Raw genomic sequence first — 131,034 nt, 5'->3', positions numbered from 1 at the left:
ATGTCCTTGTGTGGCTGATGCCAGCTGGAGGGATGAGGTGTGGACCATTTGGCTGACATTTTAGTCCTCTGTGCTCTTCCTTTCTGCTCCTGGTGGTGTTTGCTATAGGGAGGCAGTATAGATTGGTAAAAACCTGTTTTAGGGACTTAATACCTGTGTACCTGCATTGCATGTATGATCATAACTGAGATGAGGTACCCAAACTGTGTCGCTAATATTCTATTTGCTCAGACTTCTTTCTATTGAAAGCCCATAGTGTTACATACATATATATATATATATATATATATATATATATATATATATATGTGTATATAAACAGAGTCACCCCCCGACCTACAATGGCCCCGAGATATGATAAAATCGACATACGATGGCCTCTCAGAGGCCATCGCATGTCGATGTCAGCATCGACATACGATGATTTCTTTTGTCGGGGCCATCGCATTAAAGGGGTATTCCAGGCAAAAACTTTTTTTTATATATCAACTGGCTCTGGAAAGTTAAACAGATTTGTAAATTACTTCTATTGAAAAATCTTATTCCTTCCAATAGTTATTAGCTTCTGAAGTTGAGTTGCTGTTTTCTGTCTAACTGCTCTCAGATGACTCACGTCCCGGGAGCTGTCCAGCTCCTATGAGGATATTTTCCCATCATGTAAGGGATATTCTCCCATCATGCACAGCTCCCGGAACGTGACATCATCATTGAGCAGTTAGACAGAAAACTTCAGAAACTAATAACTATTGGAAGGATTAAGATTTTTTAATAGAAGTAATTTACAAATCTGTTTAACTTTCCGGAGCCAGTTGATATATAAAAAAAAGTTTTTGCCTGGAATACCCCTTTAAGTGCTATACGGCAGCGCAAAATGCTTAAGCTGCTGCCGGATAGCAGCTTAATTTTCCCCGTGTGGTGCGGTAAGTATTACTTACCCCTCCACGATGCTCCGGGGTGCCCTCCGGGTCCATCGCTGGTCTTCTGGTGTCTTCTCGTCCCTCTCCGATGACGTCAATACGCTGCTGCGCACGTCATCCAATAGGAATGGCGTACGCAGCGGCGTAATGACGTCGCTACGCAGACCCAGTAAGGCCTTGCGGAAGACAGCAGAGGACCGGAGAAGACAGCGGAGGATCGGAGAAGACAGTGGAGGACCGGAGAAGACAGCAGAGAGCCCAGTGGAGGCCCGGGGTCACCATAGGGAACGGCAGGGACACCATCTCGAGCGGCGGGGACAGGTGAGTACAGCTTCCTATACTTTACATTGCACGAATCCCTCAACAAACGATGGATTCGACAGACGATGTCTCGTTTGGAATGAATTACCATCGTATGTTGAGGGACCACTGTATATATATATATATATATATATATATATATATATATATATATGTTACGCCGAGCGCTCCGGGTCCCCGCTCCTCTCCGGAGCGCTCGCAGCATCCTTTCATTCGCAGCGCCCCGGTCAGACCTGCTGACCGGGTGCGCTGCAATATCACTCCCAGCCGGGATGCGATTCGCGACGCAGGAGGCGCCCGCTCGCGATGCGCATGCCGGCTCCCGTACCTGACCCGTTCCCCGTCTGTCTTGTCCCGGCGCGCGCGGCCCTGCTCCTTAGGGCGCACGCGCGCCGGGTCTCTGCAATTTAAAGGGCCACTGCGCCACTGATTGGCGCAGCAGGCCTAATCAGTGTTATCACCTGTGCACTCCCTACTTATACCTCACTTCCCCTGCACTCCCTCACCGGATCTTGTTGCCATTGTGCCAGTGAAAGCGTTCCCTTGTGTGTTACTAGCCTGTGTTCCAGACCTCCTGCCGTTGCCCCTGACTACGATCCTTGCTGCCTGCCCTGACCTTCTGCTACGTCCGACCTTGCTCTTGTCTACTCCCTTGTACCGCGCTTATCTTCAGCAGTCAGAGAGGTTGAGCCGTTGCTGGTGGATACGACCTGGTTGCTACCGCCGCTGCAAGACCATCCCGCTTTGCGGCGGGCTCTGGTGAATACCAGTAGCAACTTAGAACCGGTCCACCAACACGGTCCACGCCAATCCCTCTCTGGCACAGAGGATCCACCTCCAGCCAGCCGAATCGTGACAGTAGATCCGGCCATGGATCCCGCTGAAGTCCCGCTGCCAGTTGTCGCCGACCTCACCACGGTGGTCGCCCAGCAGTCGCAACAGATAGCGCAACAAGGCCACCAGCTGTCTCAACTGACCGTGATGCTACAGCAGCTATTACCACAGCTCCAGCAATCTTCTCCTCCGCCAGCTCCTGCACCTCCTCTGCAGCGAGTGGCCGCTTCCAGCCTTCGATTATCCTTGCCGGATAAATTTGATGGGGACTCTAAGTTTTGCCGTGGCTTTCTTTCGCAATGTTCCCTGCACTTGGAGATGATGTCGGACCAGTTTCCTACTGAAAGGTCTAAGGTGGCTTTCGTAGTCAGCCTTCTGTCTGGGAAAGCTCTGTCATGGGCCACACTGCTCTGGGACCGCAATGATCCTGTCACTGCCTCTGTACACTCCTTCTTCACGGAGATTCGAAGTGTCTTTGAGGAACCTGCCCGAGCCTCTTCTGCTGAGACTGCCCTGCTGAACCTGGTCCAGGGTAGTTCTTCTGTCGGCGAGTACGCCATCCAATTCCGTACTCTTGCCTCCGAATTATCCTGGAATAATGAGGCCCTCTGCGCGACCTTTAAAAAAGGCCTATCCAGTAACATTAAAGATGTGCTGGCCGCACGAGAAATTCCTGCTAACCTGCATGAACTTATTCATCTTGCCACCCGCATTGACATGCGTTTTTCCGAAAGGCGTCAGGAGCTCCGCCAGGATATGGACTTTGTTCGTACGAGGCGGTTTCTCTCCCCGGCTCCTCTCTCCTCTGGTCCTCTGAAATCCGTTCCTGTGCCTCCCGCCGTGGAGGCTATGCAAGTTGACCGGTCTCGCTTGACACCTCGAGAGGACACGACGCCGCATGGAGAATGTTTGCCTGTACTGTGCCGGTACCGAACATTTCTTGAAGGATTGTCCTATCCGTCCTCCCCGCCTGAAAAGACGTACGCTGACTCCGCACAAGGGTGAGACAGCTCTTGATGTGAACTCTGCTTCTCCACGCCTTACTGTGCCTGTGCGGATATCTTCTTCTACCTTCTCCTTCTCTGCTATGGCCTTCTTGGATTCCGGATCTGCAGGAAATTTTATTTTGGCCTCTCTCATCAACAGGTTCAACATCCCGGTGACCAGTCTCGCCAGACCCCTCTACATGAATTCTGTTAACAATGAAAGATTGGACTGTACCGTGCGTTACCGCACGGAACCTCTCCTAATGTGCATCGAACCCCATCACGAAAAAATTGAATTTTTGGTCCTCTCCAACTGCACTTCAGAAATTCTTCTTGGATTACCGTGACTTCAACGCCATTCCCCAACCCTTGATTGGTCCACAGGAGAAATCAAGAACTGGGGTACTTCTTGTCACAAGGACTGTCTTAAACCGCTTCCCAGTACTCACAGTCGTGACCCTGTGGTTCCCCCGGTATCTGGTCTTCCTAAGGCTTATCTGGACTATGCTGATGTTTTTTGCAAAAAGCAAGCAGAGACTTTGCCTCCTCACAGGCCTTATGACTGTCCTATTGACCTCCTCCCGGGTACTGCTCCACCCCGGGGCAGAATCTATCCTCTGTCTGCTCCGGAAACCCAAGCCATGTCGGAGTACATCCAGGAGAATTTAAAAAAGGGGTTTATCCGCAAGTCCTCCTCTCCAGCCGGAGCTGGATTTTTTTTTGTGTCCAAAAAAGATGGCTCCCTACGCCCTTGCATTGATTACCGCAGACTTAATAAAATCACGGTAAAAAACCGCTATCCCTTACCTCTTATCTCGGAACTCTTTGATCGCCTACAAGGCGCCCACATCTTTACCAAACAGGACTTAAGAGGTGCTTATAATCTCATCCGCATCAGGGAGGGGGACGAATGGAAGACTGCATTTAACACCAGAGATGGACACTTTGAGTATCTGGTCATGCCCTTTGGCCTGTGTAACGCCCCTGCCGTCTTCCAAGACTTTGTTAATTAAATTTTTCGTGATCTCCTATATACCTGTGTTGTGGTTTACCTGGACGATATACTGATTTTTTCTGCCAACTTAGAAGAACACCGCCAGCATGTCCGCATGGTTCTTCAGAGACTTCGGGACAATCAACTTTATGCCAAAATGGAGAAATGTCTCTTTGAATGTCAATCTCTTCCTTTCCTAGGATACTTGGTCTCTGGCTAGGGACTACAAATGGAAACAGATAAACTATCTGCTGTGTTAGATTGGCCACGCCCCTCCGGACTCCGTGCTATCCAACGTTTTTTGGGGTTCGCCAATTATTACAGACAATTCATTCCACACTTCTCCACTATTGTGGCCCCTATCGTGGCTTTAACCAAGAAAAATGCCAATCCTAAGTCCTGGTCTCCCCAAGCGGAAGACGCATTTAAACATCTCAAGTCTGCCTTTTCTTCTGCTCCCGTGCTCTCCAGACCTGACCCATCTAAACCCTTTCTATTGGAGGTAGATGCCTCCTCTGTGGGAGCTGGAGCTGTTCTTCTACAAAAAAATTCTTCCGGGCATGCTGTTACTTGTGGGTTTTTTTCTAGGACCTTCTCTCCGGTGGAGAAAAACTACACCATTGGTGATCGAGAACTACTGGCCATTAAATTGGCGCTTGAGGAATGGAGGCACCTGCTGGAGGGATTAAAATATCCAGTTATTATATACACTGATCACAAGAATCTCTCCTATCTCCAGTCTGCCCAACGACTGAACCCTCGCCAGGCTAGGTGGTCGTTGTTTTTTGCCCGTTTTAACTTTGAAATCCATTTTCGCCCTGCTGACAAGAACATTAGGGCCGATGCCCTCTCTCGTTCTTCTGATGCCTCTAAAGTAGAGGTCTCTCCGCAACACATCATTCCTCCGGACTGTCTGATCTCCACTTCTCCAGCTTCCATCATGCAAACCCCTCCAGGGAAGACCTTCGTTTCTCCACGCCAGCGTCTCGGGATTCTCAAATGGGGACACTCCTCCCACCTCGCAGGCCATGCGGGCATCAAAAAATCCTTTCAACTCGATTTTATTGGTGGCCGACTCTGGAGACTGATGTTGTTGATTTCGTGCGGGCCTGTACTGTCTGTGCCCGGGATAAGACTCCTAGCCAGAAGCCTGCTGGTCTCCTTCATCCTCTGCCTGTTCCTGAACAGCCTTGGTCACAGATTGGTATGGACTTTATTACGGACTTGCCCTCATCCCGTGGCAACACAGTTGTTTGGGTGGTCGTTGATCGATTTTCCAAGATGGCACATTTTGTTCCTCTTCCTGGTCTTCCTTCAGCGCCTCAGTTGGCAAAGCAATTTTTTGTACACATTTTTCGCCTTCACGGTTTGCCCACGCATATTGTCTCGGATAGAGGCGTCCAATTCGTGTCTAAATTCTGGAGGGCCCTCTGTAAACAGCTCAAGATCAAATTAAACTTCTCTTCTTCTTATCATCCCCAATCCAATGGGCAAGTAGAAAGAATTAATCAGGTCCTGGGTGACTATTTACGGCATCTTGTTTCCTCCCGCCAGGATGACTGGGCAGATCTTCTACCATGGGCCGAATTCTCATACAACTTCAGAGTCTCCGAATCTTCTGCTAAATCCCCATTTTTCGTGGTGCACGGCCGTCACCCTCTTCCTCCCCTCCCTAGTCCCTTGCCCTCTGGTTTGCCCGCTGTGGATGAAGTGAGTCGTGATCTTTCCACCATATGGAAAGAAACCCAAAATTCTCTTTTACAGGCTTCATCCCGGATGAAAAAATTTGCTGATAAAAAAAGAAGAACTCCCCCCATTTTTGCTCCCGGAGACGAGGTATGGCTCTCCGCTAAGTATGTCCGCTTTCGTGTCCCCAGTTACAAACTGGGACCACGCTATCTTGGTCCTTTCAAAATCTTGTGCCAGATTAACCCTGTCTCTTACAAACTCCTTCTTCCTCCTCCTCTCCGTATTCCCAATGCCTTCCATGTCTCTCTCCTTAAACCACTCATCCTTAACCGCTTCTCTTCCAAAGTTGTTTCTCCCACTCCTGTTTCCGGTTTGTCTGACGTCTTCTCTGTGAAGGAGATTCTGGCCTCCAAGATTGTCAGAGGTAAAAGATTTTTTTTGGTGGATTGGTAAAACTGTGGCCCAGAGGAGAGATCCTGGGAACCTGAGGACAACATCCTAGACAAAAGTCTTATCCTCAGGTTCTCAGGCTCCAAGAAGAGGGGGAGACCCAAGGGGGGGGGGGTACTGTTACGCCGAGCGCTCCGGGTCCCCGCTCCACCCCGGAGCGCTCGCAGCATCCTCTCATTCGCAGCGCCCAGATCAGACCTGCTGACCGGGTGCGCTGCAATATCACTCCCAGCCGGGATGCGATTCGCGACTCAGGAGGCGCCCGCTCGCAATGCGCATCCCGGCTCCCGTACCTGACCCATTCCCCGTCTGTCTTGTCCCGGCGCGCGCGGCCCCGCTCCTTAGGGTCGCCGGGTCTCTGCAATTTAAAGGGCCACTGCGCCACTGATTGGTGCAGCAGGCCTAATCAGTGTTATCACCTGTGCACTCCCTACTTATACCTCACTTCCCCTGCACTCCCTCGCCGGATCTTGTTGCCATTGTGCCAGTGAAAGCGTTCCCTTGTGTGTTCCTAGCCTGTGTTCCAGACCTCCTGCCGTTGCCCCTGACTACGATCCTTGCTGCCTGCCCTGACCTTCTGCTACGTCCGACCTTGCTCTTGTCTACTCCCTTGTACCGCCCCTATCTTCAGCAGTCAGAGAGGTTGAGCCGTTGCTGGTGGATACGACCTGGTTGCTACCGCCGCTGCAAGACCATCCCGCTTTGCGGCGGGCTCTGGTGAATACCAGTAGCAACTTAGAACCGGTCCACCAACACGGTCCACGCCAATCCCTCTCTGGCACAGAGGATCCACCTCCAGCCAGCCGAATCGTGACAATATATATATATATATATATTTATACAAAAGACAAAGGTTGTTTTGCAGCACTACTTAGCTTAATGAAAAAATGGTCGGGTGCCAGCTCCCAATGAACTTGATCAGAGTCCCAAAATCAATCCATCCAAAGAAATGGTGCAGCACTCCATGAGTAAATCCAAGGTGCAAAAAGATTTATTCACTTCACATCATAGCATAGCAACGTTTCTGATCACACAGGATCCTTTTTCAAGCTCATACAAACACACATTAGGGGGTAATAAATACCCAAGTGAACATTTCAATCATTATATAATAATTATAGTGCCAATTAATAAAAAGTTTACAAAAAGTGCATATTTAGTGCATCATATTACAAGTATAAAGCATTGGTGCAACATATAAATAAAGTGCAAACGTGTATATTAAAATCATTAAAATAGCTTGAAAGATACAGTTAATATTATACAAACATAGTCAATTGCACACACATGTCTGTCATATTGCACAATCATACCCATGTGTGGCAAACATAAATCATAAACATAAACACTGGCACGGAGAAGGAGGAATGCTCACATGTTGTAATGCATAATGGCGCCGGCAAGCGTGAGGCAATCTCTACTGCGCAAGTGCAGAGAGTTGTGACGGTATCTGTGTGGGGATGTCAGCTGACTCACCCGATCACGTGTTCTGCGTCACTGTGTTATTCTTGCATCACATGACAGTCGTCATGGAGATGAGCAACGCCAACTTGTGCTCTCTCCATGATACTCGGTCAGACAATCTATCACATATTGGTATATTAGGAGATCTGCCATGTTATTTGTATCTAATCTATATGTGTGACTACAGAATATAAAGTGAATACAATTATATATACTATTATATAAAAAAAATTATATAAAAAATTATATAAAAAAAATTGTGTATATGTGAAAAAAATCCTTTCCTCTTAGGATGCAGTAATATTGGGCCCATGTGGGCAAAAACTCAACATATCTCAGAGTTATACAGAAATAACATTGAAAGAACTAAAAATAATAAAAAAAATTATTATACAAGGAAAAAGGAAAAGGGGGGAAAGGAAGGGGAAAAAAGAAAAAAAGAAAAGAGAATAAAATTAATATACCGTAATAAATAAATAAAAATATATAATAAAGAAATATATAATAGAAAATAAAAAATAATAATGCAATAATAAATATAAATATAATACAAATAAAAAAATAATAAAAAAATGAAGGAAATATTTAATTTGATCATGGATCATCACATGAACGCCCAATGATCTCTAGATCTTTCAGGATATGGGGGACCCATATATAAAATCCCTACTAATAACTGCTCCTGGTGCCATGGGACCAGTGCCCGGGGGCACACTATCAATGTATCCCCTGACACCAGTCAAAGAGAGAGTCTCCAGAGTTAGGTCGCTAGACCCTTGTCCAGAGGCTCTATTCACCATAGTCCAATGATGGAGCGCGCCCGCTATTTCAGCAGCGACTTATCGTACTGGGTGGGTCCCCCTATTTTTGTTCCTTATTATTATTATTATTAAAAATAATAAATTTTGTTTTGAAATTTTTAATTAAATTTTGAAGGTTAGACATCCAGCATCCGAACCACTCGCTCAGCCAACAGCATGAAGAGGAGTTTTTTTTACAGTGCATCCCCACAGTAGTAAGTTAATTATATGAGGAGGGGGCTTGTTACAGTGTATCACCCCAGTAGTAAAGTGGGGCTTGTCAAAGGCTGTGCCAATGGGCGGAGTCAAGGGGGCAAAAACATTTGCAGTTGCCATGGGTGGCAAAAATCCTTGCACCAGCCCTGCTCTTATGTGGCTCTGTAGATTAAAAAAAAAAAATAATGAAAGAAACTAAAAGCCCAATGGAGGCAAAATAAAATTAAAATTAAAACCTAAAAATTTAATTTTCCTTGTGTCATAAAGGGGTTAAATCCAGCTCATAACTTTTTTCCTCAGTCCTTTTTGTGGAACTGTATCAAAGTACAGTCGTGTACTGTTTAACTTGATGTTTTGGCTTCAGAGCAGCACATGTGAAATGTTCTCGCTCTTTTTGGCAAAGTTCTTTAGTTTAAATGAGGTAAATAGAACAAAGAAGCCAAACTTATGATTTTCAATAGATTGTATCAGAGTGTTAGGCCGGGTTTACATGGGCAAAAAATGGCCAATAGATTTCAGTGGGATTCTCCTGCACCGTCCACACGAAGAAATTCAGATTCCGGCAACTGCAAAAAGTACAGTCAAGTCTATTCTTGTAGAGTCCGCAAGGAAATTTACTGTCGTCTATGAGACGGCGCAATTCCAAACAGCTCTAACACATTCTGCTTTTTTTTGCCCGTGTGAACATAGCCTTTAGGGTGTGCTATGTCTTTACTTGCAATTTATGAATTCAAAGCCAGGATGGACTGGAAAACAGGAGAAATCGTATTCCTTCCTTCATACCTGTCCTCCATTTATGATACATTCCAGGCTTTGAATTCAGTAAAAGCCAGTACAAAACCTGATTGTGTGAACATACCATTCAGGGCCACGCCCCCTTGTGATGTCATGTCACGCCCCCTCCATTCATGTCTATGGGACATGAATGGAGGGGGTGTGGCATGACATCACGAGGGGGCATGGCCGTGACATAACGTCTCGCTTGGAACAATCCTACGCTGGGGAAGGAAATCGCAATTTCCAAAACGCGTGACATGCTTTTTGACCCATTTCGGCAGCGGTACAGCTGGGTCAAAATGCATCTAACGCATTTTGTTAATTGCGATTTCTTTCCCCAGTGTAGGATCGTTCCAAGCAAGGTCATCTCCCAGGACGTTTCTGTACCGGAGGAAAACGCTGTGAACACAGGACATAAAGTGAATACTGATACCTCGCACTTAAGTTTGTGATGTGTATTATATCACAGTATCAGTATATGTGACCATTGGGAAATATCGTTGCATAAAGGATGTGTATATAAGTATAATTGGGGACCACTAGTAGCATACAATAGCACATATATTCAGGGAATTGAATACACACCCTGGATAGGAACATTAATTATATTATTACAGCGCTGGCACTTTATATTTTTAAAATATATATAATGGACTAATCTATGAATAGTATTTAACTATTCTAACAGTCTGATTTACGGTACATAGCACCTTACAATATTATTCACTATTATAGCCCGGAAATAGCTGTTTTTAAAATTGATTCGCCGCAAATTTATTCGGATCAAACTAGAGATGAGCGAACTTACAGTAAATTCGATTCGTCACGAACTTCTCGGCTCGGTGGTTGCTGACTTTTCCTGTATAAATTAGTTCAGCTTTCAGGTGCTCCCGTGGGCTGGAAAAGGTGGATACAGTCCTAGGAGACTCTTTCCTTAAAGCTGAACTAATTTATGCAGGAAAAGTCAGCAACCGCCGAGCTGAGAAGTTTGTGACAAAACAAATTTACTGTAAGTTCGCTCATCTCTAGATCAAAACAATTTTTTTCAAAAAATTTGGCGAATCGGCAGAATTTAATTTTTCTGAAATTCACTTATCTCTTATAATAATAATAATAATATTAATAATAATAATAATGATTATTATTACATAATTATTATTATTATTATGTTTGTCTACACTATTGATTCTGAACATATGTTCAATCCCTTGGTGTAATTCTACAAAAATATAATAAATATTCATAGAAAGTGTTTAAAAATTATATAAATACATATAAAAAAAAAAGGAATAACTTTTTTAAAGGGTAGAAAATGCAATTCAGGAAACTCCTTTCCATACTTCACATAGGTAACTGCAATTTTTTTTTATATAATAAAGTTTTTTATGCAGCTCTTATAGCAGATTTAGATCAGTGCTGCAGTTCTCTATCCTCTGATGGACTGTTACTGCCTCCTACTGGCCTGCCTATGGGCCTCCAAAAGTGACAGTGATCCTCCTGATACTCCTGACCACAGAGAGTTCCCCTTCCTCTTTATGGACCCTTGGGTATAAGTCTTCCGGTCTACTGCCCGATCTGCCCTCTGCCCTACTACTATTTACAAATAAACTCTGTCTTCCTCAATACGCTTACAGTGTTTGCTCCCTACCACCTTGTTACTACATCCTGGTGTCTACTGTCTATCTAAGCACCAGTCATTGCTAACAGAGACTACTCCAGGGGTAGTGACGTGGGAATATTCTGTGGAATGTCCACACCTTCTTAAAAAATTTAAGATGGACAAACATACTTGTAGTGTCCCAGCACCAAAGGCTGTACTGTGGGCTGCGGATCTCCTCGGGCATGCCTGCTGCTCCTGTGTTGGGCCCACTGTTCTATTGTTTGCTGTGCACTTTGCTATATTCACTGTATCATTTTATTATCTGTGTACTGTACCCTTAAGTAGAGAGATGCAGAGTAATCAGGTGACCTTGTTATCTAATGGGAACCCCCTAATTGCCCTGTATATAGTATAGGGGAAGAGGAGTTGCCCCAGTTCAATTCCGGCCAAGCTTTAGTTTAGAGTTCAGCTGCTGCTGTTTGCAGAGCTCCATGTGAGCTGCAGTGTGGAAAGGAGGTGGAAGAAGTGTGAGGTGGTTCCAAGGGAAGCCTTGAGAAAATCTCTCGTCAAGTCAGCCGTGCCATTCTTCATGTGTTCCCTGTACAGGAGTTGGTGAGTTTATAACCTGGCGGTGTCAGAAATTGGACCTTAGCAGAACCCTAGTCAGCATGGGATATCTCTTAATCTCCAAGTCTCAAGTCATCAGTCTATCTAATTCAAGTGGGTGAAAAGCACCTTAAGTCCCAGCAAGGTAACAGGGCTCCCAAGGGTTATACTGCATCCCTTCTACTCTGCTCCGTACTGAGTGTTGTACCATCTACTCCGGCCTCAGTAAAAGACAGTTATCTGTAACCTGGCGTTGGTGTGTTTATTGCCCCGCGCCTGGCCCAGGAGAAGCTATCATCACCTCGGACCTTGTATAGGTTAACAGTGCCCTGGCGTCATGACCTGACAAGTATAACTTGCACCCCCGTGTCACCGCATATTTCTTCCTAGTTCAGCCCCTTAGTGATTTAGTTAGTTGACCACTCCTGTTGACCTTGTTACAGATGTCAGGTTTTGCTACCAAAAACAGGAGGTTCTAGTGTATTTTTATCTTGTATCCCTTGGGCCATTAGATCCCTCCTTTGCGGACAATCCAGTTATATTGACTGTGGTAGTCATGAATAGGTTTTCCCACCCTTTGGTAAAAAGGAGAGGAACAGACAGAGTTCTACCCCTTCTTTTTAAGGGCCCTATAGCAGACACATGGTCTGTCTCTGTAGTTTAGAAAGAGAAATAGACAAAACCGGCTTCCTTGTGTGGGATTATCAAACATAATAGAAGATCTTTAGGAGGGAGGAAACGTGCTCACCTGGACGGGTTGTGCAATTCCAGACACAACACCTACAGAGCCGCATCAGAACAATGGTTAAGCTGTTGCGGCTTCCCACAACGAAGGCACCTGTGTAACTTGCAAATGAAGAAGAAGGAGCAGGGAAGAGGTGTCGGTGCTGCTATCGAGTGAGGTCAAATAACCATCTGAGGACATCGGTGACGAAGAAGTAGTTTAATTACGTTCACACAACGCGTTTCTGGGTGTAAACCCTTTCATCAGGTGTGAGTCTGTAGTTTAGACACACACTGAGTCTGTAGTTTAGACACACACTGCTTTTTTACAAAAGATTTTCATGAGAATGCCCCTTTAATAAATATCCAGGTAGTATTTATTTTAGCTTGTACCAGTAGTGGAGGGTGGAGAGAGACCAAGGTTTAGATAAAACAATCATTACTTCTTCTCTGCCACCAGATATCTGTCCTGATATCATCTCCGATCACAGCTATGGATTTGGGACTCTCTTTAGCCTATATTGTGTTGGTTTTGATTATTTTATATATTCTAAGTGTCCTGAAAAGTTGGAATAAAAATCATGTTACAAATTTTCCTCCTGGACCCAGATGTTTGCCGCTCATTGGAAATTTGCATCTTATGGATCTGAAGAAGCTTCACGTCACTTATACAGAGGTAAGAAATCTCTTTATGTCAAACACAAAGAATTATTAAAATAAGTTGGTAAAAATATCAAATATTAATTGATTGTTTAAACTGTGCAGAATAAGGGCATATTTTATATACATAATGTCCCAAACATGTCTTATATATTAATTAATCAGAACATGCACAGTATCTCCCATAAGTGAGTTCACCCCTCACATTATATATACAGTATCTCCCATAAGTGACTCCACCCCTCACATTGTATATACAGTATCTCCCATAAGTGAGTCCACCCCTCACATTATATATACAGTATATCACATAAGTGAGTCCACCCCTCACATTATATATACAGTATATCACATAAGTGAGTCCACCCCTCACATTATATATACAATATCTCCCATAAGTGATCCCACCCCTCACATTATATATACAGTTTCTCCCATAAGTGAGTTCACCCCTCACATTATATATACAGTATCTCCCATAAGTGACTCCACCCCTCACATTGTATATACAGTATCTCCCATAAGTGAGTCCACCCCTCACATTATATATACAGTATATCACATAAGTGAGTCCACCCCTCACATTATATATACAATATCTCCCATAAGTGATCCCACCCCTCACATTATATATACAGTATCTCTCTTAACTGAGTCCACCCCTCACATTATATACAGTATCTCCCATAAGTGAGTCCACCCCTCACATTATATACAGTATCTCCCATAAGTGAGTCCACCCCTCACATTATATACAGTATCTCCGATAAGTGAGTCCACCCCTCACATTATATATACAGTATTTCCCATAAGTGAGTCCACCCCTCACATTATATACAGTAAATCCCATAAGTGAGTCCACCCCTCACATTATATATACAGTATCTCCCATAAGCGAGTCCACCCCTTACATTATATATACAGTATCTCCCATAAGTGAGTCCACCCCTCACATTATATATACAGTATCTCCCATAAGTGAGTCCACCCCTCACATTGTATATACAGTATCTCCCATAAGTGAGTCCATCCCTCACATTATATACAGTATCTCCCATAAGCGAGTCCACCCCTCACATTATATATACAGTATATCCCATAAGTGAGTCCACTCCTCACATTATATATACAGTATATCCCATAAGTGAGTCCACCCCTCACATTATATATACAGTATCTCCCATAAGTGAGTCCACCCCTCACATTATATATACAGTATCTCCCATAAGTGAGTCCACCCCTCACATTGTATATACAGTATCTCCCATAAGTGAGTCCATCCCTCACATTATATACAGTATCTCCCATAAGCGAGTCCACCCCTCACATTATATATACAGTATATCCCATAAGTGAGTCCACTCCTCACATTATATATACAGTATCTCCCATAAGTGAGTCCACCCCTCACATTATATATACAGTATCTCCCATAAGTGAGTCCACCCCTCACATTATATATACAGTATCTCCCATAAGTGAGTCCACTCCTCACATTATATATACAGTATCTCCCATAAGTGAGTCCACCCCTCACATTATATATACAGTATCTCCCATAAGTGACTCCACCCCTCACATTATATATACAGTATCTCCCATAAGTGAGTCCACCCCTCACATTATATATACAGTATCTCCCATAAGTGACTCCACCCCTTACATTATATATACAGTATCTCCCATAAGCGAGTCCACCCCTTACATTATATATACAGTATCTCCCATAAGTGAGTCCACCCCTCACATTATATATACAGTATCTCCCATAAGTGAGTCCACCCCTCACATTGTATATACAGTATCTCCCATAAGTGAGTCCACCCCTCACATTATATACAGTATCTCCCATGAGTGAGTCCACCCCTCACATTATATACTGTATCTCCTATAAGTGAGTCCACCCCTCACATTATATATACAGTATTTCCCATAAGTGACTCCACCCCTCACATTATATATACAGTATTTCCCATAAGTGAGTCCACCCCTCACATTATATACAGTATCTCCCATAAGTGAGTCCACCCCTCACATTGTATATACAGTATCTCCCATAAGTGAGTCCACCCCTCACATTATATACAGTATCTCCCATAAGTGAGTCCACCCCTCACATTATATACTGTATCTCCTATAAGTGAGTCCACCCCTCACATTATATATACAGTATTTCCCATAAGTGAGTCCACCCCTCACATTATATACAGTATCTCCCATAAGTGAGTCCACCCCTCACATTATATACAGTATCTCCCATAAGTGAGTCCACCCCTCACATTATATACAGTATATCCCATAAGTGAGTCCACCCCTCACATTATATACAGTATCTCCCATAAGTGAGTCCACCCCTCACATTATATATACAGTATTTCCCATAATTGAGTCCACCCCTCACATTTTATACAGTAAATCCCATAAGTGAGTCCACCCCTCACATTATATATACAGTATCTCCCATAAGCGAGTCCACCCCTTACATTATATATACAGTATCTCCCATAAGTGAGTCCACCCCTCACATTATATATACAGTATATCCCATAAGTGACTCCACCCCTCACATTATATACAGTATCTCCCATAAGTGACTCCACCCCTCACATTATATATACAGTATCTCCCATAAGTGAGTCCACCCCTCACATTGTATATACAGTGTCTCCCATAAGTGAGTCCACCCCTCACATTATATACAGTATCTCCCATAAGTGAGTCCATCCCTCACATTATATACAGTATCTCCCATAAGCGAGTCCACCCCTTACATTATATATACAGTATCTCCCATAAGCAAGTCCACCCCTTACATTATATATACAGTATCTCCCATAAGTGAGTCCACCCCTCACATTATATATACAGTATCTCCCATAAGTGAGTCCACCCCTCACATTGTATATACAGTATCTCCCATAAGTGAGTCCACCCCTCACATTATATACAGTATCTCCCATGAGTGAGTCCACCCCTCACATTATATACTGTATCTCCTATAAGTGAGTCCACTCCTCACATTATATATACAGTATTTCCCATAAGTGAGTCCACCCCTCACATTATATACAGTATCTCCCATAAGTGAGTCCACCCCTCACATTGTATATACAGTATCTCCCATAAGTGAGTCCACCCCTCACATTATATACAGTATCTCCCATAAGTGAGTCCACCCCTCACATTATATACTGTATCTCCTATAAGTGAGTCCACCCCTCACATTATATATACAGTATTTCCCATAAGTGAGTCCACCCCTCACATTATATACAGTATCTCCCATAAGTGAGTCCACCCCTCACATTATATACAGTATCTCCCATAAGTGAGTCCACCCCTCACATTATATACAGTATATCCCATAAGTGAGTCCATCCCTCACATTATATATACAGTATATCCCATAAGTGAGTCCATCCCTCACATTATATACAGTATCTCCCATAAGTGAGTCCACCCCTCACATTATATATACAGTATATCCCATAAGTGAGTCCACCCCTCACATTATATATACAGTATATCCCATAAGTGACTCCACCCCTCACATTATATACAGTATCTCCCATGAGTGAGTCCACCCCTCACATTATATATACAGTATCTCCCATAAGAGAGTCCACCCCTCACATTATATATATATAATATCTCCCATAGGGGAGTCAACCACTGACATTATATACATTATCTCTGATAAGTGAGTCCACCCCTCACATTATATACAGTATCTCTGATAAGTGAGTCCACCCCTCACATTATATACAGAATCTCCCATAAGTGAGTCCACCCCTCACATTATATACAGTATCTCTGATAAGTGAGTATACCCCTCACATTATATATAGTATCTCCCATAAGTGAGTGCACCCATCACATTATATACAGTATCTCCCATAAGTGAGTCCACCCCTCACTTAATATACAGCTGTCATGTCGAACGGGGTAATGTGTGTGTAACGCCGAGTGCTCCGGGTCCCGCTTCTCCCCCGGAGCGCTCGTAGCGTTACACTCCTGCTTGCAGCGCCCCGGTCAGACTCGCTGACCGGGAGCGCTGCTCTGTGTCTCTCGGTGAGGATGCGATCCCCGCGGCGGGACGTGCCCGCCCGCGGGTCGCATCCCGTGTCAATCACCGGCCCCATTCTCCTGCTCAGTCCCGGCGTGCGCGGCCCCGCTCTCTAGGGCGCGCGCGCGCCGAGTCTCTCAGATTTAAAGGGCCAGTGCACCATTAATTGGTGCCTGGCCCAATTAGTTCCAATCACTCCCTACACTATATAAACCCACTTCCCCTTCCTGTCCCTGCAGGATCTTGTTGCCTTGTGCCCTGAGATAGCTTTATAGTGTGTTCCCTAGCCTGTGTTTCCAGACCTTCTGCTGTTGCCCCTGACTACGAACCTTGCCACCTGCTTTGACCTTCTGCTACGTCTGACCTCGCCTCTGTCTAGTCCTTGTGTACCGTGCAAGTCTCAGCTGCCAGAGAGGTTGAGTCGCTACTGGGGAACACGACCTGGTAGTTACCGTCGCAGCAAGTCCATCCCGCTTTGCGGTGGGCTCTGGTGAACACCAGTGACTACTTAGAACCGATTTCCCAGTAGGACCCGCGCCATCGCCTCTCTGGCACAGAGGATCCACCTCCTTTGTCTTCACCAGCTGCCAGTTTGGATCCTGACAGTAGATCCGGCCATGGATCCCGCTGAGGTACCACTGCCTAGCCTCGCTGATCTCACCACTGTGATCGCCCAGCAGTCCCAGCAGATCGCTCAACAAGGACAGCAGATGTCACAGTTGACTGTTATGTTCCAGCAGCTTCTACCTCCACAGCAACAACCATCTCCTCCGCCAGCTCCAGCATCTCCTCCACAGCGAGCTGCCGCCTCCATGCCCAGAGTCCGCCTGTCTCTACCTGACAAGTTTGATGGGGGTTCTAAACTCTGCCGTGGGTTCCTGACCCAGTGTTCGCTGCACCTGGAGATCATGTCGGACCACTTTCCCACTGAACGGTCTAAGGTGGCATTCGTGGTCAGTCTGCTATCTGGAAAGGCCTTGTCCTGGGCCACACTGCTTTGGGACCGCAACGATCCTGCTACTGCTACCATCCAGTCCTTCTTCACCGAACTACGCAGTGTCTGTGAGGGACCTGCCAGTGCCTCTTCAGCTGAAACAGCCCTGCTAAACCTTGTCCATGGAGACACTACAGTGGGCGTATATGCCGTACAGTTCCGTACTCTGGCCTCTGAGTTGGCCTGGAATAATGAGGCTCTCTGCGCGACCTTCAAGAAAGGTTTATCCAGCCACATTAAGGATTGTCTGGCCGCATGAGAGATACCTTCTTCCCGTCTGATCTCATTCATTTGGCTACCTGCATTGATATGCGCTACATTGAAAGACGCCAGGAGCTTCGCCAGGAAAAAGATCTTGTACGCACCAGGCGTAATCCGCGCCTGGCTCCTCTCTTTCAGGATCCTTTGCAATCTGTTACTGTGCCTTCCGCCGAGGAGGCCATGCAAGTGGACCGGTCTTGCCTGACCCAACAAGAGAGGACTCGCCGTAGGAACGAGAACTTGTGTCTATACTGTGCGAGCTCTGAGCATTTCTTAAAGGACTGTCCTCTTTGTCCTCCGCGTCAGGGAAACGCGCGCACCTAGTGAACGGGGGAGAGGCGTTACTAGGTGGTAATTCTTCCTCTCCACGTCTTACTATTCCTGTACGGATTTCCTTGCCCACTAAGTCCTCCTTCTCTGCTGAGGCCTTTCTGGACTCTGGTTCAGCAGGAAATTGAATTGGGGGCTCACTCATCAACAAGTACAATATTCCTGTTACCCGTCTCGTCAAACCTCTCTTCATTGCCTCGGTGAATGGAGAAAGACTGGTCTGCACCTTGCGTTATCACACTGAACATTGGGGTTCACCATCTTGAAAATATCAAATTTTTCGTATTGCCCAATTGTACTTCTGAAATTCTTCTCGGCTTGCCCTGGCTCCAGCGTCACGCACCTTTCCTCGACTGGGCCACTGGGGACATTAAGAGTTGGGGACCTTCCTGCCACAAGCGATGTCTTAAGTCGGTTTCTGTCAATCAAGTCTCCATCGCTCCTCCATTGCCAGGTCTTCCTAAGGCCTATCAGGACTATTCTGACGTCTTTTGTAAAAAGCAAGCAGAGGTCTTACTTCCACATAGACCCTATGACTGTCCTATCAACTTGCTCCATGATACCACACCACCCCGTGGTAGGATTTACCCACTTTCTGCCCCAGAAACACAAGCAATGAGTACATTCAGGAAAACCTCAAAAGAGGTTTCATCCGGAAATTTTCTCCAGCCGGAGCTGGATTTTTCTTTGTTGCCAAAAAAGATGGATCTCTACGCCCCTGTATTGACTACTGTGGTCTTAATAAAATGACAGTAAAAAATCGCTATCCTCTGCCTCTCATCTCCGAACTCTTTGACCGACTGCGTGGAGCTAAGATTTTCACCAAACTTGATCTAAGGGGCGCATATAACCTCATCCGTATTCGTGCAGGTGATGAATGGAAAACCGCCTTCAATAGTAGAGATGGTCACTTTGAATACCTTGTCATGCCCTTTGGAATTTGCAACGCCACAGCAGTCTTTCAGGACTTTGTTAATGAGATTTTTTGGGACATGCTGTATTCCTGTGTGGTAGTCTACCTTGATGACATCCTCATTTTTTCCTCCAACCTAGAGGAACATCGCCTTCATGTCCTTCAAGTGCTTCAGCGACTACCTCAAAATCATCTTTATGCCAAAATTGAGAAATGTCTATTTGAACGCAGCAGTCTCCCCTTCCTGGGATACATTGTGTCCGGTCAAGGTCTTCAAATGGAACCTGATAAGCTATCGGCGGTAGTAGATTGGCCTCGTCCCACTGGCCTACGAGCTATCCAAAGAATTCTCGGATTTGCTAATTATTATCGTCAATTTATTCCCCACTTCTCCACCATCGTTGCTCCTATTGTAGCACTGACTAAGAAAAATGCTTATCCGAAATCCTGGCCGCCACAGGCGGAGGAAGCCTTTAGCCACCTCAAAGCCGCCTTCTGCTCTGCTTCAGTCTTGTCCAGACCAGATCCTCTGAAGCCCTTCTTCCTCGAGGTTGACGCCTCCTCAGTTGGAGCCGGAGCTGTTCTCCTTCAAAAATCAGCTAAAGGAAAAAATATCACTTGCGGATTTTTCTCCAAAACCTTTTCTCCTCCAGAAAAAAACTATTCCATAGGAGACCGTGAACTATTGGCTATTAAGTTGGCACTTGAAGAGTGGAGACATCTTCTGGAAGGATCCCTTCATCCCATCACCATCTATACAGATCACAAAAATTTGTCTTATCTTCAATCCGCCCAGCGGCTAAATCCTCGCCAGGCTAGATGGTCGTCATTTTTTGCCCGTTTCAACTTTCAAATCCATTTTCGTCCCGCAGACAAGAATGTCAGGGCTGATGCTCTATCACGTACCACCGATGCCTCAGAAGCCGAGACCCTTCCTCAGCACATCATCCCTCCTGAGTGCCTGATCTCTTCTGCTCCTGCTTCTTTGGTGTCTATTCCTCCAGGAAAAACTTACGTTCCTCTACGTCTTCGCCTCCGGATCCTCAAATGGGGCCATTCCTCCCTTCTGGCTGGTCACGCTGGGATCAAAAAATCTATACAGTTGATTGCCAGACACTATTGGTGGTCCTCCCTGGAAAAGGATGTGACCGATTTCGTATGAGCCTGTACAGTGTGTGCACGTGACAAGACCCCACGCCAGAAGCCTGCAGGTCTTCTCCTTCCTCTGCCTTTGCCTGAACAACCTTGGTCCCACATAGCCATGGACTTCATCACTGACCTTCCTTTATCCCATGGCAACACTGTCATTTGGCTCATTTTATTCCACTTCCTGGCCTTCCTTCTGCGCCACAGTTGGCGAAGTAATTTTTTCTGCAGATTTTTCGTCTTCTCGGGCTTCCCACGCATATCATCTCGGATAGAGTCGTTCAATTTGTGTCAAAATTTTGGAGAGCTCTCTGTAATCAATTAAAGATCAAATTAAAATAATCTTCCTCCTATCACCCCCAATCCAATGGACAAGTGGAAAGAGTGAACCAGATTCTTAGTGACTACTTGCAACATTTTGTCTCCTCCCACCAAGATGATTGGGTCGACCTTCTGCCCTGGGCTGAATTCTTGTACAATTTCGAAAATTCTGAATCTTCCGCTAAATCTCCATTTTTTGTGGTGTATGGCCATCACCTGCTGCGCCCCCCCCCCCCCCCCCTCCCCATTCCCACTTTATCTAGAGTTCCTGCCGTGGATGAATTAACCCGGGACTTCTCCTCTATCTGGAAGGAGACTCAAAAGTCGCTGTTACTGGCCTCTTCTCGCATGAAGAGACATGTGGATAAAAAGAGAAGAACTCCTCCTGTCTTTGTCCCTGGTGACAAAGTATGGCTCTCCGCCAAATACATTCGGTTCCGGGTCCCTAGCTACAAGCTGGGTCCTCGTTACCTCGGGCCTTTTAAAATCAAAAATCAGATTAATCCTGTCTCCTACAAGCTCCATCTTCCTTCCTTTCTTCGTATTCTTAACTCTTTCCATGTCTCCCTTCTCAAACCTCTCATACTTAACCGTTATTTTCCCAAGGTCACTTTTCCTGCTCCTGTCACTGGGTCCTCTGATGTCTTCTCGGTGAAAGAGATCCACGCCTTCAAGGTCGTCCGAGGTAAAAAAAAAATTCTTGTGGATTAGGAGAATTGTGGACCCGAGGAGAGGTCTTGGGAACCCGAGGCTAATATCCTGGACAAGGAACTCATTCGTAAATTCTGGAGTTCCAAAAAGAGGGGGAGACCTAAGGGGGGGGGGTACTGTAACGCCGAGCGCTCCGGGTCCCGCTTCTCCCCCGGAGTGTTCGCAGCATTACACTCCTGCTTACAGCACCCCGGTCAGACTCGCTGACCGGGAGCGCTGCACTGTGTCTCTCGGCGGGGATGTGTCTCTCGGCGGGGGTCGCATCCCGTGTCACTCACCGGCCCCGTCCTCCTGCTCAGTCGTGGCACGCGCGGCCCCACTCTCTAGGGCGCGTGCGCCGGGTCTCTTAGATTTAAAGGGCCTGGCCCAATTAGTTCCAATCACTCCCTACACTATATAAACGCACTTCCCCTTCCTGTCCCTGCCGGATCTTGTTGCCTTGTGCCCTGAAAAAGCGTTATAGTGTGTTCCCTAGTCTGTGTTTCCAGACCTTCTGCTGTTGCCCCTGACTACGAACCTTGCCACCTGCCTTGACCTTCTGCTATGTCTGACCTCGCCTCTGTCTAGTCCTTGTGTACCGCGCCAGTCTAAGCTGCCAGAGAGGTTGAGTCGCTACTGGGGAACACGACCTGGTAGTTACTGCAGCAGCAAGTCCATCCCGCTTTGCTACTAAGAACCGATTCCTCAGTACGACCCGCGCCATCGCCTCTTTGGCACAGAGGATCCACCTCCTTTGTCTTCACCAGCCGCCAGTCAGGATTCTGACAGTGTGTATTAACCTCTTATGTGATGCCAGGGCATGGTTATCCTATACACCACCCGAGGTAGACCAGCTTCACCTGGCCCAGGCATGGGGCAAATAATCACTCCAACGCAAGGTTACAGTTAACTGGTATGCTTTACTGAGGTAGGCAAGCTGTTACAGTCTTTACAGCTCAGTTCAGCACTAGGGAGATGCAGGGTGAACTTCAGGAAGCTTATTGGCTTACTGGGACTTATAGTTGCTATTTACTTGACTGATGCAGCCACCCTTGTTAACAGACTTGACTTGGACTAACTTGCTTGGACTGGACTAGAATCCCCACTGGTTTGGGTCCTACCTTGCAGCTTTGACTTTCACTACAGGTGCAGGGATTAACTTGAAGTAGAAGCGTGCTGGCTGGATTAGGCTTTAGGCCTCCTTCTGGATCACACAGACTTCTCAGGTCTTCACTTCAATGTACCTCAGCATGCACTGATCTGGCTAGCTGAACCCTGACCTCACTATAAGGGGGAGAGTGTGAAGAGATCCCATTGGTCACTGACAAGCCACCTGGTTCAACTTGCATACCTCGCCTTGACAACAGGGTTACTAAGAACAATATTTAAAGTGACAAATGCTTCAAAAGATTAAATAACACATAACATGAGAATTGCTTGTACTCTATAGTCCTTAGGAGGGATGTGGACCCAGGGACACTGAAATAGAAGCCCCAACACAGGACGGGCAGTACCGGAAGCTGTCGCTGGAAGGAGAGGAAGCTTGCTTAAAGGTCTCAGTGTCGGAGCTCAACTAGCAGTGGCCAATGACTCCTGAAGACGGAATACCAGCATCACCCCGGAGTTGTTCAGGACCGGAGTACACCTTTAAGCCTCTTGGGCATGAAGTTCATCAGAGTTTCACAGGTTGCCACTGGAGCCCTTTTCCTCTCCTCCAAGACAACATCATGGAGCTGATGGGTGTTAGAGACCTTATGCTCCACCACTTTCCATTTGAGGATGCCCCACAGATGCTCAATATGGTTTAGGTCTGGAGACATGCTTGGCCAGTCCATCACCTTTATCCTCAGCTTTTTTTTAGCAAGGCAGTGGTGGTCTTGTTGGTATTTGGGATTGTTATCATGTTGGAATGCTGCCCTGTGGCCCAGTCCCTGAAGGCATTAGATCATGCTCCGCTATAGTATGTTGCTGTACATGTTGGCATTCATGGTTCCCTCAATGAACTGTAGCTCCCCAGTGCCAGCAGCTCATGCAGCCCCAGACCTTGACACTCCACCACCATGCTTGACTGTAGACAGGACACACTTGTACTCAATTTGTACTCCTCATCTGGTTGCCACCACATACGCTTGACACCATCCGAAGCAAATAAGTTTATCTTGGCCTCTTTGGACCACAGTGCATTATTCCAGTAATCCATGTCTTTAGTCTGCTTGTCTTCAGCTAACTGTTTGTGGGATTTCTTGTGCTTCATCTTTAGAAGAGGCCTTTTGGGATGACAGCCATGCAGACCAAATTGATGCAGTGTACAGCATATGGTCTAAACACTGACAGGCTGAACCCCACCCCTTTTAACCTCTGCAGCAATGCTGGCAGCACTCATGCATCTATTTCCCAAAGACAACCTCTGGATATCACACTGAGCATGTGCACTCAGCTTCTTTGGTCAACCATGGTGAGGCCTTTTCTGAATAAAACCTGTCCCATGAAACAGATATATGGTCTTGCCCACTGTGCTAAAGCTCAGTTTTAGGGTCTTAGAAATATTCTAGAACAACAATTCTTTTTTCAGATACTCAGAGAGTTCCTTGCCATTACTTCCAGTGACCAGTATTGGAGAGTGTTTTAGAGTGATAACACCAAATGTAAGACATCTGCTCCTCATTCATACCTGAGACCATGTAACACTAATGAGTCAACACTAATGGTTAATTGGGCCCAATTGGGACATTTCCACTTAGTGGTGTCCTCACTTTTGTTGCCAAGGTTTAGACATTAAAGGGGTATTCCAAGCCAAAACTTGCTTTATACATCAACTGGCTCCGGAAAGTTAAACAGATTTGTATGTTACTTCGATTAAAAAATCTTAATCCTTGCAATAGTTATTAGCTTCTGAAGTTGAGTTGTTTTTTTTTTCTGTCTAACTGCTTTCTGATGACAAACGTCCCGGGAGCTGTGCAGTTCCTATGGGGATATTCTCCCAGCATGCACAGGACGTGACATCATCATTGAGCAGTTAGACAGAAAACTTCAGAAGCTAATAACTATTGAAAGGATTAAGATTTTTTAATAGAAGTAATTTACAAATCGGTTAAATTTTCCCAAGCCAGTTGATATATAAAAAAAAGTTTTTGCCTGGAATACCCCTTTAATGGCTGTGTGTTGAGTTATTTAAGGGGGAAACAGCATTAAGCACTTTTATATAGGCTGTGCACCTACTACTTTACACTGAAGTAGAGGGTCATTTATTCAGTGTTGACACATGAAAAGATAAAATAGCATAAAATATTAACAAAAAAGTAAAGGTGGACTTACTTATGTGAGATACTGTACATGGTCCAAAAAGGGAGACTTCCAAGAATATGTTCATATTAACTTATATCATGATGCATTGTTAATTTCTATTTAAGCTTGCAAAGAAATACGGCCCCGTGTTTAGTGTTCAGATGGGTATGAAAAAAATTGTGGTGTTAGCTGGATATGAGACCATGAAAGACGCTCTTGTCAATCATGCCGAAGAGTTTGGAGATAGAGCAATTCTTAAAATATTTAAGAACTCAGACAATGGAATGTGTAAGACCTTTTGGTTTCATTCATAGTGCCATAGAGGAATGGGCAGTCCAGTTGGTGTGCCACTTAACAAAAACCGAACATGCAGGCTGGTTGGATCATGAAGCACCACAGCTGGTCAAGGTCAGAGCTGGACCACATCAAGGGCTGATCTACTTGCTTAGGGTGAAGAAACACTTCTAGTGATGGTCTTGGTTCCTGCAGATAAGAGCTGTGATATATGTGATATGCGAAGTTAAAGAAAACTGTATCTTTCCTGGAGATGAGGGTGGTTGCCAAACTTATGAAATCTCCTTTTAATTTCCCAGTCAAGTGTCAAGGGGGTGTGACTGAGCTGCTCAAGTGCCAAAGACTGGCAAACCCTCTTGCCTGCCCTCACCTCCCAGTCCCCCTGTGATTGATGTACAGACCCTTGTATGTCAGTCAAAGAGGAGTTGAGGACAATAGGATGAATAGGAGTGCCAGACTTTCCAACAGCTTTCCAAAGGTGTCTGAAGCTTCTAGCAGCAAATAGAGCCCCCTTTAACCCCTTAAGGACCCAGCCCAAATATACCTTAAGGACCCAGCCATTTTTTGAACATCTGACCACTGTGACTTCAAGCATTAATAACTCTGGGATGCTTTTACCTTTCATTCTGATTCTGAGATTTATTTTTTTGTGATATATTCTACTTTATGTTAGTGGTAAAATTTTGTCGATACTTGCATCATTTCTTGGTGAAAAATTCCAAAATTTGATGAAAAAATTTAAAATTTTGAATTTTTTTAAATTTGAAGCTCTCTGCTTATAAGAAAAATGGATATTCCAAATAAATTATACATTGATTCACATATACAATATGTCTTCTTTATGTTTGCATCATAAAGTTTACATGTTTTTACTTTTGGAAGACATCAGAGGGCTTCAAAGTTCAGCAGCAATTTTCAAATTTTTCACAAAATTTTCAAAATCTGAATTTTTCAGGGACCAGTTCAGTTTTGAAGTGGATTTGAAGGGCCTTCATATTATAAATACCCCACAAATGACCCCATTTTAAAAACTGCACCCCTCAAAGTATTCAAAATGACATTCAGTTAGTGTGTTAACCCTTTAGGTGTTTCACAGGAATAGCAGCAAAGTGAAGGAGAAAATTCAAAATCTAAATTTTTTACACTCGCATGTTCTTGTAGACCCAGTTTTTGAATTTTTACAAGTGGTAATAGGAGAAAAAGCCCCCAAAATTTGTAACCCAATTTCTCTCGAGTAAGGAAATACTTTATATGTGTATGTCAAGTGTTCGGCGGGCGCAGTAGAGGGCACAGAAGGGAAAGAGCGACAATGGGATTTTGGAGAGTGAATTTTTCTGAAATGGTTTTTGGGGGGCATGCCACATTTAAAAAGCCCCTATGGTTCCAAAACAGCAGAAAACACCACATGGCATACCATTTTGGAAACTACACCCCTCAAGGCACGTAACAAGGGGTCCAGTTAGCCTTAACATCCCACAGGTGTTTGACAACTTTTCGTTAAAATCGGATGTGTAAATGGAAAAAAAAAATTCACACTAAAGTGCAGTTTTTCCCCCAAATTTACCATTTTTACAAAGGGTAATGGGAGAAAATGCCCCCCCAAATTTGTAACTCCATCTCTTTTGAGTATGGAAATACCCCATGTTAGGACATAAAATGCTTTGCGGGTGAACTACAATGCTCAGAAGAGAAGGAGTCACATTTGGCTTTTTGAAAGCAACTTTTGCTGATATGGTTTTTTTGGGGGCATGTCGCATTTAGGAAGCCCCTGTGGTGCCAGAATAGCAAAAAATACCCACATGGCATACTATTTTGGAAACAACACCCCTTAAAGAACGTAACAAGGGGTCCGCTGAGCCTTAACACCCCACAGGTGTTTGACGACTTTTCGTTAAAGTTGAATGTGTAAATGAAAATTATTTTTATTTTACTAAAATGCAGTTTTTCCCCAAAATTTAAAATTTTTACAAGGGGTAATAGGAGAAAATGACCCCCATTTGTAACCCCATTTCTTCTTAGTATGGAAATACCCCATGTTAGGACGTAAAATGCTTTGCTGGCGAACTACAATGCTCAGAAGAGGAGGAGCTCCATTGAGGTTTTGGAAAGAGAATTAGTTTGGAATGGTAGTCAGGGGCCATGTGCGTTTACAAAGCCCCACGTGGCCCCATTTTGGAAACTACACCCCTCACAGAATTTAATAAGGGTTGCAGTGAGTATTTACACCCCACAGACCTTTGGAACAGTGGGCTGTGCAAATGAAAAATTAAATTTTTCATTTTTACGGACCACTGTTCCAAAAATCTGTCAGACACCTGTGGGGCGTAAATTCTCAATGTACCCCTTATTACATTATGTGAGGGGTGTAGTTTCCAAAATGGGGTCACATGTGTCGGGGGTCCATTGTTCTGGCACTATCGGGGCTTTGTAGACACATGTGGCCTTCAATTCCGGACACATTTTCTCTACAAAATCCCAATGGCGCTTCTTCTCTTCTGAGCATTGTAGTTCGCGCGCAGAGCACTTTAAATTCACATATGGGGTTACAAATTTGGAGGGGTATTTTTTTCCTATTTTCCCTTGTGAAAATGAAACATTTAGGGTAACACCAGCATTTTAGTGAAAAAATTTTTTTTTTTCATTTTCCCATCCAACTTTAATGAAAATTCGTCAAACACCTGTGGGGTGTTCAGGCTCACTATACCCCTTGTCACGTTCCGTGAGGGGTGTAGTTTCCAAAATAGGGTCACATGTGGGTATTTATTTTTTTTGCGTTTGTCAGAACCGCTGTGAAATCAGCCACCCCTGTGCAAATCACCAATTTAGGCCTCAAATGTACATGGTGCACTCTCACTCCTCAGCCTTGTTGTGCGTCCGCAGAGCATTTTACGCCCACATCTGGGGTATTTCCGTACTCAGGAGAAATTGCGTTACAAATTTTGGGGGTCTTTTTTTCCATTTACCACTTGTGGAAATAAAAGTATGGGACAACACCAGCATGTTAGTGTAAATTTTTTTATTTTTTTACACTAACAGGCTGGTGTAGCCCCCAACTTTTCCTTTTCACAAGCGGTAAAAGGAAAAAAAGACCCACAAAATTTGTAGTGCAATTTCTCCCGAGTACGGTGATACCCCATATGTGGCCCTACACTGTTTCCTTAAAATACGACAGGGCTCCGAAGTGAGAGAGCGCCATGCGCATTTGAGGACTAAATTAGGGATTGCATAGGGGTGGACATAGGGGTATTCTACACCAGTGATTCCCAAACAGGGTGCCTCCAGCTGTTGCTAAACTCCCAGCATGCCTGGACAGTCAGTGGCTGTCCAGAAATGCTGGGAGTTGTTGTTTTGCAACAGCTGGAGGCTCCGTTTTGGAAACCCTGCCATACAAGACGTTTTAAATTTTTATTGGAGGGGACAGTGTACAGGGGTGTATATGTTGTGTCTTACCCTTTATTATGTGGTAGTGTAGTGTTTTTAGGGTACATTCGCACTGGCGTGTTACGGTGAATTTCCCGCCAGAAGTTTGCGCTGCGGCAAAAATTTGCCGCAGCCCAAACTTGAAGCAGGAAATTTACTGTAAACCTGTCCGTGTGAATGTACCCTGTACATTCACATGGGGGGGGCAAACCTCCAGCTGTTTCAAAACTACAACTCCCAGCATGTACTGACAGACTGTGCATGCTGGGAGTTGTAGTTTTGCAACAGCTGGAGGCACACTGGTTGGAAAACCTTCAGTTAGGTTCTGTTACCTAACTCAGTATTTTCCAACCAGTGTGCCTCCAGCTGTTGCAAAAATACAACTCCCAGCATGTACTAATCACCGAAGGGCATGCTGGGAGATGTAGTTATACAACAGGTGGAGGTACCCAACTGCAACTCCCAGCATGCCGAGACAGCTGTTTGCTTTCTGGGCATGCTGGGATTTTCAGTTTTGCAACATCTGGAGAGCTACAGTTTTTAGACCACTGCCCAGTGATTTCCAAACTGTGACCCTCCAGATGTTGCAAAACTACAACTCCCAGCATGCCCAGACAACAAACAGCTGCCTGGGCATGCTGGGAGTTGTAGTTTTGCAACATCTGGAGGGCTACAGTTTAGAGACCACAGTCTCAGACTGTAGCCCTCCAGATCAACTTACCGGCTTACGTAGGATCCCGGGAGCCGTCCTCTTCTGACGCACGTCACGCCACCCGCCGATCACCGTCGCCGCAGCCTCCGGATCGGTAAGTGGACGTCGGCGCCCGGTCCCCTTCGGTTCCCCGTTCTATTGTGGGTGGGCAGAACGGGGAAAACTAAAGTTAACTCCCCCGCCCCCGGTCTGCTATTGGTCGTCGCCTCTGACGATCAATAGCAGACCAATAGCAGGGATAGGAGGGGTGGCACCCCTGCCACCTCACTCCTATGCCTACAGGGGGATCGTGGGTGTCTTAGACAACCGCGATCCCCCTTATATTCTGGGTCACCGGGTCTCCATAGACCCATATGACCCGGAATCGGCGCAAATCACAAGTGTGAATTCACTTGTGATTTGCGCCGATCGCCGACGGGCGATGACCCCCCTGGGCATTTGCGCGGGGTGCCTGCTGATTGATATCAGCAGTCACCCCGGCCCGATCCCCGCCCGGTGGGGACCGAAATTTCCACGGGCGTATGGATACGCCCTGGGTCCTTAAGTACCAGGACGTCAAGGCGTATCCATGCTCCCTAGATCCTTAAGTGGTTAAAGGGGTACTCCACTGGAATTTTTTTTTTTTTTTTTTTTTATAAATCAAATCAACTGGTGCCAGAAAGTTAAACAGATTTGAAAATTACTTCTATTTAAAAATCTAAATCCATCCAGTACTTATCAGTTACTGTACGTTCCAGAGGAAGTCCTTTTATTTTTGAATTGAATTTGCTTTCTGTCTGACCACAGTGCTCTCTGCTGACACCTGTGTCCATTTTAGGAACTGTCCAGAGTAGGAGCAAATCCCCATAGAAAAACTATCCTGCTCTGGACAGTTCCTGACATGGACAGAGGTGTCAGCAGAGAGCATTGTGGTCAGACAGAAAGGAAATTCAAAAAGAAAATAACTTCCTCTGGAACATACGGAAGCTGATAAGTACCGCAAGGATTAAGATCTCTAAATAGAAGTAATTTACAAATCTGTTTAACTTTCTGGCACCAGTTGATTTAATAAAAAATGTTTTCCAGTGGAGTACCCCTTTAAATACTGTGCTTGAATTCATCAGCTGGTGCTAAAGGAGACTATGCCAATTCTCAGTTAGATAGAAGTAAAATCCAATGCAATCTAACATGTAGGCCTCCAATTATCTACAACATTGAGTAAAAAATATACAAGTAATGTTATTAACCTCCTCAAGTAGCTACAGTTTGTTGCCTTAGTGGAAGCAATGATCGGCTACTAAAATGGAATTGCCTGTAGAACTCACAAATATGTTGGCCAAAAAACATACAATACATGGTTAGGCTGCATTCACAGTCTACACAGTTCTACATGTCCCCAAGTCGGATGGATAAATCGTGATGTGAATGCAGCCTTACCAAGAAAGACTGGATTATAAGTATAGTGCCCCAAACCTAATCTCCTTTACAGTACTCCATATTGGTGTTGTCTTATCACAGACTGCTGATCATCACAATGGAGTAGCAACCAAGCACCATATCCCCTTCACTATTTACACAGGCATAGTCACACATCCCTATGTAAGGCTGTGTCAGGTGCTGGACCCGGTGAGTGATGGAACTCATGGAGAATTGGGAACCAATAGACTCTACTACAGATACAGGGCATTGAGAATTGTGTATGTGTGGAATACATAGGGATGGAGAGGAAGAAGCGTAGAATGTATTAGAAATAAAAACAATAGGGGTTGGCGAAAAAGGGGTAAAGATTCAATTAATGATTGTCCATCCAACAACTATAATACTCAGAGAGCAAGGGTGTGGGCACCTTAACCCCTTAAGGACCCGGCCATTTTACACCTTAGATATTTTTGAATATCTGACCACTGTCACTTTAAACATTAATAACTCTGGAATGCTTTTAGTTATCATTCTGATTCCGAGATTGTTTTTTCATGACATATTCTAATTTAACATAGTGGTAAAATTGTGTGGTAACTTGCATCCTTTCATGGTGAAAAATCCCAAAATTTGATGAAAAATTTGAAAATGTTGCATTTTTCTAACTTTGAAGCTCTCTGCTTGTAAGGAAAAGGGATATTCCAAATAAAAAATTTTTATTCACATAAACAATATGTCTACTTTATGTTTGCATCATATAATTGATGAGTTTTTACTTTTGGAAGACACCAGAGGGCTTCAAAGTTCAGCAGCAATTTTCCAATTTTTCACAACATTTTCAAACTCACAATTTTTCAGGGACCAGTTCAGGTTTGAAGTGGATTTGAAGGGTCTTCATATTAGAAATAACCCACAAATGACCCCATTATAAAAACTGCACCCCCCAAAGTATTCAAAATGACATTCAGTCAGCATTTTAACCCTTTAGGTGTTTAACAGGAATAGTAGCAAAGTGAAGGAAAAAATTCACAATCTTCATTTTTAACACTTGCATGTTCTTGTAGACCCAATTTTAGAATTTTTACAAGGGGTAAAAGGAGAAAATGAATACTTATATTTGTAGCCCAATTTCTCTCGAGTAAGCACATACCTCACATGTCTATGTAAATTGTTCGGCGGGTGCAGTAGAGGGCTCAGAAGCGAAGGAGCGACAAGGGGATTTTGGAGAGTATGTTTTTCTGAAATGGTTTTTGGGGGGCATGTTGCATTTAGGAAGCCCCAATGGTGCCAGAACAGCAAAAAAAAACACATGGCATACCATTTTGGAAACTAGACCCGTTAAGGAATGTAACAAGGAATTAAGTGAGCTTTAATACCCCACAGGTGTTTCACAACTTTTGCATATGTGAAAAAAAAAAATTCCACTAAAATGTGTGTTTCCCCTCAAATTTCACATTTTTGCAAGGGTTAATAGCAGAAAAGACCCCCAAAATTTGTAACCCCATCTCTTCTGAATATGGAGGTACCCCATAAGTGGACCTGAAGTGCACTATGGGCGAACTACAATGCTCAGAAGATAAGGAGTAATATTTTTTAGAGCAAATTTTGCTCGGGGGGCATGTCGCATATAGGAATCCCCTATGGTACCAGGACAGCAAAAAAAAAAAAACACATGGCATACCATTTTGGAAACTAGACCCCTTGAGGAACGTAACAAGGAATTAAGTGAGCCTTAATACCCCACAGGGGTTTCACGACTTTTGCATATGTAAAAAAAATAAAAAATAAATTCACTAAAATGTGTGTTTCCCCCCAAATTTCACATTTTTGCAAGGGTTAATAGCAGAAAATACCCCCCAAAATTTGTAACGCCATCTCTTCTGAGTATGGAGGTACCCCATAAGTGGACCTGAAGTGCACTACGGGCGAACTACAATGCTCAGAAGAGAAGGAGTAATATTTGTCTTTTTGAGAGCAAATTTTGCTCGGGGGGCATGTCGCATTTCGGAAGCCCCTATGGTGCCAGGACAGCAAAACAAAACCACATGGCATACCATTTTGGAAACTAGACCCCTTGAGGAACGTAACAAGGAATTAAGTGAGCTTTAATACCCCAAAGGGGTTTCACGACTTTTGCATATGTAAAAAAAAAATGTTTCACTAAAATATGTTTCCCCCCAAATTTCACATTTTTGCAAGGGTTAATAGCAGAAAAGACCCCTCAAAATTTGTAACCCCATCTCTTCTGAGTATGGCGGTACCCCATAAGTTGACCTGAAGTGCACTACGGGTGAACTACAATGCTCAGAAGAGAAGGAGTAATATTTGGCTTTTTGAGAGCAAATTTTGCTCGGGGGGCATGTCGCATTTAGGAAGCCCCTATGGTGCCTGAACAGCAAAAAAAAAAAAACACATGGCATAGCATTTTGGAAACTAGACCCCTTGAGGAATGTAACAAGGGGTAAAGTAAGCCTTAATACTCCACAGGGGTTTCATGACTTTTGCATATGTAAAAAAAAAAAAAAAAATTTCACTAAAATGTGGGTTTTCCCCAAAATTTTTAAATACATTTTTTTGGAGTAAGGACATACCTTAATTTTTGATGATTTTCACTCCGTGGGTGCACACCAGGTCTTGGAGTGGGAGGTCAGTCAGGGGCCTTGAGCTTATTGTAGCAGCCATGATGTGGGACCCCCCCTCAAGGAGCGTTAATGGGGGGAGCACTGAGCCCTAAAATAGGGGAACACTATGGGGACAACGGGCCATAACTGGAGAAGACAGGTGGGGTACAGAGGCCCGTAATATGGGGTACAGTGGGCCAGAAAACTATTAATCATAAAATAATAAAACAGGATATGTTCCCAGAATGATGACCCAGAGCATAGCCAAAACTAAAAAAAAAAATGCCTGCCCCAAACCCTATGCTCTGAATCATCATTCTGGGAATGTGATGTGTGTGGCCGTCCCTAAGCCTCAAATGCGCAACCGCTCAGGTGGAGAGAGAGCGCTGCGCATTTGAGGCAACATAAAAAGTCCACGATGATAGTGACTCAGTGACCTATGACCCATTTCTGAAAAAACTCCCCCAGATGTCTTATCAGGTTTTTTTTTTGCAGATTTTTTGGGGCAATTTAGTGTTCAGAATACAGAATACAATCGGGTTTGAGGACCGGTCCCACGGTACCTCGCACAGGGACAGGGGTGCTGCCGTTCCCATGAATAGTGGTCAGCATAAGGACATCCCTCTTATCCTTATACTTCACCAACAACAGGTTATCATGGGTCAGGGCACGGGACTCACCCTTGGGGATAGGCGTCTTAACAAAATTTAGAGGGAGGTCTCTCTGGTTCTTCCGCAAGGTCCCACAAGCGGACGTGGATCTGGCGGAAAGGGATTTGAACAGAGGGATGCTGGTATAAAAGTTATCCACGTATACGTGGAAGCCCTTATCCAGCAATGGGTGCATAAGGTCCCAAACGATTTTCCCGCTAATACCCAGAGTGGGGGGACATTCTGGGGGTTTAAGACGGGAATCTCGTCACTCATATACTCTAAACTTGCAAGTGTATCCGGAAGTACTCTCGCAAAGTTTATAGAGCTTCACGCCACACCGCGCCCGCTTCGAGGGAATATACTGGCAGAAGATGAGTCTCCCCTTAAAAGCGGGGGGCCGGACTCCTATTACAAGCGGCGTTGCCACTGGGTCACTCTCATGGGGGGTGCGTGGCCTCACCTGGCGGCGTCTCCGCCGCCGTACGGGGGACTCATCATCACTACTAGATGCTGAGGAGGGCGAGAAAGAACACAAAGAAGTCGGATCTTCCTCTTCCTCACTGGCAGATTCGGTGTCGGAGGCTAAAAAAGCGTAAGCCTCCACTGTCGAAAATGCCAGGCGGGCCATCGCCTTTTTTCTACGGTGGCGGGGGTGGGACGGTGGTGTGGGGGGGAGGGTATGTGTGTGGGGGGGGGGGGGGGCAGGGAAGTATGTAGTGTGTGGTGCTTGGTGTAACTGTAACAGAAAAAAAAAAGCTGCGGACAAAAAAAAAAAAGTAGTGGCACACGCAGCACCCTGAACCCCTAATATGGCCCGGGGGTCACACGGATCAGGTGATGGCGGACCCGTGGGGACCTATTAGGGGTCGGGGGGGTTACTTTTTTTTTTACTTTACTTTCATTTTTATTTTACTATTTTACCCTACCTTTCCCTGCAACAAGCTGACCCTGATCTAGGGAATCATCTTCTTTCTGAGGGGGCTCCGGCACTCCGAGGGGGGGATCCCGGTCCTCTTCACACAGCTCTGCCCGCTGACTGAACTCATCGAGCGGGCAAAGCTGCGTGAGGGGACCGTTAACCCCTCCTCTGCTGCACTGCTATTGGCCGACGATCGCCAATAGCAGCGTTGCTGGGGCGGTGACAGTATTGTCACCAGTCCCCAGCAACTGGAGGTGATTGGTGGTGTATCGTACACCGCTGATCACCTTCCTTTTCCGGGTCATCGGGTCACAAGTGACCCGAATACCCGGAATCGCCGCAGATCGCGGACGTGAATTCACGTCCGTGATCTGCACCGATCGCTGACATGCGGGAATCCTGGGACCCCCCCTCGGCATTTGCACGGCATGCCTACTGAACGATATCAGTAGGCATGCCGTTCCGATCTCCGCCCGGCGAGCGGCGGAGACCGGAAAATGCCAGTGTGTATGGGTACGCCCTGGGTCCTTAAGGCCCAGGGTGTGAGGGCGTATCCATACGCCCTGGGTCCTGAAGAGGTTAAAGGTGTACTCCGGTGGAAAACTTTTTTTTTTTAAATCAACTGGTGCCAGAAAGTTAAACAGATTTGTAAATGAATTTGAGTAGAATACAGACATGGCGCACATCTACAATCTTGTATAATGATCTGCTAGGGACGTTAGGGACCCACTCTGAATAGGTGGCCTTGACGTGGCGAGTGGGCTTGTACTTTTTGATCAAAAATGTATACTAACAACCTGTTAGTTTTTGATATTATGCTGAGAAGCAATCAGATCATCATACAAGATTGTAGATGTGCGCCATGTCTGTTTTCTACCCGAATTCACACTGTGATTTCTATCCTTCCCTTTTTTTTTGTTTGAACATGTGCTGCACTCTTCCCCACCCCCTCAGCCCAACCCTATATAGGTGGTAATTAGCCACACAAGGGCCATTTCTTTCCTAGCAGCCTCCCAGTCTGACTGGGAGAGCAGGATAAGTGAGCCATTACACCTTGTTCACACTGGTGTGGTGCGGGGCGGCGTCCGTTGCTGCCGTGGCGCTGTGTCTGCGGGTGGCTGCGGCCCATAGACTGGTTTGAGTGGCATTGGGGCCGCTCTGCCAGTGGGTCGCTCCCCCCCCTGTGGGCACTGGAGTCGCGGCGGTGGTGGTCGCCGCCCAGTGCTACGCCATTTTATGCTAGGGACGTTAGGGACCCACTCTGAATAGGTGGCCTTGACGTGGCGCGTGGGCTTGTACTTTTTGATCAAAAATGTATATTAACAACCTGTTAGTTTTTGATATTATACTGAGAAGCAATCAGATCATCATACAAGATTGTAGATGCGCACCATGTCTGTTTTCTACCCGAATTCAGATTTGTAAATGACTTCTATTAAAAAAATCTTTACCCTTCCAGTACTTTTTAGCAGCTGTATGCTACAGAGGAAATTCATTTCTTTTTTAATTACTTTTTTTTGTCTTGTCCACAGTGCTCTCTGCTGACACCTGACATGGACAGAGGTGTCAGCAGAGAGCACTGTGGACAAGACAAAAAAAAAGAAATTCAAAATGAAAAGAATTTCCTCTGTAGCATTCAGCTGCTAAAAAGTACTGGAAAGGTAAAGATTTTTTTTAATAGAAGTCATTCACAAATCTGTTTAACTTTCTGGCAGCAGTTGTTTAAAAAAAAAAAAAATGTTTTCCACCCCTTTAAAAGATCCCCTACCTTGGACAACAAAAGAGTTTTCCTGCCCCAGCGGCTAGACCATTATTAACTAAGAAAATGTCTTCTTCAATAGACTTCAATTATGCTAATATTTGAAATGTTTCATTGCTAGTTTTCTCAAATGGAGAAAATTGGAAGATTATGAGAAGATTTACAATTTCCACATTACGGGATTTTGGCATGGGAAAAAGCACTATTGAAGAGAAAATTGCTGATTAATGTGCCAACTTAACTACATATTTTGCATCCTATAAAGGTAGAGTATGCTGATCCTAATACTATCACTATTCATCACTATTTTACTAGAAACCAAATTCTATCACACTAGATTTTGGCAACAAGCAGATGCAGCGAAGAGTACAAGAGTGATGGTAAAATCTTAAAGGGGTACTCCGCCCCTAGACATCTTATCCCCTATCCAAAGGATAGGGGATAAGATGTCAGATCGCCGCGGTGCCGCTGCTGGGGAGCCCCGGTATCCCTGCTGCGGCACTGCGCTATCATTACAGCACAGAGCGAGTTTGCTCTGCACGTAATGACGGGCAATACAGGGGCCGGAGCATAGTTACGTCATGGCCACGCCCCTCGTGACATCACAGCCCGCCCCTTTCAATACAAGTCTATGTGAGGGGGCGTGGCAGTCGTCACACCCCCTGACATACACTTGCATTAAGGGGACGGGGCGTGATGTCACGAGGGGCGGAGCAATGACGTCACGCTGCTCCATCCCCTGTATCGCCCGTCATTACGCACAGAGCGAACTCGCTCTGTGCTGTAATGATAGCGCAGTGCCGCAGCGGGGATCCCGGGGCTCTCCAGCAGCGGGACGCGTCAATCTGACATCTTATCCCCTATCCTTTGGATAGGGGATAAGATGTCTAGGGGCGGAGTACCTCTTTAAATCTTTACTTCATCCAGTTAAAACATATTCCAAAAACACACAAAAAAAGTAGTGCTCAAGTGAGATAAAACAGACGCCTGTTGGCATCTGTTTTATCTCATTTGAGCACTTCTTTTTTTGTGTGTTTTTTGGAATATGTTTTAACTGGATGAAGTGAAGATTTAAAGGGGTTATCCAGGAAAAAACTTTTTTCTATATATATCAACTGGCTCCAGAAAGTTAAACAGATTTGTAAATTACTTCTATTAAAAAATCTTAATCCTTTCAGTACTTATGAGCTTCTGAAGTTGAGTTGTTCTTTTTCTGTCTAAGTACTCTCTGATGACACGTGTTTCGGGAACCTCCCAGTTTAGAAGCAAATCCCTATAGCAAACCTCTTCTACACTGTGCAGTTCCCGAGAAAAGCAGAGATGTCAGCAGAGAGCACTGTTGCCAGACACAAAACAACAACTCAACTTCAGCAGCTGATAATTATTGAAAGGATTATGATTTTTTAATAGAAGTAATATACAAGTCTGTTTAACTTTCTGGAGCCAGTTGATATAATATTTGTTTTTTTTCCTGGAATACCCTTTTAAGTTTTTAATATTTGTTCACTGTGGAGCTGGATACCTTTTGTCTTGTATAGTGATTCTGAACTGAGAATGTGTCTCAGCTCCTTATCCTGTGCTCCCTGCAATCAAAGGCTTTTCCCTATACAATATGGAATGGTGAGCTGATGCAGTTTGTTACTGACCTTAGTGCTACGTAAGTGATGGTGCATACAGTACTGTATGCATCGCTGCTCATTTACTACATTCGCAGGGCCGAGCTCTCTGCACCAGGCTTAGTGGTTTTGTACAGTGATCCCTCAACTTACAATGGCCTCGACATACAATAGTTTCAACACACAATGGTCTTTTCTGGACCATTGTAACTTAAAACCAGACTCAGCATACAATGCTACGGACAATCCAGTCCTGCAAAACATGTCAGTAGCTGGAAGGACTGATCAATTAGAATTGGCATTCACTGGTAAAACACCTGAAGCGTATGTACTGAATTCCTGTCTGGTAGCGCCCCCTACAATACAGGGAGGTATTACATGTTCTGTATTCTTTACCTGGGCCAGGGTTAGCTGCTCCTTTGGACACAAGATGGGGGCGTCTCCATGTTACTTTTTTAGGACATTGCGTGTTCTGTACAGGACCCTGGAGAAGCTCCTTTTCTCTACATAGACAGTGATTAAAGGGGTAATAAGATGCCTGTTCGCGGGGGTCCTGCCGCTGGGGACCCCTGTGATCTTCCATGCCACACCCCGTTAGAATCAGTCCGATTACTCGCGATCACGGGGACGCCTATGGGAGGGGGCGTGACAGCTGTCACACCCCTCCAATAGACTTGCATTTAGGGGGCAGAGCGTGAAGTCACACGGGGGTGGAGCCGTCATGTCACTATGCTCCGTCCTCGTGGTCGAGATGGACTCAGCCTGAGGACCTCCAGCAGTTTCGGAAGCCGCTAAAGGTGGGTGCTGCATGGTAGATCCCGGGGGTCCCCAGCAGCGGGACCCCGGCGATCTGACATCTTATCCCCTATCCTTTGGATAGGGGATAAGATGTCTAGGGGCGGAGTACCCCTTTAAAGCTTCCAGCAGATCTTTCTTACTTATATGTAAGGATTTGCTTTATCTGTATTAGTTATCTACTTATTTTTGTTTAATCCTCATTTTTTCCTATTTTTGGATGACATTTTGGGGCTTCCGAACCAATTATTAAGTTTCCATAGAGTTATGATCTCAACATACAATGGTTTCAACATACAGTGGTTTCAACATACAATGGTCGTCCTGGAACCGATTAATATTGTAACTTGAGGGACCACTGTATATGACAGTTGAATTGTAATACTGCATGCATTGCTATTTATACACATTTGCTTGGCCACTCAATTCAAGCAAAGTGTAACATTCCTTGAAAAAAAGAAATACTAGTGAACTCCAAGCAAGTTTGATTAAAGGGGTACTCCAGTGAAAACCTTTCTCTTTTAAATCAACTGGTGGCAGAAAGTTAAACATATTTGTAAATTACTTCTATTAAAAAATCTTAATCCTTCCTGTACTTATTAGCTGCTGAATACTACAGAGGAAATTCTTTTCTTTTTGGAACGCTCTCTGATGACATCACGAACACAGTTCTCTCTGCTGATGTTATTATAATAATAATAATAATGCTTTATTTATTGTTGTCCTTGGTGGGATTTGAACCCAAGTCCCCAGCACTGCAAGGCAGTAGTGCTAACCACTGAGCTACCATGCTGCCCTTACCATACATCTTCTTTGCATGGTTGCAAACATGGACAGAGATGTCAGCAGAGAGCACTGTGCTCGTGATGTCATCAGTGTTCCAAAAAGAAAAGAATTTCCTCTGTAGCATTCAGCAGCTAATAAGTACTGGAAGGATAAAGGATTTTTTTATAGAAGTAATTTACAAATATGTTTAACTTTCTGCCACCAGTTGATTTAAAAGAAAAAAAGGTTTTCACCGGAGTACCCCTTTAACAGCAGCCACATCTGTATTTAAAGAAGTTTCCCAGAATGACAAAATCGTGACTGTGTTCTTCCAAAAACTGTGCATCGACCATCCAAAGGTTGTGTTGTGTTTCTTATTGCAGCTCAGAACCATTTAAAGGGGTACTCCGGTGGAAAACTTTTTTTTTTATGAACTGGTGCCAGAAAGTTAAACAGACTTGTAAATTATATATTCAAGAATTGACCACACCTCAAGGGTACCGCCCTAGTGGGCACACAATGAAGAAAAGATTGAGAACAGTTTGTTTGAACAAAATATAGGTACATTTATTAAAATACAATTAAAAATGAAAACACAAAAGTAAAACATATATTAGAGCAATACTGGTATTGAATTGTAATTAATCTGCCAAAGGGCTCTAATGGTAATATAATAAAGATGTATATGGCACTGCCAAATCTGAGATGATTTGCAATGTTAGTTGTTATGAAATGCCGATAATCCGGAAAGCAATTGTTACTCCGGCGATTGCTTGTTATATAGAATAGTAGTCTCTGCACTATTTGAATTAGACTGTCCAGAGTCTCTACATAGATGTAAGTTGAATCTCACCGTGTCTCAAGCCGTTGGTCCCGTACTGCGACGGGCCGATAGTATCGGGTCCTGAGGTTGTTTCAGAGTTGCCGATCAAAGCTTCATATGCTGATCCTCACGAGCCTGTTAGTTGCGGAGCTCTGGCATGAGACTCCTCTGAGCGGGGTCCGTGCTGTTAATGTGCCCGTGACGGTGTAACAGGACCCTCGCATGGATCTTGCAGGCAGGATACTCGTGGTACATGCAGCAGGCTGGAAGTGCGCCCGGTGAGTGAGACTGTTGGTTTAGGAGACCAGGTGCACTAATTGGCCTCCTTCTTTTATTTGGCAACGGCTTCTGGATTGATGGCAGTGCATTCCTGTAACCCAATCTGAATAGAGCAATACAGGAATGCACTGCCATCTATCCAGAAGCCGTTGCCAAAGAAAGAAGGAGGCCAATAACTGCACCTGGTCTCCTAAACCAACAGTCTCACTCACCGGGCGCACTTCCAGCCTGCTGCATGTACCACGAGTATCCCGCCTGCAAGATCCAAGCGAGGGTCCTGTTTCACCGTCACGGGCACATCAACAGAACGGACCCCGCTCAGAGGAGTCTCATGCCAGAGCTCCGCAACTAACAGGCTCGTGAGGATCAGCATATGAAGCTTTGATCGGCAACTCTGAAACAACCTCAGGACCCGATACTATCGGCCCGTCGCAGTACGGGACCAACGGCTTGAGACACGGTGAGAATCAACTTACATCTATGTAGAGACTCTGGACAGTCTAATTCAAATAGTGCAGAGACTACTATTCTATATAACAAGCAATTGCCGTAGTAACAGTTGCTTTCCGGATTATCGGCATTTCATAACAACTAACATTGCAAATCATCTCAGATTTGGCAGTGCCATATACATCTTTATTATATTACCATTAGAGCCCTTTGGCAGATTAATTACAATTCAATACCAGTATTGCTCTAATATATGTTTTACTTTTGTGTTTTCATTTTTTTATTGTATTTTAATAAATTTTCCTTTATTTTGTTCAAACAAACTGTTCTCAATCTTTTCTTTATTGTGTGCCCACTAGGGCGGTACCCTTGAGGTGTGGTTAATTCTTGAATATAAATTTTTGTGAATTTGGATTGGTGGGGATCGATCTATTGGCCGCATTTAACCTTGGATACTTTGGTTGTGAGATGCACACATTTTGTCTTTTGTGTCTAGATTTGTAAATTACTTCTGTTAAAAAATCTAAATCCTTTCAGTACTTTTTGGCAGCTGTTTGCTACAGAGGAAAATCTTTATTTTTTGATTTTCTTGTTTCTCTTGTCCACAGTGCTCTCGGAGAAGACCTGATACCTTTATCAGGAGATGTCCAGAGCAGGAGAAAATCCCCATAGCAAACCTATGCTACTCTGGACAGTTCCTGACACGGACAGAGGTGTCAGCAGAGAGCACCGTGGACAACACAAAAAAGAAATTCAAAAAGTAAAGAATTTCCTCTGTAGCATACAGCTGCTAGAAAAGTACTAAAAGAATTAAGATTTTTTAATAGAAGTAATTTACAAATCTGTTTAACTTTCTGGCACCAGTTCATTAAGAAAAAGTTTTCCACCAGAGTACCCCTTTAATTCATTAGTATGAGGCACAAACCATGGACAACCCTTCAAAAAGTCCACCTTCAAAGTTTATATCCAGCACAATCTTTAGCTCCAGCATGGAGAGACACAGTCCATGCTGGGAAGACGAGTTGTTGAAGCACTTGTTCAATGGCCAGCGAGTTCCGTGCACAAGTCCTATAATTAGAAAAGGGCTCATGCACAGACTTCACGGGTATAGTACGGTTGCCTGGACAACCCAACTGCCCAGCATGGACTACGTCTTTTCATGCTGGAGCTGAAGATCGCGGGGGACATAAACTTTTGAGGTACACTTTAAGGTTTGATTTTATAGCCAAAATCTTTATAAAACAAAACATACAACTATAAGCAAATAATCATTTTAGGTGGGAGCCCAATTACAGGTTTTCAATTGGTGCACATGAACTTCCAGTTCTCCCTCTGATACGGTATAAACATTCTGCATTGACTTGCTTTGTTCATTACTGTCCCTTCAGGGAAACCATTTGACAACTCATTAATCCTGAATGTTGCTATCATTGACTTTATATTCTTTATCTTTTTTTTTGCTTAATAATGATCTTTATGTCATTTATAGATTCAAAAGTCTGTGCTGATTCATTTCCTCATATATCTATATAACGGTCAAAACTATTCTTATTATTTTTTAAACATTATTTAACATTATTTCTTGCATAGGCATAGATTTAAAACATAACATGATCTGCATATTTCATTAAATTGTATGTAAGCTGGGATTCACACAGAGTAAAATTCTATTTTATTTTCCCAAAAAATGCAACCATAATCAGTAGAAATGCAGCCGCATTTTCTGGGAAAATCAACGTGTAAATGAATATATATAAATATGAAAAGTTTACATTGTGTGAACCCAACCTCCTTTATACAGTATTATTATTGAGTTTAATGTCTCTACAGTATGCAGTAAGCTCTAAAGCTCCCTCTAGTGACGGCTGCTGGCAGCCAAGGTTATTACGTTTTCAATCTATGACTTTGCACGGGATTGAAATCTCTGTATAAAAAATATAAAATAAACTCTGATCTCTTTAAAGATAATATGAGAAAATAATCAATGTAGAATTTTTAACCTATTTAAATAACAATAAAATATTGTGTTCAAGAGTGGACATTTGCATTAAAGGGGCACTCCGGAGGAAAAATTTTTATTTTTTATTTTATTTTTTTTACAGATTTGTAAATTACTTCTATAAAAAAAAAATTAATCCTTCCAGTACTTATTAGCTCCTGAATACTACAGAGGAAATTATTTTCTTTTTGGAACACAGAGCTCTCTGCTGACATCACGAGCACAGTGCTCTCTGCTGACATCTCTGTCCATTTTAGGAAGAGCAGCATATGTTTTCTATTGGGATTTTCTCCTACCCTGGACAGAGATGTCAGCAGAGAGCACTGTGCTCATGATGTCAGCAGAGAGCTCTGTGTTCCAAAAATAAAAGAATTTCCTCTGTAGCATTCAGCAGCTAATAAGTACTGGAAGGATTAAGTTTTTTTAATAGAAGTAATTTACAAATCTGTTTAACTTTCTAGCACCAGTTGATTTAAAAAAAAAAAAAAAAAAAAGTTTTCCACCGGAGTACCCCTTTAACCTCACCCCAACAAACATGTAGGTCAAAATGCCAGAAAAGCAGGATGGGGAGGGCTTAGAAGCTGAATCTGCTCCGTATATGGATGGCGCCAGCTATGTCATAATTTTAGCTTACTACAAAAGTGATCAAAAAGTAATATGTAACTGTCACGATGCCGGCTGGCAGGTAGTGGACCCTCTGTGCCAGAGAGGGATTGGCGTGGACCGTGCTAGTGGACCGGTTCTAAGCCACTACTGGTATTCACCAGAGCCCGCCGCAAAGCGGGATGGTCTTGCTGCGGCGGTAGTGACCAGGTCGTATCCACTAGCAACGGCTCACCTCTCTGGCTGCTGAAGATAGGCGCGGTACAAGGGAGTAGGCAGAAGCAAGGTCGGACGTAGCAGAAGGTCGGGGCAGGCAGCAAGGATCGTAGTCAGGGGCAACGGCAGAAGGTCTGGAAACACTGGCAAGGGACACACAAGGAACGCTTTCACTGGCACTAAGGCAACAAGATCCGGCAAGGGAGTGCAAGGGAAGTGAGGTAATATAGGGAAGTGCACAGGTGATAACCCTAATTGGAACCACTGCGCCAATCAGCGGCGCAGTGGCCCTTTAAATCGCAGAGACCCGGCGCGCGCGCGCCCTAGGGAGCGGGGCCGCGCGCGCCGGGACAGAACAGACGGGGAGCGAGTCAGGTAGGGGAGCCGGGGTGCGCATCGCGAGCGGGCGCTACCCGCATCGCGAATCGCATCCCGGCTGGCAGCAGGATCGCAGCGCCCCGGGTCAGAGGACGTGACCGGAGCGCTGCAGCGGAGGGGGAGAAGCGAGCGCTCCGGGGAGGAGCGGGAACCCGGAGCGCTCGGCGTAACAGTACCCCCCCCCCTTGGGTCTCCCCCTCTTCTTGGAGCCTGAGAACCTGAGGAGCAGACTTTTGTCAAGGATGTTGTCCTCAGGTTCCCAGGATCTCTCTTCAGGACCACAACCCTCCCAGTCTACTAAAAAAAAATTTTTCCCTCTGACCTTTTTGGCAGCCAAAATCTCCTTGACCGAGAAGACGTCCGAGGAGCCGGAAACAGGAGTGGGAGGAACAGATTTGGGAGAAAAACGGTTGAGGATGAGTGGTTTGAGAAGAGAGACGTGAAAGGCATTAGGGATACGAAGAGAAGGAGGAAGAAGAAGTTTATAAGAGACAGGATTAATTTGACACAAAATTTTGAAAGGACCAAGATAGCGTGGTCCCAACTTGTAGCTAGGGACACGGAAGCGGACATATTTAGCGGAGAGCCATACCTTGTCTCCAGGGGAAAAAACGGGGGAAGCTCTTCTTTTCTTATCCGCGAATCTCTTCATGCGTGAAGAAGTCTGTAAGAGAGAATTTTGGGTCTCTCTCCATATAATGGAAAGGTCACGAGAAATTTCATCCACAGCGGGCAGACCAGAGGGCAAGGGGGTAGGGAGGGGGGGAAGAGGGTGACGGCCGTACACCACGAAAAATGGGGATTTGGAGGAAGATTCAGAGACCCTGAAGTTATACGAGAATTCGGCCCATGGAAGGAGATCTGCCCAGTCATCCTGGCGGGAGGAAACAAAATGTCGCAAATAATCACCCAGGATCTGGTTAATTCTTTCTACTTGTCCATTGGACTGGGGATGATATGCAGAGGAAAAATTTAATTTAATCTTGAGTTGTTTACAGAGAGCTCTCCAGAATTTAGACACGAATTGGACCCCTCTATCCGAGACAATCTGCGTAGGCAACCCGTGAAGACGAAAAATGTGTACAAAAAATTGTTTAGCCAACTGAGGCGCAGAAGGAAGACCAGGAAGAGGGATGAAATGTGCCATTTTGGAGAATCGATCAACGACCACCCAAATAACGGTGTTACCACGGGAAGGGGGTAAATCAGTAATAAAATCCATACCAATCAGAGACCAAGGCTGTTCGGGGACAGGCAGAGGATGAAGAAAACCAGCGGGCTTCTGGCGAGGAGTCTTATCCCGGGCACAGATAGTGCAGGCTCGCACAAAGTCCCCAACATCCGTCTCCAGAGTCGGCCACCAATAGAAGCGGGAGATGAGTTGCACAGATTTCTTGATGCCCGCATGACCTGCGAGATGGGAGGAGTGACCCCATTTGAGGATTCCGAGGCGTTGGCGTGGAGAAACAAAGGTCTTTCCTGGAGGAGTCTGCCTGATGGAGGCAGGAGAAGTGGAGATCAGGCAGTCAGGTGGAATGATGTGTTGCGGAGGGAGATCAACTTCTGAGGCATCCGAGGAACGAGAGAGAGCATCGGCCCTAATGTTCTTATCGGCAGGACGAAAGTGAATCTCAAAATTAAATCGGGCAAAGAACAGAGACCACCGGGCCTGGCGAGGATTCAGCCGTTGGGCCGACTGGAGGTAGGAGAGGTTCTTGTGGTCGGTGTAGATAATGACAGGAAATCTTGATCCCTCCAGCAGATGCCTCCATTCCTCAAGTGCTAATTTAATGGCTAGAAGCTCTCGATCCCCGATGGAGTAGTTCCTCTCCGCTGGAGAGAAGGTCCTAGAGAAAAAACCACAAGTGACAGCATGCCCGGAAGAATTTTTTTGTAGAAGAACAGCTCCAGCTCCTACTGAGGAGGCATCAACCTCCAATAGGAAGGGTTTGGAAGGGTCAGGTCTGGAGAGCACGGGAGCCGAAGAAAAGGCAGACTTGAGTCGTTTAAAGGAGTCCTCTGCTTGAGGAGGCCAAGACTTGGGATCAGCATTTTTCTTGGTTAAAGCCACGATAGGAGCCACAATGGTAGAAAAATGTGGAATAAATTGCCTGTAATAATTGGCGAACCCCAAAAAGCGTTGGATAGCACGGAGTCCGGAGGGGCGTGGCCAATTTAAGACGGCAGAGAGTTTGTCTGGATCCATCTGTAGTCCCTGGCCAGAGACCAAATATCCTAGAAAAGGAAGAGATTGGCATTCAAACAGACATTTCTCAATTTTGGCATAGAGTTGGTTGTCACGAAGTCTCTGAAGAACCATACGGACATGCTGGCGGTGTTCTTCTAGATTGGCAGAAAAAATTAGGATATCGTCCAGATATACCACAACACAGGAGTATAACAGATCACGAAAAATTTCATTGACAAAGTCTTGGAAGACGGCAGGGGCATTGCACAGTCCAAAGGGCATGACCAGATACTCAAAGTGTCCATCTCTGGTGTTAAATGCCGTTTTCCACTCGTCCCCCTCTCTGATGCGGATGAGGTTATAGGCGCCTCTTAAGTCCAATTTAGTGAAGATGTGGGCACCTTGGAGGCGATCAAAGAGTTCAGAGATGAGGGGTAAGGGGTAGCGGTTCTTAACCGTGATTTTATTAAGACCGCGGTAGTCAATGCAAGGACGTAGGGAGCCATCTTTTTTGGACACAAAGAAAAATCCGGCTCCGGCAGGAGAGGAGGATTTACGGATAAAGCCCTTTTTTAGATTCTCCTGGACGTATTCGGACATGGCAAGAGTCTCTGGGGCAGAGAGAGGATAAATTCTGCCCCGGGGTGGAGTAGTACCCGGGAGGAGGTCGATAGGGCAATCATAAGGCCTGTGAGGAGGTAGAGTCTCAGCTTGTTTTTTGCAGAAAACATCCGCGAAGTCCATATAGGCCTTAGGGAGACCGGTTACTGGAGGAACCACAGAGTTACGGCAAGGGTTATTGGGAACCGGTTTTAGACAGTTCTTGGAACAAGAGGACCCCCAACTCTTGATCTCCCCAGTGGACCAATCCAGGGTTGGGGAATGAAGTTGAAGCCAGGGAAGTCCAAGGAGAATCTCCGAGGTGCAATTGGGGAGGACCAAAAGTTCAATCCTCTCATGATGAGATCCGATGCTCATAAGAAGGGGCTCCGTGCGGAAACGTATGGCACAGTCCAATCTTTCATTATTTACACAATTGATGTAGAGGGGTCTGGCGAGACTGGTCACTGGGATGTTGAACCTGTTGACGAGAGAGGCCAAAATAAAATTTCCTGCAGATCCAGAGTCCAAGAAGGCCACTGTAGAGAAGGAGAAGGCAGAGGCAGACATCCGCACAGGCACAGTAAGACGTGGAGAAGCAGAGTAGACATCAAGGACTGTCTCACCTTTGTGCGGAGTCAGCGTACGTCTTTCCAGGCGGGGAGGACGGATAGGACAATCCCTCAGGAAGTGTTCGGTACTAGCACAGTACAGGCAGAGGTTCTCCATACGGCGTCGTGTCCTCTCTTGAGGTGTCAGGCGAGACCGGTCGACCTGCATAGCCTCCACGGCGGGAGGCACAGGAACAGATTGCAGGGTACCAGAGGAGAGAGGAGCCGAGGAGACGAAACGCCTCGTGCGAACAGAGTCCATATCTTGACGGAGTTCCTGACGCCTTTCAGAAAAACGCATGTCAATGCGAGTGGCTAGGTGAATAAGTTCATGTAGATTAGCAGGAATTTCTCGTGCGGCCAGAACATCTTTAATGTTGCTGGATAGGCCTTTTTTGAAGGTCGCGCAGAGGGCCTCATTATTCCAGGACAATTCTGAAGCAAGTGTACGGAATTGTACGGCATACTCGCCAACGGAAGAATTACCCTGGACCAGGTTCAACAGGGCAGTCTCAGCAGAAGAGGCTCGGGCAGGTTCCTCAAAGACACTTCGGATTTCCGAGAAGAAGGAGTGTACAGAGGCAGTGACGGGGTCATTGCGGTCCCAGAGCGGTGTGGCCCATGACAGGGCTTTTCCGGACAGAAGACTGACTACGAAAGCCACCTTAGACCTTTCAGTGGGAAACAGGTCCGACATCATCTCCAGATGCAGGGAACATTGGGAAAGGAAGCCACGGCAAAACTTAGAGTCCCCATCAAATTTATCCGGCAAGGATAAGCGTATCCCAGGAGCGGCCACTCGCTGCGGAGGAGGTGCAGGAGCTGGCGGAGGAGATGACTGCTGAAGCTGTGGTAGCAACTGTTGTAGCATAACGGTCAGTTGAGACAGCTGTTGGCCTTGTTGCGCAATCTGTTGTGACTGCTGGGCGACCACCGTGGTGAGGTCAGCGACAACTGGCAGAGGAACTTCAGCGGGATCCATGGCCGGATCTACTGTCACGATGCCGGCTGGCAGGTAGTGGACCCTCTGTGCCAGAGAGGGATTGGCGTGGACCGTGCTAGTGGACCGGTTCTAAGCCACTACTGGTATTCACCAGAGCCCGCCGCAAAGCGGGATGGTCTTGCTGCGGCGGTAGTGACCAGGTCGTATCCACTAGCAACGGCTCACCTCTCTGGCTGCTGAAGATAGGCGCGGTACAAGGGAGTAGGCAGAAGCAAGGTCGGACGTAGCAGAAGGTCGGGGCAGGCAGCAAGGATCGTAGTCAGGGGCAACGGCAGAAGGTCTGGAAACACTGGCAAGGGACACACAAGGAACGCTTTCACTGGCACTAAGGCAACAAGATCCGGCAAGGGAGTGCAAGGGAAGTGAGGTAATATAGGGAAGTGCACAGGTGATAACCCTAATTGGAACCACTGCGCCAATCAGCGGCGCAGTGGCCCTTTAAATCGCAGAGACCCGGCGCGCGCGCGCCCTAGGGAGCGGGGCCGCGCGCGCCGGGACAGAACAGACGGGGAGCGAGTCAGGTAGGGGAGCCGGGGTGCGCATCGCGAGCGGGCGCTACCCGCATCGCGAATCGCATCCCGGCTGGCAGCAGGATCGCAGCGCCCCGGGTCAGAGGACGTGACCGGAGCGCTGCAGCGGAGGGGGAGAAGCGAGCGCTCCGGGGAGGAGCGGGAACCCGGAGCGCTCGGCGTAACAGTAACCCAAAATAATATCAAACAAAACTATAGCCCATCCTACAATAAAGCAAGCCCTACATGGGTCCAGCACTGGAGAAATAACATTCCAGAATATGGTGACAAAAAGCAATATTTTTAATTAATAAAAAAACATAGTTGAATGAGTACTTTGGATAAGGGAAATTTACCCTCTATTTAGGATAGAGGATAAGTGTCTGATCGCTGGGGGTCCAACCTCTGAAATACCCCTGCGATCTCTCGTACGATGCCCCGGCTTTCTGCGTGTAAAAAAGCTGTGTTGATAACAGAGCCGGAGTGCTGTACTCTGGTATCTCCGGCTCTCCTATAGAGACACATGGAGGGGGGAGTGTCAGCCATTGCTTCATGTGGTGGTCAACACGCCGTCATTCATGAGGAGATCCGGTGTGCCGGAGGGGAGATCATGGGGGATCCCAGCAATCGGACCTCCGACGATTAGACACTTATCCCCTATTTTTGGGATAGGGAATACATTTCCCTAACCCAAAGTATTCCTATAAGTGGGCTACATCTGATGAATAATGCTAAATAAAAAATCACGTGACCCGTGGACAAGCATTCTGAAATAAATCCATCTTATTTTTCCTATCTGATGATACCATTTAAATACTGCATATGTATCACAATCTGTTTTCATTATTTTTACAGCTCTTTAACATCTTCCCGTTCCTTGGGTTTTTCCCTGGTGGTCAAAAAACATATTTGAAAAATACTAACGAATTATTTGAATTTATCCGGAGAACATTTGTGGAGCATCTGAAGGACTTGGATGAAAATTATCAAAGAAGTTTTATTAATGTTTTCCTCATGAGACAAAAAGAGGTACGGGAAGTTATTGGGCGCAAGAATTGTTATCTGGTGGCCGACAATGTTTTTTGCTGTGTAGGTCAAATAGCTTGTACTTCATAGTGCCTGGGGCGAACTCTAATAGGACTCTGGGGTTTTGTAAACACATAGGGGGAGATTTATCAAAACCGGTGCAGAGGAAAAGTTGACCAGTTGCTCATAGCAACCAATCAGATCGCTTCTTTCATTTTTAACAAGGCCTCTGCAAAATGGAAGGAGCGATCTGATTGGTTGCTATGGACAACTTTTCCTCTGCACCGGTCTTGATAAATCTCCCCCATAGTTTTAAACTTCACTGTGATGTCCATTTTACAGCTCAAAAAAGCAAACAATTTTTTTTTTTCAATAGAATTGTACTGATTTCAATGGAAATACATAAAGGGGTTAAAGGGGTACTCCGCTGCCAAGATATCTGATCATGGGGGTCCCGCTGCTGGGCCCCCTCCAATCTCTCACAGTACATGCCATTCTAAACCCGGGTTCCTGTGGCAGTGATCGTGATGTCACAGCCATGCCTTCTCATGACGTCATACCTCCTTCATTCATGTCTATGGGAGGGGGCGTGTCGTCCGACACGCCCCCTCCCATAGACATGAATGAAGGGGGTGCAGCGTGTCGCCATGAGGAGGTGTGGTTGTGACCTCACGATCACGGCCTCCGGCTCCGAGCGTTCTAAACAAAATGTTCAGAACGCTGGAGCACCGGAATACCCCTTTAATGTACATGTGGTTTAAATTTATTGCCATAATTAAAGGGGTATTCCGCCCCTAGACATCTTATCCCCTATCCAAAGTATAGGGGATAAGATGTTAGATCGCCGGGGTCCCGCTGCTGGGGACCCCGGGGATCGCCGTTGCGGCACCCACGCTATCATTACTGCGCAGAGCGAGATCGCTCTGCACGTAACAACGTCACGCCCGTGACGTCACGCCCCCTGCCATAAACTTGCATTAAGGGGACGGGCCGTGATGTCATGAGGGGTGGAGCCATGACGTCACGCTGCTCCGGCCCCTGTATCGCCCATCATTATGAACAGAGCGAACTCGCTCTGTGCAGTAATGATGGCGGGGTGCCGCAGCGGCGATCCCCAGGGTCCCCAGCAGCGGGACCGCGGCGATCTAACATCTTATCCCCTATCCTTTGAATAGGGGATAAGATGCCAGGGGCGGAGTACCCCTTTAAACTAGCAGTTAAACTATATACAAAGAATTGTTTGGGGCCATTTATGTTCCCCAAAAAGTTTTGGGTTCCTTTTTTTATCTATTTACAGCCCAAAATACATCTGATTTTGCTGTTGCCCCTCCCAAGGGAGTCTTAAATTGAGAAGCAGCAATAAAATGAAAAAAATATATAAATAAATTAAAGGGGTATTCCAGGTCAAAACTTTATATATATATATATATATATATATATATATATATATATATATATATATATATATATATATATATATATATATATATATATATATATCAACTGGCTCCGGAAAGTTAAACAGATTTGTAAATTACTTCTATTAAAAAATCTTAATCCTTCCAATAGTTATTAGCTTCTGAAGTTGAGTTGCTGTTTTCTGTCTAACTGCTTTCTGATGACTCACGTCCCAGGAGCTGTCCAGCTCCTACAGGGATATTCTCCCATCATGCACAGCTCCCGGGACGTGACATCATCATTGAGCAGTTAGACAGAAAACTTCAGAAGCTAATAGCTATTGGATGGATTAAGATTTTTTAATAGAAGTAATTTACAAATCTGTTTAACTTTCCGGAGCCAGTTGATATATAAAAAAAAGTTTTTGCCTGGAATACCCCTTTAAGACTCACTCTGAATGTAATATAAGCCTTGTTTGTGCCGTAAAACTGTTTCACTCAAAACGCACTGTGTGATTAAAGGCAAATTGTATGCTGCAGCTTACAAATGCGGACAAAGGCATGCCCAAACACAGTATTGTTAGTATCACAACTAAAGCTTAGTCCCTAACACTCTAAGGGGTTGGCCTGGCAGAAAAAATATAAAAAGGCAGTAAGTTAGGAAAAAAAAAAATAAACTCATGTCACTGATCCACCCCCACTGTGTAATGCTGCTGGTTGGCAACCACACCAGCGTACCATGTGTCCTGGTTCTTACCAGCATTGGTGGACATTCTCTGTGCCATATGTCTTGTGTATTTCCTGGTCTTCCTGCTCTGGTGTGTCATTGCTGCAGTTTCACTCTGTCCACAAGGGCCACGTGTGAACACTGGCTGAGTATAGAGCTAGCATGCACTCTCTAATGAATCCTCCTCCAACCCCAGCCAGGCACTGCATATATAAGTCTGCCACACCTGGTGTTTCTGGCCTCAGCAAGGTTGTGTTTTCTGGATTGCTAAGTTCTGAAGTCTGTTTTATCTGCCTTTCTGCATGTCTGCTGATCCTGTGTTCCTGATCCTTGTCTGTATACTTAAATAGAGAAGAGAAAAAGAAGGAGGGCAGCGCCTCGTATAATCCTGTGACTGTACAGGGAACGGGTGAGCAGCTGTCTCGGAGACTCTCACCTAATTGGTGCAAGAAATGGTCACGTAACCCCTGGCAATGGGGGGGGGTCTTTAGGAATGGCAGGCCAATGGAGCTTAACCGGAGGCTCTGGCAGGAGGTCCGGTGACACAATAAAAAAGGACTCAAAGCAAGGGCTCTATTCCATATAGCATATAGTGGATGGGTTTCAATTGAAATGATAAATAATGAATAAAAGTTTTTTAAAAAAATTAAAATGATGGCTCAATTGGTTAAGCAGAACTAATACTTTATTGGTAAAAGTAGTCTGCATGTACAACCATAGGCAAGACGCGTTTCGGGTAGAGTATTACCCTTTCTCAATTGCAGGTGTATACACCTGCAATGGAGAAAGGGTAATACTCTACCCGAAACGCGTCTTGCCTATGGTTGTACATGCAGACTACTTTTACCAATAAAGTATTCGTTCGGCTTAACCAATTGAGCCATCATTTTAATAAAAAAATAAAAAAAACTTTTATTCTTTATTCATCATTTCAATTGAAACCCATCCACTATATGCTATATGGAATAGCGCCCTTGCTTGGAGTCCTTTTTTCTTGCTTCTCTGCATATTGTCTGTATACTGGACTTTGCCTTTGCCTCATCCCTTGGACTCTGATTTGTCTATTATGTGTATGAATATGGACTGTCTACCACAATTCCTGTCTGCTTGCAGCTTGTTCCAGCCAGCCTGCACCTGTAGTCACAGTACCTGCTATGCTAATAAACACCTAAATCCCCTCTGCTGTGTCTGACGCTATCTTTAGTGTCAGTTGCCCCATCCTACCTGCCTGGCCAGCTGCCACTTGTGACTCAGTGATTCCACATCCGAGGGGCGTTACACACCGCTATTCCGATGGTGCCCAGGTTTCTGCTGATCTCCACTCTATAGTCCCTGTCTCAACACAGGGAAATTTCCACTGGTTGAACAGGTGACCACAGTGGGCACTGATTGGCTAAATGGGTATTTTCTGATGTTGAGATCAGAGAGTGAAGATCAACGTAAACTGGGGTATTGTCCACTACCCACCTCCCAGCCTGTCCCCTTTTGTATAGAATTGGGGGGAATTTATTATTTGCACTGTTTTTCTGGTGGTAAAAAAAAGTACATTTTTTCTTACACCAGACCAAACATGGCTTTTTGGTGTTTGTGTGTGTGTGTGTGTGTGTGTGTGTGTGTGTGTGTGTGTGTGTACACGTGGAAAAGTCACTAATTTTGAACAATAGGATAAAAAGTCACAAAATTTTGTGCAGTCAGTAAACCTTGGAAAATGGTGTACTAAAGTGAGATTTCAAGGAATTTACACCTGAGGAAATGCCCTGTGACCATTTACTAAATTTGGCACAATGCAAATAAAGGCGGACCACCAACAATTATAAATTACCCCCAACCATATTGTTTAAGAAAACTCCTTTTGTGAACAAAATGTACAGAATAAGTGACTAAACTTCATCTTCATCTAGAGGTGACTGGTTACAGATGAGGAATTCCAGTGCAAGTTCTCCCCCTACGATGTTCACATGTTCTAATAGGGCATATGGGAAGGACAACCCCTTTAAGAATACAACACATTGTGAAAATAATTGAACTTTGCTACTATTTCCCATCTGATTTTTTTTTTTTTTAGGAAGGAGGAGACTCTCGTTTGTATTTCCACAATGAAAATTTTACAAAACTCGTAAGAAATATATTTTCAGCAGGAATGGAGACAACATCCACCACACTGCGCTGGGGGCTTCTTCTAATGATAAAATATCCAAAAATACAAGGTACAAGAAAAGTAGTGAGGGTTTTGTCCTTAGCGAATTGAAATGGCACACATTGGCCCCCATTTACTATTGCAAACCCGACATGTTTTGTTGGGTTGTGCGCCAGATTCTGGCCAGAAATTCTGTCTGCGCCAGAATGGGCACCAAAAATTCTGACTGTGCCAGAATTTGCTCCAGAATTTGCGCCAGAATTGAAAAAAAAAACCAGACTAACTCTCCATTTTGCTAAGAAAACACAGGAGTGTGGCTGTTGGAAAAGGGGGCGCGGTCACAGAAAAGGGGTGTGTTTCCGAAATTTTAACAAAAACCCAACATATTTACTAAGGTTTCCACATAAAATGTGGTGGATTTGAGCTGAGGAAAACCCAACAGATCAGAGCATGTGTAAAAAAAGCAAAAATGTAGGGAAAGTGGAAAATGTAGGGAAACCTTAGTAAATACCGTGGAAAAAAATTGTAGGGAATTAAAACCCACAAAGAAACCTACACAACACTCTTAGTAAATCAGAGTGATTGAATTCAGTCCAAATTGCCCAAAATATTTGGATGTGTTAGATATGTTTGGTGCCTGCTCCTCCTGTACTCTGGCCCAGAAGTAAGGTGGGGCTCAACACCCAGCCATTCGGTGTACTGTACAGTAGCAGGGGCTCCTGTTTTTGACAGGAGTCTCTGTTACTGTACATATTTTGGATGGGCAATTGTAGAGGCACTTCCAAATTAGATTAGCTAAATCAGACCCAAAATGCATTTGTTCTTTGTTATGGGTGAATTGTGTGTTTTTGAAGACCTTTAATCCAACCCATTTTCCATTTTTCTCTGATTTCTAAGCCTTGAATCTAAATCTATATATATACATATATGTACACTCACATAACTAACATAGTTTTAGAGATTTTAGATGCAAACATTGATGAAGATTATGATATATCTCTACAAAAATGTCTCTATGAAAAGCCCCAAGATACACTTTAGGAACCTTCTCACTTTTTTTGCTATTGTTCTCCTCTTAGAAAAGGTTCAGGAGGAGATTTCAAGAGTCGTTGGATCGGCACAGCCCATGTACAGCCACCGAGGACAAATGCCCTATACAAATGCAGTAATACATGAGATCCAGAGGTTCTCTGGCATTCTTCCTCTGAACCAGTCATGAAACGGCTAAAGATGTAACCTTTAAAGGCTATTTTATTCCAAAAGTAAGTAAAATGCATGAAATGTGTTAATAATATCAATTTTGAATTGCCTAAACTAAGGGTCTATTCACACAATTCAAATTAAAGCCCATAGACTTCAATGGGATTCACACTCCCATTCACACTTCTGAATTTCTGCTTGCGGAATTCCGCCTCATATTAACCACTTAAGGACCTAGGACGTATGGATACACCTTGACGTCCTGGTACTTAAGGACCCAGGGCGTATCCATACGCCCGTGGGAATTTCGGTCCCAGCCGTGCGCTGGGTGGGGACCGGACCGGGATGCCTGCTGATATCGTTCAGCAGGCATCCCGAGCAAATGCCCAGGGGGGTCATCAGACCCCCCCCCCATGTCGGCGATCGCGGCAGATCGTTGGTGAATTCACACCAACGATCTGCCGCGATTCGGGTCATACGGGTCACGTGTGACCCACTGACCCGAAGATACAAGGTGATCGGGGGTGTAAAATACACCCCCTATCACCCACTGTTTCTATGGGGAGGTGGCGATTTCGTCACACCCCCAGGAGCGCTGCTATTGGCCGGACGATGGTCCAGCCGATAGCAGCCGGCGGGGGGGGGTTAACTACATCTTCTCGCAGCCCTGCCCGTTAGCTGAGTTCAGTAAGCGGGCAGAGCTGCTCGAGGTTGCCAGGGATCACCCCCTGTGAAGATCGGAGCCCCTCAGGACCGACGATCTCCCATAGAGCAGGGACAGAAAACCCCCCAGGGAAAGGTAGGAGAAAATAGTGTAAAAAAGTTGAAAAAAAAGTAAAATAAAAATTCCCTTTTTTGGCCAGGTACAATGAATGGTACGCCGTCAGTGCAGCCGAAATGAGGACATTTTGGGGCCTCGTGCTGCATATGGGCCTGGTCAAAAAGCCTAATGTCAGGCAGTACTGGAGTGAGGACGTCCTATACAAGACCCCGCTTTACAGTATGGCCATGGCACGGAAGCGGTTTGAGGCCATTCGGAAATGCCTGCATTATGCAGATAATGAGGCATGTCCACCCCGAAGTGATCCCACCTATGACCTGCTTTACAAAGTGAGGCCGGTCATCGATCACTTTGGGGCCAAATTTTTGGAGGCCTATGTACTGCTTAGGGAGCTCTCGGTTGATGAGTCTCTCATCAGTTTTAAGGGGAGACTCATCTTCCGCCAGTATATTCCCTCGAAGCGGGCGCGATATGGCGTGAAGCTTTATAAACTTTGTGAGAGTACCTCCGGGTACACTTACAAGTTTAGGGTGTATGAGGGACGAGATTCCCGTATTGAACCCCCAGATTGTTCCCCCACTCTGGGTGTTAGCGGGAAAATCGTTTGGGACCTTATGTACCCATTGCTGGATAAGGGTTACCACGTGTACATGGACAACTTTTATACCAGCATCCCTCTCTTCACATCCCTTGCCACCAGATCGACGTCCGCTTGTGGGACCGTGCGGAAGAATCAGAGGCCTCCCTCAAAATTTTGTTCAGACACCTATTCCCAGGTGTGAGTCCCGTGCCCTTACCCATGAAAACCTGTTGCTCGTCAGGTATAAGGATAAGAGGGATGTCCTTATGCTGACCACTATTCATGGTAACGGCAGCTCACCTGTCCTTGTGCGAGGTACTACAACAACGATCCTCAAGCCCGATTGTATTCTGGACTACAATCGGTATATGGGGAGAGTTGATCTTTCCGAACAAATCCTGAAGCCATTTAACGCCATGCGGAAAACACGTGTGTGGTACAAGAAAGTTGCGGTCTACTTGGTACAGGTTGCCATGTACAACTCTTTTGTACTGTACCAGAATGCTGGCAACACAGGGACATACCTTCAGTTCCAAGAAGTCCGAAAGGTCCTGATCTTTGCTGTCTGGGAAAGAGCAGGCCGGAGTTCAGAAGGAACTGAAGTAATAGGTGCCAGGATCGTCCCAGGCCAACACTTTCCAGGGGAAGTCCCCCACACGGGAAAGAAGGGACAATCCCAGAAAAAATGCAGAGTGTGTAACAGAAGGGGGATTCGGAAGGACACCACCTATTAATGTGACACTTGCCCAGATCATCCGGGCCTCTGCATTAAAACTGCTTCAGGGAGTATCACACTTCCATGCAGTACTAAATTTTCCCTTTTCATTTAAATTTTCCATAATTTGACCCCAATGTACCAATTTCAGAGTACATTCCAAAATATAACCCCCATATATCACTAAATTGCACAAAAAAACCTGGAAAAAAAAACCAAAACCTGATAAGACCTCTGGGGGTGTTTTATCAAAAAATGGGTCATAGGTCACTGAGTCACTATCATCGGGGACTTTTTATGTTGCCTCAAATGCGCAGCGCTCTCTCTCCACCTGAGCGGTTGCACATTTGAGGCAACAGGTTAGGGACGGCCACACACATCACATTCCCAGAATGATGATTCAGAGCATAGGGTTTGGGGTGGGCATATTTTTTAGTTTTGGCTATGCTCTGGATCATCATTCTGGGAACATAACCTGTTTTATAATTTTATGTCCCACTGTACCCCTTGTTAGTAATTAGTGTAACCCATGTAATGCCCGTTGAGGGGGGGGGGGTCCCCACTGTTCTGGCTCCATAGGCAGAAGCTTAAGGCCCCTGACTGCCCTCCTGTTCCTCCGTGACCAGTGTGCACCCAGAGATCCGTTTTACGCCCAGATATGAGGTATGTCCTTTTTCAAAAGAAATGTATTTGCAAATTTAACTTTTTTTTTTCTCTTCTGGCAGTAAATGGGACATGCCCCCCCCCCCCCATTTCAGCAAAATTATCAAATGTGACTCCTTCTCTTCTGAGCATTGTAGTGCGCCTGCAGTGCACTCGACATCCACCCATGGGGTATTTCCATACTCAGAAGAGATGGGGTTACACATTTCGGGGGGCATTGTAAAAATGTAAAATTTGGGGAAAAAACTGCATTTTAGTTAAAAAAAATTAAAAATTCATTTACACATCCAAAGTTGTCAAACACCTGTGGGGTATTAAGGCTCACTGGACCCTTTGTTACGTTCCTTGAGGGGTGTAGTTTCCAAAATAGTATGCAATGTGTTTTTTTTTTTTTTTTTTTGCTGTTCTGGCACCATAGGGGCTTCTTAAAGGGGTACTCCACTGGAAACAAAATTATTTAAAATCAACTGGTGCCAGAAAGTTAAACAGATTTGTAAATGACTTCTATTAAAAAATCCCCATTCTTCCAGTACTTATCAGCTGCTGTATAATCCACAGGAAGTTCTATTCTTTTTGAATTTCCTTTCTGTCTGACCACAGTACACTCTGCCGACACCTCTGTCCATGTCAGGAACTGTCCAGAGCAACAGAGGTTTGCTATGGTGATTTTCTCCTGCTGTGGACAATTCCTGACATGGACAGAGGTGTCAGCAGAGAGCACTTGTGGTCAGGCAGAAAGGAAATTCTAAAAGAAAAGAACTTCCTGTGGATTATACAGCAGCTGATAAGTACTAGAAGGATTGGGATTTTTTAATAGAAGTTATTTACAAATCTGTTTAACTTTCTGGCACCAGTTGATTTAAAATAAAATGTTTTCCAGTGGAGTACCCCTTTAAATGCGACATGCCCCCCCCCATTTCTGTAAAATTAGCAAATGTGACTCCTCTTCTGAGCATTGTAGTGCGCCAGCAGAGCACTTGACGTCCACACATGGGGTATTTCCATATAAAGAAGAGATGGGGTTACACATTTTGGGGGGCATTTTCTCCTATTACCCCTTGTTAAAAAAATTGGGGGAAAACCAGCATTTTAGTTAAAAAAATAATAATTCATTTACACATCCAACTTTAACAAAAAGTCGTCAAACACCTGTGGGGTGTTAACCTCTTAAGGACCAATGACGTTGTGGAACGTCATGGCACCCTGGGCTTTAAGGACCAATGACGTTCCACAACGTCATGGCATTTTCCGGTCTCTGCCGCTCGCCGGGCAGAGATCGGAACTGGATGCCTGCTGAAATCCTTCAGCAGGCATCCAGGGCAAACGCCGAGGGGGGCCATGTAGGCCCCCCATGTCGGCGATCGCCGCAAATCGCAAGGGAAATCGCCCTTGCGATCTGCGGCGATACCGGGCTGATCGGGTCTCTGGGACCCGACCGCCCGGTAATTTCGCATGATCCCGGCTGTCACAGACAGCCAGGACCATGCTGGAGTATAGGAGCGAGGTGGCAAGCCTGCCACCTCCTCCGATCCCCTGCGATCTGTCGGTTAGTTAACCGACCAATCGCAGGAGGGGGGGCGGTTACTTCTTCCCGTCCTGCCCGGCCCCTGAAAGTCCGGAGAGGACGGGAGGAAGACCGGAGGACGCGGCGGGGGACGGGGGAGTGCTGGGGACCGGCCCCGGTACTTACCTCGTCCCTGAAGACCCGGATCCCTGCGATGAAGACGGCGGCGACAGGTGAGTAGATCTTCAGCCGCGGTCGGGCCCTTTACAGCAATGCACGTCGCCGTAAAGCGACATGCATTGCTGTAAAGGGACCCTGTAAACTACAACTCCCAGCATGCCCAGACAGCCCTTGGCGTCCGGGCATGCTGGGAGTTTCAGTTTTGCAACATCTGGAGGTCCACAGGTTGGAGACCACTGTGCCTTCCAGATGTTGCAAAACTACACATCCTCAGCATGCCCTTACTGTCCAGGCATGCTGGGAGTTGTAGTTCTGTAACATCTGGCCCTTCAGATGTTGCAGAACTACAACTCCCAGCATGCCTGGACAGTTTTGGCATACTGGGAGTTGTAGTTTTGCAACATCTGGAAGGGCACAGATTGGGAACCACTGTATTAGTGGTCTGCAAACTGTAGTCCTCCAGATGTTGCAAAACTACAACTCCAAGCATGCTGGGAGTTGTAGTTCGGCAACATCTAGCTCTAAAGATGTTGCCGAACTACTACTCCCAGCATGCCTGAGAATGTTTGGGAGTTGTGATTTTGCAACAACAGGAGGCACACTGGTTGGGAAACATTGTCTGTTTCCTAACTCGGTGTTTCCCAACCCGTGTGCCTCCAGCTGTTGCAAAACTATAACTACCAGCATGCACTGATGGACTGTGCATGCTGGGAGTTGTAGTTTTGCAACAGCTGGAGGTCCCCCCCCCCCCCCCACTGTGAATGGACAGGATACATTCATATGGGCAGGGGGCTTACAGTGAGTATCAGGCTGCAAGTTTGCGATGCAGCAAATTTTGCGCGGCAGCTCAAACTCGCTGTAACCCCCCGCCCGTGTGACTGTACCCTAAAAACACTACACTACACTAACACAAAATAAAATAAAAAGTAAAAAACACTACATATACACATACCCCTACACAGCCCCCCTCCCCAATAAAAATGAAAATGTCTGGTACGCCACTGTTTCCAAAATGGAGCCTCCAGCTGTTGCAAAACAACAACTCCCAGTATTGCCGGACAGCCGTTGACTGTCCAGGCATGCTGGGAGTTTTGCAACAGCTGGAGGCACCCTGTTTGGGAATCACTGGCGTAGAATACCCCTATGTTCACCCCTATGCAAGTCCCTAATTCAGGCCTCAAATGCGCATGGCGCTCTCACTTTGGAGCCCTGTCGTATTTCAAGGCAACAGTTTAGGGCCACATATGGGGTATCGCCAAACTCGGGAGAAATTTCTTAACAAATTTTGGGGGGCTTTTTCTCCTTTCACCCCTCATGAAAAGGTGAAGTTGGGGGTCTACACCAGCATGTTATTGTAAAAAAAAATTTTTTTTACCCTAACATGCTGGTGTTGCCCCATACTTTTCATTTTGACAAGAGGTAAAAGGGAAAAACGCCCCCCAAAATTTGTAATGCAATTTCTTCCGACTACGGAGATACCCCATATGTGGGCGCAAAGTGCTCTGGGGGCGCACAACAAGGCCCAGAAGGGAGAGTGCACCATGTACATTTGAGGTGATTTGCACAGGGGTGGCTGATTGTTACAGCGGTTTTGACAAACGCAAAAAAAAAAAAAACCTCACATGTGACCCCATTTCAGAAACTACACCCCTCATGAAATGTAATGAGGGGTGCAGTGAGAATTTACCCCCCACTGGTGTCTGACAGATCTTTGGAACAAATTAAAAATTTTGTACAGCCCACTGTTCCAAAGATCTGACAGACACCAGTGGGGGGTAAATGCTCACTGTACCCCTTGTTACATTCCTCAAGGGGTCTAGTTTCCAAAATGGTATGCCATGTGGGGGTTATTTTGCTGTCCTGGCACCATAGGGGCTTCCTAAATGCGACATTCCCCCCGAGCAAAATTTGCTCTCAAAAAGCCAAATATGACTCCCTCTCTTCTGAGCATTGTAGTTTGCCCGTAGTGCGCTTCAGGTCAATTTATGGGGTACCTTCATACTCATAAGAGATGGGGTTACAAATTTTGGGGGGTATTTTCTGCTATTAACCCTTGCAAAAATGTGAAATTTGGGTGGAAACACACATTTTAGTGACATTTTTAAAACATTTTTTTACATATGCAAAAGTCGTGAAACACCTGTGGGGTATTAAGGCTCACTTTATTCCTTGTTACGTTCCTCAAGGGGTCTAGTTTCCAAAATGGTATGCCATGTGGGTATTTTTTGCTGTCCTGGCATCATAGGGGCTTCCTAAATGCGACATGCCCCCAAGCAAAATTTGCTCTCAAAAAGCCAAATATGACTCCTTCTCTTCTGAGCATTGTAGTTCGCCCGTAGTGCACTTCAGGTCAACTTATGGGGTACCTTCATACTCAGAAGAGATGGGGTTACAAATTTTGGGGGGTATTTTCTGCTATTAACCCTTGCATACATGTGAAATTTGGGTGGAAACACACATTTTAGTGACATTTTTAAAACATTTTTTTACATATGCAAAAGTCGTGAAACACCTGTGGGGTATTAAGGCTCACTTTATTCCTTGTTACGTTCCTCAAGGGGTCTAGTTTCCAAAATGGTATGCCATGTGGGTATTTTTTCCTGTTCTGGCACCATAGGGGCTTCCTAAATGCAACATGCCCCCCAAAAACCATTTCAGAAAAACGTACTCTCCAAAATCCCCTCGTCGCTCCTTCGCTTCTGAGCCCTCTACTGTGCCCGCCGAACACTTTACATAGACATATGAGGTATGTGCTTACTCGAGAGAAATTGGGCTACAAATATAAGTATACATTTTCTCCTTTTACCCCTTGTAAAAATTCAAAAATTGGGTCTACAAGAACATGCAAGTGTAAAAAATGAAGATTGTGAATTTTCTCCTTCACTTTGCTGCTATTCCTGTGAAACACCTAAAGGGTTAAAACGCTGACTGAATGTCATTTTGAATACTTTGGGGGGTGCAGTTTTTATAATGGGGTCATTTATGGGGTATTTCTAATATGAAGACCCTTCAAATCCACTTCAAACCTGAACTGGTCCCTGAAAAATTGTGATTTTGGAAATTTTGTGAAAAATTGGAAAATTGCTGCTGAACTTTGAAGCCCTCTGGTGTCTTCCAAAAGTAAAAAATCGTAAATTTTATGATGCAAACATAAAGTGGACATATTGTATATGTGAATAAAAAAAAAATTATTTGGAATATCCATTTTCCTTACAAGCAGAGAGCTTCAAAGTTAGAAAAATGCTAAATTTTCAATTTTTTCATCAAATTTTGGAATTTTTCACTAAGAAACGATGCAAGTATCGACAAAATTTTACCAATAACATAAAGTAGAATATGTCACGAAAAAACAATCTTGGAATCAGAATGATAGGTAAAAGCGTCTTAGAGTTATTTATGCTTAAAGTGACAGTGGTCAGATGTTCAAAAAACGCTCTGGTCCTAAGGTGTAAAATGGCCTGGTCCTTAAGGGGTTAAAGGGGTATTCCAGGCAAAACCTTTTTTTTTATATATATCAACTGGCTCCGGAAAGTTAAACAGATTTGTAAATTACTCCTATTAAAAAATCTTAATCCTTCCAATAGTTATTAGCTTCTGAAGCTTTCTGTCTAACTGCTCAATGATGATGTCACGTCCCGGGAGTGGTGCATGATGGGAGAATATCCCCATAGGAACTGCACAGCTCCCGGGACGCGAGTCATCAGAGAGCAGTTAGACAGAAAACAACAACTCAACTTCAGAAGCTAATAACTATTGGAATGATTAAGATTTTTTTATAGAAGTAATTTACAAATCTGTTTAACTTTCCGGAGCCAGTTGATATATAAAAAAAAGTTTTGGCCTGGAATACCCCTTTAAGGTTCAGCGGACCCCTTGTTACGTGCCTTGAGGGGTGTAGTTTCCAAAATAGTATGCCATGTGCTGTCCTGGCACCATAGGGGCTTCCTAAATGCGACATGCCCCCAAAAAACCATTTCAGAAAAATTTGCTTTGCAAAATCCAAATGTGATTCCTTCTCTTCTGTGCATTGCAGTTCGCCCACAGAGCACTTGACGTCCACACATGGGGAATTTCCATACTCAGATGGGGTTACAAATTTTGGGGGGCATTTTCTCCTATTACCCCTTGTAAAAAAGTTAAATTTGGGGGAAAACCAGCATTTTAGTTAAAAAAAAGAAAAAATTAATTTACACATCCAACTTTAACAAAAAGTTGTCAAACACCTGGGGGGGTGTTAAGGCTCACTGTACCCCTTGTTACGTTCCTTGAGGGGTGTAGTTTCCAAAATAGTATGCCATGTGTTTTTTTTTTTTTGCTGTCCTGGCACCATAGGGGCTTCCTATATGCAACATGCCCCCGAAAAACCATTTCAGAAAAATTTGCTTTGCAAAATCCAAATGTGCCTCCTTCTCTTCTGAGCATTGTAGTTCGCCCACAGAGCACTTGACGTGCACATATGAGGTATTTCCATACTCAGAAGAGATGGGGTTACAAATTTTGGGGGGCATTTTCTCCTATTACTCTCCTAAAAATTTAAAATTTGGGGAAAACTAGCGTTTTAGTGAAAAAAATAAATACATTTACACATCCAACTTCAACGTAAAGTCGTCAAACACCTGTGAGGTGTTAAGGCTCACTGGACCCCTTGTTATGTTTCTTGAGGGGTGTAGTTTCCAAAATGGTATGCCATGTGTTTTTTTTTTTTGCTGTCCTGGCACCATAGAGGCTTCCTAAATGTGACATGCCCCCAAAAAATCATTTCAGAAAAACTCACTCTCCAAAATCCCACTGTCGCTCCCTCCCTTCTGAGCCCTCTACTGCACCCGCTGAAAACTTGACATACACATATGAGGTATTTCCTTACTCGAGAAAAATTGGGTTACACATCTTAAGAAAATTTCTCTCTTTTTACCCCTTGTAAAAATTCTAAAACTGGGTTTACAAGAACATGCCAGTGTAAAAAATGAAGATTTAGAATTTTCTCCTTCAATTTGCTGCTATTCCTGTGAAACACCAAAAGAGTTAACAAACCTTTTGAATGTCATTTTGAATACTTTGAGGGGTGCAGTTTTTATAATGGTGTCATTTATGGGGTATTTCTAATAAGAAGGCCCCTCAAATCCACTTCAAACTAACTGGTCCCTGAAAAAATCCGATTTTGAAAATTTTGTGAAATTAGGAAGGATCTATAAAGACCTGTGAACAGATGGTGTCTGTTAATAGGCGCAACACAATACAATATCAGTGGATTCCAATGGACTGTAGATGGAGCTATTGAGCTACTTTAGGCAAGTGAATTATCATGATGTACAGAAGCAATTATACAACAAACTTAGCTCTGATACGTCTATCTCTTTATTTTCATAGAGTCACTTGTATAGATAAATCACATTTAAAAAAATAAATAAATACATAAATGTAGAAATATATAAATAAATTAATTACTAACCAGGGCTCCTCATTTATGTTTAATTATTCATTTTTTAATTAATAATTAATTAATTTATATAGCTAATGCCATCATATTCTCCAGCACTATACAAAGATTGTTGTCACTCACGTTGGTTACTGTCTTCAATGAGGCACAGAACTTTAAAGATCCTAACCCATGTAACATGTTTATATCCATTCTGGAGCCATGGTCCATGAGATCGGAGATATTAGGGTTTAGTCAAATATAAAGAAAGCATTCTAACTCTGATTACACATGTAATAGCAGATCCTGCCCTCGGTGGGCTGTGCCACTTTACCTATACTCAATGATCTCACCAAAAGGGAATGTAGCATGTCACTGGTGTTTCTTTAAAAGGGGTACTCCACTGGAAAACATTTTCTTTTAAATTAACTGGTGCCAGAAAGTTACAAAGATCTGTAAATTACTTCAATTAAAAAATCTTAATCCTTTCAGTACTTATGAGCTTCTGAAGTTAAGGTTGTTCTTTTCTGTCTAAGTGCTCTCTGATGACACGTGTCTCGGTAACCGCCCAGTTTAGAAGCAAATCCCCATAGCAAACCTCTTATAAACTGGGCGGTTCCCGAGACAGGTGTCATCAGAGAGGATTTAGACAGAAAAGAACAACCTTAACTTCAGAAGCTCATAAGTACTGAAAGGATTAAGATTTTTTAATAGAAGTAATTTACAAATCTGTTTAACTTTCTGGAGCCAGTTGATATATAAAAAAAGTTTTTTTCCTGGATAGCCCCTTTAACCCCTTAAGGACGCAGGACGTAAATGTACGTCCTGGTGCGGTGGTACTTAACGCACTAGGATGTGCATTTACGTCCTGTACATAACCACGGGCATCGGAGCGATGCCCGTGTCATGCGCGGCTGATCCCGGCTGCTGATCGCAGCCAGGGACCCACCGGCAATGGCCGACGCCCGCGATCTCGCGGGCGTCCGCCATTAACCCCTCAGATGCCGGGATCAAAACAGATCCCGGCATCTGTGGCAGTACGCGATTTCAATGAATGATCTGATCGCCCGCAGCGCTGCTGCGGGGACCCGATCATTCAGAACGCCGCACGGAGGTCCCCTCACCTGCCTCTGTCCGGCTCCCAGCGTCTTCTGCTCTGGTCTGAGATCGAGCAGACCAGAGCAGGAGATGACCGATAACACTGATCTGGTCTATGTCCTATATATAGAACAGATCAGTATTAGCAATCATGGTATTGATATGAATAGTCCCCTATGGGGACTATTCAAGTGTAAAAAAGAATAAATAAAAAATGTAAAATTGAAAGAAAAAAAAAAGAAAAAAAATCCCCTCCCCAATAAAAAAGTAAAACGTCAGTTTTTTCCTATTTTACCCCCAGAAAGCGTAAAAAAAATAATTTAATAGACATATTTGGTATCGCCGCGTGCGTAAATGTCTGAACTATTAAAATAATATGTTAATGATCCTGTACGGTGAACGTAAAAAAAAAAAAAAAGTCCAAAATTGCTACTTTTGTAATACATTTTATTTAAAAAAATTATTAAAAAAATGTATTAAAAGTTTTTTATATGTAAATGTGGTATAAAAAAATTACAGATCATGGCGCAAAAAATGAGCCCTCATACCGCCGCTTATACGGAAAAATGAAAAAGTTATGGGTCATCAAAATAAAGGGATTATAAACCTACTAATTTGGTTAAAAATGTTGTGATTTTTTCTAAGCACAACAATAATATAAAAGTATATAATAATGGGTATCATTTTAATCGTATTGACCCTCAGAATAAAGAACACACATCATTTTTACCGTAAATTGTACGGCATGAAAACAAAACCTTCCAAAATAAGCAAAATTGCGTTTTTCTTTTAAATTTCCCCACAAAAAATAGTGTTTTTTGGTTGCACCATACATTTTATGATATAATGAGTGATGGCATTACAAAGGACAACTGGTCATGCAAAAATCAAGCCCTCATACTAGTCTGGCGATGAAAATATAAAAGAGATGTGATTTTTAGAAGGCGAGGAGGAAAAAACGAAAATGTAAAAATTTAATTGTCTGAGTCCTTAAGGCCAAAATGGGCTGAGTCCTTAAAGGGTTAAATGCTGGGGTACCCAATTTTTTACATTTTCACAAGGGAAAATGGGAGAATTTAGCTTACAAATTTTGGAAGACATCCAAATATGGGGTAAAGTTCTGGGCAGGCGCACAACAAGGCTCAGAAGTCATAGAGGTCTGTTTGTCATACTAGCATGGAGCACAGGGTCAGGAGCAGAGGAGGTTTTCGGCCTCGCATTGGGGCATCTCCACCGCCTTGGTGGGTCATCGTTAGAAGATGATGAGGAAGACGAGGAAATGGTAAAAAGTTAGATCTTCCTTGTCCTCTGTGGCACTTTCAGTGTCAGAGACAAATAAGGTATATGCCTCCTCTGCTGAAAACGCCCTGGGGGCCATTTCCCTACTCTAATGGCGGCGGGGGTGTGTGTGTATGTGTGGGGGGAAAACTTTATTTGTGTATGTGCTGCGTGTAGAGTGTTATTTTACTTCCTGTCCTTCCCTAACCCTCCCTAACCCACCACCTAACTAAACAAAAATATAAAAATATGAAATAAAAATAAACTAAAAAAATGTAAAGCTTTTTAAAAAAAAAAAAAAAAAAAGACTTCTAGCGCAAAAAGCCCTGTGCCAAAAAAATAAATAAAAAGTGTTTACCTAATCAGTGGGGTGCGCACTGATTAGAGCTTGGTGGTGGCAGGGGGTGAAGGAATCAGTGGGGGAGTCCTGCCACTCAGCCCAGAACAGTGGCTGGTAGCACGTACACAAAATAAGATTAAAAAAATGCTAAAACGCAAAAAACAAACAAAAATGTTGATCAGTGATAAATCACTGACAGCAGTGGGGCAGGCCGCACATGCTGATATGGTCCGTCCACATAGCACAGGCCTGCTACTGGTGGCACAAACCAACTTTGTGCAAAAAATAAAATAAAAAAGACACATATAATCCCCAAAAAGGCACCTGCCCCACAAAAAAACACTGATCTGTACTACGGGACGGATCAGCGGAGGGTGGGCTTTAGCTAATGGTAGCCGGCCACTCTTTTATGCGAAAGAGGGCCCCCCAACACGGTTAGCAAAAAAAAAAAAGTCTGTGCAGACTGCAGCGACCCTGTAGGGCCCGGGTAACGCTGCTAAAGGTGCACTGGACCCGCGGACACCCATAGATGGTACACTGAAAAAAAAATATTATTTTTTTTACCACCTAAAGATCAGTCCCTGCATAACTAAAGCTTTCCCTAATTGCTACTGTGCTACTTGGCACAGAACAATGCCAGATGGTACTTTTTCTCTCTGAGGGAGGAAGATGGCAACACGGGGCTCTGTCCTACTCACCAGATCACAGATGTGTGGTGGGCAGAACGGAGCAACATGCTCCTTTACCCTCCTACCCCTTCCCATACTGCCGTGATTGGTGTGGTCACTACGGTCACAGCTGTCCTGGGGGGTGGCAACACTGCCACCTCCCAGTACAGTATTGAGAGTGATTGGCGGTCTGTACTGATTCATGACCCCCCTCGGGATGCCAAATTATTTCAGCAGGCATCTTGGTCCGATCCCCACCTGTCGAGAGCCGGGACCGGAGAAACACAGGGCGTATCTGTATGCCCTGAGTCCCTAAGGACTCAGGAACAGGGGCGTACAGGTACGCCCTGCGTCCTTAAGTGGTTAAATAGCTCTATTAGGAGCCTGGCCATGATCCCTACTATGGCCTTGTTTTGTTTCTTTGTATCTTTATCGATCATCATTTCAAAAAGTTTTGTTTGGTTCACATTTTATTGCCCAGTCTGTCCCCAGGTGAAACGCGTTGAATCTGTGGTGTTTCCTATGTCATGCCTATTGGCATTATATGTGATTGGTATACCTTGGCCTTTCTACCTTTTGACCACTATTGCTAACTGGGTGATCTGTTCTTTTGTTCAGGTCAGTGTGCCTCGGGCCTCAGCGATTGGTATATATTACTGATCCTGAGTGGATTAACGTGATCCACATACACATATATCGTTTGCAGTAACCTGGTAATAAAACCTTTTTCATTAGACCTGTGTATTAAGCCGTATCATCATTACAATGAGTGTATTTGATATATCTGCTCAATATATAGACATGTTATACACAGTTCCCTGGTTGTTTTCTTACAGTATATCAGTTGTGTGTTGTTTACACACTTGTTGTTTAGTATTGTTTTTATCTTTGAAAATAATTTCAAGTTAAAATAATTAACCAATAATTAACTACTCAACAATTAAAATGTACCTGTCAGATCACCCAAAAAATAGAATAAACTGTTATATGTTGCTCAGTGTCTCATCCTGATCATGTACATATCATTTTTATGTGTCTATGACCTATATTTCTCTCAGAATTAGCTTTATTTCTGAGCTACCTTAATGTTGGCGACTAGAAGCAGGGGGGGTCCCTTTCTTCTCCTCAGGTGATAACCACTCCCCCTCCTTGCCCTCCCTCACTCTCCTCAGTCACAAGGTCTCGGGAGTGAGCATCTGTAACCCTTTCCTTTCTGGTCTTATGCCACACACACACACACACACTGTGTGCTTACAGCTTTTGCAAATATACAGCTCCCAGAATGCTCACACATCCTTTGAGTTGTAGTTGTGCAACAGCTGGAGGTACATGTTTGGTAAAACTCAGATTTACAGCAATGTTGCTGCAGGCTGTGTTCCTCCCACTGTTGCAAAACTACAACTCCCGGCATGCCCACAAATCATTTGGCTGTGCAGGAATGCTGGGAGTTGTAGTTTTGCAACAGCTGGAGGCATATGATTTTAGTCCCCCTGTATTAGATGTGCACACACACATTGACTTAATTTATTTATACACATGAACATTACCTAGACAACACAGATTTACACACATACTTATATATCCACACACACACACATATATATATATACATGGGCTTATTTTTTGCGCCACCAATTCTACTTTGTAAATTGTCATCTTCTGACCCTTATAACTTTTTTATTTTTCCGTGTATGGGGCGGTATGAGGGCTGATTTTTTGCGCCGTGATCTGAAGTTTTTAACGGTGCCATTTTTGCATTGATAGGACTTATTGATCGCTTTTTATTCATTTTTAAATGATATAAAAAGTGACCAAAAATGCACTATTTTGGACTTTGGAATTTTTTTGCGCGCACGCCATTGACCGAGCGGTTTAATTAATTATATATTTTTATAATTCGGACATTTCCGCTTGCAGTGATACCATATATGTTTATTTTTATTTTTATTTACACTGTGTTTTTTTTTTTATTGGAAAAGGGGGATGATTCAAACTTTTAATAGGGGAGGAGTTAAATGATCTTTATTCACTTTTTTTTTTTCACTTTTTTTTTGCAGTGTTATAGGTCCCATAGGGACCTATAACACTGCACACACTGATCTTCTATGTTGATCATTGGTTTCTCATAAGAAACCAGTGATCAACGATTCTGCTGCATGACTGCTCATGCCTGGATCTCAGGCACTGAGCAGTCATTCGGCGATCGGACAGCGAGGAGGCAGGTAGGGGCCCTCCCGCTGTCCTGTCAGCTGTTCGGGATGCCGCGATTAGCCGCGGCTATCCCGAACAGCCCTACTGAGCTAGCCGGGAACTTCCACTTTCACTTTTAGCCGCGCGGCTCAGCTCTGAGCGCGCGGCTAAAGGGTTAATAGCACGCGGCGCCGCGATAGCACGCGGCGCGCTATTAGAGGTGGGTCCCGGCTTCACTATGACGCCGGGCCCGCCGTGATATGACGCGGGGTTACTGTGTAACCCCGCGTTATATCAGAAGAGCAGGACCAAGGACGTACCGGTACGTCCTTGGTCCTTAAGGGGTTAAATAAAAAATCCTCCATTCAGTCCCCATCTTCAGTCACCCGCTTCTTTCATCATCTGCTCACAGGCAGCAGTGTACTCCCGCCTCTCCCCCCTTCTCCTCACACAGGAGACTGTGAAGTAAACACAGACAGTGAGGGAGACGATCACTCCAGCTTTAGATCAGCAGACCTGTCAATCATAAAGTCCATGACGTAGGCGGTGACCAGTGGACACAGCCAGGCTGGTATGTATCCCAGGAGGCAGGGAGGCAGTTTTTTGACTGGCTTTTTCAGTATGAAATATTGACAATTTTTAATGAGAGCAATTGCAAAACCTATTGGACCATTTCCAGAAATACAGCAGCTAAGTGACATCTACTATTACTCTTCATGTCGCCAATATGCCTGCTTCATCAGACAGATAATCTCTTCAGGAGACTTGGAAAGCTGAGGCAGTACTATGAGCCCTGCACTGTGTACTGCCGAACACCCAAATTTTCCATTCTCCTGAATAGAAAATCTGTTTGGAGCATTTGAGTTAACTAGAAAATCTGGGTTGCATACATAGTGTTTGCCACCCAGCTTTCCCAGTCTACGCAAGCCTCAGCAGTGATAGGCTGCTCGTCCTCCCTGCACTTCTTACTTCAGTAGCACTGCTATGCCCTCTCCCTTACTCTTCTGTAAGCCTATCTGTCCCCTTCCCTTTTTCCAGCTCCGCAATAACTTTTCTCTGCACCTGCCGGCCAGACAGTTAAATCATTCTTTACCATGACATTCATTGGTCCAGAGGCAGGATGTTTAAAACTCACGATAACTCTCAGCAGCCCAAGAGTAACGCGATTGGGAGATATGCCAAAAATCGTATAGGCTTGCATGAGACTTCCAGTAGATTTCCTGATGGCGTTACACTTGGATGTGAAGATGGAGATTTTCAGTATCGAGGCATCCATAGACTCTACTATATTTGTATTGCATATATAAGACAGATGTGTAGCAAGTTAATTCCAAACACCTCCAGCCATTCAGAAATCATACTGGAACATACATTACATTAAGATCACATTGGTGAGTGCTGCTTTACTTGTTACTAGTGATTAGTGTTGCTCGCGAATATTCGCAATACGAATTTTATTTGCGAATATCGCATATTCGCGAATTCGCGAATATTCGCGAATATAGCGCTATATATTCGTAATTACGAATATTTGCTTTTTTTTTTTTCCAGTACACATCACAGTGATCATCCCTCTCTGCTTCCAGCTTGTGTGGTGTAAAGAAGGCTCTAATACTACTGTGTGAGACTGGTGTGCAAAGTTTCGCACATGCGAAAATTAGCATATGCTAATATTCGCATATGCGAATTTATACCTATGTTAATTTTGTATATGGTAATTTTCGCATATGTTATTTTCGCATACGCGAATGTTCGCATATGCGAAAATAAAACGAGAATGTTACGAATATGCGAATATTCGCGAATATATGACGAATATTCATCCATATATTCGCGAATATTCGCGAATTCGAATATGGCCTATGCCGCTCAACACTACTAGTGATGAGCGACAGGGGCCATATTCCAATTTGTGATATTTCACAAATATATTGACTATTATTCGTCCTATGTTTGCGGAATTTGCATATTCGCTATGTTTGTACACTTTTTTTTCCCATGCGAAAATTTGCATGAAAAATTTGCATGTGAAAAAAAAGGAATAAAGCAAATATTGGTCATTATATACATTATATACACTATATTCTAAATATTCACGACATTGTGTCGGTATTCGCATTTAAAATTTGCATTACAAACATTCGTGTTCAACACTACTTGTTACACTAAAGCAACATTATAACAAATAGGGATCATCTAAAGAAGGAATTCCAATGGTTTCCCTTTAACCCCTTAACGACCAAGGATGTAAATTTACGTCCTGGTGCTGCGGTACTTAGCGCACTGGATGTATATTTACATCCTGTACATGGCCGCAAGAATCGGAGCGATGCTCGGATCATGCGCGACTGGTCCCGGCTGCTGATCGCACCCAGGGATCCGCAGGTAATGGCCGACATCCGTGATCACGCAGATGTCTGCCATTAACCCCTATCCCTTAATTCCCTGGTTGAACTTGATGGACATATGTCTTTTTTTCGACCGTGCTAACTATGTAACTATGTAACCCCTTAGATGCCGTGATCAATACAGATCACATCTGCGTGAGTGCGGCCAGTAATATGGATGATCGGATCACCCGCAGCGCTGCCGATCGTCCGATCGTCTAGATTGGCGCACAGAGGTCCCCTTACCTGACTCTGCTGCCTTTCCTGGATCTTCTGCTCTGGTCTGAGATCAAGCAGAGCAGAGCAGAAGATCACCGATAACACTGATCAGTGCTATGCCCTGCACTGAACAGTATTAGCAATCAAATTATTGCAATTAATAGTCCCCTTAGGGAACTATTAATGTGTTAAAATGAAAGTAAAAAAAGTTTTAAAAAAATAAAAAAGGAAAAAACTTTGAAAAATCCCCTCCCCCAATAAAAATGTCCTTTTTTTCCATTTTACCATGTTATTGATCCCATACGGTGAACGTGAGCATAAAAAAAAAAAAAAATAATACTAATAAAAATTTAAAAAATGTATAAAAGTTTTATATACACAAATGTGGTACCTATAAAAAGTACAGATCATGGCGCAAAAAATGAGCCCTCGTACCACCACTTATACAGAAAAATTTAAGTTTTTTTTTTAGGTCATCAAAATAGAAGGATTTTACACATACTAATTTGTGCAACAGTAATAGAAAAGTATATAATAATGGGTATCATTTTAATCGTATTGACCAACAGAATAAAGAACACATGTCATTTTTACCATAAATCGTACGGCGTGAAAACTATACCTTCCGAAATTTTCAAAATTGCGGTTTTCTTTTTCATTCCCCCACACAAATAGTATTTTTTTGGTTGCGCCATACATTTTATGGTACAATGAGTGATGTCATTACGCAGGACAACTGATCGCGCAAAAAAACAAGCCCCATTCTGGTCTGTGGATGAAAATATAAAAGAGTTTATGATTTTTAGAAGACGAGGAGGAAAAAACTAAAATGCAAAAAAAAAATTGGCCTGGTCCTTAAGGGGTTAAACTTTAGAGGCCTTGCTCACTTTTTTTTTTTTTTTTTTTTTTTGTCTTTCAATCAGTTACTTGAACATCCAGTCTTTTTGTTACTGAGACATAGGTGAAGCACACGAGTCAGTAAGGAGCCAGCACTGCCTTCTATTAGTAGTTGATAAGAAGAAAGATAATATATATGAGGTGTTGGAATTAGATGATTACGATGAGAATCGTTTAAATAGCTCTATGTTATTGCACAAATTCAGAAGAGTATGGGAAAAATTAAAGGAAGATTTATATATAGAAAATAGTTTTGGGTTTACACCTTTGTGGGGTAACAATAAATTTAAAGAACTTGTGAATTGTGAGTCAAGTTTTTGGGATAGTAAGGGTATTAAACGACTAGATCAAATGTTCGATAAAGGCCAACTTTTTCCATTTAGTCACATAAAAAGGGTGTATAATATTAGTGTTGCTCGCGAATATTCGCAATACGAATTTTATTCGCGAATATCGCATATTCGCGAATTCGCGAATATTCGCGAATATAGCGCTATATATTCGTAATTACGAATATTCGTGTTTGTTTTTTTTTGTTCACAGTACACATCACAGTGATCACCCCTCTCTGCTTCCAGCTTGTGTGGTGTAAAGAAGGCTCTAATACTACTGTGTGAGACTGGTGTGCGAATTTTCGCATATACGAAAATTAGCATATGCTAATATTCGCATATGCGAAGTTTTGCTTATGTTAATTTTGTATATGCTAATTTTCGCATATGTTATTTTCGCATATACAAAATTTTGCATACGCGAAAATAAACCGAGCATATGCGAATATTAGCGAACATATGACAAATATTCGTCCATATATTCGCGAATATTCGCGAATTCGAATATGGCCTGTGCCGCTCAACACTATATAATATTAACGACAGAGATTGGTTGTATTATTGGCAGGTTAGCCACGCAGTCCATAGCACGATAGAGAAAGAGGTGTATGTAACAGAGAAACACAATTTGATAGAAGCACTAATTCAAATAGAGCACTTTAAAAAAAAAAAAAAAGGAATATCAATTTTGTATAAGAAATTAAATAATATTATTGGAATAATGGGGACTGATAGAATTAAGGAAAAATGGTCTCGGATAGTGGGTACTGTGTCAGAAGATGATTGGGATAATATGGCTCAAAATATAAGTAAAGTTTCCCGTAATATGGAACATAAAATGATACAATTCAAGATATTACACATGACCCACTACTCCGCGCTCCATTTACATAGGATAGGGGTGAGAATCACTTCACAGTGTGTTAAATGTGGTTTGGAAGAAGCGGATTATTTACATAGTTTTTGGTCGTGTGAGAAGATATCTGTGTTCTGGGAATCTGTAATAAAAGAGGTAGAAACTAAAATCCCCATGAAAGTACCTCGTACGATAGAGTTTATCCTGCTAGGAGCTATTGGTAACATGGGGAAATTTGAGTATCTGTTACATCGAATTCTGTTCTTTGCTAGATTGACCATATTAAGGAATTGGATATCCCCTAAAGAGCCGCAGATAGAGGAATGGAAGGAAGGGTTAAAAATCATGAAAGATAATGAGTTTAGATGGATTAGGAGTAAGAGGGGTCGGAGAGAATGGAGTGAGATTTGGAATGCATGGTAGACTTTTTTTTTTTTTTTTTTGCTCTCTCTCCCCCTCGGTGTCAGAGGGTGGGAATGGGGTGGAGGGGGGGGGGGGGGAGGTCGGGGGAGTGGGTGTTAATAATGATTATGTATACCTTTTAGATGTAATGAAGTATAAGTCGGTTATACGGTCTCTTTGATTGGTGATTTTATGTATATCTGAATTGTATACTGTAGTATTGAAAATGTTATTATTATTATTATAAATAAAATAAAAATATTTTCAAAAATAAAAAAAAATTCCTTTTTTTCCATTTTACCCCCATAAAGTGTAAAAAAAATAATAATAATAATAATACACATATTTGGTATCACCACATGCAAAAATGTCCAAACTATTAAAATATAATGTTATTGATCCCATACGGTGAACGTGAACATAACAAAATAATAATAATAATAATAATAATAATAAAAATTAAAAAAATGTATAAAAGTTTTATATACACAAATGTGGTACCAATAAAAAGTACAGATCATGGTGCAAAAAATGAGCCCTCATACCACCGCTTATACAGAAAAATGAAAGTTTTTTTTAGGTCGTCAAAATGGAAGAATTTTACACATACTAATTTGGGCAACAGTAATAGAAAAGTATGTAATCATGGATATCATTTTAATCTTGACCAACAGAATAAAGAATACATGTCATTTTTACCATAAATCGTACGCCGTGAAAACTATACCTTCCGAAATTTTCAAAATTGCATTTTTCTTTTTAATTCCCCTACACAAATAGTATGTTTTTTAGGTTGCGCCATTCATTTTATGGTACAATGAGGGATGTCATTATGCAGGACAACTTTTTTTTTTTTTTGTCTTTCAATCAGTTACTTGAATATCCAGTCTTTTTGTTACTGAGACATAGGTGAAGCACACGAGTCAGTAAGGAGCCAGCACTGCCTTCTATTAGTTAGATACGTGTCTCAGCTCCAGCTATGGATTTAGAACTCTCTTTAGCATCTTTCCTTTTGCTGGTTTTGACTCTTTTATATATTTTTCATGTTCTGAAGAGTTGGGATAAAAGTAACTCAGCAGATTTCCCTCCTGGACCCAGACCTTGGCCCATCATTGGGAACCTGCATATACTGAATTTAAAGAAGCCTCAGCTGACTTATCTAGAGGTAAGGACTAAGGAGCTCTCCTGTCTTGTAGAATCCATGTTAGGGTCTATTCACACTGCAGAATTTCCGCTTGAGGAATTCCGCCTTAAGTCAAAACCCATAGACTTCTATGGGATTTTGCACTCCCATCCTTACTTCTGAATTTCCGCTTGCGGAATCCTGCAAGCGGAAATTCAGAAGTGTGAATGGGAGCGCGGAATCCCATAGAAGTCTATGGGCTTTAACCCCTTAAGGACCGGTTTTTTCCGTTTTTGCATTTTCGTTTTTTGCTCCTTGCCTTTAAAAAATCATAACTCTTTCAATTTTGCACCTAAAAATCCATATGATGGCTTATTTTTTGCACCACCAATTCTACTTTGTAATGACGTCAGTCATTGTGCCCAAAAATCTACGGTGAAACGGGAAAAAAAATCATTGTGAGACAAAATTGAAAAAAAAAACGCCATTTTGTAACTTTTGGGGGCTTCCGTTTCTACGTAGTACATTTTTCGGTAAAAATGACCCCTTATCTTTATTCTGTAGGTCCATACGATTAAAATGATACCCTACTTATACAGGTTTGAATTTGTCGCACTTCTGGAAAAAATCATAACTTCATGCAGAAAAATTTATACGTTTAAAATTGTCATCTTCTGACCACTATAACTTTTTTATTTTTCCGTGTATGGGGCGGTATGAGGGCTCATTTTTTGCGCCCTGATCTGAAGTTTTTAACGGTACCATTTTTGCATTGATAGGACTTATTGATCGCTTTTTATTCATTTTTTCATGATATAAAAAGTGACCAAAAATGCACTATTTTGGACTTTGGAATTTTTTTGCGCGCACGCCATTGACCGTGCGGTTTAATTAACGATATACTTTTATAATTCGGACATTTCCGCACGCGGCGATACCACATATGTTTATTTTTATTTTTATTTACACTGTGTTTTTTCTTTTATGGGAAAAGGGGGGTGATTCAAACTTTTAATAGGGAAGGGGTTAAATGATGTTTATTCACTTTTTTTTTGCACTTTTTTTTTGCAGTGTTATAGGTCCCATAGGGACCTATAACACTGCACACACTGATCTTTTACATTGATCACTGGTTTCTCATAAGAAACCAGTGATCGATGATTCTGCCGCATGACTGCTCATGCCTGGATCTCAGGCACTGAGCAGTCATTCGGCGATCGGACAGCGAGGAGGCAGGTAGGGGCCCTCCCGCTGTCCTGTCAGCTGTTCGGGATGCCGCGATTTCACCGCGGCTATCCCGAACAGCCCACTGAGCTAGCCGGCATGCTTTCGGTTTCACTTTAGACGCGGCGTTCAACTTTGAACGCCGCGTCTAAAGGGTTAATAGCGCGCGGCACAGCGATCAATGCCGCGCGCTATTAGCCACGGGTCCCGGCCGTTGTTAGAGGCCGTGGCCCCGCGTTATAGATCGGGAGTGGACACATGACGTTCCAGTACGTCATGTGTCCTTAAGGGGTTAAAGGAGTTTTCCAGGATAAAACTTTTTGTTTTTTTATATATCAACTGGCTCCAGAAAGTTAAACAGATTTGTAAATTACTTCTTTAAAAAAATCTTAATCCTTCCAATAATTATCAGATGATGAAGTTGAGTTGTTCTTTTCTGGCTGGCAACAGTGCTCTCTGCTTACACCTCTGCTTGTCTCGGGAACTGCACAGAGTAGAATGGATTTGCTATGGGGATTTGCTTAGACTCTGGACAGTTCCCGAGACAGGTGTCATCAGATAGCACTTAGACGGAAAAGAACAACTCAACTTCAGCAGCTGATAAGTACTGGAATGATTAAGATATTTTTATAAAGTAATTTACAAATCTGTTTAACTTTCTGGAGCCAGTTGATATATTAAAAATTTTTTTTTTCCTGGATAACCCCTTTAATTAAGGCGGAATTCCACAAGCGGAAATTCTGCCGTGTGAACAGACCCTAAAGCTGAGTTCATTTCCACTTGTTTTTCTTTCCCAATTTTTTTGTCATAACCTTTTTTTTATTATTTTTCTATCTACATAGCTACAATATATCAAGGCTTGCTTTTTCTATTGTATTTTTAATGTAGCCCTTTATTTCACAACATAATGCACTGAAAAACAAACAAAAAAAACGTTGTGGAATGGAATGGAAAACAAATCTATTATATGGTGTTGGGGATATTGTTAACAAAACAAATGCATAGGTATTAATAAAAAAATAAAAAAAATAAAATAAAAAAAATGTATAGTTTTCGGTTTACTGTGCTACTTTAGCCTGATACCCATAAATATTTTTTGTTTAATTTACCATCTATGGAGCAGAATGGTGGCTCATTGTGGGTGAGCAGGCAGTAGTTTTTATTGGTACTGTTTTGGGGTACATTTGCAGTTTGATCACTTAAAATCCCTCTTTTTTCGATATATTTTTTTGTCTTTTATGACATTCCCCATGCAGGTACAATTGTACTGTTAGTACCTGATTATTTGTACAGTTCACTGCAATACTAATGGGCTTTTTTTTTAGAACCCAAAACTGCACCCTGGGACACAAACTGGGACAGGGACACAAACTGGTGATGAAAGGATCCCCTTTCTAACCCCCTAAATGCTCCAAAGGATAGGGGATAAGATATGACCCCCCGTGGTCTCCCGCAGAACTCGGCATTCTAAACAAATGCAGGGTTCCTGCAGCAGTGGTCGTGACATCAAGGCCATGCCCTCTCATGACTTCACACCACGCCCCTTCCATTCATGTCTATGGGAGGATGCGGTTTGGCCAACACGCCCCCTCCCATAGACATAAATGAAGTGGCATGGCAAACCAAAATGAAAGAAGCAAGCTAAATGGTTGCTATGGGCAACTGGGCAAATTTTCCTCTGCACAGGTTTTGATGAATCTCCTTTAGTGTGTGTATGTATATGTGTATGTATATGTGCAAGTGTATGTGTATATGGGGGACCAAAAATGAGATGGGAAGCCATGCTGGGGACCAAGTATGAGACGGGGAGCCAAGCTAAGGATCAGGAATGAGATGAGGAGCCATGCTAGGGATCAGGAATGAGATGGGGAGCCATACTAGGAATCAGGAATGAGATGGGGAGCCATGCTAGGAATCAGGAATGAGATGGGGAGCCATGCTAGGGATCAGGAATGAGATGGGGAGCCATGCTAGGAATCAAGAATGAGAGGGAGCCATGCTAGGGATCAGGAATGAGATGGGGAGCCATGCTAGGCATCAGGAATGAGATGGGGAGCCATGCTAGGGATCAGGAATGAGATGGGAAGCCATGCTAGGGATCAGGAATGAGATGGGAAGCCATGCTAGGGATAAGGAATGAGATGGGAAGCCATGCTAGGGATCAGGAATGAGATGGGGAGCCATGTTAGGGATCAGGAATGAGAGGGGGAGCCATGTTAGGGATCAGGAATGAGATGGGGAGCCATGCTAGTGATCAGGAATGAGATGAGGAGCCATGTTAGGGATCAGGAATGAGAGGGGGAGCCGTGCTAGGGATCAGGAATGAGATGAGGAGCCATGTTAGGGATTAGGAATGAGATGGGGAGCCATGCTAGGGATCAGGAATGAGATGAGGAGCCATGCTAGGGATCAGGAATGAGATGGGGAGCCATGCTAGGGATCAGGAATGAGATGAGGAGCCATGCTAGGGATCAGGAATGAGATGAGGAGCCATGCTAGGGATCAGGAATGAGATGAGGAGCCATGTTAGGGATCAGGAATGAGAGGGGGAGCCATGCTAGGGATCAGGAATGAGATGGGGAGCCATGCTAGGAATCAGGAATGAGATGAGGAGCTATGTTAGGGATCAGGAATGAGATGGGGAGCCATGCTAGGGATCAGGAATGAGATGAGGAGCCATGCTAGGGATCAGGAATGAGATGAGGAGCCATGTTAGGGATCAGGAATGAGATGGGGAGCCATGCTAGGGATCAGTAATGAGAGGGGGAGCCATGCTAGGGATCAGGAATGAGATGAACAGCCATGCTAGGGATCAGGAATGAGATGAACAGCCATGCTAGGGATCAGGAATATTCGCAATGCAAATTTTATTCGCGAATATCGCATATTCGCAAATATTCGTGAATATAGCACTATATATTCAAAATTACGAATATTCGTTTTTTTTTTTTTTTTTTTTATCACCGTACACATCAAAGTGATCATCCCTCTCTGCTTCCAGCTTGTGTGGTGTAAAGAAGGCTCTAATACTACTGTGTGAGACTGACATACGAATTTTCGCTTATGCTAATTTTTGTATATGATAATTTTCTCATATGCTAATTTTTGCATACGCGGATTTTCGCATATGCGAAAATAAAACGTGAATATTACGAATATGCGAATTTAGCAATGATATGACTAATATTCGTCCATATATTCGCGAAATATCGCAAATTCGAATATGGTCTATGCCGCTCAACACTAATCAGGAATAAGATGGGAATATCTGAAATGTAGTGTTGCTCGCGAATATTTGCAATACGAATTTTATTCGCAAATATCGCATATTCGCGAATTCGTGAACATTCGCGAATATAGCACTATATATTCGTAATTACGAAGATTTTTATTTTTATTTTTTTTCTAATTTTTTTTTTCTTCAGTACACATAACAGTGATCATCCCTCTCTGCTTCCAGCTTGTGTGGTGTAAAGAAGGCTCTAATACTACTGTGTGAGACTGGCGCGCAAATGTTCGCATATGTGAATATTAACACATGCTAATGGTCGCATATGCGAATTTTTGTATATGCGAATTTTCGCATGTGCTAATTTTCGCATGTGCTAATTTTCGCGCATGGGAAAATAAATCACGAATATATGACGAATATTCGTCCATATATTCGCGAATATTCGCAAATTCGAATATGGCCTATGCCGCTCAACACTACTGAAATGATGTCTTTGGTTTGTAGGTCTGGCACATTTAAAACAGGACATAAAGTATATAAATTTAAGTTTGTTATACTTATATGTAAACTATTGTTTTCAAGCTTGCAAAGAAATATGGCCCAGTGTTTACTTTTCACATGGGCATGAAAAGAATGGTGGTCCTGGCTGGATATGAGACCGTGAAGGATGCGCTTGTCAACTATGCTGTGGAGTTTGGGGAGAGGGGACATCTTAAAATATTTCAGCGTTTGGACAAGGGAATGGGTAAGTTATGGAAACTGATATACCAAATGCATTTCGTATACGTTTTTAAATTTGCCTTAGGTACAATAAAAAAAATACCAGATTCCCCCGAGGTCTCAACTACAAGAATAATTTAGTGTATATTTTTTGAAGTCTTTTTCTATCAATTCTACAATGCTTTTTGTATACTTTTTTGCTCCTCCCTTCCTACCTGAACCTATACTCACCTGTAAATGTACTTACCTTGATGATGGAATCCTCCCCCACACCCTCCTGGACGGGCGGATCCCTTACTAGGTCATTTCATTCACTACAGGTATAAAGGGAAGAGCAGGTTCTCTCATATAACTATCGCTCTGATTAAGGTTTATTAAGAAACCGAAAGGCGTCTGCGTTTCATTTGGTTTTTATGGGGTCACCTATATATTTTTTGCACTTTTTTCAAAGAATCTAAATAAAGTTCTTATGTTTTATGGAAGCTGGAAATTTACCTTTTTCTCATACAATAAAAAAAAAAAAAAAAGCCAGAAAATAACAACAATACAAAATAGGTCCCTCTGCAGCAGGCCAACCTGTTCTTACAGTAACTCCTATGTATTGCTGTGGTGTTCACATTGAATAATTCCAAAAAGTGGAGAAGTGATTGCTCCTAATCCTTAACCTCATAAGGTGGTATTGGTGGTACTGCTGTCAGGAACCAGGGCCCACCCACATATTCTCTTGTATCTCTATCTAATCTATCTATTTATCCCATATCTATCTATCTATCTATCTATCTCATATCTATCTATCTATCTATCTCATATCTATCTCATATATCTATCCCATATCTATATATCCCATATCTATCTATCTATCTATCTATCTATCCCATATCTATCTATCTATCTATCTATCTCATATATATCTCATATATCTATCTATCTATCTATCTCATATCCATCTATCTATCTATCTATCTATCTATCTATCTATCCCATATCTATCTATCTCATATCTATCTATCTCATATCTATCGATCCCATATCTATCTATCTCATATCTATCTATCTATCTATCTCATATCTATTGTCACGATGCCGGCTGGCAGGTAGTGGATCCTCTGTGTCAGAGAGGGATTGGCGAGGACCGCGCTAGTGGACCGGTTCTAAGTCACTACTGGTTTTCACCAGAGCCCGCCGCAAAGCGGGATGGTCTTGCTGCGGCGGTAGTGACCAGGTCGTATCCACTAGCAACGGCTCACCTCTCTGACTGCTGATGACAGGCGCGGTACAAGGGAGTAGACAGAAGCAAGGTCGGACGTAGCAGAAGGTCGGGGGCAGGCGGCAAGGTTCGTAGTCAGGGTGGATAGCAGAAGTACTGGTACACAGGCTTTAGACACACAAAACGCTTTCACTAGGCACAAGGGCAACAAGATCCGGCAAGGGAGTGCAAGGGAGGAGACTAGATATAGCCAGGGAACAGGTGGGAGCCAATTAAGCTAATTGGGCCAGGCACCAATCATTGGTGCACTGGCCCTTTAAGTCTCAGGGAGCTGGCGCGCGCGCGCCCTAGAGAGCGGAGCTGCGCGCGCCAGCACACGACAGCAGGAGACGGGAACGGGTAAGTGACCTGGGATGCGATTCGCGAGCGGGCGCGTCCCGCTGTGCGAATCGCATCCCCAACGGCCATGATAGAGCAGCGCTCCCGGTCAGCGGGACCGACCGGGGAGCTGCAGGGAGAAAGACGCCGTGAGCGCTCCGGGGAGGAGCGGGGACCCGGAGCGCTAGGCGTAACAGTACCCCCCCCCCTTAGGTCTCCCCTTTTTTTTGTCCGGTGACTGCCTCCCCTGGGATGAGGACACCGGGAAGAAATGGATGGTTTCCTCAATGGCAGGCAGTACAGCAGGAGTAGGAATGGGGAGGGAGGGCAGAGGGTGAAGCTTGGCACGGGGCAGGGAGACACAAGGACGGGAGCCATGAAGGGACACAGAGGCTTGCCTGATGGGACTGGGAGGGGGGGAGAGGCATTCCCTGTGGCAGGCAGAGTCCTTAATGACCTTAGGGGGACCGGATACAGGAGGAACCACAGGGTCACGGCAGGGAGTACTGGGAACCGGTTTAAGGCAGTCCTTGGAACAAGAGGGACCCCAACTCTTGATCTCCCCAGTGGACCAGTCCAGGGTTGGGGAATGGTGTTGAAGCCAGGGTAGTCCAAGGAGAATTTCGGAAGTGCAATTGGGAAGGACCAAAAATACAATTTTCTCGTGATGAAGTCCGATGCACATTAGGAGGGGCTCCGTGCGGTAACGCACGGTGCAATCCAACCTGGCTCCGTTGACCGCGGAAATATGGAGTGGCTTGACAAGACGGGTCACCGGAATGCGGAACTTATTCACCAAGGACTCCCGAACAAAATTCCCAGAAGCACCAGAGTCCAGGCAGGCCACGGCTGAGAGGGAAGAGCTGGCTGAAGTAGAAATCCGGACAGGCACCGTGAGACGTGGAGAAACCGACTTAGCATCAAGAGACGCCACACCCACGAGAGCTGGGTGCGAGCGTGCGTTTCCCAGACGTGGAGGACGGACAGGGCAATCCACCAAAAAGTGTTCGGTACTGGCACAGTACAGACAAAGATTCTCTTCCTTACGGCGATTCCTCTCTTCCAGGGTCAGGCGAGACCGATCCACTTGCATGGCTTCCTCGGCGGGAGGCCTAGGCGCAGATTGCAATGGAGACTGTGGGAGAGGTGTCCAGAGATCGAAGTATTTTTCCTGGCGGAGCTCTTGATGCCTCTCAGAAAAACGCATGTCAATGCGAGTGGCTAGATGAATGAGTTCATGCAGGTTAGCAGGAGTTTCTCGTGCGGCCAGAACATCTTTAATGTTGCTGGATAGGCCTTTTTTAAAGGTCGCGCAGAGGGCCTCATTATTCCAGGATAGTTCAGAAGCAAGGGTACGGAATTGTATGGCGTACTCGCCAACGGAAGAATTACCCTGGACGAGGTTCAGCAGGGCAGTCTCAGCAGAAGAGGCTCGGGCAGGTTCCTCAAAGACACTTCGAATTTCCGAGAAGAAGGAGTGTACAGAGGCGGTGACGGGGTCATTGCGGTCCCAGAGCGGTGTGGCCCATGACAGGGCTTTTCCAGAGAGAAGGCTGACTACGAAAGCCACCTTAGACCTTTCAGTGGGAAACTGGTCCGACATCATCTCCAAGTGCAGGGAACATTGCGAAAGAAAGCCACGGCAAAACTTAGAGTCCCCATTAAATTTATCCGGCAAGGACAGGCGGAGGCTAGGAGTGGCCACTCGCTGCGGAGGAGGTGCAGGAGCTGGCGGAGGAGATGATTGCTGATGAAGTTGCGACTGAAGTTGGTGCACAATGGTGGACACTTCCGACAGCTGGTGGGTTAGATGGGCGATCTGTCGGGCTTGCTGGGCGACCACCGTGGTGATATCAGAGGCAACTGGCAGGGGAACCTCAGCGGGATCCATGGCCGGATCTACTGTCACGATGCCGGCTGGCAGGTAGTGGATCCTCTGTGTCAGAGAGGGATTGGCGAGGACCGCGCTAGTGGACCGGTTCTAAGTCACTACTGGTTTTCACCAGAGCCCGCCGCAAAGCGGGATGGTCTTGCTGCGGCGGTAGTGACCAGGTCGTATCCACTAGCAACGGCTCACCTCTCTGACTGCTGATGACAGGCGCGGTACAAGGGAGTAGACAGAAGCAAGGTCGGACGTAGCAGAAGGTCGGGGGCAGGCGGCAAGGTTCGTAGTCAGGGTGGATAGCAGAAGTACTGGTACACAGGCTTTAGACACACAAAACGCTTTCACTAGGCACAAAGGCAACAAGATCCGGCAAGGGAGTGCAAGGGAGGAGACTAGATATAGCCAGGGAACAGGTGGGAGCCAATTAAGCTAATTGGGCCAGGCACCAATCATTGGTGCACTGGCCCTTTAAGTCTCAGGGAGCTGGCGCGCGCGCGCCCTAGAGAGCGGAGCCGCGCGCGCCAGCACACGACAGCAGGAGACGGGAACGGGTAAGTGACCTGGGATGCGATTCGCGAGCGGGCGCGTCCCGCTGTGCGAATCGCATCCCCAACGGCCATGATAGAGCAGCGCTCCCGGTCAGCGGGACCGACCGGGGAGCTGCAGGGAGAAAGACGCCGTGAGCGCTCCGGGGAGGAGCGGGGACCCGGAGCGCTAGGCGTAACATCTATCTCATATTTATATCTCATATCCATCTATCTATCTCATATCCATCTATCTCCTATCTATCTCATATCTATCTATCCATCTATCTATCTATCTCATATCTATCTATCTCATATCTATCTATCTTATATCTATCTCATATCTATCTATCTCATATTTATCTATCTATCTATCTATCTCATATCTATCTATCTCATATCTATCTATCTCATATCTATCTATCTATCTATCTCATATCTATCTATCTATCTCATATCTATCTATCTATCTATCTCATATCTATCTATCTATCTATCTAGACAAAGATCGCGGTGGGACGGTCCAAGCTATTTGACCGCCGGCGGAGACAAATTTGCGAGCGAAGTGCCTCACTATTTCATAGTTTCACATTTGCATCTATTACACCATAGCTGTATAGCTCTCCATGTTTTATCTGCATATTCATGTTTCATCTATATCTTTGTGCTGGCAGTGTGCTGCTGCATTCTTCTGTTGCTGTATATCTATCTATCTATCTATCTATCTATCTATCTATCTTCTATCTATCTCATATCATCTCACAACTATCTATTTATCTATCATATTTCTCTTTCTTTCTTTTTCTTTCTTTCTTTCTTTCTTTTCCGCCCAACAATGATTAACTTCCATTTATGTCATTTAACTGTAAAGTTAATTATAAAGAGGATTACACAACATTTCTGCTTTAGCATTCCTAAAGTCCTCAGGACACAGAAGAGAACGTGGTCCTGTCTACACCAATTGTAGTTGCCCCCCCCCTCCCCCCCAACTTGTTGTCCAGTAATGTTGGCCAAGGCAAATTTCTCAGTAGCTCCTTTTTTAGATGCCAATTGTCTGCATGGCCCTATAAAAATGGCCTTATCAGCTAAATAATAGTTAAATGAAGATGATGTCATTGAGTCTTGGCCAATTATTGGATCATTGTTGTCTGAATGTCTCAACAACATTTACAAAGTTGTAATAAAAACACATATAACAATATCATGCATAAAAGTATCAGAGGTTATTACTTGCTTTACTACAGGGAGGGGGATTTACCCATAAACATAACTGGAGCCCCTGTCATACCTGACTAGTCTACACTCAGATCAGGTCAAGAATCACATAAAAAGGTAAAAAGCTAATTTGTGGCAGCTACAATATGTTCCTGCAAAAGCATATAAAACATATGTACTGATATATTCTGTACAAACTGTCCATAGGTTGACCTTGATGGACTCTGTTTTTCCCACTTAAAGGGGTACTCCAGTGAAAAACATTTTTTTTTCTTCAAATCAACTGGTTCTAGAAAGTTAAACAGATTTGTAAAATGAAATAAAAAATCTTAATCCTTACAGTACTTATCAGCTGCTGTATACTACAAAGGAAGTTGTGTAGTTTTTTTTATGTCTGACCACAGTGCTCTCTGCTGACACTTATGTCCATGTCAGGAACTGTCCAGAGTAGGAGCAAATCCCCATAGCAAACCTATCCTGCTCTGGACAGTTCCTGACATGGACAGAGGTGTCAGCAGAGAACACTGTGGTCAGACTGGAAAGAACTACACAACTTCCTCTGTAGTATACAGCAACTGATAAGTACTGGAAGGATTAATATTTTTTAATAGAAGTAATTTACAAATCTGTTTAACTTTCTGGCACCAGATGATTAAAAAAAAAAAAAAAATGGTTTTCCACTGGAGTACCCCTTTAAGGGTACCTTTAGAAATAGTGCAGTTCCCAGAGCTCTTGCATGTTTTTACCCACATGTCCCTAAACCATGAATAATCGCTGAGTACTTGTCTCCACCTTTATGGAATCCTGACAGATCAGATTTTGTCACGTCTTGTTTTTCTGGTTTTACTATCTCACCTCACTCTCTAGAAAACTTGGCTTATTACTTAACTATTTTCCTGTCTTTAGATGCACATATCATATATCACTTTATTTACATAGTTCTTAAAGGGGTACTCCACAGAAAAACATTTTGTTCCCTATTCAAAGGATAGGGGATAAGATGTTTGATCCCAGGGGTCCCACTGCTGGGGACCCCAGTGATCTCTGGCATGGCACCCCAGTCATCTGATGCCAGTAGCGAACTCTGCTCTGTGTCAGATGACTGGTGACTACAGCCACCACGCCTCCTCCAATCATGTCTATGGGAGGAGGCGTGACAGTTAATAATATTAATTCAGGTAGAAGAAACAGGCATGGTCGCACATCTACAATCTTGTTTAATGATCTAATTGCTTCTCAGCATAATATCAAAAACTAACAGGTTGTTAGTATATACGTTTTTGATCAAAAAGTACAAAGCCCACTCGCCACCTCAAGGCCACCTATTTAGAGTGGGTCCCTAACATCCCTAGCATAAAATGGCGTAGCACTGGGCGACCACCACCGCCGCTACACCAGTGCCCACGGCAGCAATGGACGCCGCTGGTGTGGTGCTATGCAGCGTCTGTTGCTGCCGTGGCGCAGTGTCTGTGGGGAGGTGCGACCCATAGACTGGTTTGAGTGGCATTGGGGCCGCTCTGCCAGTGGGTCGTTCCCCCCCGTAAGCACTGGTGTCGCGGCGGTGGTGGTCACCGCCCAGTGCTAAGCCATTTTATGCTAGGGACGTTAGGGACCCACTCTAAATAGGTGGCCTTGACGTGGCGAGTGGGCTTTGTAATTTTTGATCAAAACGTATACTAACAACCTGTTAGTTAATGAAATTATGCTGAGAAGCAATCAGATCATTATACAAGATTGTAGATGTGCGACCATGTCTGTTTCTTCTACCTGAATTCACACTGTGTTTTCTATCCCCTCCTTTTTTTTTTGTTTGAACATGTGTCTGCACTCTTCCCCACCCCCTCAGCCCAACCCTATATAAGTAGTAGTTAGCTACACAAGGGCCATTTCTTTCCTAGCAGCCTCCCAGTCTGACTGGGAGAGCATGGTAAGTGAGCTGTAGACATGAATGGATGGGGCGTGGCGGGACATCACAAGGGGGCGGGGCATGATATTATGTCTTCGGTCGCGGAAGCCTAGCATTCTAAATATACTGTTTAGAATGCCGGGAGTGGTACGGGTGCTGCACGGAGATCACGGGGGGTCCCAGTGGTGGGACCCCCGTGATAAGACATCTTATCCCTTATCCTTCGAGTAAGGGATTTTTGATGAGATGTCTGTGGATGGAGTACCCCTTTTTTTTATTTTGTTTTATTTTACTTAAATACATTTTTATTATATCAATTGCACATATAAATACACATGCCATAATCCTTAAACAATACATTCCCATATTCCCCCCCCTCCCTCTACCACCTCTGCCAGAAGGGAGAGAGAAAAAAAAAATTTATGAAAAATAAATACCTATCTCACTCTTTACACTCTGCCCAAATCGATCTGAAATCGACAGCTCTCCATTCCTCATACTTCCGAATTTTTTTAACTAACCTCTCCCATTCAGTTACATTGGGACCACTATTACAAAAATGCTCTCTCAAGACTACCACCTTAGCTAGCATAAAAATACGATTCAGTAGTTCTCGGTCTTTCTTAACCTTACTAAGGTCTCCAAGAATGACCTCTATCCCCAACCAATCTTTCTCTAAATTCAATTTATTTCCAATTGTCTGAAATACCTTAGCCCAGAATGATTTAACCTTTGGACATACCCATAACAAATGGATTAAGTCCACGTCCATTGGGACAAACTGCATTCTTCCAACTCCCTATCTTCTTTAACTGTAATGGTGAATAATACAGATGATAGATTATTCTTATTTGCATAATTTAATGTCTTTTGTTAATAGAACATTTTTTAGCATTCATCAATATGCCTTCCCATATTTCACCAGAAATTGGACCAAATGCTTCTTCCCACCTCCTCTTTTTATTTTCCTGAAAATTAATGGGGACAGTTTTGAGAAGTAACCTATATATTCAGTGCATCTGTATGCTTCACAAAATTGAATGTACTAAAGTTTATGTTCATTCCGCTAACCATACTCACTCTTTAGTGTTTCTAATTTCTTTATCTCTCCATTTTGGAAAAACTGTGCCACATATTGAACCCTTTTACCTTTCCAAAAGTCACTCCCTAACCCTTTGAATTGTTCAAAGTGAATATTGTCCCATAATAATGTGTTACTTATACTTCCTTCTTTATTACATCTTTCTTTAACTTCTTGCCAGGTTTTCCTAAATAATCCTAACAGTGAAATGTGCTCCAATTCCTTCCTCACTGGAAGACCCACTTCCCCCCGTCTAATATTCTGGAGGTTCTTTGCCAAAAAATACAACCTAAACTCCGGTAACCCCCCTCCACCTTCTCCTTCCAAGTGAACCCACCTGTTATATTTCATACATACCCTACCTCTCCCCCAAATCAGTCTGCCCATTAGGGCTTCCATTCCCCGGAACCACTTCCCAGGGATCCAACAAGGGGCTGCACCCATTACATATAATACCTGAGGAAGCACTACCATTTTAATTAGCCCGATCCTATCTGCAATCGAAAGAGGCAATTTAACCTGAGCGTCTACTTTTTTCCTAAGCCTACTCAGGAAAGAATTAAGGTTAAGCTGGTTAAATAAATCTTTTGACAGTGCCAATTTAATTCCTAAGTAATCCAAACTCTCATCTTCTTTCAAGACCTTTACCCCCATTACTCCCTTGACGTTGCCTGGAACAAGTGGCACCAAGGACGATTTACCCAGTTAATTTTGAGGCCAGATACCCTCCCGAATTCCTCAACAACCTTAATTGCTTCTGGGACCCCTATAAACACATTTTCTAAGAACAGAAGAATTCCATCAGCCTACATTAGGAATTTTTCTTCCACTCCTGTAATCCCAAATCCCCCCAGATCCCTCGCTTTTTTTAACTTCATCGCCAATGGCTCCAAGAAAGGACAAATAACATAGGTGAGAGTGGGCAGCCCTGCCTGGTCCCCCATCCAATAATCAATTGAGATGAAAGAGATTCATTAACTGCAACCCTGGCCCTAGGATTTTTATATAGCAACTTAAACCATTCCACCATCTCCCCCTCTACACCAAATTTTTTGAGGACCTTCCATAAAAATCTCCACTCCGCCCTGTCAAATACCTTCATAGCATCAAGTGACAGGGTGGAGCGGAAGGGAGCAGAGCCAAACTGTATATTAACCATTGATTGAACCAGATTGCTATGGATTGAGCGCCCTGGAACAAATCCAGTTAGCTCAACTCCTACAATATTGGAAAGAAGAGGAGACAGTCTTCTGGCCAAAAGTTTTGCCAGAATCTTCGCATCTGAATTTATCAAGTATATAGGATGATAGGATTCCACAGTCTTTCTCCTTCTTAAGTATTAAGACTATTTTAGTTTCCAGCATTGAGGGAGGCAGTTCTCCCCCCCTTAAAGCCTCCCCCAAGACTGTACAAAAGATAGGTAATAATACCTACTTATATTCTCTATATATTGAGTAGGGTAGGCCGTCCAGCCCTGGGGCTGATGAGACCGAACATCCCTCTAGAGCTTTCTCCAATTCTTCTACAGTAATCTTTTTATTAAGACTTTCGAGGCTTGCCTTATTTACAGCTGGTAGTTCAATCTCCTCTAAGTATGCCTCTATCTCGCTAGCCCCCTGCGAGCTCCTCTGAGCCATATAGTTGTTTATTGTACTGTCCTGCGATCTTCTGTAACTCCTCCTGCGATGTTTAGAAATCTCCATTTTCATCCTGTAATGCTAAGATTTCATTTCTTTCTCTTTGAGCTCTAACTAAATTGGCTAACAATTTTCCGGGGTGAGGTCCTTTTACAAAATCCCTCTGGCCCGAGAAAAAAATCTTGTGCTGTGCTTTTTCTAAGTAGTCTGACAACTTCCCTTGCCCTAGTTCAAATTCCCTAAAATTCTTTTCAGATCGCTCTACCTCATATCTCTCCTCTGCCCCTCTAACCTTCTCCCTCAGGTCCTGTTCCCCCTTATTAAATTCCTTCTCTTTCCTTTGTATTGCCCTATACAAAAAAAAACTCAATACTGCTTTAATAGTATCCCACACTACCGGGTAAGGGGCTGGAGTTCTTATTCAATTCCCAACAATCCCATAAATCTTTCACAATTTCCTCTCTCCCCCTGATTTCTCCGATCCTCAATTCCCAGTTCCATTACTACTGGAGAGTGATCTGATATGGTCCTACCTTCATATCTAATACCTTCAATGAACCACAACCCCTTATCATTAGAGAGAACAACATCAATTTGCAATGATACTTTATGGGAGGCCGAGAAGCAAGACAACACCCTCCTATCAGAATTCATTAAGCGCCACGGGTCTCTCCAACCCATTTCTACACACAATTTAAGGAGGGAGGTTTTCCGACTCTCTTCCCAAGCTAGTTGAGGATCTATCCTGAGTGGGACACAACACACCATTATAATCCCCTACCAGATATAGAGGGAGATGTTCTTTCCCTTTATAATAAAACAATTAAATTCAATAGAGGCTGAGTGGAAAATGGCGGAAGGACGTAATCCTTCCCAATCAAAAAAATTGGCATGCAAGAAAAAATACTGTCCTCTTTGATCTACTTTCTTAGGAAACATTTCTACTGGGCTGGCCCTATGTATGTAGACAGAGACCCCAGCTGAATAGCTGGATGCCGAGGAGTGAAACTCCACTTGGGCCCATCGTCTGGAAATTTTCCTCTCAGATTCCCTGGAAACATGAGATTCCACCAGGCAAACAATTGCTGGCAAATAATTTTGAACCATTTAAAAAATAGCCACTCTCTTACGTCGCCATTCCCCTCAAATTCCAGAAATATATCTTTAATGTATCCCTCATGGGTGTAAATATTCCCCCCCCCAAAAAACACCCCCTTCCCCCTTCTGGCAATCCCACCCCCCTCCCATCTCATGATCTGCTAACATAAGCCAGTCTCTATCCTACGTCACCCAGCTTCCCCTCCTCCCACTTCTCCCCCTTCTTCGGACAAAAATAGATACATAAATTTCCTTTCCCTGCCTTCTTCCGGTTCAGACAGACCCGACAAAGTCAAGGATCCGTCCGCCCTGGAATCGGCCGAACAAGTACCTAAAAAAATTATAATTTTTTCCCTTCCCGGTCCAACCAATCGGTAAAGAAATATACTTTAACATTATACATCACTCGTAACTTAGCAGGGAATATCAATGAAAACTGAACATTGGCTGCCGCCATCCGTCACTTTATATCTCTAAAAGAAGCCCTTTTAATTTGGGTGGCCCTGGCATAATCCGGGTATATAGATACTTTTGCCCCATTACAGAAAAGCTGGCCCCTCGCTCGTGCCTTCCGAATTATAATGTCTTGATTATTGGAGCTAATTAGCTTAACTATAATAGCACTCTGGGGGGATCCGGGCGGGGGCCTCCTAACCGGGACCCGATAATTGCGCTCCAACCCAAACATTACGGACAGGTCTTGCTGGCCAACCAAATCCTTTAGCCAAGTGGACCAAAAAGATCTAGTGTCACCATTTTCCACATCCTCTGGGAACCCCACCATTCTGATATTTGCCCTTCTTGATCTGTCCTCAAGATCAGTAACTTTCATCTTCAACTCCCCCACTTCTTCAACTCCCCCACTTCAGAAACCAGAGATCCAACCTGAGTGTGAAGGTCGGCCATTGACTGATTACACCTCTGGACTTCTGCCAGAATTCTCTCTATTTTGGATTTTTTAGCTCCTACCGCCTCCTCCTCCCCATCATCAGAGATGTCTTGTAATACGGCAAAACGAGAGCATGAATTCTCCATTCCAACTTTAGGGGGTGAGTTCTTTTTACTTCTCATTTTAGACCACCCTGGAGAAACTTTAATAAACTTATCAATTTTGCCTGCCCCAGTAGCCCCTTTAGGGGAGACAGATCTTCTTATGTTAGCCTTGGCGGGCATATTTTCACCAGTGTCCCTTCTCCCCTGCTAACTGTATATTGCTGATAGCCTGAGGATGTGGGAGGGACAGCAAATAAGAGAAATAAGCTTAGTTCATTTTATGACCAGAAATTGTGTTTTGCCTCCAACTCCATCCTCCACCGTTGTCCACCGTACTTGAAAGACCAGGCTGGAATATCTATAGACCACCCACCGGCAATGATCTCCTAGGCTCACCGTCACTGGATTGCTGGTATCAGAAGTGGGGGGAATATCATATGAGAAATGTTTCCAATGTGATAGATTTATATTTGTGTATGTATATATTTTATATACTGTATATGTAAAATGCTCATTTAGGATGAAGATTCCACATTTCTGTTACTTGTCCACTCCTCCCCTATCTCCTCTCCCTCCATCTGCTCTCTCTCATATCACCCCTCTCATTGTATGAAGACTTTGAACAAAGAGAGACCTGCAAACAGCTCAGGAAGTTGAGAAGACACGAGAACAAGGCACATCCCCCATGCTATTTTCTCACTCCCTATATGCTAGAACATCCCACTAGTGAGGGTGGGAACTTATGTTAATGACAAAGGTGATATAAGCTTGAATGATTTTAAATAAAGGTCAGAGCGTGGAAAGCACATAGAATGCAGAAGCATCTGAAACCGACAAATGGCTCTGTTTGATTTACTTTGCTATATACATTCTGTATACGGATTTGGCCGGGGGTAAGATAGCTACAAGAGCACTGATAAGAAACCCATGACACCAATAATTGGGGTTCCCAGTAGTGACAATGTCCATTGTCCTTGTATAACATAAAGCATCAGGTCCCCACCCCCTCTAACAGCCCTTATCTATACACCAACAAGCCTCAAGGCGTCATAATTCATATCTATTACGACACTTCAGCTATACTTATATGCGCTGTGGCACAATGCATTCACCTCCATGTACAGTCATTTTTACGTTTTTTTAAGAGGACCTTGTAGCCAAATAAATTGTACTATTAGGCATATATGCTCTCAATCTAAAATATTCATACCCCTGACTGTGTAATCCCACCCATCATCTGGTCACTTCCATTATTAAAATTAAGTTCACGCCCATCTGACGATTTCCTGTATTGTCAGACAAACTATAATCCCTCATATCGCAGGACTGGAGAGCATATCAAAAAACTTTTAAGGGGTATTCCGGCTTTATACATCTTATCCCCTATCCAAAAGAAAGGGGATAAGATGTATGTTCGCAAGGGTCCCGCCACTAGGGACCCCTGTGATCCGACATGGACACGCCCCCTAGTGATGCCACACCCACTCCATTCATGTCTATGGGAGGGGGTATAAAGGCTGTCATGCCATTTCCCATAGAAATTCATGGAGGGGGCATATATAGTAAGAAAAACATCACTTCTTTTTCTGGTATTCTAGCTCAGCTGCTTTAGAAATGAATGGGATTGAGCTACTGAGGTGTAGTTTTTTGAACAAAAAAAAAAAAAATAGCCAAATATTTCCAATTTCTAAGTCTTTAAAATAAAGTCACTAAGCATTTTAGAAGTTGAATCTCCTAGTATAATAATCCTTGATAAGTAAGCAAAGACTGATGTTGGCTTTCTTGCATTAACAAATCTAATTCCTAGTATATTGTACATTATGGGGATACTGGTATTTTGCATGTTTCAGGGATCCTCTTTTCTCATGGTGAAAACTGGAAGACAATGAGAAGATTTACAATAAGCACCCTGCGTGATTTTGGCATGGGAAAGAGAACGATTGAAGAAAAAATTATTGATGAATGCGGCCACCTGAATAATTGGTTTGCTTCTTTTAAAGGTATAGTATAGGGATGTTGCCAATAATATGTATTGTGAAAGAGTGATAGTAGTGGTGGTCGGAGTTAGATCATCCCAATGTACCTAGGGTATTTGACCACCAGGTTCCAGCAACATAGTCTGTAAGGAGATTGAAAAAAAAGACAAGAGGCCATCAAGTTCAACCAAAAATCTCACTGTGTTGATATAGATGGAGGCACCCCCCCCCCCTTCCTGTAAGGCTGATGCCAATTGCCCCATGAGAGAGGAGAAATCCCCGGATCAATGTTCTATCCCTATAAATTTAGTTTATTAATAATAATATATTGGAATAATATACTGGAATCATCCCGGCCCTCTTGAACTTGTTTATTGAGTCAGATATCACAACATCATGTGGCAGAGAGTTCCGTAGTCTCACTGCTCTAACAGTAGAGAACAGATGAAACCTTCTTTCTTCTAGACGTAGAGGATGCCCCTTGTCATGGTTACCGGTCTCTGTATAAAAAGATCATTGGAGAGATCTCTACACTGTCCATTCATATATTTGTACATCGTGAGAACCTGCATGAGTTATGGGAAATCCAGGAGATGGTTAAATCCCTGGCAAGATTTATCTTGCAAGGGACATTTAATAAGTCCTATTGTAAGTCCTATTTTCTGGCATGAATTTTTATGGAATGAAAGGCAGGTTAGTAGTTGGGCCTTTTATCTTGCTTTCTGGGCTACTCCAGATTTTCAGACGAGTTCAGAGCAGCACAGGTGCTGGAGACAGCTCTTCACTGGGCTTTAAGAAGAGCTCAGAGTTAGTCTGTCTTGAGAGGCTGTGAGGAACTTGACTAGACATCCTAAAGTCTTCTAGCCTGTAGTTGGACAATTGCAAATTGTGTGAACTAATAAGTCTGTTTTGTCGGGTGGCTGGAAGTAAGCCATCTGTAAAGTGAGGAAAGTACAGTGGGGCAAAAAAGAATTTAGTCAGCCCCCAATTGCGTAAGTTCTCCCACTTACAAAGATGAGAGGGGCCTGTAATTTTCATCATCGGTATACCTCAACTATTCATAAAAAATCCATAAAATGACATTGCCTGATTTTTTAAGAATTTATTTGCAAATTATGGTGGAAAATAAGAATTTGGTCAATAACAAAAGTTTTCACACACTGTTGCTGGTAAATTGGCCCATTCCTCCATTCAGATCTCCTCTAGAGCAGTGATGTTTTGGGGCTGTCACTGGGCAACATGGATTTTCAACTCCCTCTAAAGGTTTTCTATGGGGTTGAGATCTGTAGACTGGCTAGGCCACTCCAGGACCTTGAAATGCTTCTTATGAAGCAACTCCTTTGTTGCCCAGGCACTGTATTTGAGATCATTGTCATGCTGAAAGACCCAGTAACGTTTCATCTTCAATGCCCTTGCTGATGGAAGGAGGTTTTCACTCAAAATCTCACAATACATGGCCCCATTCATTCTTTCCTTTACATGGATCAGTCATCCTGGTCCCTTAGCAGAAAAACAGCCCCAAAGCATTATGTTTCCACCCCCCCCCCCATGCTTCACAGTAGGTATGGTGTTCTTTGCATGCAACTCAGCATTATTTCTCCTCCAAACACGACGAGTTGAGTTTTTAACCAAAAAGTTCTACTTTGGTTTCATCTGACCATATGACATTCTCCCAATTCTCTTCTGGATGATCCAAATGCTGTATAGCAAGCTTCAGACGGGCCCGGACATGTACTTTCTTAAGCAGGGGGACACGTCTGGCACTACATGATTTGAATCACTGGTGGCGTAGTGTGTTACTGATGGTAGCCTTTGTTACTTTGGTCCCAGCTCTCTGCAGATCATTCACTAGGTCCCCTGTGTGGTTCTGGGAGTTTTGCTCACGTTCTTCTGATCATTTTGACACCACGGGGTTAGATCTTGCATGGAGCTCCAGATCGAAATAGGTTATCAGTGGTCTTGTATGTCTTCAATTTTATAATAATTGTTCCCACAGTTGATTTCTTCACACTGAGCTGCTTGCCTATTGCAGATTCAGTCTTCCCAGCCTGGTGCAGGTCTACAACTTTGTTTCTGGTGTCCTTCGACAGCTCGTTGGTCTTGGCCATAGTGGAGCTTGGAGTGTGACTGTTTAAGGTTGTGGACAGGTGTCTTTTATAGTGATCAAACAGGTAATACGGGTAACAAGTGGAGGACAGAGGAGACTCTTAACCCCGGGCTTTTTCCGTTTTTTCATTTTCAATTTTTCCTCCTTAACTTTAAAAAATCATAACTCTTAAAAATTTTCACCTAAAATTATATTTAATGGATTAATTTTTGCGTCACTAATTCTACTTTGTAATGACATTAGTCATTTTACCCAAAAATCTACGGTGAAACGGGAAAAAAAATCAATGTGCGACAAAATTGATGAAAAAACACTATTTTGTAAGTTTTGGGGGCTTCTGTTTTTACGCAGTACATTTTTTGTCAAAAATGATACCTTATCTTTATTCTGTAGGTCCATACAGTTAAAATGATACCCTACTTGTATAGGTTTGAATTTGTATCACTTCCGAAAAAAATCATGAATACATACAGGAAAATTTATACGTTTAAAATCTTTTGACGCTTTGAGAACTCATTTTTTGCGCCGTCATCTGAAGTTTTTAGCGGTACCATTTTTGTTCTGATCAGACTTTTTGATCACTTTTTATTCACTTTTTTGTGGTATAAAAAGTGATCAAAATGCGCTATTTTGGACTTTGGAATTTTTTTGCGCGTATGCCATTGAACGAGCGGTTTAAAAAGTGGTATATTTTTATAACTCAGACATTTCCGCACGCGGCGATACCACATATGTTTATTTTTATTATTATTTACATAATGTTTTTTTTGGGGGGGGAAATGCCGGGTGATTCAAACTTTTATTAGGGGAAGGGATAATTGAAAGGGTTAATGATTTTTTTACACTTTTCTTATGCAATATTATAGCTCCTATAGGGGGCTATAACATTGCATTAACTGATCTTTTACACTGATTGATCCATCTCCATAGGAATGGATCAATCAGTGTTTTCGGCGATTGAATGCTCAAGCCTGGATCTCAGGCTTGAAGCATTCATTCGGTGATCGGACATCACAGGAGAAGGTAAGAAGACCTCCTCCTGTGCTACAGCTGTTCGGGATGCCGCGATTATACCGCAGCGATCCCGAACAGCTCCCTGAGCTAGCCAGGCACTTTTACTTTTGTTTTTAGCCGCGCGGCTCAGCTTTCAGTGCGCGGCTAAAGGGTTAATAGCGCGCGGCACAGCGATCAGTGCCGCGCGCTATTAGAGGCGGGTCCCGGCTTCACTATGACGCCGGGCCCGCCGCGATATGATGCGGGGTCACCGTGTGATCCCGCGTTATATCGCAGGACCGGGACTCATGACGTACGCATACGTCATGGGTCCTTAAGAGGTTAAAGAAGAAGTTACAGGTCTTTGAGAGCCAGAAATCTTGCTTGTTTGTAGGTGACCAAACACTTATTTTCCACCATAATTTGCAAATAAATTATTTAAAAATCAGACAATGTGATTTTATGGATTTTTTTTCTCATGTCTCTCATAGTTGAGGTATACCTATGATAAAAATTACAGGCCTCTCTCATCTTTTTATGTGGGAGAATTTGCACATTTGGTGGCAAACTAAATCATTTTTTGCCCCACTGTAAATGTGTGTAGTTAGTGCTTAGATTTAGGTTTTGTTGTATGCCAGTGTGAATCCGGCTGTAAATTTAGTTTTGTACATTAAAGAACAGGCAAAGCCCCGCATATAAACCATGACATTGTCTTTGACTGCTGTATTATGCCATTTTCTCATCTCTACAGAGCTAAATTCCCAGATTAACTCCAACTTTCCTTCCAATGGGATCCTTCCTGGCAATAATTAGAAATAAAATTGCACCACACTAACTTGTATGAGCTCAGTCCTAGATTGTATCTCCAATGATGGTGCCAAGTCCAACCATGTCTCTTGCCAGAAGAAGAAGTTTCCAGCATCATGCAGTTGGAAACATGGCCAGCACCATTATTGGAGATATACTTTAAACTAGGATTAATTAAGGGATTGGTCCTATTTGATTATGCTATAGGTTATAAAACTTTACCAAAACATTAGTAAAAAAAAAATCTAGGAGAGTTTGTTATGTCATTATTCAAGCAGATTGTGCATTTGTCAACAAAACATTTGTTTGAAACTCCCATTGTTGTCAGTGTGAAGTTGTCCATGCATGGTCATCCCTCTCAATATTGACATATGTCATTGTTCCTGTTTGCTGTTTTGGTCACATTTCTTCATTCTCTTTAGGCAAACCATTTGACAACATGATGATCTTGAATGCTTCTGTGGCCAATATAATTGTAGCAATTTTACTGGGTTATCGAATGAACTATGATGATCCCCAATTTAGGAGACTATTGAGTCTAATAAACGAGAACGTTAGACTGGCGGGAATGCCAATGGTTTCGGTAATATCATTGTCCTATACTGCACATTTCTTTACACTGATTTGTTTTGTTAATGATGAATACATGATATGGATATAAGGATGTGTTCTGTCTTACTTTTACTTTTTGCTCAACAAATAACTGGCAGGATTATTTAGGGGTCCTACATGCTTTGACTTTATTTTACATTTATTTATATAAGTGGGCAGTGTCAGATTAACCCCTTAAGGACACATGACGTACTGGAACATCATGTGTCCGCTCCCAATCTATAACGCGGGGCCACGGCATGGCCCCGCGTCATAGCGGGTCGGGCCCAGCCTCTAACAATGGCCGGGACCCGTGGCTAATAGCGCGGGGCATTGATCGCAGTGCCGCGCGCTATTAACCCTTTAGACACGGCGTTCATGCATGAGCAGTCAAGCGGCAGAATCATCGATCACTGGTTTGTTATGAGAAACCAGTGATCAATGTGAAAGATCAGTGTGTGCAGTGTTATAGGTCCCTATGGGACCTATAACACTGCAAAAAAAAAAGGGAAAAAAAAAGGGAATAAGGATCATTTAACCCCTTCCATATTAAAAGTTCGAATCACCCCCCTTTTCCCATAAAAAAAACACACAGTGTAAATAAAAATATATGATATCGCCGCGTGCGTAAATGTCCGATTTATAAAAATATATCGTTAATTAAACCGCACGGTCAATGGCGTGCGCGCAAAAAAATTCCAAAGTCCAAAATAGTGCATTTTTGGTCACTTTTTATATCAGGAAAAAATGAATAAAAAGCGATCAATAGGTCCTATCAATGCAAAAATGGTACCGTTAAAAACTTCAGATCACGGCACAAAAAATTTGCCCTAATATTGCCCCATTTGCGGAAAAATAAAAAAGTTATAGGGGTCAGAAATGACAATTTTAAACGTATAAATTTTCCTGCATGAAGTTATGATTTTTTCCAGAAGTACGACAAATTCCAACCTATATAAGTAGGGTATCATTTTAACCGAATGGACCTACAGAATAAATATCAGATGTCATTTTTACCGAAAAATGTACTACGTAGAAACAGAAGCCCCCAAAAGTTACAAAACTGCGTTTTTTTTTTCAATTTTATCTCCCAATGATTTATTTTCCATTTCACCGTAGATTTTTGGGCAAAATGACTGATGTCATTACAAAGTAGAATTGGTGGCGCAAAAAATAAGCCATCATATGGATTTTTAGGTGAAAAAATTGAAAGAGTTATGATTTTTTAAAGGCAAGGAGCAAAAAACGAAAATGCAAAAATGGAAAAAAAAACGGTCCTTAAGGGGTTAATTTTTTTTATATGTTTGATATCTTGGAAAAACATTAAAGGGGTTATCACCCATAAGGTGGTTTTAGTACTTACCTGGCAGACAGTAGTTGGCATGCTTAGGAAACTGTTTTTTTCCAGTTTCACTTTTCTTTTTTGACTACAAATCCCACAATTCCATTTTCCTCCCTCCCACACATCAGCCACCCCCAAAAGACCTGTGGTTTTAAATCAGGGTGCCTACAGCTGTTGCATTAGTTGCAGATTGATCTCTCTCCCACCAAGCGTTCACTCCACCCATTGAAGCAGACAGGCTCCCTGTCATCAGCTGACTAGTAAGTCAGGTAAGAAAATGTTATTTCCTTGTTATGGAAATCATGGATTATAAAATCACAGCTTTGTCCAAGCTGAAGAAAAGGCATGAACAAAGTCCAGTAAGTGAGGGTGGGCCTGCACTCCTCTGTGCTCTCTCCTTTCTGATAGTACTCCTCTGTGCTCTCTCCAGTCTGATAGTACTCCTCTGTGCTCTCTCCAGTCTGAGAGGACTCCTCTGTGCTCTCTCCTGTCTGATAGGACTCCTCTGTGCTCTCTCCTGTCTGATAGGACTCCTCTGTGCTCTCTCCTGTCTGAAAGCACTCCTCTGTGCTCTCTCCTGTCTGATAGTACTCCTCTGTGCTCTCTCCTGTCTGATAGGACTCTTCTGTGCTCTCTCCTGCCTGATAGCACTCCTCTGAGCTCTCTCCTGTCTGATAGCACTCCTTTGTGCTCTCTCCTGTCTGATAGCACTCCTCTGTGCTCTCTCCTGTCTGATAGGACTCCTCTGTGCTCTCTCCTGTCTGATAGGACTCTTCTGTGCTCTCTCCTGTCTGATAGCACTCCTTTGTGCTCTCTCCTGTCTGATAGCACTCCTCTGTGCTCTCTCCTGTCTGATAGGACTCCTCTGTATTTGAAATTTTTATGTTTTTCCAAGATGTATAACATATAAAAAGTATTTGTATCTGACAATTAGAGATGAGCGAATTTTTGAAAAATTTTATATTCCTGCTATTCAGTATGACACGCAGATCAGAGGCGTCGCTATTAAAATCACTGTCGCAGAGCAGCACAATGACAGTGCCTGGAGGTGGCATCAGTATGAGGAGACCATATAGTGGCTGAATAACACAGCGTGGAGGTAGCGGGCAGCATGAGGAGACCATATAGTGGCTGAATGAATCAGCATGGAGGTGGCGGCAGCATGAGGAAAACATATAGTGCCTGAATGACACAGCCTGGAGGTGGCAGAAGCATGAGGAGAACATTTAATGCCTGAATGACACAGCGTGGAGGTGGCAGCAGCATGAGGAGACCATATAGTGGCTGAATGAAACAGTGTGGAGGTGGCGGCAGCATGAGGAGAACATATGGTGGCAGTATTAAACAGCTAGGAGGTGGCATCAGCATGAGCAGAACATTTGGTGACAGAATGAGACAGCCTGGAGCTGGCAGCAGCATGAGTTGAACATATGGTGGCCGAATGAGACAGCCTGGAGGTGGTAGCAGCAGCATCAGGAGTCCTGAATGTGACCCGGTGCCAGAGTGGGGCAGTGGATGGCAATATCAGTACCTGGTGATGAAGGTGGGTGAAAAAAGGAGAACTTAGCATCAGTAGTGATGAGCAGCATTGCCCATATTAGAATTTGCAATATTTTGCGAATATATAGATGAATATTCGTCCTATATATTCGCGAATTTCGCGAATTCATTATATTTGCATGTTCACATATGTGAATATTCGCATATTCACGTATTAGAGGAAGAAAACAGTGAGGGGGTGGGCAATTTTACTGTTGGTTGCTAGGGATGCTGTTGATAACCTCTGACATGTGTATTTGCATCATTCTAATTGGCCCACAAGTGAAAAGAAGGAATATGCGAATATTCACATATGGGGAAAAAGCAAATATTCGCAATTTCGAATATATAACACATATATTCGTGATAAGCATTTGAAATGCGATGTGCATCAGATGTGTGGCATCAGGTGGGTGACAGGATCAGAATAGTAGCTGAGGCAAGTAGGCAGAAGAAAAAACAGTCTCTTTTGTAAAAGTGTTAGTGTGTGAAAGAAAGGATTGAGGATATGCATTACGTAAAATGTTACTTTTAATATGCTTAGGATAAAATATATGGACCCCAATTTTTTTTTTTTTAAATCAAGCAAAAGGAAAGGTGTGCAAAACACACCATGAGGCCACCTCCGCGTGGTGGATGGGGGGACACATTTTGATCAAAAAGTGCACATTTTTTGACCAAGAGTGCTGTTGCTACTTTCTTTTTTGTAAAAAATACACCATGTGCCACCTACACCACCAAGTATTGATGTGATGCAAAGACCTCTAAAAGGTGGAAGGGAACAACGTATGGTCCATTGTAACCGGTGGGGGTAAAAACTTCCCCTGTAGTAGGTCAGTTTGTCCTCCCTCTCAGTGGGTGTAAAAAAGGCCCCCATTTTCTGCCAGTAACGAAGGTCCAATAAGGTGGAGACCCAGAAGTCATCCCGCTGCTGAATGGTGACAATTTGGCGGTCACTATTCAAGCATGTGAGCATGCATCGTGCCATTTGTGCAAGTGACTCGGAGGACTCAGTACCTCCATCTCCAATGCATACTGCCACAGTGTGTCTGGGTCCTCTGTCTCTCCTTCCTCATAACCCTCTAGCTCCTCTGGCTGCTCCAGCTCCTCCTCTCCTGTCAGATGACTAGAAAAACTGCCCATCTCGCAAAACCTAAACTGTGCTCCACTGTGCCCCTCCCCCTCATCCTCCTCCTCCAGTTCTGCCCCCACAGGGTTAATGTGGCCATGATATGGTTGACATTGAAGTTACACAGGGGTGTCCCAACTCATGGAAACGTTGCAAATCAGACTATGTTGGGGGATACCGTTCTGATGCTGCAGCTCAAGGAAGGTGTGCTTTGCAGTGTACGAGTGGCTGAAGTGCATGCAAAGTTTCCTTCCCATTGTTAGAATGTCTTGCAGATGGGGGGAACACTTCAGGAACCGCTTGACAGCCAGATTGAACACATATGCCATTCAGGGCGCATGTCTTAGGCATCCTTGTCGCAGATATTCTTCCCATTGTTGGTCACCATGGTTCCCATTTCCAGTTTTCAATTTCGATTTCTTGATTAATGACTTTTAGCAGTTCCTCCCCTGTGTGACTCCATTCGCCAAGGCAAACCATGTGAACAACAGCATGACAGTACCATGCCCTGCACACATGGTATGCTGGAGGTGCACTGAGACTTGTCTGTGCAGTGGAGTCTGAGGACACGGGCTCAGTGCCCCGCAGCCCTAGTGCCGAAACCGGCGGCGGCCGCCAGGCGGAATCTCCGCTCGCGGAATTCAGACGCGAGAATGCCTTTTTTATAAATGTGATGTATTTGCCCTTTTGACATGTTTTTTTTATTTATTTATTTTTTTACACTATATGCCACTGTCTGGTGTGGGTTTTCACAGTTTTAGTAAATCTGATCCAATATTCTGATCTGATGCTTCCTCTTTAATTATTTTCATACTTTACTTCTTAATTTACTGTTACAGCTTTCCAACATCTTTCCATTTCTGGAGCTTCTCCCTGGAAGTCACAAAACCATGTTGAGAAATGTGGATGAACAATGTGAGTTTATTACAGAGACATTTGTGGAACATCTGAAGAACTTGGATGAGAACGATCAGAGAAGTTTCATTGATGCATTCCTTGTAAGACAAAAAGAGGTGAAGGATCCATATACAGTATACTATACTAACCATACCTTGTGTTATACAGCGTGTTTCCAAGAGAATAACCAGCTTTCACACAGCTATATTTGAAGGGAATGCAGTACACAAACAAAAAATAGCAAAAAAAAAACTCACTAAATCATGGAGTTAAAGTACAAATATTCTATGTGCCTCCACTAGCCGCAGGGATGACATCTAGGTTGAATTCATCCCGTGCAATGTGTCCTCTTCCAGGGCCGCCATCAGAGGGGTACAGCCAGTACTCCAGTAAGGGGCCCGGGCCTCTAAGAGGGCCCGGGCCCTTGCTGTACCCCCCCTGCAGCGGGCGCAGCAGAGAAGGGCTGGACTGATGGTGGGAACTCTAGCCTGAGAGGGGGCCCGCTGCTGCAGCACCATTTTCTTTTAAAATATTCAGCCTGCAGCCCTTTAATGTCAGTTCAGGGGCCGGGGCCACACTGACTCTCTGGGAGGAGAGCAGAGAGATGCTCCTCCTCCCCTCCCCCCTCACTCCTCTGCATGCAGGCTGCAGCCCTATTGGAGCAGGGCCATGCTTTGCTTCATGCTCTACTGAGGATTCTGACACCCGCCTGTGCTGAGGACACTCATCAATAAGGTAACTTTCTGGGGGAAAGAGGGCAAATTGCTTTTTAGGGGTCAGTGGATGATTTCTCAATGTTTCCTGAACAGGGTGCCCCCAGCTGTTGCAAAACTGCAACTCCCAGCATGCCTTTGGCTGTCCAGGCATGCAGGGAGCTGTAATTTTGCAACAGCTGGAGGCACCCTGGTTGAGAAACACTGATCTATCTCTCTATCTATCTCCTATCTATCTATCTATCTATCTATCCATCTTATATCTATCTATCTCATATCTATCTCATATCTATCTATCTATCTATCTATCTATTATCTCATATCTATCTATCTCATATCTATCTATATCATATCTATCTATCTATCCATCTTATATCTATCTCATATCTATCTCATATCTATCTCATATCTATCTATCTATCTATCTCCTATCTATCTATCTCCTATCTATCTATCTATCTATCTATCTATCTATCTATCCATCTTATATCTATCTATCTATCTCATATCTATCTCATATCTATCTATCTCTCTAATGTCTATCTATGTTATATCTATCTATCTCATATCTATCTCATATCTATCTATCTATCTCTCTCATGTATATCTATGTTATATCTATCTATCTCTCTAATGTCCATCTGTCTATATCTATGTTAAATCTCAGTGTTTCCCAACCAAGGGGCCACCAGCTGTTGTAAAACTACAACTCCCAGCATGCCTTTGGTTGTCCGGGCATGCTGAGAGTTATTGTTTTGTAATAGCTGGAGGCTCCTTGGTTGGGAAACACTGATCTATCTATCTATCTATCTATCTATCTATCTATCTATCTAGCAATCCAATGATTCTACAACACACCAAAACAATTATTTCAAAAATAAACGGTGATTTTATTCCATATCCAGTGTTACAAATACGCTATGTTTCAGCAGCCTCTCGCCGCCATTTTCAAGCGGCGAGAGGCTGCTGAAACGTAGCGTATTTATAACACTGGATATGGAATAAAATCAGCGTTTATGTTTGAAATAATCGTTTTGGTGTGTTGTAGAATCATTGGATTGCAATATTGAGTGAGCCCCTGACCAAAGCTCTTGCCTCTGCGAGCACCCTCTTTATTTTTTCTTTATTTTTGTAGTAGTGCTGCTCTTCTGGAATATATCTGTCTATCTATCTATCTATCTATCTATCTATCTAATGTCTGTCTATCTATGTTATAACTATCTATCTATCTCTCTAATGTCTATCTATCTATATCTGTGTTATATCTCAGTGTTTCCCGACAAGGAGACCTCCAGTTGTTGTAAAAAAAAAATTCATAGACAATGGGGAAGATAGCAGGTGGGCCACGGGGGTGGGTGCCCAGGCCTTGAACTGTGTAAGGGGCCCCAAAATTTCTGATGGCAGCCCTGTGCTCTTCAACTGAAGCTATGGCTGCTGACATCCTGTTTTTTTAGTTCATCAAGCTCTGGAGGCAAGAATGGAATAAAAACACCTTCTTTAAAGGGGTACTCCGCTGCTAGACATCTTATCCCCTATCCAAAGGATCATAAACATTATATTTTAATACTTTGGACAATTACGCATGCGGCAATACCAATTGTGTTATTTTTTTTTTTTTTTTTTTTATAAAATATTAAAATAAGGGTAATTAAATTTTTTTTATTAGGGGAGGGGGTTTTATATAATTTTATAAGGGACTTTTGTATGCAATCTAAGATTGCACTTACTGTATAATGCTATGCCTATGGCCTATCAGCAATCCTCTGATATATCCTGGCTAAGCCCAGGCTACATCATTGGATGGGCGATCGGCGGCAGGAGGCAGGTAGAGGGACCCTCTTCCTCAATTTTAGCTCATGGAAACCCCCACAATAATGTCACAGGGGTTCTATTAGCCCCTCTTAGTTACTGCAGATGTTTTACTTTGACTTTAGACACCATGATCAAGGCCAATCACGGCAAAAGGCTTAATGACCGGCAGCAGTAGGATTGACGCTGCCATTAGCAGTGAGTGTCTGGCTACTGATAGTAGCCAACACTCACTGTTCTGAAGCGAGCACAGCTCCTGCGTTTCACAGTTTAATGTGGACCTGTGGTCTCTCCTGACCTGCCTGTTGTAGTAAAAAACTATTCTGAATATCTTTATAGCTAAGTGTTGTGCCATTTTTTTTTATTCTTTTTTAATTTTTTTATAGAACATACAGAAAAAGTAACAGGTAATGTATGCATTAGGGGTCTCCAATGGGACATCATCCACTAGACAACAAACATAAAAGAAGTATATGGTCAGTTTCCCCCATCCAATACTTCCCTTAACATTTTTCTAATCTTACTTAAAATGTATGACTTTATTGTCATATGGGTGTTACAATGTTTGGGCGTGTCCCTGCATCCAAAACTTTTAGCTCTAATTGGATAGTCTTAGACAGTGTGGGGACATGCCCCTAACTGGTACCACCCAGTTGACTTTTTATGCTTACATACTGACAAAAAAAAAGTAAAAAATAACAGAGAATTGGAATAACATAGAGCTGTAGGAAAAGATATTCCAGAATTGTTATAGCTTTGGAAGACATGTCAGAAGACCACAGGAGAGGCCATTATCAATGAGTATCATCTGGTCCCACATTTTGTTTGTCGCTGAAGAGGAAACACATGGCCCCCCTGAACCGTCTTCTGCCCATAACAACTGACATGTGACAGCAATAAGGCTTGTGCCAGAGGTCATTCTAAATTGTTTGTTCTATATTTGTATATATGTTTGGACCACAATATGCTACAAGCTCACTTTGTACACCAAATTATTCTGCAGGAGGCTGGCGACCCTCAATCTTATTTCCACAATGGCAATCTGTCCAGACTTGTAAGGAATTTGTTTACTGCAGGAATGGAGACAACATCAACCACACTGCGTTGGGGACTTCTCCTGATGATAAAATATCCAAAAATACAAGGTAAGTTATAAAAACGGTAAAGAGTACCACGATGAACAGAGAAAATCCTAGTGCAACCTATAGTAATGTAACAAGTAACACTTTTGTGACGGGTCCCCTTTTATGAGACAGCAGGGGGTCCCAGCGGTCAGACCCTACATGAACATATGACTATGCCCTATCCCGAGGATAGAAGATAACTGGTAATTGTGTAACAACCCCTTTAAATTAAGATTTAAAATATTACTTCCCCAAATATGCACACATTATTATAAAGGGCTGGTAGCCGTCTTCCAGTCTTGAAAATATCCCGCCAGTCTTTCTCCGGCATAAAGGCTGCATTGGTGACCCATTGTTCAAAAGCTCAAAGATTCAAGCCAGTCATTCATTTTATGTCCGCTTTGTTAGAATTTATCAGATTTGATTTGTACCAAATAAACTTGGCCAAAATCTAAAGTGCCCAAATTGCCCTAAAAAGTCATGTATGGCACGCTACAGTTCCTAAGTTTGAGGGTTTTGTTTATTCTTTTCAAGATAAAGCTAAAGGGAAGGTGTATAACTACTATGTATCCTGATCCTATATAGTGTTGAGCGGCATAGGACATATTCGAATTAGCGAATATTCGCGAATATATGGACGAATATTCGTCATATATTCGCTAAATTCGCATATTCGTAAGATTCACACTTTATTTTAGCATATGCTAATTTTCGCATATCCGAAAATTTGCACGCCATTCTCGCACAGTAGTATTAGAGCCTTCTTTACACCACACAAGCTGGATGCAGAGAGGGGTGATCACTGTGATGTGTACTGTGGGAAAAAAAAACGAATATTCGTAATCACGAATATATAGTCCTATATTCGCGAATATTCGCAATATTCGCGAATAAAATTTGCATTGGGAATATTTGCGAGCAACACTAATCCTATAGAGATAGCAGCAGTATACAGTTAGAGCTGGAGAGGAGGTGTATATCTACTATGTATCCTGATCCCGTCAAGATAGCAGAAGCAGTATACAGATAGAGCTGGAGAGGAGGTGTAGAACTACTATGTATCCTATCTCTATATATCTTTATCCAAAAGATATCTTTATCTTTTTTTCCGGTTAAAAAGTGTAATTATCGGGGGGAAAAAAGTGTGTTTTGTTTCACTGGGAACATAAAATGCAGTGTATATAAAAGTAATTTACTTGAAGTAAACAGCTTAATAATAAACTATATTCCATTTTTTAAAGCTTAATTTATACTACAAATGGAACAAGCTTCATAGTGAGGTTTAACATTGGAGTGGTCCATTAAAAAAATTTATGAAAAGTAGAGACTGTCACGTACCGCCAGGATAGGTAGTGGATCCTCTGGACCAGAGAGGCGATGGCACGGATTGTACTGGAGGACCGGTTCTAAGCAGTTACTGGTTTTCACCAGAGCCCGTCGCAAGGCGGGATTGACTTGCTGCGGCGGTAACTACCAGGTCGTATCTCCCAGTAACAACTTGACCTCTCTGGCAGCTGATATAGCGTGGTACACAGGGAGCAGGCAAGAGCGTAGTCGGACGTAGCAGAGGTCAGGGCAGGCAGCAAGGGTTCACAGGCGAGTATATGGTAGTAATGGGTTCGGCAACTGGCAAGGAAATATCACAGTAGGGAACGCTTTTTCAAAGGCACTAGGCACAAAGATCCGGCAAGGGCAGGAAGGGGCAGGTGCCTTTTATTGGGAAGGGCCAGTGGGAGGTGAGGAACCAGCACTGACCCTTTAAATTTACTGAAGCCGGCACGCGTGCGCCCTAGAGAGCGGGGCCGCACGCACCGGGATCCAGGAGAGTAGAGCGCCACACGGGGAGCAGGTAAGTCGAACAGGGACGCGGCGCATGAGCGGGGACCAGCCGCCACGCTAGCCGTGTCCCTGCCACTGCGAGACCCGCGCTGCCGGTGAGTACGTCCGACCGGGAGACGCCAAGGCCCCGGAGCAGAGGACAGAGGCAGGGGTGCACTCTGGTCCGGAGGTGAAGACCGGAGCGCTCGCTGTGACAGTACCCCCCCCCCCCTTAGGTCTCCCTCTCTTTTTGGCACCAAGGAAGTTGAGGATGAGACTTCGGTCCAAGATGTTATTTTCAGGCTCCCAAGACCTTTCCTCAGGACTGCAGCCCTCCCAGTCGACCAAAAAAAATCTTTTCCGCTGAACAAGCTTGGTGGCTAGGATTTCTTTAACAGTAAAAATATCAGAGGTACCAGTGACAGGGGTGGGAGAAAGAAGTTTAGGAGAGAAGCGATTAAAGATAGCAGGCTTGAGAAGGGAGAGATGAAAAGAGTTATGAGTTCTGAGGGAGGGAGGAAGATGGAGCTGGTAGGACACCGGATTAATGCAGCTCTGAAGGGACCCAAGTAACTAAGGCCCAGCTTGTAACTTGGTAATTAAATCTGATGTACTTCGAGGAGAGCCACACCTTGTCACCGGGACTGAATTCTGGAGGAGCTCTACGACTTTTGTCGGCCTGGAGCTTCACATGGGTCGAGGCCGTGAGGAGGGCTGAGTGGGTCTCTCGCCAAATAGAAGTGAAGTCCAGAAGGAGGTCCTCTACAGCTGGTACAGAGGAGGAGGCGGAGGTCCTAGGCAGAGGAGGCAGAGGATGACGGCCATAGACCACAAAAAAAGGAGACTTATTGGTGGCGGAAGATTGTTTGAAATTACAAGAGAACTCTGCCCAAGGGAGTAAATCCGACCAATCATCTTGGCGAGAGTCTGGTTCACCCTTTCTACTTGCTCGTTGGACTAAGGGTGATACGAGGAAGAAAAATCCAGCTTGACTCCGAGCTGACCACAGAGAGCCCTCCAAAACTTGGAAACGAACTGCACCCCACGGTCTGAGACGATGTGTTTGAGAAGACAGTGGAGGTGGAAGATGTGAAGAAAAAACTGTTTGGCCAACTGAGGCGCAGACGGGAGACCAGGCAGGGACACAAAATGAGCCATCTTTGAAAAACGGTCAACCATGACCCAAATGACTGTCATACCATGGGAGGAGGGAAGATCAGTGATAAAGTCCATGGCGATGTGTGACCAAGGGGTGACTGGAACAGGGAGGGGCAGAAGAAGGCCTGCAGGTTTCTGATGAGGAGTCTTGTCCCGGGCGCAGATTGCACAGGACTGGACGAATTCAGTGATGTCTCTGTCTAGCGAGGGCCACCAATATCTTTGAGAAATTAACTGCAGAGACTTCTTAATCCCAGGATGACCGGCAAGGAAGGAAGCGTGGCCCCACTTGAGAACTTGCAACCGCTGGCGAGGAGGAACATAGGTCTTACACGGAGGAAGTAGCCGTAAGTCCACAGGTGCTACCGAGATGAGACACTCAGGTGGAACAATGTGTTGAGGAGTGGGTACGTCGCCCACCACATCCGAAGAGCGTGAAAGGGCATCTGCCCTGATGTTCTTGGCAGCGGGACGGAAGTGAATCTGGAAGTTGAAGCAGGCGAAGAAGATGGACCAACGGGCTTGGCGGGGATTTAGTCTCTGAGCAGACTGAAGGTAGACTAGGTTCTTATGGTCCAAGAAAATGGTCACAGGGTGAGGAGCACCCTCGAGAAGATGTCTCCACTCCTCCAAGGCCAATTTAATTGCCAACAGTTCTCTGTCCCCAGTAGCGTAATTCTTCTCGGCGGAAGAAAAGGTTTTAGAGAAGAAGCCACAAGTTATGTTCTTGCCCCTGGAAGACTTTTGAGTTAATACAGCTCCAGCTCCCACCGAGGATGCATCCACTTCAAGATAGTATGGCTTGGAAGAATCTGGCTGGGAGAGAACAGGTGCAGATGCAAAGGCAGCTTTCAGGAACAGAAAGGCCTCTTCAGCGTGAGGAGGCCAGGTCTTGGGATTGGCACCCTTTCTAGTCAAAGCCACAAGAGGAGCCACCAGGGTGGAATAATGAGGAATAAACTGTCTGTAGTAATTGGCAAACCCCAGGAATCTCTGTATGGCTCGGAGACCAGAGGGGCGTGGCCAGTCCAGAACTGCAGATAGCTTGGCAGGATCCATTTGCAGACCTTGGGCAGAGATGATATACCCCAGGAATGGCAAGGAGGTACGCTCAAACAGACATTTCTCAATTTTGGCGTAGAGGCGGTTACTTCTGAGTCGGGTGAGAACTTGCCAGACATGGACTCGATATTGATACAAATTGGATGAAAAAATAAGGATATCATCCAGATATACTACAACGCAAGTGTAGAGAAGGTCCCGGAAGATGTCGTTCACGAACTCCTGGAAGACTGCGGGTGTGTTACAAAGTCCAAAGGGCATCACTAAGTACTCAAAGTGACCGGTCCGGGTGTTAAATGCGGTCTTCCACTCCTCTCCTTTACGTATGTGGATCAAATTGTAGGCCCTGCAGAGATCCAACTTGGTGAAAATCTTGGCTCCGCTGAGGCGGTCAAACAGCTCAGAGATTAGAGGCAGAGGGTAACAGTTTTTAATGGTAATTTTATTGAGTCCTCTATAATCGATGCAGGGTCGGAGAGAACCATCCTTTTTAGACACAAAGAAAAACCTGGCTCCAGCAGGAGATGAAGACTTCCTAATAAAGCCTCTCTGTAAATTCTCATGTACATAGTCCGACATGGCCTGAGTCTCTAGAGGGGAGAGAGGATAAATTCTGCCCCGAGGAGGAGTAGAGCCCGGTAACAGGTCAATGGGACAATCATAAGGCCTGTGAGGAGGAAGAGTCTCCGCTTGTTTTTTACAGAAGACGTCCGCAAATTGATGGTAAGGCTTGGGGAGACCTGGTGGCGGAGGAACTGGCGGGACCCATTTGATAGGAGCAGGCTTGAAGCACCGGTCAAGGCAGGAGGAACCCCAACGCAGAATCTCACCGGTGGACCAATTCAATACAGGAGAGTGGCGTTGCAACCACGGTAAACCCAGCAAGAGTTTGGAGGAGCAGAAGGGAAGAACAAGAAATTCCAGAATCTCGATATGGAATATCCCAATGTCCATTTGCAGGGGCTGGGTGCGGTATTGTACGGTAGTAGAAAGTTTCTCCCCATTGACCGTAGAAATAAGGAACGGCTTGGGCAGACGGGTTATAGGAATTTGATACTTGTCGACCAAGGAGACGTGGATGAAGTTGCCGGCAGAGCCGGAATCCAAGAAAGCAGCAGCAGAGAAGAAGGACTTGGCCGAAAGGAACAACTGCACGGATATAATGAGGCGTGGAGAGGAAGAATCCACACCTAGTAATGCCTCTGCCACATCCACTAGGTGCGAGCGTTTCCCGAACGTGGAGGACAAAGAGGACAGTCCTTAAGGAAGTGCTCAGTACTAGTGCAGTACAAACATAGGTTCTCGTCTCTACGGCGACTCCGTTCTTGAGGGGTCAGGCGAGACCGGTCCACCTGCATGGCCTCCACAGTGGAATACCCAGAGACAGGTAGAGGTGGACGCTGGAACACTGGAGTCAGACGAGGGCAGCGTTTGGAACAAGCTTTTTCCTTTTCAAGATGGTGTTCCTCTTGTCTCTCAGAGAAACTCAGGGTGGTAGGCAGGTCACGTGCAGCAAGGACATCTTTAATGTCACAATTAAGTCCCTTCTTAAAGGTGGCACAAAGAGCTTCATTATTCCAGTTCAGCTCGGAAGCAAGGGTGCGGATCTGGACGGCATAGTCACCCACGGTAGAATTTCCCTGGGACAGGTTTAGCAAAGCAGTCTCTGCGGAGGTAACCCGGGCAGGTTCCTCAAAAACACTACGAAACTCCTGAGAAAAACTCTGGACAGAAGCGGTGGCTGGATCAGTGCGGTCCAAAGCGGTGTAGCCCAGGCCAGGGCCCTCCCGGAGAGCAGACTGAGGATGAAGGCTACCTTGGCTTGCTCAGACGGAAACTGGTCTGATAGTAGCTCGAGATAAAGAGAGCACTGAGACAGGAACCCTCGGCATAGTTTAGGATCTCCGTCGTATTTGTCTGGTAGAGACAAATGGATTCTGGCTCCAGCGGTAACTGCGGGAGGTGATGCAGCAGGTGCAGGCGGTGGTGCAGGCTGTTGCTGAGCAGGCAGGAGCTGTTGCATCACGGCGGTCAACTGGGTCAGCTGCTGACCTTGCTGGGCCACAATGGAGGTGAGGTCCGCTAGACTTGGCAGGGGAACATCAGTGGGATCCATGGCCGGATCTTACTGTCACGTACCGGCAGGATAGGTAGTGGATCCAGCTTGTACTGAAGGACCGGTTCTAAGCAGTTACTGGTTTTCATCAGAGCCCACCGCAAGGCGGGATGGACTTGCTGCGGAGGTAACTACCAGGTCGTATCCCCCAGTAACAACTCGACCTCTCTGGCAGCTGATATAGCTTGGTACACAGGGAGCAGGCAAGAGCGTAGTCGGACGTAGCAGAGGTCAGGGCAGGCAGCAAGGGTTCACAGGCGAGTATACGGTAGCAATGGGTTCGGCAACTGGCAAGGCAATATCACAGTAGGGAACGCTGTCTCAAAGGCACTAGGCACAAAGATCCGGCAAGGGCAGGAAGGGGCAGGTGCCTTTTATTGGGAAGGGCCAGTGGGAGGTGAGGAACCAGCGCACCAATTACCGGTGCGCTGGCCCTTTAAATTTACTGAAGCCGGCGCGCGCTCTAGAGAGCGGGGACGCGCGCGCCGGGATCCAGGAGAGCAGAGCGCCGCACGGGGAGCAGGTAAGTCGGACAGGGACGCGGCGCGTGAGCGGGGACCAGCCGCCACACTAGCCGCGTCCCTGCCACTGTGAGACCCGCACTCCCAGTCAGTACGTCTGACCGGGAGACGCCGAGGCCCCGGAGCAGAGGACAGAGGCAGCGGGCGCTCCGGTCCGGAGGTGAAGACCGGACCGCTCGCTGTGACAGAGACACAAAATATACATGAAACCGAAGGCTGTGCTGTATAGTCTATGATATAAAATAGGTGTAATTGCACTGCTCACCCGCCCGCCGTCTTGTCTGCATCCATGGCTCCACGTTGTGTCAGGGCTCTGTGGCTGAGTCTGCCGGCTTTCTATGGGAGATTGTGAGAAATTGTTAGTGCTGTAGTGATGCTCCAGCAGTGGTGTCCTCGTGGCACAATAAGGGTGCTTTGGAAGATAATGGTGATTGACAGACTAAGCTGTCAGTTGTCTGGTGTTTACTTCTTGCACAGAATGGAATTCCTAATGTCTGGGGTCATGTCTAAATGGGGTGCCAGACAGGTTTCGGGGGGTCTACCTCCTTCTTCAGTGGTATGTGGAGTAAGGTGGGGATTTGCATCCTTTGATGAGGAAATAAAGATAAGACAAATACGTAAAATGGATTGAGCATGGGATCAGGCATAGAGAGAGAGAAATCGTTCAGCAGGCATCCCGTGCCAATGCCTGGGGGGGGGGGACCTGAGACCCCCCATGTCGACGCAAATAAGGTTAAATAAGGGTGATCCCCCTGAAGAGATAGGAGTGAGGTGGCAGGGGTGCCACCCCTCCTATTGGTCAGTCAGAAGCGACCAACCAATGGCAGATCGGGGGCGGAGAGGTTAAAGTTCGGTAGTCCGGGATGAGCGGGGGAACTGTCCTGGGAGCAGTGGCAGAGGTCTTTTACCGGTGGCAGGCAGTGATCCTCTTCCTTGTGCAGCGAGCGGCGATCCTCCTCTGGCAATCCTGCTACGGGGGCCAGTAGGTTAGTTGTTGCCTTGCAATATTTGGAGGACCACAGTTTGGAGACCACTATACAGTGGTCTCTAAACTGTAGCCCTTCAGATCTTGCAAAACTACAACTCCCAGCATGCCCACACAGCAGTTTGCTGTCTGAGCATGATGGGATTTGTAGTTTTGCAACATCTGGAGGGCTATAGTTTGGAGATCACTGTGCGGTGGTCTCTAAACTGTGTTCCTCCAAATCTTGCATAACTACAACTCCCAGAATGCACGAACAGCAAATGGCTGTCTCAGCATGCTGGGAGTTGTAGTTGCGTGCCTTCAGCTGTTGCATAACTACATCTCCCAGCATGCCCTTCGGCGATCAGTACATTCTGGGAGTTGTAGTTTTGCAACAGCTGGAGGCACACTGGTTTGAAACAAAACCTAACTCAAGGTTTTTCAACCAGTGTGCCTCCAGCTGTTGCAAAAGTACCACTCCCAGCATTCACGGTCTGTCAGTGCATACTGGGAGTTGTAGTTTTGCAACAGCTGTACAGGGTAAATTCACACGGGCAGGTTTACAGTGAGTTTCCTGCTTCAAGTTTGAGCTGCGGCAAATTTTCCACCACAGCTGGGAGTTTAGCAACAGCTGGAGGCACCCTTTTTGAGAATCACTCGAGTAGAATATTTTTGATAGCAGAGCCAATTGTAACGTTTGAATCCGAGCCTACCCCTATGCAAATCCCCAATTTAGGCCAAAAATGCGCATGGCGCTCTCTCACTTCAGAGCCCTGTCATATTTCAAGGAAACAGTTTAGGGCCACATATGGGGTATTTCCGTACTCGGGAGCAATTGCATTACAAATTTTGGGGGTCTTTTTCTCCCTTTTCCCTGTATGAAAAGGAAAAGTTTGGGTCTACACCAGCATGTTAGTGTAAAAAATATATTTTTTTTTAACACTACCATGCTGGTGTTAGCCCATAAAAAAAAGAAACCCCAAATGTGTAACGCAATTTCTTCTGAGTATGGAAATACCCCATATGTGGACTTAAAATGCTCTCCGGACCCACAACAAGGCTCAGGAGTGAGAGCACAGGGGTGGCTGATTTTACAGCGGTTCTGACATAAATGCGAAATAAATAAATACCCACATGTGAGACCCTTTTGGAAACTACACCCCTCACGGAACGTAAAAAGGGATATAGGGGGAGATTTATCAAAACCTGTGCAGAGGAAACGTTGCCCAGTTTCCCATAGCAACCAATCAGATCGCTTCTTTCATTTTTCAAAGGCCTTCCTAAAAAATGAAAGTAGCAAGCTGATTGGTTGCTATGGGCAACTGGGCAAGTTTTCCACTGCACAGGTTTTGATAAATCTCCCCCATAGTGAGCCTTAACACCCCACAGGTGTTTGACAAATTTTTGTTAAAATTGGAAATGAAAATGAAAAAAATAAATGTTTTTTTCACTAAAATGCTGGTGTTACCCTACATTTTTCCCTAATAGGAAAAAAGCCCCCCATAATTTGTAACCCCTTTTCTTCTGAGTATGGAAATACCCCATTTAAGGATTTAAAGTGCTCCGTGGGCGCACTACAATGCTCAGAAGATAAAGAGCTCCATTGGGCTTTAAATAGGAGAGAGAGAATTTGTCTGGAATTGAAGGCCATGTGTGTTTACAAAGCCCCCATAGTGCCAGAACAGCGGAACCCCCCCCCCCCCACATGGGACACTACTTTGAAAACTACACTCCTCACGTAATGTAATAAGGGGTGCAGTGAGCATCTACACCCCACAGGTGTCTGACAGATTTTTGGAACAGTGGTCCGGGAAAACCAGTGTAGTGACTATTACTGTTAACAATAGTCGAGGCGGGAGTGAATCAAAGCAACAATGAGAGTTTTAGCTGTTTCACAAGTGTGAAAGGAGCCGATTCTAGAGATGGTTTTGAGGCACAGGTGACAAGAATGTGAGAGAGATTGAATTTAGGGAGTAAAAGACAGATCAGAGTCTAGTATAACTCCAAGACAGCGAGTTTATTGCCAATGAGTTATGGTAGTGCCACATACAGAGATGTCAGGTTTAGGTAGATCAGGTGGAGGAATATGAGAAGTTCAGTTTTTGAAACATTTAGCAGGAAAGATGAATATACAGTATGTGAGTCCGACCTGAGACTTAGCATGGTGACTCCACCGCTCCTTTATAATATCATTATTTGTTTGGTTAGGGGGATGGTTTGGGTCTAATCCAGGTGTTTTCCAACTATATGTAGGCCACCCACCTTGCTCATGTATTTGGAAAGGGTCGAGGAGACCCCAAGATCTTCTGGAGGAGCTCCTGTTTAGTGTAGTTTATAGGCATATGACTTTTTTGAAGTGCGCATCTGCCCATACCTCAGGGTACGTACCTAACCAACAATCAGCAATTTGGTTATATTCTTTTTATCGTTTACACTCATATCATAAACATTATATTTTCATTATTTGGACAATTCTGAACAGAGTGATACCAAATAAGTTACATATATATAACATTTTATTTTTTATTATTTATAACATTACAAAAAATAATAAAAAAGCAACAAAGTATCGGGGTATAAATGTATCAATGAGACATATACTATGTCTAAAGCACATCCCCGGTACAAAAGGGCTTCATATATGGCCTCCAAAAAATTGTTAAACAAAACACCAAGAGAACAGAGTCATTTAAATAGAATTAAAACATGATTGCTTTTATTAGTTACATAAAAACATGGAAATGGGGGAAGGACAAACTAACTGCGGGAGGTTAGACAAAAAGGGGCGACACTACCTGCTCATGTGCATAGACAATATAGTTCAATAAAGGTGCATGGTGCATTAGATAAAGTGCATACATCAAAGGATCGGGAAAAGACCTCTATAAAGTGCACATAGCTAAAAATACAGAAATGCATACCACGAAGGTTCGCCGAAACGATCGTAGGGGTGGCGTCGCTCCTGCTCTGCTGCTGGTATTATCAATCACCTCTTACGAGTGGTATGCATGTCTGTATTTTTAGCTATGTGCACTTTATAGAGGTCTTTTCCCGACCTTTTGATGTATGCACTTTATCTAATGCACCATGCACCTTTATTGAACTATATTGTCTATGCACATGAGCAGGTAGTGTCGCCCCTTTTTGTCTAACCTCCCGCAGTTAGTTTGTCCTTCCCCCATTTCCATGTTTTTATGTAACTAATAAAAGCAATCATGTTTCAATTCTATTTAAATGACTCCGTTCTCTTGGTGTTTTGTTTATTTATAACATTATAAAAGCAGGTTAATTTAAAATTGTATTAGTGGGGGGGCTTATTTATATATATATTTTTTTCAAATTTTTGAAAATAGTAGACTATTCTAGGCAATCTTTCTATAGCTTGTACTGTTCAGTCATTTCTGTGCAATACTTATACAGTCTGCCTGAGCACGAGGGAGCAGCACAGAGGTACGCAGGAGGCCTACGAACATAATCTTGACTATTCCTGTGGGGGCTCCGATGAAGCCTCCAAATCCCCTTGCAACTGTCATTTAATGCTTTAGATGCCATGATCAGCAATAATCTAAAGGGTTAAATCCTGGACATCAGCATGATTACTGGTATTAGCGTTAAGATGAAGTGAACGCAGCTCCTGGGTTCCCTTCAAAGCCCATTAACGCTCACAGAACATATATATATATATATATATATATATATATACATGCTGTGTTGTTAAGGGGTTAGCTCAGTGGTTAGTACTGTTGCCATACAGCTCCGGGGTCCTAGGTTCAAATCTTGCCAAAGACAACATCTGCAACAGGTTTGTATGTTCTCCCTGTGTTTGAGTGTTTCCTCCAGCAAACGAACCCAATCTGTTTGGGGAATTCAGATTATGAGCCCCAATTGAGACAGGTACTGATTTGAATAAAGAGTGTACAGCACACATAGATAATGATAATTGTTATTATTCAACTATTTAAAAATTTACCATATTATATAGTTACATATTTACATTAGTACACAATAAAAAAAAAAAAAAAAGACGAATGTTCATCAACTTCACTGTAAGGGTCAGGACAGGTGGTGGATCCCCTGGGCCTGTGTGTGAATGATGATGTGAACCATGCCAGGGAGCGGAGTCTAAGATGCCGCTGGTTTTCACCAGAGCCCGCCGCAAAGCGGGATGGTCTTGCTGTGGCAGGCGGCACCCAGGTCACTACCCCTTACACGACTCATCCACACAGGTTGCTGGGATGAGTACAGAAGGATAAAGACAAGACGTGGCCAGGATAGCTGAAGGTCAGAGCAGGCGGAACAGTAGCAGGGTCAGGTCACGGAACAAGGATCAGGAACACGGATAAACAGGAACACAGAAGCACAGAGCTGGCACTAGGGCAACAAAGTTCTGGCAGCGAGTCATGGGAGGGGCTGATACTTATAATGGAAGGTGCAGGTGAGTTCACTAATAAAGGGCGTACTGGCCCTTTGAATGTAAGAGCTCCAGCACGTGCTCCCTAGGAGGCGGGGGCATGCATGCCGGGACTGAGAACATGGAAGACCAGGGAGGTGAGTGACGGTCTGGAACTCTCATGCGGGCGTGTTCCGCGATGTGAATCCCAGCCCCACCGGCAGCGGGGACATGAGAAGAGAGCGCCCATGGCCAGCGTGACTGGGCGGAGCGCTGTCGTTACATTTACCTAAGGATAGGAGAAGATGGATTAGGGGAAGAAGTGGATAATGAGGAGGGGATATGGTCCATGATGCTAAGGTACTCCTGGACTGTCACATCCAGTATTTTATCTGATCCAGAAAAATGATTGATGAATATTTAAATATGTTGCATTTTGGGACATGTTTCTCTCTATTTATTTTACTTAGAAAAGGTTCAAGAGGAGATTTCAAGAGTCATTGGATCAGCACAGCCCATGTACAGCCACCGAGGACTAATGCCCTATACGAATGCAGTAATACATGAGATCCAGAGGTTCTCCGACATTATCCCTCTCAATCTGGGTCATGAAACAACTACAGATGTTACCTTTAAAGGCTATTTTATTCCAAAAGTAAGACATTTCTTAACTTTTTGTATTTAATTTAATTAAATTTTAGGGTATGTTCCCACACGTCGTATTTGCTGCGTATATGCTGCTGCGTATTTTATTTTCCCTGTTGAAGTCAATGGGTAGGAAAATACGCAACACCAAATACGCAGCAAAATACGCCACGTGGGAATGCACCCTTACCATGATAGCATTAAAGAGTAGTGAAAAAAAAAAAACAGCTACGTGGTCTTATCATTGACCTATTTTGTATTTATCTATATAAAAGGTTCAGGCAGCAGAATCTGAAGGACAAGTGTAAAGTATACCTTACTGTATACTTCAAATTAATGGACAACCAAATTATATATGTGTCACGATTCGGCTTACAGGTAGTGGATCCTCTGTGTCAGCGAGGGATTGGCGTGGACCGTGCTGGTGGACCGGTTCTAAGAGGCTACTGGTGTTCACCAGAGCCCGCCGCAAAGCGGGATGGTCTTGCTGCGGCAGTAGCAACCAGGTCGTATCCACTAGCAACGGCTCAACCTCGCTGACTGCTGAGAAGGCGTGGGACAGAAGGACTAGGCAGAGGCAAGGTCAGACGTAGCAGAAGGTCGGGGCAGGCGGCAAGGTTCATAGTCAAGATGGATAGCAGGAGTTCAGGTAACACAGGCTTTGGACAACACTAAACGCTTTCACTGGCACAAGGCAACAAGATCCGGCCAGGGAGTGCAGGGGCAGTGAGCAGATATAGCCTGGGAGCAGATGGAAGCCAATTAAGCTAATTGGGCCAGGCACCAATCATTGGTGCACTGGCCCTTTAAGTCTCAGAGAGCTGGCGCGCGCGCGCCCTAGAGAGCGGAGCCGCGCGCGCCAGCACATGACAGCAGGGGACCGGGACGGGTAAGTGACTTGGGATGCGATTCGCGAGCGGGCGCGTCCCGCTGTGCGAATCGCATCCCCGACGGCCATGTCAGTGCAGCGCTCCCGGTCAGCGGGACTGACCGGGGCGCTGCAGGGAGAGAGACGCCGTGAGCGCTCCGGGGAGGAGCAGGGACCCGGAGCGCTCGGCGTAACAGTACCCCCCCCCCCTTAGGTCTCCCCCTTTTTTTTTGTACGACAACTGCTTTACCTGGGACGAGGACACCGGGAGTGAATGGAGGGTTGCCTCAAAGGCAGGCAGTACAGCAGGAGTGGGAATGGGGAGGGAGGGCAGAGAGCGAAGCCTGGCACGGGGCAGTGTGTCACCAGGACGGGGGCCATGAGGAGGCACTGAGGCTTGCCTGACGGGACTGGGAGGGGGGAAGAGGCACTTCCTATGGCAAGCAGAGTCCCAGTTCTTGATCTCCCCGGTGGTCCAGTCAAGGGTGGGAGAATGAAGCCGGAGCCATGGCAGACCGAGGAGGACCTCAGAGGTACAGTTGGGAAGGACGAAGAACTCAATCACTTCGTGATGGGGTCCAATACACATCAAGAGGGTTTCTGTGCGGTAACGCACGGTGCAATCCAATCTGACTCCGTTGACCGCGGAAATGTAGAGCGGTTTGACGAGACGGGTCACCGGGATGCAGAATTTATTCACCAAAGACTCCAAAATGAAATTCCCAGAGGCACCAGAGTCCAAGCAGGCCACGGCTGAGAGGGAGGAGTTGGCTGAAGGAGAAATCCGCACGGGCACCGTGAGACGTGGAGAAGCAGACTTTGAACCAAGGGACGCCACACCCACGTGAGCTGGGTGCGTGTGTTTCCCAGACGTGGAGGACGAATAGGGCAATCCACCAAGAAATGCTCGGTACTGGCACAGTACAGACAAAGATTTTCTTCCCTACGGCGATTCCTCTCTTCCTGGGTCAGGCGAGACCGATCCACTTTCATGGCCTCCTCGGCGGGAGGCCCAGGCGTAGACTGCAAAGGATGCTGTGGGAGAGGTGCCCAGAGATCTAAGTCTTTTTCCTGGCGGAGCTCCTGATGTCTCTCAGAAAAACGCATGTCAATGCGGGTGGCCAAATGGATAAGTTCTTGCAGGTTGGCAGGAATCTCTCGTGCGGCCAGCACATCCTTGATGCTACTGGATAGGCCTTTTTTAAAGGTCGCGCAGAGAGCCTCGTTATTCCATGATAATTCGGAAGCAAGAGTACGAAATTGGATGGCGTACTCGCCCACTGAAGAATTACCCTGGACCAGGTTCAGCAGGGCAGTCTCGGCAGAAGAAGCTCGGGCTGGTTCCTCGAAGACACTACGGACTTCAGCGAAGAAGGACTGGACTGTGGCTGTGGCAGGATCATTGCGGTCCCAGAGCGGTGTGGCCCAAGACAAGGCCTTTCCTGAAAGAAGGCTCACTACGAACGCCACCTTAGACCGTTCTGTAGGAAACAAGTCCGACAACATCTCCATATGCAGGGAACATTGAGACAGAAATCCACGGCAGAGTCTAGAGTCCCCATCAAATTTGTCCGGCAGGGACAAGCGGAGGCTAGGAGCGGCCACTCGCTGCGGAGGAGGTGCAGGAGCTGGCGGAGGAGATGGTTGCTGTTGTAGCAGAGGCAGAAGTTGCTGTAACGTGGCGGTCAACTGCGACAGCTGCTGTCCTTGTTGGGCAATCTGCTGCGATTGCTGAGCGACCACCGTGGTAAGGTCAGCGAGACTTGGCAGCGGCACCTCAGCGGGATCCATGGCCGGATCTACTGTCACGATTCGGCTTACAGGTAGTGGATCCTCTGTGTCAGCGAGGGATTGGCGTGGGCCGTGCTGGTGGACCGGTTCTAAGAGGCTACTGGTGTTCACCAGAGCCCGCCGCAAAGCGGGATGGTCTTGCTGCGGCAGTAGCAACCAGGTCGTATCCACTAGCAACGGCTCAACCTCGCTGACTGCTGAGAAGGCGTGGGACAGAAGGACTAGGCAGAGGCAAGGTCAGACGTAGCAGAAGGTCGGGGCAGGCGGCAAGGTTCGTAGTCAAGATGGATAGCAGGAGTTCAGGTAACACAGGCTTTGGACAACACTAAACGCTTTCACTGGCACAAGGCAACAAGATCCGGCCAGGGAGTGCAGGGGCAGTGAGCAGATATAGCCTGGGAGCAGATGGAAGCCAATTAAGCTAATTGGGCCAGGCACCAATCATTGGTGCACTGGCCCTTTAAGTCTCAGAGAGCTGGCGCGCGCGCGCCCTAGAGAGCGGAGCCGCGCGCGCCAGCACATGACAGCAGGGGACCGGGACGGGTAAGTGACTTGGAATGCGATTCGCGAGCGGGCGCGTCCCGCTGTGCGAATCGCATCCCCGACGGCCATGTCAGTGCAGCGCTCCCGGTCAGCGGGACTGACCGGGGCGCTGCAGGAAGAGAGACGCCGTGAGCGCTCCGGGGAGGAGCAGGGACCCGGAGCGCTCGGCGTAACAATATGGTTCTCCTAACAAGACCTCTTTCCCCCTAGTTATCCACTCTGACCAAGGTCACATCCCAAAGTTGTGGCCACACGTGGATGAAATCATGCCCTCATACAGGGACCAATGGCAGCACAACCCTGCTGCTTAAACGGCAGTATCCCAGACAAAATAGTGTGGCCAATAAATACACTAATGTTCTATTATATAGCCATAACTAACAAAATCAAAGTACTGTATTATTTGCAGCTATTCTGTATTTGTATCAGTACATCTCTTATATATCCATATAGGCTACTCTAGAATAAATATTTTACACTGTAGAAAATACTAGAGTCAACGATATGCCTTCATATAAAATTTTGCTATTATTTAAATCATAAAAAATTCATTTTATACACTTACATAGTTGATATGCATGAAACTGATGTTTGGTGATCACTTAACCACAATATAAACAATAAAGCGCACACAGAGTGATGGTGCTAGGTGATAACAACAACATATACATATTGATGACCCAGGATTCGGTTCGTAACACAAGGTATTTACTGTTCTTACAATGGACCTTTGCTCTTTTCTTGGCTTAACTTCTGTCCCGTATGTTTTCGTCCTTCCTGTGTCCCCTTGATATTACGGGCCTTATTTTATTCTTCACCCATCACCACTGCTTGGCCTACATTGGTGCTTTTTGTTATTAATCCTTCCTTCCAGCCACAGGGATGTTCTACCCCAGGCTTGCTGCGTAATTGTGTTAACCTTACTATACCGGTTTTCTTATGTGTGTTAGCGTTGACATTTTTCTCTTGTCATGATCTTTTGTCTAATGAGGTTATCTCCTTGTAGACTTGATGAATTGATGACCCCATGGGGGTAATGTTGGTTTGTCGTCATCAATTGCATGACAATGTAAGGTAATGGCATGTTTACTTTTGTAAATCTAATAAACATATACTTTGGGGAAAAAAATAAAAATAATAATAATAATAATAAAAACAAATATATATATATAAATATATATATATATATATATATATATACACACAAACAGGAGAATACAGCAGCACACTGCTAGCACAAAGATACAAATAAAACATGAAATGCTATACAGCTATAGTGCAAAAAATGAAAAAGTGAGGTACTTAGCTCACAATTTGGGGCCAAATAGTTTGGACCATCCCACCACGGTAAGGTGACCTTATTGCGACGGACCCTACACTGTGCTCTGTGTAATCAGTTTAACAGGCATTGCAAGGTCTGAGACGTCTAGCACCTTATACACACCTAATAGAGGTGGGTGGGATGCAGGAGTCAACATGGGTCCGTCCCTATGAGGTCACCTTACCGTGGTGGGATGGTCCAAACTATTTGGCCACCAAATTGTGAGCTCAGTACCTCACTTTTCCATTTTTTGCACTATTGATGTATAGCATTTCATGTTTTATTTGTATCTTTGTGCTAGCAGTGTGCTGCTGTGTTCTCCTGTTTATGTATATTCAGCCTAGCAGCCTGCACCTGTATGCCAGGTCCATGCAGTAGTTTTTGGTATCAGTAGTACTGGCCAACTTATCCTTGTATATATATATATATATATATATATATATATATATATATATATATATATATATATATATATATATATTATATTAGCTGTTAGGTTATTCATATACAGGATACCTATCTGGCATTTGTGCGGTTCCGATACTGGGCCTGCAGAACCTATTAAAGTCCTATCCTGAGCCAAATCAAATTCTAGTCATCATAGTTTTGCTTACCCATAGTGGGATAATCACCAACTCATCCCTCTGATCTCGACACACCTTTTGGATCTTTTTCAAGAGGCTGTGCATATAGCTACCCTGCGCTGTCTTATATACCTGATGGAAGTGCCGGTAAATGATTTCCGGCAGCGTCCCTCATTCCATTTTAAATTATTTTTATTCATCGTCCCTCATTCTGGCGCATGCGTATGACCTCTACGGCGCCATCACTCTGCAAAACTATGATAACTAGAATTTGATTTGGCTCAGGATAGGACTTTAATAGGATCTTCATATCCAGTATCGGAACCGCACAAATGCCAGACAGGTATCCAGCATATGAATAATCTTACAGCTAATATAAAGGGTCATCAATATTTATATGTTATCACCTAGCACCTTCCCTCTGTGTGCACTTTAATGCTTGTATTGTGTTTAAGTGATCACCAAACATCAGCGTTTATACATATCAATTATGTAAGTGTATGAAATGAATTTTTAATGATTTAAATAAAAGCTAAATTTTATATGAAGGCATTTTGTTGACTCGGCTATTTTCTACAGTGTAAAATAATGTGGCCATAGGTCATTGAATGTTGGTGTGGTATTGTTTAAATGTGGCAGCTGCAACATGGTAAAGTTCTATGATCTGATTATTATGATGTTGAGTGTCCTAATAAAGTATCTGGACTATGGTTGTCCTGTTGGGAAACTACTTTAGCACTGTGTATTATTAAGTAGTACTATACATTAATGATCACTGAATACATTAATGCTCTAATAGGTAATAGTGTCTGACAAGTGTCTTTTTCAATCATTGACCTAGGGTACCTACATAATACCATTATTGTCATCAGTATTGAGAGACAAGACACAGTTTGAGAGCCCTGAAGATTTTAATCCAAATCATTTTCTTGATGCCAGTGATAATTTTATAAAGAAAGACGCCTTCATGCCATTTTCTGCTGGTAAGGAATATAATCAAGCCTTCTAGATACATTGATTTCTATAGAAACCAAAGTAGTTGATAAAGATAGATACTGTCTCTGTTATTGATGCCATTTAAACTACAATTACCAGGTTATATAGGGCTTAGGTTTCTGGTCTGTGATGTGTCTTGCAAATGTAGAGAGGAGCTACTCTGGTTGGTTGGACCTTCTAGCCATTCACAGGTACTGCAGATCTGATCAGTCTGTAGAACTTAAAGGAGTATTCTGGCCAAAAACATCTTAAGTTGTCTGATTGTGGGGGCCCTGCCGCTGGGACCTCCCTTGATTTCCATGCAGCACCCGCATTCTATGTCCAGAAACAGTCTCCAGTCTCGGAAAACTTGTGTTTCTGGGACTGGAGGAGTGATGTAATACCATGACCACTCATCCATGCCCCCTCCATTTATTTTTACTGGAGGGGGCGTGACGGCCATCATGTCCCTCCCGTAGACATGAATGGAGGGGGCGTGGCATGACGTCACGAGGGGGCCTGGCATCACGAGGGGGCATGGCATGACATCACATATCCAGTCCCAGAAACACAGAGGTTTCCCAGACTGGAGCAGCAGTCCGCATGTACGGGTGGTGCACAGAGATGGTGGGGGGGTCCCATGATCAGACATCTTATCCAGAGGATAGGGGATAAGATGTCTTTGGCCGGATAACCCCTTTAATATTTCTTTTTATCATTTTTTTTTTTTTTTCAACTATACAAACATTACAAACAAATGGAATGGTTCCAAAGCGCTCCAATAAGGAAACATAGGTACAATACGGTACAGCCATATAAAGAGCAGAACCATACATAAAACGTCTTAAAATCATTACTATATAATGATGTCCCTACAGTAAACATGACATTACCAACTTAGCTAATGAAGCATTCAAGGACATTTAATAAAGATATCAAAAGCACCTAAATTGAAGGGATGGAACACAAAGGTCCTTTGAACTATAATAAAATGTGAAAACCATTTTGGAATATCTTACTTCTATGTTGAGATTTGATCATCTGAAGTTACAGGCCCAAAGTCTGATATTGCTCTTCTAAGAAATAAAAAAAAAAAGACAGCATGTAGTATTGCCTAGGCTACTTTTTTGGTTTTAGTCCATGCATAGTATTTCTAGGCAAAACTAGGACTGGGTTCATAACATAGAAAAAAAAGTGCACACTTTTCCACTATAGTTTTGAGCCCAAGATAAACTTCTTTGGTTCAGATGGTGTCAAGCGTGTGTGGCCGCAACCAGGTGAGGAGGACAAAGACAAGTTTGTCCTGTCTACAGTCAAGCATGGTGATGGGAGTGTCATGATCGGGGCTGTATGAGTGTTGATGGGACTGGGAGCTACAGTTCATTGAGGGAACCATGAATGCCAACATGTTCTGTGACCTACTGAAGCAGAGCATTATCCCCTCCCTTCAGAGACTGGTCCGCAGGGCAGTATTCACACGATACCAAACAAACACCTCCAAGACACCACTGCATTGCTGAAGAGACTGAGGGTAAAGGTTATGGACTGGCCAAGCATGTCTCCAGACCTAAACCTGCCAAGAATGTCTCTAGTTGACGTGCTGTCCTTTATGTGTGGTCCTACAGCATTTTTAGGTCTCATTATTCTGTTACTTGTTTATCCTATTTTAGGTCGCAGAGTTTGTGCCGGAGAAACACTGGCGAGGATGGAGCTCTTCATCTTCTTTACAAGCCTGCTACAGAAATTCACCTTCCGTTTACCTCAAGGGGTGACTGACGTAGACCTGTCATCGGTTGTGGGAATAACCAATGCACCAAAGCAGCAAATGATATGTGCATTGTCTCGACTGTAAAGTAGAATTTTCAGCACACTTAAGGGATATCCCAACCTAGCAGAGGACAAAACTTGTAGAAGTGTTATAAATACAATTATAATAGACATTGCTGTCATATTTAGATTATTATCACATTAATATTCACATACATTAGGCTATAAATATTTAATTTTAAAGGGACACTAAACCTAAAAATGAACAGAACATTATTTACTTCTGATGTTTTCCATTTTGATTTGTTAGGCAGCTAAAACCTGGGGCTTAGCAAACCTTCTCTTCTATTGCAGAAGGAGTAGTGGGGGGGGGGGGAGGCTACTGCTGCAGACAGATATCTTACAGTCAGATATAGGTTGTTGAGGATGGGAAATGATTGATCTCCTGGCACACAAAGTAAAAAAAATTAATATATAATAAAATTGGTTCTTACATTTGTGATTAAAATATGGTTCACATTGGGATCAAACAAGAGAAGGGAATATATATATATATATATATATATATATATATATATATATATATATATATATATATCCTAGTTGAGCTTATG

At 44.2% G+C, this 131,034-nt stretch overlaps 1 protein-coding gene and 1 pseudogene across 2 annotated transcripts; both read left to right on the top strand.

Moving 5' to 3' along the window:
- Positions 1-12,870: 12,870 nt before the first annotated feature.
- On the top strand, positions 12,871-59,849 carry LOC130360960 (cytochrome P450 2E1-like; annotated as a pseudogene).
- On the top strand, positions 56,033-130,740 carry LOC130360517 (cytochrome P450 2K6-like). Of its 2 annotated transcripts, none has more exons than XM_056563020.1 (9): positions 56,033-56,203; positions 82,809-82,971; positions 96,721-96,870; positions 101,176-101,336; positions 106,194-106,367; positions 109,777-109,918; positions 122,397-122,581; positions 128,520-128,661; positions 130,324-130,740. In XM_056563020.1, the coding sequence occupies exons 2-9, from the start codon at positions 82,845-82,847 to the stop codon at positions 130,503-130,505; spliced, it is 1,263 nt and encodes a 420-aa protein (XP_056418995.1). In that variant the 5' UTR covers positions 56,033-56,203; positions 82,809-82,844; the 3' UTR covers positions 130,506-130,740. The 2 variants fall into 2 exon arrangements, with proteins under 2 accessions (XP_056418995.1, XP_056418994.1); XM_056563019.1 differs by lacking the exon at positions 56,033-56,203 and adding an exon at positions 77,627-77,812.
- The last annotated feature ends 294 nt before the right edge of the window (positions 130,741-131,034 follow it).

This window comes from Hyla sarda, chromosome 3 (genome assembly GCF_029499605.1).
Source record: "Hyla sarda isolate aHylSar1 chromosome 3, aHylSar1.hap1, whole genome shotgun sequence".
NCBI lineage: Eukaryota > Metazoa > Chordata > Amphibia > Anura > Hylidae > Hyla > Hyla sarda.
This window is presented reverse-complemented; position numbering and strand designations above follow the sequence as displayed.

What these genes read in the sequence shown, in the direction of transcription:
- LOC130360517 (XM_056563019.1), top strand. Translation starts at nt 77,627, where the DNA reads ATGGATTTAGAACTCTCTTTAGCATCTTTCCTTTTGCTGGTTTTGACT. An exon ending in CTCAGCTGACTTATCTAGAG is followed by an intron (nt 77,813 to 82,808) that starts GTAAGGACTAAG and finishes ATTGTTTTCAAG; the next exon opens with CTTGCAAAGAAATATGGCCC. An exon ending in AAGGCTATTTTATTCCAAAA is followed by an intron (nt 122,582 to 128,519) that starts GTAAGACATTTC and finishes TCATTGACCTAG; the next exon opens with GGTACCTACATAATACCATT.